General features: G+C 38.4%; 4 protein-coding genes, 2 non-coding genes and 3 pseudogenes across 7 annotated transcripts; 6 read left to right on the top strand and 3 right to left on the bottom strand.

The window, feature by feature from the left end:
• The first annotated feature begins 3,659 nt into the window (after positions 1 to 3,659).
• Positions 3,660 to 3,732, top strand: TRNAK-CUU (transfer RNA lysine (anticodon CUU)). The gene has a single exon. It is a non-coding gene; the product is annotated as a tRNA-Lys (tRNA).
• Positions 3,733 to 3,779: 47 nt separating this feature from the next.
• Positions 3,780 to 17,370, top strand: LOC104591827 (V-type proton ATPase subunit C-like). The gene is made up of 11 exons (XM_010250877.3): positions 3,780 to 4,046; positions 4,161 to 4,229; positions 4,326 to 4,453; positions 4,604 to 4,703; positions 10,610 to 10,677; positions 10,858 to 10,999; positions 11,184 to 11,300; positions 11,564 to 11,689; positions 14,164 to 14,247; positions 14,340 to 14,419; positions 17,011 to 17,370. Exons 1-11 carry the CDS (start codon positions 3,927 to 3,929, stop codon positions 17,102 to 17,104), a joined length of 1,128 nt encoding a protein of 375 aa, XP_010249179.1. The 5' UTR covers positions 3,780 to 3,926; the 3' UTR covers positions 17,105 to 17,370.
• Positions 17,371 to 29,427: 12,057 nt separating this feature from the next.
• LOC104591828 (uncharacterized) lies at positions 29,428 to 31,776 on the bottom strand. Its single transcript, XM_010250878.3, has 8 exons — positions 31,298 to 31,776; positions 30,978 to 31,160; positions 30,815 to 30,880; positions 30,625 to 30,693; positions 30,452 to 30,535; positions 30,109 to 30,294; positions 29,880 to 30,007; positions 29,428 to 29,762 (listed from the first exon to the last, which is right to left on the bottom strand). The coding sequence occupies exons 1-7, from the start codon at positions 31,658 to 31,660 to the stop codon at positions 29,909 to 29,911; spliced, it is 1,050 nt and encodes a 349-aa protein (XP_010249180.1). The 5' UTR covers positions 31,661 to 31,776; the 3' UTR covers positions 29,428 to 29,762; positions 29,880 to 29,908.
• A 1,657-nt stretch (positions 31,777 to 33,433) lies between these two features.
• On the top strand, positions 33,434 to 33,605 carry LOC148791965 (U2 spliceosomal RNA; annotated as a pseudogene).
• A 7,380-nt stretch (positions 33,606 to 40,985) lies between these two features.
• Positions 40,986 to 55,274, top strand: LOC104591829 (uncharacterized). Its single transcript, XM_010250880.3, has 14 exons — positions 40,986 to 41,352; positions 41,459 to 41,555; positions 41,717 to 41,809; positions 43,157 to 43,254; positions 44,106 to 44,189; positions 44,331 to 44,464; positions 44,622 to 44,694; positions 44,793 to 44,838; positions 44,944 to 45,053; positions 45,162 to 45,269; positions 45,372 to 45,431; positions 49,028 to 49,089; positions 54,056 to 54,371; positions 54,917 to 55,274. Exons 1-14 carry the CDS (start codon positions 41,278 to 41,280, stop codon positions 55,130 to 55,132), a joined length of 1,572 nt encoding a protein of 523 aa, XP_010249182.1. The 5' UTR covers positions 40,986 to 41,277; the 3' UTR covers positions 55,133 to 55,274.
• Positions 55,275 to 62,708: 7,434 nt separating this feature from the next.
• Positions 62,709 to 63,401, bottom strand: LOC104592011 (syntaxin-111 pseudogene; annotated as a pseudogene).
• A 1,351-nt stretch (positions 63,402 to 64,752) lies between these two features.
• On the top strand, positions 64,753 to 64,836 carry LOC148791964 (small nucleolar RNA SNORD36). The gene has a single exon (XR_016068744.1). It is a non-coding gene; the product is annotated as a small nucleolar RNA SNORD36 (small nucleolar RNA).
• A 5,645-nt stretch (positions 64,837 to 70,481) lies between these two features.
• On the bottom strand, positions 70,482 to 75,027 carry LOC104591830 (mitochondrial phosphate carrier protein 3, mitochondrial). Its single transcript, XM_010250881.3, has 6 exons — positions 74,451 to 75,027; positions 73,234 to 73,595; positions 73,094 to 73,137; positions 71,360 to 71,574; positions 71,148 to 71,272; positions 70,482 to 71,024 (listed from the first exon to the last, which is right to left on the bottom strand). The coding sequence occupies exons 1-6, from the start codon at positions 74,754 to 74,756 to the stop codon at positions 70,961 to 70,963; spliced, it is 1,116 nt and encodes a 371-aa protein (XP_010249183.1). The 5' UTR covers positions 74,757 to 75,027; the 3' UTR covers positions 70,482 to 70,960.
• A 12,176-nt stretch (positions 75,028 to 87,203) lies between these two features.
• On the top strand, positions 87,204 to 108,921 carry LOC104591831 (protein FAR-RED IMPAIRED RESPONSE 1 pseudogene; annotated as a pseudogene). The gene is made up of 2 exons (XR_016085866.1): positions 87,204 to 87,564; positions 106,585 to 108,921. The product of XR_016085866.1 is annotated as a protein FAR-RED IMPAIRED RESPONSE 1 pseudogene (transcript).
• Positions 108,922 to 118,818: the final 9,897 nt, after the last annotated feature.

Raw genomic sequence — 118,818 nt, 5'->3', positions numbered from 1 at the left:
AACTGAGATCTGTATACATCGCGTCCTGTCGGACTGACAGAGCCATACACGATTCTACGTGAACATGATGGCGGAATGGACAAGGATTATCTGAATGCAATAGCTTTTCAGCGGGCTGTACAACCAATGATATCTTTCCACGAAACCTAACCCAATGGACGAAATCAAATCGATTGGTGCGATATTTGGTTTAGTATTTTCAAATAACTGAAGATATCGGCGATTAACTGAACCGATATATATATTATATATTTATGTATATAATATATGTTTTTTCATATATATTTTATATTATCAATGAATATATGCATTACATATAAATATATATTTATAATATATAATATATTATAAAAATATAAAACCAAAAAAATGATGAACCAAACTCACAGTTAACTGATCAACTTTGTTCAGTTTTGGTTTCTGGTTTTCCAAAAATCAATATTATCGATTCAGTTTGGAAAACAGGCCACTGAACCATGAGCGCCCCTTAGCACGAGTGCAATTGAGCTCAGTGGAACTTTTGTATGTTTTATGATCAACTTAGTGGCATTCCCCATTTAGATTCCAATTGTTTAGTTGGGCAGAATTGAAATCACATTCTCATTTCTAATGGAATGACATTTCCCATTTGAGAGGATGGTTATTCCCTCCTGATCCATTTCGAATGAAATCCCATTCTAGTTAATTCTAACTCCCATTACAATTCCTATCTAAACCAAACAGACTATGGAAATAAACCATTCAGATTCTGAGTTCTATGGATTTCAATTACGATCTCAACTGTAAACCAAACGGATCCTGAATTCTAACCAGCAAAAATGTGAAATAACCTATGGCCTTTTATTTTAGGCATTATATATTTAATATATTTATCTATCATCCATTTTAAAATGAATATACTATTGAAAACAAACGAATTGGTATGATACAATTAATTCATACAAAAAAATGTACAATTAGAATGTTTAAAAAATATCAATGATAATATTAATATTATGCGTTATTTTAAAATTAAACTATGATGTATTCATTACCATCGGTTGTTAAATCCATATCTCAAATTCTCAACCAGTCACACTTAAATTTTATTCGTTTTTCATAAAATGCATTTTCACGTTTAATTATGTGCATTTACCATCACGTCCTTTTTGTTGCATGGTGAAGTGGATGCACAATATATATATATTGTCTTATTAGTATGTGTGCAAGTTAGGCTGGATTATGGCGTCAAAAAAAAAAAAAAGTTAGGCTGGATTAAGTCCAGTTAAGGCAAACCCTAACCCAAACCAAATTGTTGAACCCTTGACCCTAACCTAACTCGAATAGCATCAGATTGGGTTTCAATTGGGCTCAGGTTGACCCGATTTCTCTACTTCCCTTTCTCATCTGTATTTTTTTTTTCATAAATTTTAGGGGTTTATTGTTAATTCACCGTTAGCATTATTACATGTAAAACAATACACATTATATTTTATTAAAAAGGCCTTTAAACTCAATTTTGTTTACATATAATATACACATATAGATAAATATATAAATACACAATACTTGTACTGAAAAATAATTACATATATATATATATATATTAATATATAGATATGTACATAATTGCATGTATACATAAATACATATTTATTAACCTCGGGTTAGGCTAAATTTGGGAATGCTTATTTGGAAAATAAGTGATTAAAAAACACTTATGAACGTTTGGTAAAAAAACACTTATTTAGAATAGGGGTAGTATAAGTATTTTAAAAATAACATGATTGGCCAAGTTTTTTTTTTTTTTACACCTAAAGGCAGTTCCATTCATAATTGCTCACGTTACAAGGTAGAAAATGTAATAGTAAGAAAGAGAAACCAACAACTATAAAAGCAGTCTAAACAAGATATGACTAAAACAGGTAACCAAGAGCATTGGGAGAAAACAACTCGAAAAATCTCTTCAAATGGCACAAACTCAAGAAATGCTAAAAGGTCGGCAATATGCCTAATGCCTCCAACAGAGATAAATCCAGCAAGTGTAGCCCCCTACTATGTGGGACCTGACCAACAATGCATAGCCCACAGAAGGGGGGTAGAGAAAACGAGAGCCATGGCAAAAAATACAAGAAATCAACGTAAATGTGGATGCCGAGAGGCCAAAGAGCTTCTCCTACAAACACGTTTGTTAATTGTTATGCCCAAGTAGCTTGAAATCCACATAACAAACTGTAACCCGCCAAACAACCGAATGGGCCTCACAACAAAAGCAAGAAATCCACATAGCATTTTGTATATGTAGGGGCACAAAACACTCCCAAACTACCCAAGTCATACAACTGAAACAGTTGGAGCATGGACATTGACAGAGATAACTCAAAGGTCGCTTGAAATGGTGGCCGGGAAACGCGGCATCATGTGTAGAGAACAACTCAAAAAATGTCTTATTTCAACACATTGAAAGCAAAAACACTGGAGAGAAAGCAACATCAACCTCAATGTTCAACAGCAAGAGTAAAGAACCACACAATAAGCCCAAGAGCCGGTCGGAAGTGGCACCATTGTCGGCAAACGAGAAGCAAACAAAATTCCCTTGAAATAAACTTGATTAAAAGGGCAAAACCAATTTTGAAAGAAAATCATACCTAGACCATCCCCAAATTAGCGACTGAAGTGTTCAAAGGAAAAACAAATGAAGTCCCATGGTAGACCCCAAAAAGTGTGCCTCACACAAGCAACCAATACCAAACAGATAGGGAAAAATGAAAAGAGATTGAATAAAGTTGGCGAGGAGTAGAACCAGAGATCTGAAATCTTCTCCATGGGCCTGGATCAAAACCGTCACAAGAATCTCTATAATCAATGCCGATAACAATAGAATTGCAAATAATCTCGCATCCACAGATGAGAGAGAAACATTCACATGAGAGTGTGAGAGAGAAACTCACATCTATAGATATGAGAGAGAAACCCCCTCTTGAGAGAGACCATAGGGGAAGAGTCCCCATGAATTTTGTGATGGGCCAAGATAGGCCATAAAGGAAATAAACACTTAAAAATAAGTCTAAAATTTTGGTTTCTCAAATAGATGCTTATTTCAGGTTTATTTTTCAAACACAAATAAGTGCTTATTATGTGATCCTCAAATAAGCACTCCAAAACTTAGTCTTAAAATTGGCCAAGACCTCAACCTTAACCAAAACCCAAAATTAAATTGGATTCATACTTTTCAACCCCAACCCTAACTCAAAATTCATGGCAAGGCGACCTATCTTTTCTGATTGGATTTGGATTAATCGAGCCCAAGTTGCAGCCATAGTAATAAAAAATACAAGTTGAACGGGCTAGGCCACATTTATGGTCAATTCGATGACAACCAATCAACCCACTCTTAAGTTTGACATAAATGTGTGCATGCATATATGCATACATGTAATCGTGTATCTATGTATATATACATGTTTATAGTTGAATTGGACTTAAGCCTACGTCTAATTGAAAAAATAAAAGTAAAACCCAAAGTTTGGGCTTAAGCCTACGCACATGCCGAGGACAAGCCCAGTCTGTGTAAATTGCAGGCTGCATTGATCTGTGACTGTGGTCGAGTCGGGATACGCAACTGCCCAAGGATTCCTAGATATGATCTAATATATATTATTAATTCACGTTTACAACAAGCCCGTCTAGCTCAGTCGGTAGAGCGCAAGGCTCTTAACCTTGTGGTCGTGGGTTCGAGCCCCACGGTGGGCGGTATTTTTCATCATGATTTCTTTTGCATTCGCATGCTTACTTATCGTACAATTTTTTTGTTTTTCGTTGTTAACGCTTCCTTTCTCAATCCGATCAGCCAGAGGGTGGGAAATTTCCAGGCTCTACAACACGCTCTTCCCTTCTGCACCAAGCCTCCAACTTCCAGAATTCGCAGCTCCAAATATCCAACTTCAATGGCGGCAGTGGCAAGATATTGGGTGGTTTCTCTTCCCGTTCAAACCTCCGCTTCATCCCTATGGGGTCGTTTACAGGAAGCGATCTCTAAGAACTCCTTTGACACCCCACTTTACAGGGTAATCTAAACAGAATTTTTTTTAATCGTTTCCAAATCAAATTCGTTTATCAGATGATATTATCTGGTAATTTGATTGAATCCCAGCATGGTTTTTTTTTCTTTAACATTGCAGTTCAATACGCCTGATCTCCGTGTAGGAACTCTAGATTCTCTTCTGTCGCTCAGTGATGATATTTTGAAGGTAGCCTTTTCAAGATTCAAAATCGAATTCCACATATTCTTTCATTCTAATTTTATATTGAAGTGATCCTTTTTCTTTGATTTGTGGAATGTGCAGTCTAATAGTTTCATTGAAGGAGTATCTCAGAAGATTAGGCGTCAGATCGAGGATTTGGAGAGGACTTCTGGTGTTGAGAGCAGTGCATTGACGGTCGATGGGGTTCCTGTTGATTCATACCTCACGAGGTAATGATGTTTGAGTGAATATGGCTTTGACCACTAAACTGCTATCCATCGCCAAAAGAAGAAGAAGAAGAATGAACTAGAAAGAAAGAAAAGTTGAGATCTTACCAGAAGTCTGTTTCTTACGAGGCTCAATTTGTTTCTGCCATGCAGATTTGTTTGGGATGAAGCAAAATACCCTACCATGTCACCTCTGAGGGAGATTGTGGATAGCATACATGTTCAAGTATCTAAAATTGAAGATGATCTCAAGGTAATGGTTCTTCCCTGCTTATTGGATTTTTTTAATAATCTAAAATCATCCAAGCCTTATATCCCAATCATATGGTGTCGGTTACAGGAAATCCGTTTTCGAAGTCATTCTGTTCTGTTTAATGCCATATCTATTGTTAAATTATTAGTACTTCTTACCACTTCCACATTTTTTCCTTTTTTTTTTTTGGGGGGGGGGTGGTTATTGTTCAGTCCACCCATAAACTTTAGAACAGTAACAGGTGGGGGAATGAATCACAATTCAAGGGGGGTTGTGAATCATAGGTGGAGTTGTTGGTATATAAAACCCAAAAACCTAATAAAAATCCCTGAGGTGGACTGAACTCTAAATTCCCCCTTTTTTGCTACCCCTACCCCTTTTAGCCCCTTCAACTTGCAAGACATCACTCCTTCACCGCTGCTGTCAAAGGTCTTCTATGCACTTAACTGAACCATCTTTCTACTTTCTCTCATTTTATCACCTATTGGAGCTACTTCTAGTTTCCTTTGAATGTCTTCATTTGTGTCCCTATCTTTTCTATTTTTTACACTCACCCATTTCAGAAAATGTGTTTCTGCCACACTCATTTTTTTGGACATAATGTTTCTTGACTGCCCAACACTCTTTAGCTGGCCTTACAATTATTTTTTATAGAATTTTTCTTTTACTCTAATTGGTATTCACCAATCAAATAAGATTCTGGATGCATCCCTCCATTTTGCCAATTCTGTTCTGATTCTATGGGCAACATCCTTCTCGATCTTTCCCTTTGTTATGAATTGTTGAACCAAGGCATTGGAAAAGTTCACAGTGAGTTATTTTTTGGTCTCCAATCCTAAGTGTTCCCTGATTTTCATTCTTATTATTAAATTTACATATCACATATTCTTTTTTAGTCCTACTTATTTTAAAACTTCTTATTTCTAAGGTAATTGTTCATAAACTTAATTTTGCATTCATTTCATCAATTAAAACATTGGCATCAGAAAACTTTTGCCAAACTCTGATGATCATTAGATTTAGTTAACCACTTTATCCATTTCTTTGTCTGCCCTTATTTAAGATTATATTTATACATCAAAACATCAGAGGACATAATGACAACTTTACAATTAATGATCTCATCCTTTCAGTAATTAATGCACCTATATAATGAAGTACAAGGGTACTCCAACCCAAAATACATTTGAAGAAGCAAACTTTGCATCACTTAGAGTCCAGCATTTGATGAGGATGTGGCAAAACAGGATTCTTGTAGCTTTCTTGAGAGTTAAGGTCTGTAACGCTGTAATATCGGCAGAACTAATGGAAAAGTTTATTACTATGCCGTTTGATAATGAAATACAATATTTTAACATGTTTTAAAAAAAAAATCCAAGATTACTCTATATCAGAAAGGATGATAAATGTTAGCACATTATATACAATATATTGTGGACACTTTACGACTCAACTGTAAATGTTTACAACCTTGAAATCATAAAAAGTTGCATGGTAATAGAATCATGGTAATTACTGAAAGAACACAAGAATCTGTCTGTTTGATTGTGGAATAGTCCCTGCATCTGTGTTCTCGTTCACTCAAGGACAAGGAAAACCATTTTGCAAAAATTCTTCCTTACGAATTACCACCATTACTGGTATAGCTCCAAAACTAATGGTCTTAACTTGGTGATACTCTAATCTGAAGTCAGAAGAATATTTTGGCACTTGAAACTCCTAAACAATGTTTATAAGAAAGGACACAACCAATAAACTGTCAAAACATTGATTTTTCAAAATTTTCTTTCTTTCCTTTTTTTCGAAAAAGCCCATAGGCATATTCATTCATCCGACTCGGTTATCAAATCTGATAGAATCACATGACTTAAAAAGTCAGGAATTATGGACCAAGTGCAAGATCGACTAAGAGTTAAGCCATGATGAGCTATACAATGTGCAGCATTATTAACAACTCTTGGAACATGTTGAACTGAGTAAGATGTAAGGTGAGAAAGAAAGCCTCTCCAGTGGACTATCACATTGTGTAGTCTCCATGGTGGATCGGCTTCATCCACCAACAGTAGATTAACAATATTAAGCACATCACACTCTATAATAGCATCTTGGAACTGCATAGACTTGGCAAATGATAAGCCCTTTAGAAAAGCATATGCTTCGGCAAGCTCAGGTTCACAAGTAGGGATTTTGCAAGCACAAGCAAAAAGGAAATCTTCCCTGTGGTTTCTAGCAATTATTCCAAGAGACGCGTAGTCCTGACCAACTGCAACATCAACATTAACTTTAATTGTTCCCCATGGAGGTTTTGCCAATGTACAACTGAAGGCTGCTCGGAGGGAGGATTAAGATTAGTATGAATATCACTATGCCACAAACCCAACACAAGATTCAGCTGGATGTGAGCCCTTAAAATGATCTTCATGGGCTCAAATTGTACTCCTTGGAAGATGTACTATTTCTTGCAAGCTGGGTTTGTCTCATATTGATGCCTCCTTGCAACAACCATCCATCTTCTCCTTTATTACCTTCCTTATCCATCCTCCATCACAGTGCAATAAACTCTGTTAAATCCATATACTGATGATGAAGGGGTCAAAATTGCATGCAAGCCAAGACCCAAACCTGATAGAGAAGGTGTAGTTAAAGGGTGGAGAGTTGGTAGAAATGAGACCCCAGTTACCCATCTCCAGTTCGTGGATGACATTTTAATCTTTTGTGAAGGGGCTGAGATTGAGAGGGTGAGAAGATTAAAGATGCTGATTAGGAACTTTGAAAGTATGTCTAACTTGAAAATCAATTTTGAAAAGAGTTGCATTGCAGGGGTTAATTTGGAGTCAAGAGAAGTGGAGGCTATTGCTGAGTGCTTAGAGTGTTCTATCTCTACTTGTCCTTTGACCTATTTGGGGCTTCCTTTAGGAGCAAATCCTCGGGAGAGTAGGTTCTGGTGCCCAGTTGTAGAGAAGTTTGAGAAGAGATTGGCTTCACGGAAAAAGAACTACATCTCTCTGGGGGGAAGAATCACCTTAATAAGAGCTACACTTGCAAGCCTTCCAACTTACTATCTCTCTGTCTTTAGGATCCCAACTAGGGAAGCTAAGAAGCTGGAAAAATTAATGAGAGACTTTCTTTGGGAACCAGGGGAAAATAGAAAAGACCATTTAATTAAGTGGGAGGTGGTGTGTAGGAGTAAAGAGGAAGGGGCTTGGGACTAGGGAACTTAATTCAGAAAAATACAGCCTTACTGGGGAAGTGGCTGTGGAGGTGGCCGTTAGAGAGAGTCAGGTTGTGGCATGAGGTGATTGGAAGGATATATGGATGCTCAGGGAATAGATGAGATGTTGGTGTATCAAGGCAGACAACTTCGACAACCCCTTAGAAGGCAGTGCACAATATTCTTACTCAGTTCCTCAGTCATATCAGGTATGATGTGTGTGATGGCAACTCCGCCCTCTTTTGGGAGGATAGTTGGGTTGGAGATGTTCCCCTGAAAACCCTTTTCCCTTCCTTGTTCTCAGTTTCTCGATACAAAAAAGAGGTTGTTTCCAAATTTTGCTCCTCATCGGAAACCCCTTGGGCTCCTACTTGGGATTTTGGGTTCCGTAGAGGCTTAAGGGATGAGGAGATTGAGTGCTTAGTCAGTTTACTCTGCCTTCTTGAGCAAGTTTGTTTGAACCCCTTTGAAACTGACAAAAGAATTTGGACACCTAGATTGGAAGGATCTTTCTCTTGTGCTTCTTTTTTCAAATCCTTTTGCTGTTCTAACCCTCAGCAGGCTTTCCCTGTTAAGGAAGTTTGGTGCAGACCTGTTCCCCCTAAGATCTTGGCATTCTGTTGGCACTATGGGAAAGTAAATACCTTGGATAATGGGATTGGCTGTTGGCATTCTCTGTATTTCCCCCAACTGGTGCATCCTATGCAGATCTCAGAGTGAGGACTGTTATCATTTGTTAATTTCTTGTTCCTTTACTGCAGAGTTATGGGATTGGCTTCTCTCTTTGTTTGGGAGCAGTTGGAACTTGCCAGCAGATTTAAGAATGCTTTTTGATCCCTCTACTTTTGTTTGGCAACAGAAAAGGGGTAAAATCATGTGGAGGTGTGCAAGAGCTGCATTGATATGGACAATCTGGGAAGAAAGGAATGCTAGAACTTTTTTGGAAAAGGAAAGGAACCTTCAAGAGATAAAGGACTGCATCCTGGTTAGGGTGATTCATTGGCTGAAATCTTTGGACTTGTTTCACCAATTCTCCTTTAATGACATTTGGAGGAATTGGGCAGCAGTGGCAAGTTGTTCCTCTTCCAAGACTAAAGTGAGAACAAGCTGGTCATCACCTCCTGCAGGCTTCTTGAAGTTGAATTTTGACGGAAGTAATCTAGGAAACCCAGGTCCTTCTGGGTTAGGTGGGGTGTTGAGGAATGAAGTCGGGAATGTGATATTTATCTTCTCAGGTCTGTTAGGAGTGGGAGACTCTACTAGAGCAGAAATATTTGCTGCCCTGCAAGGTGTACAGTTTGCAGCTCAATTAGGGGTGAACCAGCTAATAGTTGAAGGTTACTCAAAGGTTGTAATAAGCTGGTTGCAGGACTGAGAGTCAGTAAGTTGGTTCTTCAGGAATGAAATTAAAAAGTTTAAGGTGCTGACAAGAAACATGGATCTAAGAATACAATAGGTGGGGAGATCAGCAAATGCTATGGCGGACTGTCTAGCCAAGCAAGGGGCAGCTAGGGAAGTTTTGTATTGGGCAGAACTGCAACTTATTACTTTTGTTTTCTTCTTTAGTGGAGAGATCGCAGCTCGCACCTCTCCAAGGGCTGCTTGTATGTGCTAATTTTTCCAAATTAATAAAAAGTTCCTTTATTTATCAAAAAAAACAGTTTCAACATCTTCCCCACAGACTGGACATGCAATATCATTGAAATGAGAGTGCCTGGCAAGTCTTTTCTTTGAAGGGAAAACATTATATACACATTTCCACACAAACAGCTTGACTGAGGGGGGTAAGAGCTTCATCTAACATAGGTATCTCCTTTTCATATCATTGTGAAGGAAGCTAGATGTGGACCCACTTGGGGAATCAGTGGTAAGCAACTTAATGCACGATGAGGTTGTAACTTTCCCATGAAGGGTGTATGTCCACACAAGCCCATCAATGGCCTCCACATTTAGTTGAGATAGGGGCTCCGGCTTATATATAGCCTTGTTTCCATGTAACGACTCACAATATCTAAAGCTGTTTTTGGTTTGAAAGAAAAGGTAGGGAAGCCTATACAAACCTACCTTTCCCTTCCTTTGCCTTCCTCTCCCTACCTTTTCTTTCAAACCAAACATAGCCTAAAGTTCTGCATTCCAAGTGCCTGTGGAGACCTGTGACACATACCATGGTAGCATTGTGAACTACCATGCATTGCAAAACTTCTAAACGTCGTTCATTCTGCTAGAGTCCTAGTCCCTGAGTTTACCCTTTTCAGTCATCAAAAGGGTTTCTACTAGAAATTAAAAGGCAGAGAAAAGATCAGTGCACATGATGAACACTAAGCAAAAGATAAAAAAAAGAGGGCCACTTGTAAGATCCGTATCATCATTAATTAGCTTTATCTCATCTACTTGGGGACAGATACGTAAAACATGTTCTGTCATTCCATCCTTGTTGATCGTAATTCTATTAAAGCAAGGTAGCCATGGTTTTCTACTTGCTAATCCTTTCTAGATGTGGAAAACATCTCCTATGGGATCTAAAATCTAAAGCAAGATTTAATTATTTGAGTCAACAATTTGCTGTTTTTCTTCATTTTCTGTCTTATTTTGAACTTTGATCTCTTAGTGCAATAACTGTGAAAATTCCTTTGTAGCAGTTTCACCTGTAACTTAATCTGTGTAAATTAACATATTCTCATATTGACTTTGCCAGGTTCGTGTTGCTGAGTATAACAATGTCCGTAGCCAACTTAATGCAATAAACCGAAAGCAAAGTGGAAGGTATAACTGTGGTAACAGACTCTTTTAGAATGGAATCTGAGAGTGGACCTTTCTGTTTGTATGATGTTATACATTGAACCATTTTTGAGTTTTTCTTCTATCTTCTTTTTAAGTGCTGCTAAATCTGCATATGGGATTCCTATTAGGAGTTATGTGCCTGATGTCTTTATGTTATTGCAGCTTAGCTGTCCGTGATCTTTCAAATTTGGTGAAGCCAGAGGATATAATTACATCAGAACATTTAGTGACACTCCTTGCAATTGTTCCCAAGTATTCACAGAAAGACTGGTTGTCGAGCTATGAAACACTGACCAGTTATGTGGTAAGATTTAGTATCAATTCTTTACACTTTGTGGTGGATATGTTTGGCAGAAAGGCTTGTTAGGCTATGGAAACTGACCAGTTATATTGGTTTCTATGTATTGTGGATGGTGCCTTAGGGCTGTAATGCTAGAATATGGTTTGGGTGATTATCACTGTGTATTAATTAAGCTACACTATTTTAGGTTCCCAGGTCCTCTAAGAAATTACACGAGGACAACGAGTATGCTCTTTACAATGTTACTCTCTTTGGACGTGTTGCTGATAATTTCAAAACAAGTGCACGTGAAAGAGGATTTCAGGTGAGTCATTTTGCATACAAGGATGCTTGAGAAATAGCTATACCTTATGGATAAAAAACTTATTGCAATTTCATTCATCAAAATATATATATATATATATATATATATATATATATATATATATATATATATATATATTGCAATTCTCAAATGCAATAGTTTCAAATTATGCTAATTGTTACCTAATCCTTTTTCTTTGTACCCCTTGTTTGACATTTAGTTTAAATGGAAATCTCTTCATAATGAGTCTTCTTGTGATTCAGATTCGTGAATTTGAATATAGCCCAGAAACACAAGAAAGTCGGAAGAGAGAGTTGGAAAAGCTTATGCAGGATCAGGAAACTTTAAGAGGCTCCCTTCTGCTGTGGTGCTATACTAGTTATGGGGAGGTAAAATTTATACTTGCATCTATTCTTATCCTTGGATATTCAGTAGTTGATAAGTGGGAAAGTTTCCTTCTTTTCCTAGATTATGCTATGAGTTTTTCTTCTGTATAGTACCACTATATGTCTACCCAAGAAACCAATGTCTAATTTCAGAACCTTGTGTGCTCTTTTATATATTCTATTATATTGATGTAAATAGTCTGATTCCATGAACTTCACATGATGTGCCATTTTTCTTAAATATTTAAGATGTGAAATAAGGTTGAATGTAAGGCTCAAATCAGTTTCATATTCTATAGTGAGTGCAAAGTTGGTTAGACTGCCATTTGATTGCTGTCTTCTTTGGTAGTCTTCCCCCCTCCATTTCTCTAGTGACACAATATTCTTTTTTAAACTCAAAATACTGTTTCAGAAAATTTCATCTGAAAATGTTGTGCAGGTTACTGATGTCCAGTAGTCTAGTAAATAACTACAATTCAGTTCTCTTGTTGATTGGAGTTGTGTCTTTTTGTTTATTTAGTATATAGTGTCTCACTTTACATGAACTTATACCTGTATGTATCTGCCTGAGTTAGGCTGATAATACAATACTTCACTTTTCATTCTAAAAAGGGTAAAAAAAAAGAGAATGTTCCCCAAAAGAAAAAAAAAAGAAAAATCTAGTATGGATTTGCGACTGGATTTGTAGTGAACAAAATGCGTTAAATATTGTAATTTGTTATTGGTTTTGTTGATATAGAGTGGACAAATTTTTAGTTTTCGAATCAAGTTATTTAGTGAAGAACTCTAAACGATCCAGGAATGTTGCTTGTTGTGATATTGTTTGGGACCCAAAAGGTGAGTCTCAATCTACTGGAAATGATATCTGCAGTAGTTACTGGTACACCACAAGATCTGGACTCCCAGAAGGCCTCCATGTCTTTGTCTCTTTAATCTTTACCCTCTATTTATGAGACAAATTTTAGCTCAAAAAATCCTAGAGATGTCTAAATAAGTCCATTTTATGAGGAGACTCTTTAAAATAAAAAATTAACACTGAACAACCAATGTTACTTGGTGAAGATATCAATACAAGGTGTCATATAGGCTAATGTGGACAGTAGGATTGACAGGTAGACAATTGAGATCTCCCATGCTATCCCTCTATGTGGCAAAAATATGCTACTTTGTGTAGGGAATCTCTGAATTTGACCTGATTAGGGAACCTTTTTCCATATACACAATCATAAAATGCTTTTTTTTTTTTTTATGAGTCACAATCATAAAATGCTTTCATAACATATTTGTTGTTTTGAAAATTGTTATGGTTAATATGCATGTACATAAAAATGCCTATATATTGGGAAGGCGAGGTGAGATTTGTATTAATTATGAGGGTATCAAAATACAAGTATAGCTCATATGAAATGAGCAGCTATACATAGGAGAGGTCTCTGAAAATAATAAAATAACTCAAGCAGAAAAGATATTGATTATGCACAAATAGGGAACCGAATTTAAGCACAGGAATATCAGCACCAAATGGTCCATCCTCACTTCAATTATTTTATGTAATATTTTTTTTAAGGAAAGAAAACTTGCATTTTATATAAATATTGGTAAACCAACATTTTTACTGCATTCATATTGAATCATCTATTGCATTAGAGGTAAGATTGCCACCATTTCAGGAAGTGGGAGTTGGTGTTTATCCACTAGTTTTGCATAGGTTAGACTTATTTTAAATAAACCATTTCAGATGGGACTTGATTACCGATTTACTAAGGGAAAAAACACATGGATGAGAGGTTGTAACTAAGCCATTCTAGCTTTGGCTTTCGGAAGTGTTTGGAGTTTGGGCCCAGCATTTAGTTGGTAGTTTGGTACTATCTAGGAGCTCACCTAGGCCAAAATTTGTATTGTTTCTCATGACTCATGAGGACCATCTGATTGCTTGAAGTTTTAGAAAATTCTAGAAATAATGGTTTTAATAACTGTCCAAAAGAGTCCATATTGGAAAATCAGGTTAATCTGATTGTTGAATTTGGTTGAACTTTTAGGTGTGTCCCTGCGAATGATGCTTGCAACTTTTCCTTTGTTCATACCCTATTCTACCTTTCTACCTTATAGATCAACATTTTTTTTTTGGATCATTATGATAGATAGAGAGGATCCTGATGAAGTATGTGTAACTTGCCAAGTTCATTATTGATTTTGGGGTTGTTCCTTGATGTCCAAGTTGTAATGTGCCTATATTTGGTGGAATACAGCAGACTAAAACAACTTAAAACCTGTCATTGAGTCCCTTCTCTTTCTAGTTATCTTGTGCTCCTATAGAGAGGTAATTCTTGCTGCTTTGGAATAGTTCTGTCATGTGGTAGTTTTTACTACTATTTTCTTTTGTATTATACCTATCTTGGGTGGTCTTTTTGTGTGTTTCTTTCAGTAAGTCCACATATTTCAGTTTTTTTTTTTTTTTGGAATGTTTTAACTTGCAGGTTTTCAGCTCCTGGATGCACTTCTGTGCTGTACGTGTTTTTGCTGAGAGCATTCTGCGATATGGCCTGCCACCATCTTTCTTGGTAATCCTTCTCATAAGACCTCAAATATATTGCTGGGTTTTTAACCCTAGGTTTTATTTTTGACAAAGCATTGGTCCTTGATCTGATTTCAGGCAACAGTGTTAGCGCCATCTACTAAAAATGAAAAGAAAGTTCGCTCTATCCTGGAAGGGCTGTGTGACAGCACTCATAGGTGAGCCATTAAGCTATGTACATTCACAGATTTATTTTTTCCCTAATTATTGTCTTAGCTATTTTGTAACGTTTATGACAGACATATGTCAAGTGAACTTCAATAATTAGAGCAAGAGAAAAATTAGGACTTGGGAATGGGTGATGCATATGGTAACATAGCAAAGAATTCAACTATAAAAAAACATACCAAAAAGTTTAACATCCTCCATTTTGTCAGTTCCTGTTGGCCTAGGAGATGTTATAGGGAACATTTTCCCTATTGCTGCATTGCATCATCCTAATGACCAATTACCCACTATTTTGGATAACCAGAGTACTTGAGATGAATTGTTCCACAATTGAATTCTCCTGTTAGCCAACAGAGAGCTTTTAGTGAATTGGTTACTTCAGTAAGGCATGAATGATGGTGATGGGGTCAAACTTTACAATGTTTACATATCATTTGTTCTATTCTCCTCGTAAGGAAAAGATCTTTTTGAAGTGTTCATCATTGTGTTTACTATTGCCATATCATATGCAAAATTTAATATTGTACATCCTGATTCATTTCTCTCCCCAAACCTGCATCATATTATATCCTACACTTCATTTCATTACATATTCATTTTAAGTCTCCTATAAAAATCTTCCAAGTTTTCTCAAAATTGTCTTCGAATGTTTTCTTCTAAATCCACTTAAGGTGCATAAGCACTAATTATGTTAATGATTTCCTCACCTAAAACAAGTCTAATTATAATTATTCTATTCCCAAATCTTTTAACATTTACAATTTTTTTTTAAATCCTTATCTACTATTATCGCTACACTATTTCTATTATTTACCTCTCAATTATACCATAATTTGTAACCATCAATTTCTTTGACTTTTTACCCTTCCATTTAGTTTCTTGTAGGCATGCAATATTTAACCCTTCTCCTTTTCATAGTGTCTACTAATTTCATAGTTTTTCTTGTTAATGTTTCTACATTCCAAGTGGTTAAACGGAGTCATGTTTCTTGGACTAGCTTCTTTACCCATCTCCATCCAAAAAGGATGTAGGAACGCTTGCCTATTTGACACAACCGAGCGTTGTTGTGGCAGGTCATTTACGGGGACTATCGTAGCAAACCCTTGCTCTCTTAACACTACACTCGGGTTAGGGTACAACCTGCTGTTTTTGGAGAATGCCCTAGTATGATCACAGAAAGACAAATCCGGATCCATATCATGAGTTCGGAAAAAAATTTAGTACTGGCTGCCAACCTGGTTCCTTTATCTGGGCTTGGGACTGGCAGTGTAAGAGAAGCTCACACTGTCGGAGTTAACTACTATTACTTCCACTGTTAAAATTGGTATTCAATTTGTGATCCATATATTGAAGATTTTTTTAACCCAAGGGAATCCAATCCCATGGAATAAATTAATCAACTACAAGATTGAATCTTCTTTGAAGATAGCACTACTACAAGGAATGAATATAGCTAAACAACTTGGGTTTCAACATGTGGAGGTGGAGGGTGCTTCAAAATTGGTAATTCCTTGGGTGAGTGACAGCAACCTAGGAATTTGGACCTACAGACAAAATATGAGGGAGATAGAAGTATAGCACAGGAATTCGGAGCCACTTTCAGATGGGTTAAGAGAACTACAAATGGGATGGCTGATTCATTGGCCAAGCAAGGGGTGTCTAGGGAACAATTTTTAGGACAACATTATAATCGGGTTTAAATTTAAATTGTAATGGGGAGCTGGGTTCATAAGCACCAGCTTCAATTTGTACTTGTTTAACCTAAATTAATGAAATCTCATGCTTACTGAACAAAATAAGAGATTCAATCTTTCTTGTTTAGCAGACTCGTTGGCTAAACAAGGGAGCATAATTCAATTTTTAGTGTAAATTCTGTAGCTGACACTTTGTCCAGCTGTTTCCTAGCCATACTTGGGTAACATAGCTTAGAGGTGTCCAATCAAGCTGGTATTTTGTCTAATAGCTAAATGGGATCTTCAATGTGAGTCCGGATGAGCTGGAGACAAAAATGTGCACACCGGGCTGAGTTACCTATCACGGTTGGAAATGCCAGTGTTCAGTACAGATGGGGCCAGCAGTGAGCACTGGTGTGTTCACACGTGATAGGTAGCCCAGCCCAGTGTTCAGTAAGGTTAGGTTTAGTTTGGGAAGATTTCTACCAAGTAATCTAAAACTAGGAACTAGGTTCTATCGCACTTATGTTAGCACAAGAGCTACTGAGTGTTTCTCTCTAAGTCGCTTAGAAAACCATTCTTTCCGCTGAATAATGGTTCATAGAGAAGTTTTTGAACAGGTCATTTCTTCATCAAAACATTTCCTGTTTCACAATACTGTTTTTACTGTTTTAACGCTGTTGGTGATGATTTACAGTCTGACTATGCAGTCTTTTCTGTATCTTATGAATTACCCAAGTTGTCCTTAATTTGATAGTTTAGCTATCGTAATAGGCATCGTACATGCATATGTACATATGTATATTTGTATTTTCATTCATTTATTTATACTCAGCGGATATTTATATTTAAGGTCCTTGAATTGGTATATGATAGGTTAATAGATTATTAAATGTATGTTGTTGCAGCACCTACTGGAAATCTGAAGATGAAGGAGTGGTTGGTTTAGGGGGCGATGCTGATTCTCATCCATATGTATCCTTCACTATCAATATCATTTGAAGTAAGTCGGCTTTTAATGTTGCCGCCCATCCAAATCCCAGTTTAGAGGGATACTTTTTGCCTAAATAACAATGGATGGGGAGTAGTACAGACTGTATATTAGCGTAAGTTACCCACAATTCATTGGTTGTTTATTTATATATAGCTTCCTCGATCTCATTAGAGGGCCTTTTGGGTGTGGGGTGGTCTGAAATTTAAGTTTTGTATTCTAGATGCTTGGAGATTTAAACCAAAATGTTATCATAATTCAGAAAACTTGATGCAAATGTCTGTTCTCCAATGAGACGATTTTTACTTGTTCCAATGCATTTCATGATCCTCCTGCAAACAGCAGGTAGAGGGTAAATACATTTGGTTCCCAAAGCAGATATGTTCTAAGGTAAAAATCAACGTGAACATGGCAAATGCCTTCTCTCTCTCTCTCTCTCTCTCTCTCTCTAGAAAAAAAAATAAAGAAAAATATTCTAATTTTTAAATTCCAAGGCTAGGTTTGTAGTCTGTACAAAACTTCACTTCCCATTGTTAGGCAAAAACATGCGCCAGAAATTTCTCACCTGATTGGTGATTTGAACTCTTAATGTGTATTTTTTTTTTTGTGAGCAACGAGTGCAAACTGCAAAAGGGATGGGTAGGTCCAACCTGGGCCCAACCAACCTGAGCTTTTGCATGGGTTGGGCTTGGGTTTTTGGGCTTTAGGCTAGGCCTGAGCCTGAGATTCAGGCCTGTCCTGTATATATACTTGGGCTGTGATTGGGTTAAGATCTTTGGTAGCCTGAACCCAAGCCTGGTCCTAGTTTTGTGGAGTTAAGCTTAGGTTGGGCCAGGCTCAAGCCCAATGTTTAAATCTTTGGGTTGGCCTAGGTCGATCATAAAACTGACCCAACTCGCCTGAGTTCTGCCTGTTGTAGATTTCCTAGTTGTGTTTTGATCGTCAATTCGTCATAGCGCATATATAGGTCTTGTGGATTCCATGTATCACCATTTGCCGCTGTCTCTCCCCTTGAATTGATGGCATTTGTTTATCTTCAACTTGATTGCCACCCGAGGCTGTACAACTTTTTAGGCTAAGGCATGTCTGATGACACACGTTACATTGAGTCATTGACACCGGTATCTCGGATAGTGAGGGGTGAAGCCTTCTTATCAACGTTTTCAAAACCAGACTCGGACACAGTCAGACTGGAAAAACCAGGAACTGGACTCCTGACTGGTTCTGTTTAACCCCAAAATCGCTTTTTGGCCAAAAATTATTGATTTGGTCAGTGAACTGTTGACTTTGGTGGTTGGATCGTTGACCCGTTTGACCTGGGAATGGGTTTTGGCCATTTTTTGGGTTTTTTATATTTTTTATTATTTTTCTGTGGGAGCGGGCTGTCCATTCGGACCGAATAGCGGGACCATTTGACCCGGGAACTGGACCCCAGAACATTTCCCTGTCCGGTCCGATTTTAAAAACCTTGCTTCTTATTCATATTGTTCTTTGCAGTCATTACGCCCCGAGAGAGAACCAGTGGACGCTTGAACCACAAATTGGGTAACTTGTTCAGTCACCAATATTATTGGTTCAAGTGTCACAAAAACATCTGCTCGGTGAGAACTTAGAAACTTGAAACTTGAAAGACAATATCATTTCATGTATCATTGGCTTCGCTTTAGTCATTTCGATGTAAAACATTATTTTCTGAGGGTACACAAGGTTCTGCGGTAGAAATATTAGTGTTTTTTATCTTCTGTATGAGATTGTTGACTTACGCCTTTGGCCCACTGAGATACAAGGCACTAGAATCATGATTCTTGCGTTTGGATTGTGGGAGCGGAAGGGATTTAAATTTCCGGTCTGCCTTCATTTCACAGAAATGAGATGGACTAGCCCTTGGGAGTAAATCAAATTATGCAAACACAGAAAAAAAAAAACTAACATATTCAAATGACGGAATCTAGAGATTCGTAGAATTGAAAATCAAGTTCTGTTTCTAATTCCAATTTTTTTCAAGATGCAATGTAAAAGAACCCAGCATTTCCCGCCATGTTTCAAGAATCAGAACCCACTATTGAATGGGTGCCCAGACCCATAAACGGGTCCTGTCCTGTGTGATGCTGATAGAATTACCGAACCGTGCTAGTAACCGGTAAGCATCACATAGGTTTTACCCACCCGATCCTCAGGTTGAACCAGCATTTAAAAGCATGGCACTGAATATAAACATGCTCATATAGTGACTCCATGTGTGATGTGTGCTGGTGGAGGACATTCAACAAGAGCATGTGGCTTTGCTTACCGTCTCCAACTGACGAACTCAGTAATGGATTTGGTCCAACCTCAGCCAAAGAAGCCCTTTGCCCCGGTAAGGTAAGGTCCCAGTTGCAGACCTAGTGCTCCCCCAACTCTCCAACCCTCCAACGTAGGTACAACAACCCTACTACGCCTTTTACTAGGCAGTCCAGTGATTACTGATTACTGATTACTGATTAGCGTCCCCGACTGTCCTCTTGTTTGGCTTTTGCTTGAGAGAGTGCGACTTTATTTTCTCAATCTGGAGACGGGAGTCCAAGTCCAGTCCACTTTCGGCACCGGTGCCAATATCTCCGACACCCCTACTAAGTAGTAAACCTTTGAAATTTTAATTATTGATACAGACAAATATCAATCCGAAATTATGTCTTTCTGTGCAGACATGTTGTTGGCTTTATTTGTTTTGGGTCTCCCCTTCTTAGTATTTGCTTCAACTCTCGAACACTCAAACTCAAGCCGAACCAAGGGAAAAACTCCCCATTTCTTTGACCCGACTCTGATGATGACCTGAGCGTCGGGTAAGGGATTTTATTATCAGGCCACGCCAGTCGTCAGTACTATTAACTTAACTAACTATTAACCTAACGCCGGCTTTTTCAAGGTACCGACCAACTGGACTTGGTCGGGTTTGGGTTCATAAATTTTTTGATTATTCATTACCCCTTACCTTTTGATGTATTCCCCCCACAAAGTTGTAATTATCTGGGGATAACAGTAACAAGTCCACAACAATCCATGATATTCATTGAACAGGTCAAAGATGAAAGATACAGCACTAGAGAAGGAAACAAGTGGGGATCAGGTTTAGTCTCAATTTCTGGACAACCCATGCCTTAGCTACAGTATATGTGGTACAACCCCATTAAATCAATTAATGTCACCTTCATCCTCTTCCTCTTTGTGTTCCTCCTCTTTCGTCTGTGTGACCTTTGTATTCTTCTTATTAAGTTAGACGACCTGAAGAAGACAAGGCAATTCAATGATCACCCACGCCATGCCATGCCTGCATGCTCCTCACTGAGCCCAGTGGACCCTCGACCCCGTGGGCCGCAACCATGACCTGCACCGCCCTACACCCCTCCCAGAACTACAGTCATGTCTGCTCTTGGCCCCTCCTGATCCATCTTTATTATGAGAAGATAATTAACTTGATGGTCTTTCGTCCTTATCCCCTAACCACCCAAAATATACAAACAAATTAGAACACAATCAGGAAGTAGAGAGAGAGAGAGAATGTGTGAATTAATTCTGATCTCTTCTTGGAGACTTGACTTCTCCATTGTCTGCTAGTGCCAGCTGGACGGAAATAGCCGGAAAGACAGGGCCCCGACCCTCGACGTCGAGCGTCTTCATCAGTCGTGTTGTTGATCAGTGATGCTACCCGGAAGGAGAGGGAGGCGATTTCTTTCTACTTTTCTAGGTAAGTCTAAAAGGAGAAGAAACCGATGAGCACTGCAGACATTGGTTATACATGTATGTAATGAGCAATTAATGCGGCAGAAGAAAGTCGATCTACTTCATACTTGATGGGTATATATACTGTAAATTGTAAAAATGAAACCATTAATTAATTCTATCGATCTAAAGCAAAATACTTGAGGTCTTACCGTCTTATATAAAGGACATAGCATATGTCCGTGGACCCAGGATATTTCAACCGCTTTCGTTATTACGGTACGAGTAAATTATGATTTGAATATATGCGAGGTAGTTAAGTAAAAGAGATAGTGGCTGTTCCCTCTCCCCTTTGAGACTGACTAGTCACGACTCACGACCGAGTCTGATCTGTGGGGATGTGAGAACGATCTAGGTCGGATACGGGTCCCCCCCCCCAACCCCTGTTAAATCTTTGAAACAGGAGTGTACTGCATATTCATCGAGTCATAACTCGTCAGTCTGGATGTTGGATTTGTTTTGTCTCTTCTCTTCTCCTGCGAATATGCTGTCGCGACAATTTCTGGGACTCCTTTTAGCCTTGTAACCCACTACACGTGGCAAATTAAGTCTGGATGTGGTCCACCCTGAGTTGATGAGCCGGCCAATGTCCAATGATACGTATTTTCTATTCAAAAGAGATCAGAGAAAAGTCATTTGACAACAGTCAGTCAAGTAGTCCAATCCAGGTCAAGTATCTTTACTAGCCGGCCTGAGAAGCCCATTCTGGGATATTGCAAATTAATTGAATTGACCAAACACATAAGCCTGTCGCCTAGCCAACAAATTAACACATAAGACAGAACAGATCTAAGTAACCTAACAAGTTATGGCACGTTTGCTTTGTTGACAAACCGCCCCAGCAGTAGCTTTAATTTTAGATACAGGAATTGGGAAGGAAGAGGACGTCTCAACTCTGAATTCCATGAAGAGAGCACAGAGGGTCGACGCTTCTCGGTCGGTCTTTTCCGCGTTAATGGTGGGGATCCTGAATCCTGATAGAAAATGACCTACATTACATGAATGGGCACGACGTCCAAGTCCCCCACTCCACCTCCACGTGGTGGAATCCAGTCAGCGGCAACGATGATGTACCTGAATGGGCGGCATGTAGAAGCAACATCCAAGCCCCAGACCGAGTGAGACCGCTCAGGCTCAGCTATTATCTATCTCATGGGCCACAACACAACATACAAGTGTACAACCCAACCAGTTTGTTCTCTTCTAAACTTCTACTCCGGGTTCGTTCCCTGCTTTATGGATCATGGCCTCTCGTTTAACGTAACACTGCTTCAAAACGTGGCAGGCTTAGGGATCTTTGTTTCCCCCATGTCCTGAATTAATCAAACAAGAGAATCACAGAGTTGCTTTAGCGAGGCAGATTATTGATTTTGTAACTTCATTGATTCTTAATTTTCTTTGAAGTCACTACACCGGCTAACCTATTATAGGACCTATCAAACTCTAGACCCATTAATCCGAACATCTCGTTAATTCTGAAATCCATACAATTATGAATGAACTGTTAAAGAAAGAAACTAATTCAGGAACCGCTCACGTAACAATTAATTAAAGCTTTTAGGTTAAACTGTTCTTTTAGATGGTATTAGACTTTATTTGATCAAGTGGCCCAGTGTTCAATTTTCATTGTTATTAATTAAAATATAGATCCACCTATGCTTCAAAGACTTCCAATGAAGGGGTGTACCAGAGAATAAAAATCTATTTAGAGACAACCCCTGAATGAAAATTTAGCTGCATGCCCCTTTTCATGGAAACAAACGCAGCATTAGCAGTTGGGCTAGGATTAATTAATAGACTGGATTTAAATTTCATTTGGTTTGTGAATAAAATTGTATTGCTGAAACTTTAATTTAGACGAGCACAAACATTAAAAATCCCGCCAACCTGTTTCTATCATAGAGTTTTAAGCCTTCTCCAGGAAATATGTTTACAGGTTATAACCTGTTGGCAGGACTTCTCTTTAGGTAGGTTACGGTTATATCCATGTTTTTCAAAATCGGATCAGACTGGACGGTCGGACTGGAAAATTTAGGAACTGGTGACCTCCGTTTTTTTCAAAAACCGGATTTACCCTCAAAATCATTGATTTTGGTCAGCGAACCGCTTAATTGGGTGTTTAGTCGTTTCAACAGTTTTGACTATTTTTTTGAATTTTTATTTTTCTGTCAGAACAGGTTGAACGTTCGGTTCAAACAGTCAGACCTTTCAAACCGATAACTGGACCCCTGACTGATTCAGTCACCGGGTCAATTTTAAAAACCATGGTTATATCTTGCCTTCAAAAATAATCAAATGCAAACTAAGATGCAAGGCAATGTAAGTAATAACACCATAGAGAGTTAGGCATGAATTGAAAGTCCATTCAAGAACCTAACCTAACATCTTAAGCTTTTAGATTGAATGATTTCTTAAGATGTGCTTTAGATTAATGATCATATATAAACAGCTGTATTTGAAGAGTACTTTCCCGACTTCAAACTGTAGTAGGGTTGGCAAGACAAAGGAAAAGGAGCTAAGATTTCCACTTAATTTGATCTACCAACAACTTTTATTCACCTATATGAATTACATTAAAACTTATATTTACCAAATATATTTGCACATTTATCTTTTCTTTTGCCTAAGGGAAAAAAAAAAAGCCATTTGGGGAGGGTGTCCCAAACATTGCATTTTGGCTTTAATGAATAGAAGGCATAAAAGCCGATCAAAGTTTTTTTTTTCTTTTTTCCTTTTACAAATTTTAGAAATATTATCTACTTTTCTCTTCTTTTCATTCATTGGTCCTCTCTCTCTTTGTGTTATGCATTTTTGCCATTCTTATTGCAATATTACATACTTATCATTGGGCTATGTGCCGACTTCTACAGGTACTGTCACTTTCCCGAGGGGTCTAACTTCCTCTCCGTTGAAGCCCACCAGAGGAGTGTTTGCGGGCTTCAACTCGCTTCTCCGCAATTGAAGCTGGTCAAACGCCGACTTGAAGAGAATGTCCGTCGAGTTGCCTGAATCAACAAGCACGCGCCTGACTTTGAAATCGTTGATCCTCAGTTTTATGACAAGCGCATCGTCGTGGGGGTAGTGGACCCCTCGCGCATCATCTTCCGTGAAGAAAATCGGTTCCTCCGTCTTCGACCTCTTCAGAGGGTTCTGTTCTTCTCGGGCAGCTTCGCGAACTGACGCCCGGGCCGCTGCCGAAGTACAACCCGCTACTACCGAACCTCCCACTATCACGTGGATGGTTCCCCGAACTGGCCTCTCTTCTGGAGACTGTCTTTGTGACTGTTCGGCCGGCCTGCTGCTGGACTCGGGAACATCCTTACTGTGCTCCCCTTGCCGACCTGTCTTATTATTATTATTATTATGTTGTACAAAATTTCTTAAGTACCCGCGATGGATGAGTCCCTCTATCTCGTCGCGGAGATTATTACAATGTTCGGTACTATGACCGTGGTTTCTATGGAAACTGCAGTACAAGTTTTTGTTCCTCTCGTTTGGGTTCCCTTTTAGGCGATGTGTCCACTTTACGTACGGGGCGTCTTTGATCGTCATCAAGATCTCAGCCCGCTTTGTGTTCAAGGGCGTGTAGTCTGTCCGACTTGCCATGGGAGCTCGGAACGACTGGCTTGGTTTCAGCGCCCGAGATGGATCCTTCCGGCTGTCTCCTTGATTAGAGAGTTCTTCTCTCTTCCTTTTTTCAAACCCGCCCCCAGTCCTTTGGTTGATCTCCTCCTCCGTTCGCATGAACTTGTCCGCGAGCTTAAGGAACTCAGCCATGGTCGCGGGCTGGTTGACCACTATGTGCCACTTGAACTCCTTGTGTGTCACCCCCATCTTGGCTGTCGCGAGCTGAACTGCGGGGTCCAGGCGTGGGATCTGTAGGCATGCGTCGTTAAACCGCTTGATATAGCTGCGGATGGGCTCCCCTTCCTTTTGGACCACGCCGAGGAGGCTCTCCTCGGTTCGGGGGCACCACTTGCTGGTGACGAAGTGCGCGGTGAAGACCTGCACGAACTGGGCCTAGCTCCTTATTGACCCAGGGGCTAGGTTCCTGTACCAGGTGCGAGCCACTCTTCTGAAGGTGGTAGCGAAGGCTACGCACATACAGGACTCGCTAGCCCTAGCCAGGTGCATCTGGGACTGGAAGGCATCGACATGGTCGCTAGGGTCAAAGGACCCATCATACTTGTCGAGTGGGGGGGGGTTTGAAGTCTCTGGGCATAGGAACTACAAGGAGTTCTTATGACAGGGGGGAAGGGACTAAGAGAATAGGGGTAGCCTTTACCTCGTCCGAGCTCTCTTCTTCACCTCGGGGCTCGGGCAAGATGCGAGTTGCAGTTCGGCGGCTTCGCCGGCGGCGCCTCTACTGCTTGGAAGGCCCGGCGTTGGCACTGCTTGCCTCGGTGTTCCCGAGCTCGATGGGCCTGGACTGCTGGAGGTAGTCCGCGGCTAAGGCGTTGAACCGGTTTCCGGTGTGCAGGGGCCCGTCCTGAGAGCGCCTGGGTGATGCTGACTTGATGGATCGGGCTCCTGGTCTGCCGGCGCACGACGAGGCGGGGCCAGCCGCTCTCTCTCTCCTGCCAGGGAATGAAGCCTAGCTTCTAGAGGGGCTTTGAGCCAGGGAGGCCCGAGCTTGGGAAGCCTCCTGGTGGGGGCGTCCGCCTTGAGGGGAGGGCTTGGCTCGCCTAACGGCGGGGTGCCAAGGTGGGAGCTGAGTTTGAGGCAGTTGGGGGAACTGCTCCTGGCTACTGCATTTGGGCTTGGATGGCCCGCATGTCATGCACCAGGTCATCGAGCTGGTTCTGGCTAGTTGCCGGGGGAACAATGGTTGGTTCAGCAAAGGTGGTCCCAACAGAGGGAGGAAGGGGGACGTTTATGGCAGGAAGATTCACGGGCGCCACTGTTCGTGGCGCATTTAGGCTGGGGATCCCATCCACCGGAAGGGGGATGGTGAACTGTCCGATGCACACCATGGGGACTTGGAGTTGTTCCCCGGTGGCGTTCATCTCTGTGCTACATTGCTAGAAGAAGCCATGGGTGTTGGGGTTTCTTGGAAAAAAGGTGCTATGAAAGTTTTAGAGGGAGGCTTTTAGACGCGTTTCCCACAGATGGTGCCAATTGATGGAGCGCAATCCGGTCAGTCCTAGTTGTCAACGATCTTGCCTCTAACTGGAGCAAAAGGTGCCTGAAACGGGGAAGAAAGCGAGTAGTCTCTGGGGAGAAACCCAGTGAGAGTGCTCCAAAGCTCAAGTTAGTATTTTCTCAAAGGCAAGATAAAAAACCATATGGCGCAAAGTTATCATGTACCTTTATTCTTGGGGGGAAGAGGGCTTTTTATAACCACTTCGCGCACTCACTCCCAAGCTTCTATCAGGTCGGGTATCATTACCTCTGCACTTCTGCCAGTTCGCGTGTCATCACCTCTGCTAGGGCAGACAACCGCCATTGCTCTCTTTGTTGGAGCCGTCTCTGTAATTGGAGGTGGCGGTGGTAGGTGGTCGTTGAAGTGCGGCTGTCAAGCGTCAAATCCTAAGTCAGTCAGGTGCGCCGCCTCAGGATACGGACTCCTTTGGTGTCAAGTACGATTGTTCAGTTCTGCGGCCTGGAGACGAAGTGCCAGAGTGGTGTGCGAGATGAAGTCTTGAGTTCGGATAGAAGTGTGGCCCGAACTGCCCTGGGATGGGCCAGTTTGGGTTGTTGCCCTTTGCGCTCCTCGTAAGGCTTGGGGTCAAAGGGAGAGTTCGGGCTCTTTTTGGGGAGCTCGGACCGCTGGTTCCTCCTCTCGGAGCTCGCGCCTTGAGCACACTGCCGTGCCGAGCTGTTGCTCCTACAAGGTCACCCTCGATTATTTCCACGTGTTGAGTGGTCAAAAGGTCGGGCCAAATCTTCCTCCATCAACAATCAAAAATAATTTCAACTTAATGGTTTTTGTCAAATGTTTACAAGCTAAATTATGAAACCATAGTCTATGATAATATACTTCCAACATCTTCTTGTGTAAAAGGCCTTTTTAATGCAATGGGTTTAATTTTAAATCGAATGAGCATAACCCCATAATCCCGTTTTTTTTTTTTTGGTTCTCTTTGAAGAGCTCCATCATAATCTAATCTATTTATTAACTAGTTTGTATTTCTAGCAATTTGTTGTTTGATACAAGTTGTAGGCTTAGTTAGACTGAATTCGTATAGAGGCATATCCAAATCAAATTCTATAATTAAGAATTTGAAAGATCTAAATAAGATTCAATAGGTGATAGATATATTAAACTTATATTGGAATTTTATTGTTTACATATTTGGATATCCGGTTCAAATCTAATATTATAGAATATCATCCAATTTGCATAAAATTAGCATAAATTAAAAAAAAAATGTAAAACTAAGGTAAAACTAAGAAACATATACTATAAAAATATGATCTTTCATACATGTATATCAGATTGGATTAGATTGAACACGGCCAAGTTGAATATAAGAAACCATTCAAAGTTATTAGGCGGCTGTTTGACATTGTTGTCGTTTCTTAGAGCAACGGTGTCACATAGGAAAAAATGGTGCTCCAGGAAAAAAAAACATCTATTTTGAACCGCTTTTTCCATAGAAAACGGTACTCCAAGTCACACCTTAGAAATCGGGAAGGCATGGCTTGGAGCAACGCCAAATTTAGCGTTTCCAGCTGCAACTCGTTGTTGCCAACAGGGGCAATGATGTGACACTGGATAATGGGTAGAAGTGCAGAAAACATTTCTTGGAGCATTGGTACCAAACAGAAAAAGTTGTTGTTGCTTCAGAAAATGTCCTACCTGGCAGCAACGATTCTAAACAAAAATGGCATCGTTTTCTCTTCCAACCCACACATCAGCAGCACCGTTTTTTCAACTACAACATTGATGCCAAACATATACTAGGTGAACTCCTCAAATAGATTTTTATTCTAGCAATGCCCCTTATACAAAAACTCGTTGGACTTAAGCTGGACAGCCACAGATCCAAACATATACTAGGTGAGCTCCTCAAATAGAAAACGATGCTGCAACTCGATGCCAAACATATACTATGTGAGCTCCTCAAATAGATTTTTATTCTAGCATGCCCTTTATACAAAAACTCGTTGAACTTAAGCTGGATAACCACAGATCCAATCATACCAATGGACTTTTGCTTAAAGGAATGCATAGGGATGTCAATGGATCGGGTTAAATAGTAAGTCTGACTTGACCCGATAGGGTCAGGTTAGGATCAACCTGACCCTATGGGGTTAGGTTTTGATTCTTCAACCAAAGTCGGGTTTCGGTTTTGACTGATTGGTCTTATCGGTTCATTATACCTTGCATATATACAAAGTATTCTTGTAACTTTTTGACTTCTAACTCTATAGCCTTAAAGTTTAAAATTTATTTACAAGTTGATTTTAATTTTCTTCTTTTTTTTAAATGGAAAAATGACACCTTATAATCTATAAAACAATTTCCTAATTTAAATTAATGTGTTTTAGATCTTCAAAATGTGTTAGAAAAATACAATTGAAATAATTCCTTGAGATCCCTAGAAATGTTTGTTAAAGAGCATACAACAGTTTAAGCTTTTAAGGTAAAATGATTCCTTGAGAGAATCAAACAATATATGAATTCGATTGGATCAATAAATGAATCATATCTTCAATTCCAAATTTCCCATTGATTTTGTAATTAATGCCTAAGCATATCCAAATCCAACTTAAAAGAATTAGATTTTAATCCAATTTATTAGTGACCTTAGCCTTTAACCTAAATCATAATAGAAAAATAATTAACGAAGTTGTATCAAATCGAAGGCGATGATCGCATCAATGTTAGCTCAAACCAAAAGTATGCTTAATAATGAAAAAAAAAAACGGGCATCCCGAAGCCAGGGTAAGCAAGTTTCAAATTCGAATTAAATTCCAAATCGATATTTAACTTGTTTGTGCACCCTTACTTACCAACATCTAAGGTAGAGGTGTTCATCAAAAACTAAAAAATTGAATCAAACTGATGAGGTTAAATAAAAAATTCTAGTTCATTAAATCAATCGGTTCAATATTTTTTGAAAAATCAAACAAATCAATCGATTGGTTTTGATTAAGTTTCAGTTTGTGGTTTTCCAAAAACTAATGAAGTAATGATACTGATTTGATTTGAAAAATGGACCTAGTTCAGTTAATCAAACAGTGAGCATCCCTAATTGTGCATTGCATTCGGTTCCATGTAAATGTACTTACAGCCTTTCGTTGGTACAGAAATTAAACATTGAAACAATTTGTGATTTTTTTTTTAATTTTTTTCACCTCTACCGCAACGGAACAAACAGAGCCTTGAAGAAATAAAATATCATTCTGGGTTCTGAAGGCATAATTTGAATGTTCTATTTTTTTACAGAAGGGCTACACTAGAAGGGGTCTTGTTGGCTTCCAAAAAATGCGGCTTTGTTATTGTGGAAAAAGAATGGTGTTAGGCTGTTAGCCAGCAAGAAATTAAATACGAGAATCGCTCGGATGGGCTACGAACATAGTCGTGCATACCGGGCTACGGGACAAATCAGGAGTGAACAAATCAATGTTGTCATTACTACATAAATACCATTAATTAAAAAAAATTATTACATAAATATATATTATTTACTTGGGATAAGTAGACTGTACTCCCCGTTCCTTATTAAGCTACCACTGAGAGTCTGGAGTGGGGATTTTCTGTGCTTCACGTCGAGTGGGGTCATCAATTGGACAGCGACAAGGGGATCTACAATCATCTAGCTTTTTTCTGTTCATTGCACATAGAACGGGTCCAATCAATTCCGACTTCTTACTGTGAAAGGAAAAAGGCTTTGATTCCATGTGGCTTTCATAGCTTTCTTCCTTTGCTAGTCTGCTACCACTGTGAAATTTTTTTACAAACTGTAAACACAAACCGAATCAGAAAAGAAGCAAGTTAGAAACAGGGATTAAAGAAGAAAAGATACAAAAAAAGTCATTTCACATGTGTCTTTTTTAAACTCAACAGGAAGGACTTACCAAATGCCTGTAGCTAGGTTTGTTTTATACTAATCTTGCTGGAAACAACGAAAAGTATTGAACCCCGGTTGAGTAGTAAACTTCTGAATCTGGTTTTCCGCATCATCCCATAATGAATTTCCATTACCCTGAAGAGATTGGAGTTGGACTGTGAAAGTTAGTAAACTTAAGTGTGGGAACAAATCACAAATATGAGGGTTAAATGGGTAATCCTCATCTGATCTGATACCTGAGAGAAGACATGGGCATTGAGCTTCTGTCCTGGTTGAAGTAAACAATCCACAGAACTGTCCAGGATTAGGTAGTTATTTGTCGTGTCGAGGGTAGTTGTAGCAGCCACAAAAGTTGTGGGCTGCGTGGAGCAGCATACTTGCGCTTGCTCTGATGACAGTGGTAACGTCTGGCTACTCGGGTTCTGAAGTTTCATGTGAGAAGCAGAGAACTTGCTCATCAGTCAGTCATCAGGGAAGCAATAACAACGATTATGAAGTATCAACGAAAAAGAAAAACTGTTCCAGGAATGGAATATAGAAATGAAACTAGTCCAAGAGAGAGGTCTCTCCAGTCTCCACCTCTGGTTTTGGCAGGGAAATATCTAGATCGGCTCCAAAATCATAGAAAACTGGACAAGCTGATGCAAGCTTCATGGAGAGGAACTGCAGAAGCAGAACAGGAAATCCAACATAAGTGTTTATACTATAAAGCATTGCATTGAATCTAATCTCTGTATGGAAGGAATTACTACCTCAACTTCATACTGTAGGGACTGGACATAATTGATTATCTCGTCCAACATAAGAGCCTTACCAGTTATCTGTTAGCACCCAAATCACATCAAACTGTTAGAAACAATTTATCTCTGTCCGAGAGCAGAGAAGAAGAAAGAATTAATTAAGTATTTCTTCCCAACGAACTAAAGAGCTTAGTTTGATGACCTTGTCACAACCAGGGACAAGACCTTGCAACATCTTCATTCTCTCACTGATTTTCTCCCTTCTTGCCTGGATACATTTTGGGTAAAAGCATAATTGAGATATATGGATTAATTAAACAAGTAATTGGAACTTGAACTCTTGTAAGAGGTTGTTATGTTCGTACCCTTTCTGCAAGGCTGTGGCTATCTGTTGCTTGACCCCTCCTTGCTCTTACATGAACATAGCTAGTCGGGGGCTCTTCAGCCACTTTCTTCTCGTCATTCTTATCGCATTTCGTCTTCTCTTCTGTTTTTTTCGATGCACTGTTGCATTTCCTCTGTCTCTTGCGTTTACCTTCTTCTACATCCTACACAGACGATACAAAGAATGTTAAGCACTGTTGAATTCAACCAACACAGTAGGAGTAAAATATGGAAAGAAGGAAAGAAGTTCAGGAAACCAAGAGAACCCCACTGCTGGTTCCAAAAATTTGACTGGATCTACCTTGGATTGAGCAGAGTTGGAGCTGAACCCATCTCTGTTTTTCCTCCTTTTCTTGTCCATTTTCTGAGTCTCGGTCTGAATGACCTGATCGCCACTTTCAACACGTACAACCTTGGATGAAGAATATGTCTTCTGTTTCCCGCACACGGAATTCTCAGTATCAATACGAAAGGCATTTCTTCTTTCAACTGCAGAGCTTCCAGCATCAACTGAAACCTCATGGAGAGGTTGGAGTGGAAAACGAGGAAAATAGGTGGTATTGATGTCTCTAAACTCGAATGAACCAGGCGTCTTAATGGGAGTATTTGGAAGGATAACGGAATCAAGCAGAAAAAAGGGGTCTTGGTAAGAAAAAGTTTCCATTTTGAGAGCGGGGTCAGGGTAGCCAAGAAAAATGAGAGAAAAGATGGGAGTGAGTTTTTTGGGTGTGGAGTTAATAGCGACCACGGAAGTTGAGCTTCAGAGATAGAAGAAGAGAGAAAGAGGAAAGGATTATATAAAGACCGAGATGAGAGAGAGGGGAGGAGGATTGATCATTGATCATTGATCATTGATAGACCGGTCATATGTAATTATGCAAAGAAAGATGTTGTGGACTAATCTATGATTTTAGCATTTCTCTCGGCATCGGTTCAGGCCTATTGAGTTGACCCGGACCGTTGATAGCGGTAGGCGGGGTATTAAAAGGTACCACTCCTCACTCCTCAGTCCTCCCGCTTCCATAATTTTTCTGTTGGAAATAAAATTCAACTTTGGAGGTAGCCAGATGAAAAATCATCCATTTTAATCTTGTGTGTCTTTACCTGAGAATGCAGAGTTCTAACTGAATGATATGTGATACAAAAACAAATTAAGCTCTGTTATTAGAAGAAACGGGTTTGTTGCTACTCCATTTTTCTATCAATATAGGACCCTAAATCCTTGATGCATTAAGCCTCCGTTTAATTGCAGTACAAATATACAAATATGTAGAGTGCAAAATTATGTATTCTTGATATATTTTTGCTTTATACTTGACCTTGTTTTGTTTGTTTGTAAGAAGTATAGGAAGTAAAATTATGAAATCAACAATTTTTATGAAAAATAAATGAGAAGAGAAAAAGGCTATTTATTTGGGGAATAAGGTAGAAAGTAAGTTGATGTGTCCACGAGAGAGGCTTAAGGTACAGAGTGGTGTAAATTTTGCACTGATTTTTCAGATGCAGAATTAAGAGTGCAAATCATATTCCTAAACAAATGAATGCAAAACCAGAGTGGATCCAGTTCAGATTTGTATCGCAAACAAACACAACCTAAGTTTTTTTTTTTTTTTCTTTTTTCCCCCACTAATTGTTGGTGTAATTTGGGCCAAGTTGGCTTAAGTAGGGATTGCAATTCCTGTTCTACCCGGTGGCTATCCGCCCTTTTTTTTTGCTTGAAAAACAGATTTTAGATTTTTACAACCCTTATAGTACAGGTAGGGTATGGAAGGCAATATGAACTTTAATAATATGAATTTTATGTATTAAGTGTTGAATTCAAAAACCCACATGGATTTACGTGTTTTTTTGGATTTTTGTTTGAAAAATAGATTTTGTTGGAGGACATATAAATATTAGATGCTGAATTTAATAATATTTTGAATTTTATATAAAGGATGATTGATAGTTTATATATTTTTTACATGTTTTAATCAAATAATTGAAAACTTTGATGTTTATTTATATTATTTTACCTATTTATTATTTATATATAACAAGAAAAGATAGGAAATATGCGGACCCAATTCACTTACTTACCCTTAAATGCAAGGGGACAGAATCAGGGAGGGTTTTTATTGCATTTTAATGTATGAAGAGATTTTGAAAATTCAATCTGCCACACGTTTTGGGAAAGGTATGGATTAAACTTTACAAAACCCTCTCCAGACCCACTCTGGAGAGGGTTTGATTGTGTATGTAAATTTTACGTATACACCATATTAGACTAATATTTTTTATAACAAAACATTAGCTTTGGCCTTTAGGTATGCAAGGCATCAACTCTATCCCACGCCAATTCAACCCTAATCCTAATCCAATCTTCAATCGAACCCAACTCGAGTTTCACCTCTACTAATTGTCCTTGTTATTTCTTATTCCATGTATAGAGCAAAAGATACCTCGGCCTTTTGGCTAAGATGTAGAATCTATTCTTATCAGTTTAATATCTGATACATAGAGCAAAAGGTGCTTTATAAATACTTCTCTAGTGGGCTTTTTTGAACGGCCAAGGTGTCATACACGTGGCAAAAATTTTAAGACACAAAAAATTTCCAAGATCACATCTTCCCACCTAATTCATGGAAATTAATTTGGATCCAAAACACAATATATATACAAAATAAGCCCACTTTTACGACTAATTTGAAAACCTTTTTTTTTTTCTTTTTGCCAAAAATTTGCAGCATGGTAAGAGGATATTGAATTAGAACTTGTGAGCAATAAAGGGAGCCTTTCGGTGCTACTGCTTAAACTGCTACGTGTTACTAAATACTAATTAAGCAAGTATAGTCCCTTTCAACGAACAGCAGGAGGCACAGCATCTGATGGCTGAAGTCGTGCAATCATGGCGATCATTGGTGCGGACCACTGGACCTGTTCCTGAATGGGGCCCATTAACTGTGCTTGCTAATTAATCCTCCTCCATATGTACAAGATGTAGCATATTAAACGGGTGGGGCCGGGTTTTGTATGCCCCGTCCTTGATTCGGAATTCAAATATTCCGCCCTTTATCTTAACGGAGTTAGAAATCTCAGTCATCCTTCCCCGCGGGAACCGGGATCTCTGAATTTATCCTGTTCTGTTTCAATCATTTTCACTTGTAAATTTATTTTTTACTTTTTTTTTTGAAATTTAACTAAAACTAATTATATTTTGTAATACACTATATATTAAAAGTTTTATAAACGTTTGATCATACCAAGAGTGAAAAAATTTCTTTCAAAAAAATATATATTTAGTGAAAATTGCATGCTAACCGGTTATTAAAGTGCTTTGTTTTTCTTTCTTTTTTTAATAATATAAGAGCTGCCACCCTCTTTAAATATCTTGTCCAAAGTGCTTCTTCAAATCTGCTAAACCTTCAGCTATGCCCTCCCAATTATTAACTCTCAAGCATCGTCCAAGGTTATTAGGGCCAACTCAAGCGTTCTAAAACTTGGGGTTTAATGACTCCTCCATTTAAATGAAATAAAGTTTGGGATTAAAAAATAGATGCAGGTTTTAAAAATACAGCTTCATCGTGTAAAATTAAAAGACTCTTGATCAGATCAAATTGGGTTTTGGATCGAATTCTGGACTTTTGTAGCTTATTGAAAGGCCTAATAAAGTAATAATTGCCATTTTGTACAATCACAGGCCTCAGAGAATGGAATTATGGAAGAGTGAAGCCCAAATTGGGCTCGACTTGTTTGGATATGGTTTGGGATTTTCTGGGGCGTATAATGGACAAGTTTTTCGACAGTCACTCAAGGTCAAGGATCTCACATTTGGCAATTCAGATTGCAAGAAAGGAGTCAGATGCTTCTATACGTTGGAATTGGAAACAATAGTGGTAGGATATATGTAGGGTGCAACACGCTCTAAATTACATGGTTTTTAAAACCGATCCGGTGATCGAACTGGTTAGGGGTCTGGTTATCGGGTCGAACGGTCTTATTGTTTGAATCGAATGTTTAATCTGTTTTGACAGAAAAATTCAAAAAAAAAAATAAAAACAGTCAAAATCGTTCAAACGGTTAACCGCCAATCAATGGTTTTGAGGGAAAACGAAACTGGTCACTTGATTGGTTCCCAGTTTTTCCAATCCGACCGTCTCGTCTGGTCCAATTTTGAAAACCATGCTAAATTATCTTTATTCCAGAAATGGATCTAACCGCCAAAATGGGTCCCATGCATTGTCGTTCATCCCCTCTCTTTATGTCGCATATTCCATTTTAACGATCATTTGCTACAAATGCCATGAGAATTGGGAAGAGCTTTTTTTTTCTTTTTCTTTTACCTTAAAAATCAAGAAAAAAATAAATTTGAGAAATAATTAACAAGAGCAAATTAAAACGTAGCAAGTCTAGACTTAATGGAAGATGTTCCCAATACAAAGTTAAATCAGGTTCATACTTTTCAACTGTAACCTGACTTGAGCCAGCCCCACATTTTTGGATTGGGTTCGGGCTAACTTGACCCAAATTCAAACCCATCTTAAGGTCATAAATTAGACTAATTTGAAGTGTCTATCATCATTATATATTATCTAAGTCTTATTCCCAGCTATATAGGGTCTGCTACGATAAACCTCTTTCCCCTCAATAACAAAAGATATTTGTTTGCTTTTTTTTTTTTGTAAAACAATGATATAATATTAAACAGGAAAACTGCCAACATAGATAGATACAGAAGAAATATCAAGGTCTATTTGAGTCTTGAGTCTCTCGACTGACCAGGCTCTGAATCCACAAAGGGATATTCAGAATAAAAGAGACTGATGGATTTTTTTTGCCAACTCATAGGCTACACAGTTACCAATTCTATTTACAAACTCAAAGTTATAGACAGGTTTTTGACAGACTCCAAGATGCCTTGACATAAGAACACGGCTCCCTTTGGTAGAGAAGAATTTCCACTTTGAAGAACCTGTATGAGATTAGACAGTCACTCTGCACAATAGTTTGATTCCTCTCGATCTCCAGACCTTTGAAAATAGCCACTGCTTCAGCTTGAACGGGAGAGAGAAACCGAGGAATGCCCAAAAATAACTGCAAGTGCAATTCCTTGATTTGCTTTGATCTAACAGCCAGAATGAATGATCGCCATATTAGGTGCCAAAAAATTTACGAGCTTAAATTTTAACCCCCTACACTAACAGACGACCTAAAATTTTTTCACTGAATGTAAGCAGTTAAGGAGGTTGGCAGGTTCCGGTGGGGATTGGAGATGGGGAGGAGAGGGGATAAGGCTATTAATTAGAATTTGGATTTACTCCTTACAGAATGAGTCTCACACCAACACCACAATACCAATGCGTTTCAGTTGTATTATTGGGAACATTTCCATATTTATAAATTATCAATGATAGAATAATATTCCCAATGTATGGCTGAAATGTATTGTGAGACGCGCTGTAAGGAGCAAATCCGAGACGCGCTGTAAGGAGCAAATCCGAATTAGATCGTCTAATTTACCCTTGAGCCCCAAATTGCATTGTATGAAGCCAAAAAACAAAGTTGCTTTCCAACATGTCAGTATTGTAGCAGTAAACATCAAACAGATCTAGAGACTGTTGGGCGGGAGGAGGCTCTCCCATGTGCATTTTTTCTAATTGTTCTGTGCTTCACAAGCAAGGTCCCACTTTCTTTTAAAAAGAACATCAGCGCTTAAAACAAAAATATTAAATATAGGTTATTGGTCATGTATTTATTGATTCCAAAACTGAATAAAAAAAAACATTTCTTTGTTATCATGTTTCATAAATCATATAACATTCAGAAATTATGATCAACTTTGGTTCTTACTTTTATATTTATTTATACTTTGAACCTAAATTCATTTAATTAATGTGGGTTCATATATTCCATGGAAATGTTAATTAATAAAGTATTTTTTGTTGATTTAGTGATAAAATTATTTTTTACAAAATACTCATCCAAGAATGTTTTATGTTTTTTTTTTGTAAGTGGTATTTTGGTATTTCTACAATAAGGGCAAAAACTTTCAACCTAAGCACATCCATATGCATGAAAGGGGAAGAAATGTTTTTTTTTTTTTTTTTCTTGAGTACGGAAATGTAACTTTAGACTTAAATTAGCATCAATATGGAACTAACACCTATCCCAAATGTAACTTTGGACCTAAAAATTCTGACGTCGGGCTGAACCGTCATTCTCCTGCTTTTATTGACTTTTGTCTTAAACGTGAATAAAATCAGAGATAAAATTTCACTTCGTTTTACACGTGTTCGTGAAATTTCACGAACATTACTGTAGCTCAGAGAAATCGAGAAGATTATAGTCAAGAAAGTCTAGTTCAAAGTCAAGTTCCCAATAACATTGGGCACTATTTCCTGAATTGCATGGAAGGAAATTTGAACCCGATATTGTTGTCGGTCTACCCCCACCGAAAGACACAGCCAACTGGACCAGAAGGATTAACATTTCAACTTAGCTTGCGTTTGGATAAGCTTCATGGGTATAAAAGATTATGTATCAATTGTGTTAGCGCATATTGTGGCAAAACCTTAATGCTGGAAATGCTTAGGTGATATGATTGTCAATATTCGGAATCGTATTGAATGAAATCAGTAGAGCTTTCAAAGAAGCAATGAGAAATAGAATGTCTAATGAGTATATTTACCTATGGATAAGTGCACTTAATATTTATTTGCATTCATGTTCTTTTAATTTTTAGAATACTAAGTAAAACAATGATATTTTTATTCATAAAAATCAATATAAAAATAGGCAAAATTGTCTCATTATATTTTATAAAATTCTTCTTAAGTAGGAAAGAAAAGTTATTTATCCATGCATTTGGGAGATGGATAACTTTTACGGGGAAAGTAAACCTTATTTTTCAATGGGGTTTATTAATAAATGCAAAAAAAAAATTATAAAATTGGTTAATATAAAAAAAAATACTTGACCAACTTTCCCAAACTTTTTACTAGTAAAGGAATCAAATAGACATACAAATTGAAGAAGTCAAACTATATCATACAAACTACCAGCTATACATATCCAAGATCCAGCTGGGTTATTTTGAAATTATTTGCTTGATAAGCTCTCCGTTTATCCTCCTTCAAACGAGACCAACACTTGGGCTATAGATATATCTGACCTGTCAGTATGATTTCTGTATTTGAAAATGCAAGAAAATGTTGCGATAGATTGATTTTGTTGACAAAGTAAGGCTAAAGTGTATATTAATTAATCAATGAAAAATCATCAAAATTAATTACTAGGGGTGGTTTTAATCATAAATTTTGATGAATTTTCATTGGTTGGATACGCCTTAGAACAAGACATGTCAAGTTTGAAAATGGATCTAATTTAATGCAATTTGAATTAGATTTGTTCAAGTAGTCAGATTTGGATACCCATTTAATTATAATTGGGTCTGATCATATTTGGAAACTTGATCACTTATTGATGGAATCAATTTCAAATATTCTTTATATGTGTGTTTATATGCATATATTTTTTTTTTCTAATAGTTTTAGTTAGAAGTTCTAGGATTAAGTGGTATTTGTGATTTAGAGACTTATTTCTATCCATTCACCATATATAGTTTCTTGTATTCAAATTTGTGCTAATTTCGTACAAGCTAATTGAGTTTCAAAATTTGAATTTAAATCTATGCTTCACATGCATCAGTCACATATCTAATTGAATTTCGGTATCCCAGATTCTTACCAAGTTCATCAACTCATATAGCTTCTGTCCAAATTTGACTCCATTCATTTTGCAGCCCCCAGCCTTCATTCTTATTTAACAAGTTTGAGCACCATAGCATTTTTGTACTTAGCTCCGTTTGTTTATAATACAAATGTCGAATCAAGGTACTTATGTACTGTGGTTTGCATTTTGCAAATGTTTGTTTGATATATAAAAAAGTAATGATCATCAAATCAAAAATGTATTTTTCATAGTTTTTAAAATCGACCTAGAGATCGAACCTGTCAGGGGTCCAATTATCGGGTTGAACGGTTTGATCATTCAAACCGAATGCTCAGCCCATTCTGACAAAAAATAAAAAAATAAAAAACAGTCAAACCTGTTCGAACGGTTAATCGCCCGGTTCAACGGTTTGCTGACCAAAATTAACGATTTTGGGGGAAATCCGATTTTTTAGGAAAACGGAACCGGTCACTTGACCGGCTCCCAAATTTTCCAGTCTGGTCCGGTTTTCAAAACCATGGTATTTTTCTGACATTTTTGTACTCTTAAAAGAGAGCATTGTTGTACCTATTTTTTTAATACAATTTTGTATTATTTTGATAATCAACTTTTTAACTAAAGTCAAGGCATTGGAGCATAAGGTAGTTGGAGCATTTAATGATGGGGCCCACACTAGCACCGATTTCAAATAAACAAGATGGGTGCAAAAACAGTTTAAAATCTGAATAGTGTTTGCATTCATGAACCAAAAAAAGGGTAAATATGCAGTGTACATATTTGTGTTTGCATTGCAACCAAACACACCCTTAGGCTCAGTTTGGGAAGAGAATGGTACAAATACATACAAATCAATGCAAAATACAAGGTTTTTTACTTTACGTATTTGTATTTGTATCCTTTTGAATCGAACTTAATAATACAAATATGTACATAAAAGCTCGGTTTGAAAGGAATACAAATACAAATATATACAGTACAAATATATATAAAATACAAGGATTTGCACTCTATATAGGACTCAACTTGGAAGGAGTACAAATACAAATATGTAGAGTGCAAAACCTTGATTGTATTTTGTATGTATTTGTATTTGCACTCTTTCTAAACTGAGCCTTTATGTGCTGTTGAATAAATCTGAATTTTGATTTCTCAAAAGCAAAGAATTCCAAGAAAATAGTTCTAAAATTTGAATTGTCAGAAGCTTTTTTTTTTTTTTTGAATTATGAATGTTTGTTGAGGTTATTGCATATAAATAATAATACTTTTATAGACAAAACTGTCATTATGTCATTATATACATTTACACGATAAACAAAAGAATTAGTAAGTACACTTATTTAGACAAGTGTTTTCTAGAAAACATTTGCCCCAATAATTAATAGCATAGCAACTTAAACAGGTCCAATCTAACTCCAGCTCAGCCTAACATTTATATATATATATATATATATATATATATATATATAGGTTGGGCTTATAACAAAATATTGGGTCGGGCTCAGGTGAAGGTAAAGGTGTCAATGTATCGTTTTTGGATTGGATCCCGTATAGTCTAAAAATCAATTTGGACGGATTGGATGGACCAACAAGACATTGGATTGGACCTGATCCGTTCATAATAAATTTATATTGGATTGGGTTGGATTAACTGATTAAGTCAATATCTGGTCCATTGATATAAGATAAGAATGTAAGTATCGATAAACCAGATTTGAGTTGAAACCAATCTAAATCAAAACAAATTTGAATAAACTAGATAGTCTAAACATTGAATTAGACGGATCCAAAATGATTCAAAATATTTATTAGATTGGATTAGACCTGATCCATTTATAATGAACTCACATCGGACTGGATCAGATTGGACCAAATCCAATCCAATTGACACCCATAGGTGAAGGCATTGATAGCCTAACCCTACCTTATCTAAGGTTCAACTTGAATGGTTGGATGATCGTATAAACATGGCCTAGATCATATATAAACAACATACTAGATCTGAACCTTTACGTCTTGTCTATCTATATTTATATAAAACAAGCATTGAATAATTCAAGCAAAGTTAATTTTCTTTCTTATGACAAAAAGTAAATAGCTCAAGCCCGGACCGACACAGACCTGAAAGTGTATGGGTTTACGGCGGGCTGGGCTCCGGCATACAAGATCGGGCTCTACTCGGGGCCCTAATTTCACATTTAGCGTTGGGCCAGGGTTGACCTAATCCCGGTCCAACCCGACCAAGTTGCAGCCCTACTTACAAACTTTGGTCCATGATGGTTACGGTGTGCGGTGTGCCTCATCAGTTCATCCCGATAAGAGTGATAGTTGAGACTTGAGATACTATAGATTCTAGACTCTTGCCAAATAAAAATCCTCAGAGAGTCAGAGAGCTTGGCGTTTGGGTTTGGTCACAGCTTCTACAAAACTACAGCAACCGATGCCGCCATCTCTAGGCCAATGAATCAAACATTCCACCGTCACATTTCAAAACGTATTCAGACCGGCGTACTGAATAGGGTTTATGTCACTTCCACTTTTTTTCTCGTGACATGGTGAAGCTCCCCACTGTAAATGGCAATCGCAGGCCTTGGATTTGCATGCAGAAGTTATTTGCCTTTTCGTCCTTTGATTTGCTGCTTTCGCAAGGTTATCTTTTTATCGGAAACTATAGCTAACCTGAGTCATCTTTAGTGCTGGATTTGAGCTAGCTCTTTGTTTTGATTTTTGACTAGTAGTACTCTTCTTTTCACAGGTTCGACGCAGCTCTGTTGCAGCGGTTGAGACTCTCTCCCAACCCAAGGAACTCGTCAAGGGCGAAAATCATGAGCTTATCAGTTTTCATGAAATAGGTGAGCAAGTTCTCTACTTTATAATTAACTGGGATTTTCTGGGTGAAAGCGTTCTTAGGAGTTTAGGGTGTATTTTGCTTATTTCAATTCTCATTTTTTATAAGCCTGTAACTTTTGCGCCGGTGTAGTAAACAAATAAAACAATAATGCTAATGGTCCAGGTTGGAAGACGTTGAATTCTAAAGATCTCGGAATCACCACGTCAATGATTGCAAAGCCGACGAGAGTGGTTCTAAATGGCCTAAGAAGAAAAGGTACATAACGTTCTCCTCACAACAGTTTTATTGTAATGGTTGTCTATACTGACTAAAATTTCACGATTTACCCTAAAAAAACGGTCCGCATCTCAAAAATGTTTGAAAATGAAATCAAACAACTGGTGCCTTGCTTCCTGCCAATTGACTTTACAATCTAAAACGTGATGCTGGTAACAAAGAGTTTAAGGAATCTCCTAAACTCATGGTTGTTAAAGTGTTGCCTGGGCCATTAGGCACTTACTAGGGGGCTAGGTGTAGCACGCCTCAGCGTAGAGAGAAAAGGGTGCTGCACAAGTAATCTTTACCTGCCGCTTTGCCCTTTCATCCCAACCTTGTTTTGAACTTGAATATTGAACGTATCTAGCAGTATTTTTTTTTTTCCTTTTAACCTAGTACAATTGAAATAAATTGTGTAAGAATGGAATGACGCAGCTTCTTTGGGTCAGCGTTACTAATATAGCTCAACACTAGTGGGTCTAGCCATGCAAAGCTTGGCAATTTGCAAGAAACTCCCCGTGACATCTTAATGATGCACCTAGCTGAAGTCAGCAGAAAAGCATGGTACTTACTACTTAGCACTTTCATGAGAAAGGGCACATCCTATAAATAATAAAAATTTGATCTTGCTTATTGATAGTTTTTTTATTAATTTTCTCATTCATACAGTATTTTAAACTTCAGTTGCTAAATATCTATATAGTACCAATGCCATGTCTCTCTACTGTGATCTTTGGAGGTTGATGTGATGTCCTGGACACATATGGACACTTGAGTACTTGCGTCCATTCCACATGCCAAGGTAACACTTCTGGGTTGTCATTAAGTGCTGTCTGAGTGCCAATGCACTGTGGTCTTCTCTTGCTGCCTTACAGCTTTGTTTAAATAATTATAATGATCACCTATAGTTCCTTTATTTGTTGAATGGAGAGCATCCCAAAGACTCTTATCCAAATGCTGGTGTTCAGAGGGTGCACTGGGTGCATAGCTGGCCTCCCTAGTCTTTAAATTGTGGAAATAGAAATAGCATTGGGTTCTTCTCTCATTTCAATTCTATGGATTCTGATGCCTCCCCCATGGACTTTCAAATTTCTCAAAAACGTGGAATTGAGGGCTTAAAAGTTACTTTACATCAGAAAATTCCTCTAGTTCCTGAATTTCACTCTGTTAAGAAATTAGAACCAAAGAGCGAAAACAGAAACATGTGTAGTGGAATTGACTCCCCACTTAAACTTAAATTTCTATTTCCACCTGGATCCAAACACACCTCAGCATTTCCTTCTCTTTCATCTCCTCACTTATGTTCTTTTGTGTCTCTTTAACATATTTGAATTCTTCATCATGTAGGATATGAAGTCTACCTTGTTGGTGGCTGTGTGAGGGATCTCATTCTGCAGCGGACTCCTAAGGACTTTGACATTATAACTTCAGCTGAACTTAGAGAGGTTTGCTCTTTTTTACCTATTTTTGTGTTCACTTTTTAGATAACTACAACATTACAAAGCAGTTAGTTTGATAGTTAGAATAGATTTATGTTGTGATCGATAATCAAACTGTAACTGTATTGAAATTTTGGATAATATCTCTATTTCACAAGGCTCTGCAGACCATTCGTATTTGAAGATGCACAACCACAATACTTTATTGGTATTTTCATCATTTTTCCCTCAGTTCCTAGGATTCATAATATGATAGAATTTGTTTTTCTGAATTGAAGTTTTAACAAAGTGCTTGAAAAAAATAAAATGTACATTCAAAACTTACAGGAAAACCTTTTACTTTCTGAACTTGGATTTGGTTAGCTGAGGGACCAGTTCTTGGTAGAATCAGTTGATTTTCTATAAAGCAAAGATAAACCATGAGTTTTGATTGAGGGCCAAGGTAGAAAATTGCTTCAATGTATATTGAAATTTTATGATTAGAGAATCAAAAGCTTGCCAAATGCCAATATCTGCAAAGAAGAGGCCTGACTCCCTAGCCAGGGAAGGAGTTAAACTAGTTAATAGAATATGCGGAAGGGGGGGGGCAAGCTTGGGGGCCAGGTTGGGTAGGACATAGGGAAGGTGTTCTCACCTGCCACCTTTATTTCTTTTTCTGTTTTTCCTTTTCCTTAGCAGCTTGCTCAGTATAAATGTTGTATACCTTTATCACTTTTAATATATCTTTTATCTATTTACCAATCCAAATAAGGGGAGAAAAGAAGCTTATTTATGATGAACTTTAAGCTCTATAGGAGGACCTTGTATTTCTTCATGAATTTTAACCAACCAGGATTAACTTTTGATAATTCTTGCAGGTAATGAGAACATTTTCACGATGTGAAATAGTTGGGAGACGGTTTCCCATTTGTCATGTTCACATTGATGATACCATTGTGGAGGTTTGTTGTCTTTGTTCAATTTACAGATCCTTGCTATTTTTTTTTCTTGATAGAGAATTGACCCCCAGAAAAATGTAATGGTTGTCTCAATATTAATATTTAGGTTTTAAAGATTATAACTGGGATTCTCACCTGGAATAGGTATCAAGTTTTAGCACATCTGGAAGAAAGTGTAATAGGGACTTCAGTTATTTCTTCAAAAGACCTCCTGGCTGTGATGAGCATGACTTTGTTCGTTGGAGAAATTGTTTGCAGCGGGACTTCACAATTAACGGGTCACTGATTCATAACTTGGGCATGGAGCCATAATTTATTTTAACTATAATTTACCCCTCACAATCCCATCATTCATTTTAAATAAGAAATTCTTGTTTCATTGTAAATGTAGATGTATTTTTTAATGTAACCTTAAATTCCATCTTGTCTTAACAGGTTGATGTTTGATCCTTACGCAAATATAGTGTATGATTACATGGGAGGCATGGAAGACTTAAAAAAAGCTAAAGTGTGCATGTAACCCTTTTTACAATTTCAATTCCATTGAAAGTGGTTAAGCCTTTGTGCATCAAATTCTTGTTCATCTTTTCTGTGCTTTGTCAACAGGTTCGGACCATAATTCCTGCTACTAACTCTTTCCAGGAGGATTGTGGTAAGTCCTCCTCTGTTATTTCATGCAGCTGGCCTATTGTGTCTGCATTGTCTACAACTTGCCAAAAGAGTGGCATCTAACCCCCAATAAATACTAATTCCACAGCTCGCATCCTACGTGCTGTCAGAATTGCAGCTCGTCTAGGATTCCGTTTTACAAGGGAGACAGCACATTCTGTGAAAGATTTGTCTTCTTCGGTGCTGAAACTGGACAAGGTATTCATAGTTCCAGTTCTTATTCTTTCAGTTTAACTATGCACCCGAGTCTTGAGTTCCATTAAATTTACATCTGGCCCTGACTTCTGTCGGTTTCATTTGCTTTAGGGAAGGATCCTCATGGAAATGAATTATATGCTGGCATTTGGGTCCGCAGAAGCATCTTTTAGGTTACTGTGGAAATTTGGTCTCCTAGAGATACTGCTACCTATTCAAGTAGAGATATTTCCATCCTCTTAATCAGTCTCTATGTTGGATTATTTAGCTTTTTGCTACCATTCTTTTTTGTGAATCATGTAATATGGCTGCACCATGCAGGCAGCATATTTTGTTTCCCAAGGTTTTCGGAGACGTGATAAACGAACTAACATGCTTCTTGTAAGTGCAAACTTACTGTTTAAAATCTTCTTGTTGCATTTTTTTTTTATGATAGTTACTTGCCTGTAAGTTTCGTATCCCACAATTCTTGCTTGCATCTTGCCCAAGGGTCTGGGTCAATTTGTGCCCCTAAATGCATCTCATGATTCAGTGTCCAGTAGCGGAATAGACTGTTGCAATGCCTATTAAGTCCTTTTGAGTCATTTTTGTTTACCAAAAGTGGAATATGTTTTTTTTTTAATTGAAAGATAATTTCATTAATCAAAGAGAATAAACTGTTAGAAGCATCCCTTGGAGGGGTGCAAGGTGCAGCCTCTCCTAAACATTACAGGAAAACAAGAATGAAAATTACATGCTGCCCAAAATAACACTTCCCTAGAGGACCTTTGTTTAGCAAGTGCTTCAGCCACAAGAGGACCCTTGTTTGATAATTGAAAGTGGAAGATGAGGTTATTGAAGCACAGAATTTCCAATGCGTAACAATAGAGCTTCAGCCACAGGTATTAACAAGCAAACAAAGAACAGAAAATAAAAGAGTAAGCAAGAATAAGCTTACTATAGTTGCCAGCTATGGTAGAAACAGAAAAAGAATTCCTTATTCAGCCCTCAAGAGAAATGTAACAATTGAATAGAATGGATTGTTCTCTACAAGGCGTGTGAACGCTCTTTTATAGACGCAAATTTGCAGTTCCAACTCCTATTTGGACTCTAACCCCTACTTGTACTCAAACTTCAAACAAGAAAAATAGAAAATAGAAACTTCCCTTTCAAACTGGGACACCAAAGCTCTCTATTCCTACAAAATACAAGTAACCAGAAATTACTAAAAGTAGTAAGGTGTCTTTTACTATAAATGGTAACGACAACAATTACTGTAAATATCAATGATGGGAATTACTATAAATGCTGGTCAACTTGTTGACTAGGACTTTGACCTTTGACTTGCAGACCCCCAAAATCAACCAACTTAAAGTCTTTAGTTGGGACACTTCCACATGTTGGATTAAACTGAAATTCTAAATATTAGAATTCTATTGAATACTTTAATGCCACCAAATTTAAGCCAAATAAAACAAGGTTTGAGTGTTTGACTGGTCAAACAGTCACTTCTTTTTCAGTTGACGATGCATTCTGCAGGTCTACTATTTGACCCTTTTCTTCAGTTTCTTTCTTTGAGATTTGCTTAAAATCTTCTTATAAGTACTTGCATCAATCTGACACAAGATTCTGGATGTTGGATTCACCATTTTGCAGATTCCATGTTTTAGGTCTATTTGCATTAAAACTCATAAAATAAACTAATATACTTATCCACACGAGGCACTATTTTGGACATTTTAAGAGGAGAGATGGTAGTCCTTTGTGGTTCTTTAGTGGACCAATAAGGACTGCACACTCTACAACGGCTGAAGTCCCAGCAGTGCTAAATGGCCTCCGTATCACAAGAAGGCCTGGCCTGACCAACCTGGTGGTCAAAGGTGACTCTAGCAACACAATAAAGTGGCTTAGGGAGAAGGAAGGAGGACCTTGGAGACTGGCTCACTACCTAGACAAGGCTAGAGATCTGTTATACTTCTTGAATGCAGCTTTTAATCTGGATTCCCAGGACTTTAAATTCTGTAGCAGATAATTTAGCCAAATCTGGTGCTCACAGGGAAAACTTTTATAGTGATAGTATAATGCCTTTGTAACCTGTGTGAGACTAGCCTTCTGTACATCATCTCGTGTACTCTTTTTTTTTCACTTTAATAAAGTTACTCTTTTTCTCAAAAAAAAAAAACATTTTAAGAGATAAAAATCTAGTGATGATCCATTCACAGGGGCTGTAGCTCTATTCTCCTTTTCATTTGGAAAATGTCAACATAGTCATATAAGGCCAAATTCAATCCCTCCAGAAAAGCTTTGGTTTCTTGGTAAATCCACTAGCTTTTGACAAAGTCCAAAAAAGACAACAAGATGAATTATGTGTTTATCTTTGTCTGTCTCAAGCCCCTTTTAGATAGTTTAAGACTCGAGAATTTTAAATAGGAATCGACTTGGCATGAAAAGTACAACCAAGCAACGGGATCCCAAAGTGCTCCTTTATGACAACCCCCACCCCCTCCAGGAAAAGAAACTTGAAACAAGAGCATCTTACGGTAATCCATCATAGCTCAACTAAATCCTTTTTATCCTTATCTTTTTGTTATTTTCAGAGGGAGCTGTCTATCAAGAATATATTGGCCCTTGAGAGAGAATTACACTTTCTTTTTTTTCTTTTTTGATAAATAATTGAATTACACTTTCTTTTCAATATCCTTAATGATCCGGTCAATCATGAATCTCTTGCATGCTTATACCTGAAATCGTTTGAACCGTTCAAACTTAATTTCTTCATTTTAAACTCGCTGATTTTTGAAACCTTCATTTTTGCCCATGAGAGAGGGTGTTTGGACTCCAAATCTTGGATCATGTCTCACCTCCAATACCTGCTGTATTCATATGTATTTTTTTTATTTTTCACAAAGCCTATTGCTGAGCAACTGAAAATTTTAATTCAGAAAATAAATGGTTACGATCCTCTAATTTTGCTAACATAGGATGTACTAAGTGCTGTAACCATCCAATTAGGAAATAAAATATAGTATCTTGAATAAGCAAAAAAGTGTTGTAAGAATTGAAGTTGTTTGGTAAGGTCTCCTGCTGATTGTAGTGGAGACTTGGGATCGAATCCCGCTTGCACCTGGGTTGGGGGATGGGCTACCCTCCGTTGTGTAGCCCTTCAAAAGAAATAAAAAAGAAAAAGAATTAAAGTTGTTTGGGGTTAACACTCATATTCTGAATAGTTGACAGTGTACATGATTAATTATAAAGTCTAATGAAAGTTACCATTTCCAATAAAAAAAAGAAAAAAAAGTGTTGCATATAAGCCATGTATATGCTCATGGAAGGTGACTGCCAGGTTGTAATATATAGATCTTGAGCTTCTTGCTCTACTTCAAGGACTGATAGCCCGTGGCTATTCAGACATTTGATATGACAAGAAAGGTAAAAGCTCTAGAATCTAACATGAACTTCTTGTTTACATTGATCACTACAGTTGCTAATAACCTAATTGTACCTAGTTTAGGGGTGGGGAGTACCCAAGTATGAGATGAGTTGGGGAACCCAAGGTCCGGGTTTGAAATTATAATTTTGATTTTTGTTTTCCAAATGTTGTTCATCTATAGGTCAGGCTGATCAGCTAGGGCTGTTTCTTTATACTTGTCTCTCTTGTGCAAACCATTTCGGTAATGCCATGATTTCCTTTAATCACACTAATGAAACATGATGATTTTTGCTGATCAACAATTTTTCTTTTCTTGGCTTATTCATTGATCTGGTTTTACTCTTTTTTATCTGTAATAAAGATTCTCTGATATAATCAGTTGATGTAACATTTTTTAATGATTTTTCCTTTGGCTTTATCATCAAAATTATTGCACTAGTGAAGTAAAAATGTTGTCTCCTGGATTCCACTTTGAAGGCCTTATGACTTTGGTTTGCCATACAAGGTGTAGCATGTCATTGATGTATCATGTTGTTATGTATTTATTTTTATATTATTTTTGTTGCAGTCTTTGTTTTCCAACTTGGATAGACTTCTGGCACCTGACAGGCCATGCCACAGTAGTTTATGGTAAGTACTTTGCCAACCATGTAATGCACATTTTTTGTGGTGTACCAAGTGTAGGGTTGCAACTTGACTACTTGAGTGGTCCCTAGCCAAGCCTGCACAGGTTGAGCCTGAATTTTTGAACCTCATGCTGTGGGCTCCACCTGGGTTAGAAAAGTCAGCCCTTGTCTAAACTTGGGTTGGGCTTGGATTGAGGTCTCATGTAGCCCAAACCCGACCCAACCCAAGTCTTTCCAAACAAATACATATATGCATTTTATTTATATATCTTTTTCTAATTATATGCATATAAAATATGTACATTTGTTAATGAATTTTGTATGTAGTTTCAATCCATTGATCCATGCTACTCCCAAGTTGGGCTATAATCCCAATCCCCCCCCCCCCCCCCCCCAAAAAAAAATGAAAAAAAAAGATGGCTGTACAAAAATATATTCACAAATTCTTTCAATCGCAAAACCTACCCAGGCCTGACTTGACCCTACTCAAAGTGAAGCCTGGCAAGAGTTGTGTTGGGTTAAGCTTGGGTTGGACCTGGGTTGGTACCCAAGCCCAAGGTTTGCATCCTAGGATTGGCCCTTCACCAGAAAATAGCCATACTATATATGCTATTCTATCTGGTGTATTCTTCCATTTCAACTTGTTAAGATTGGCTACATTAATGAAGGAACTGCACCTTCCTTTTGAACGTTCAGGCAATTAAACTGTTTGACTCTCCTTTTTGGGATGAGCCAAGGTATCATCTTCTTATATTGATTTAAAAAAGTGTTTTTTATATTGTGCCTTTTCTAGTTATTAATCATCTGACTTGTTTCACTTTCAGTGGTTATATCAGTAGCTTTGGGTGGTTTCTTTTTGAGGGAGAAAAATAATGCAATGACAAGATATGAATGTAAACGTTATAAAGACAAGGTTTCATGGACCTAGATTTCAGTTTCTCTCTTTTTATTTTGTGTTTTTGTTCTTTCTTCTTTTTGTTTGTTGAGAGTTTTAATCAGAGAAAATTAGGGTACCAGCGTTGAAGTACTAGGAAATCCTGTGAAATGATGTTAAGAGAAGTCTGCAATAGTAAGACTTTGTAAGTCAAATTAATTATATGGTGTTTAATAGTTTAGAGCATTCCTACATGCAATAGTGAAGATACTACTAACAGAGTGCTGATAAAAAAAGATACTACTAATAGAGTCAGGACTTCTCATGAACTGGGTTACTGTCAACCAATGTTAAAATCAGATTGTTCACCAACTCTAAAAGGAACTTGATCCCAGGTCAATTGTTTGGTCACAATCTAACCTGGTTAACTGTAAATCCCTTTATTATAATAAAACTGTCTTTATTTATCTAGATTTTATTCTTAGGCAGATAAAAGGGGAAATTCACAGAGATATGGTTTACAATCGATTTTCGGTTATGGGCTTCTCTTGTAGGGAAGCACAACAGCCATGAGAAAGCACAACAGCCATGGGCTTCTCTTTATTTATCTAGATTTTATTCTTACACTTTTTTGCTGGAGTCAACCATGAGAAAGCACAACAGCCCAAGGAAAAGAATATGAATGGTTACCAATCAAAATATTGATGACTAGGAAAAGATACCAAATGAAAATATGAGAAGCCACTGTTTGTGTATTGGAGAGACAAACCTGCTGTGTTTGGTTGCAGAAGAGAGTTGGTCATTCATATCATCATTATTTCTTATATTCTTGAGCCTTAGTGCTCTATCTTGAGCAAGATCATAAAACAACTATATTTTATATTTCTTTTGAGTAAATATGACACTATTGTTTCCAATAGTTGTGCCTTCCCTGTAATTACTTCGATTCAGAGAGGCATTAATGTGCATGCCATTACACAAACTTTTGATTTTAATATGTTCATATATTGAGGAACAACCTTCTCTCTGGTAAAAAGTGAAATGGAGATTGAAGCTAAGAAATTTGTGTTTGAAGAAGGGGGAAACAGGGAAGTTATTCAGTGAAGATCAAAGAAGAGAAAATAGCCACGGTATTCATAGTTGGAGAAGCCATCAGATGGACAAAAGGTTTCATGGATGGGGCGATTAATTCTGTCAAGAAACAGGGCTGGAGAAGCTCGTTGGGGACACTCACTAAGAAGTATGAAGTAGAGATGAAGAGGAATGGAAAAGGATGGTGTGTTGCTTTGGCGGAATTCTTTGGGGATAACAGGAAACAGATGCTTTGTGTTCTGGAGGGTGGGAAGATAAAAGGATGGAAGCTATTCTCAGATAAGTTACAGGAGATCTTAGTTAAGCTGGAAGAGGATCAAGGTAAAAAGCAAAGTAGATTAATAACAGAGTAAGGCACTTGCAATGAGAGAAGCTTGGACAACATGAGTTTGAACAAGAGCGTTAATGAAAGAAGGAGACTCTGAAGGCATAGCTCCACAAGTAATGGTAGTAAGTTTAACCAGAAACCAGAAGCTGTTGTTGGATGTGAAGAATGGAGTCTGTGGATAAAGATTGATATTAACAGCCACATGAAGATTGGAGGATAATATTGGGTGTGATAGTTAAAAAAACTTAACTTGAAGGCCTTTTCAATCCTTAGGCCTTTTGACAATAGAAAGGCAGTGCTGGAGATTGGAGAAGATGAAGTAATTCTTTCTACTGCTGAGACAATGGAGACAATGGATGGTGTTGTCCTTGTGGAGAGATGGCATATGTCCTGTAACCAAAAGAGTATCTCAGAAGGAAACTGTAGTGAACTGAGATCAAGGATTAAAGTATCGGTATCGGGTATCATATCAGACAACTCGGATATGGATACAGATACGGATATGCTTTTGAAACGTATGGATACAAATGAAAAAGATGGAAACACATGAATACGCTAGGGGAATACATACAAATTTCATAAATATATTAATAACACTAAATTTAATATCAAAATTATCACACAATAGCATATAAATACATAAAAAAATGTAAATATTAAGGATATATATGAAGAAATATATTACAATTCATGAACCGTGATGCATAATTTTATATATAGTGCATCAATCAAGAGTCCAAGACACCAAACATATGCACCTATTATGTTTTAATTATTATACCAATTATTTTTTATTTTACTATTTTAATTTTTAATATTAAGAAAAAGTCAACTAAATGCTAAATTTTCAAGTGCAAATCAAAATATCAATTAATAATTTTTAAAAATATCATCTTAACTTAAAGTATATCAAATTTGTTAAAATTTTTTAGATGCATATCATATACAAATTCATAGTTTTTTAATTACTAAAATAAGTATTCCATTATTAATATTTTTATTTAAATAAATTTTATGAAATAAAAAATCATTTTTTGAAATAAATGTAGATTAGTGGATTTGAAATATTCAATTTAATATTATATTCTTCAATATTTTGTATATAATATTTTTATTTTTTTGTAAATAATAAATATGTAGTTATTACTTATTAATGTAAATTAAATTATTAATTAATAACTAATAAAAGTATATAAAAATTTTAAGATTTATATCATGTGCAAATTTATAAATTTTAAGTATTAAAATAATTATTCTTTTATTAATATTCTATTTGTATAAAATCATTTTTTTATATAAATGTGGATTTGATACATTATTTATTCTATTAGTTTATAAAATACTATTTTTTTAATTTTTAGTTAGAGTTGTTAAAGATAAATGTGTTTTTTTTTTTATTTAAATCGCATGTGAACAGGAAAAAGTTAATAAAATTTATTTTATTTTACTTTATTTCACGAAATCAAGCGTGGCTTATTGGTTTGGAAATGCAACGACTTCTAGACGTGTGTGAGGTGACCTAACTTCGAATCACCTCATTCGCATTTTTAAGGAGACTGATTACTAATGGACGCAGTGTGTATTGTGTGTATCGGCCCGTATCGCTGTGTATTGGCCGATACAATGCGATACAGGCCGATATGTATCCGTATCCATTCGATACGAACGATTGACGGGATACGCTTGTATTCGTAGCGTATCCCATACCGTTACTAACCGATACCGATATGATACGCCCCGTATCGGACATATCGTATCGATATTTTAATCTTTGGCTGAGATATTAGCAGCTCTGGAAGAGTTACAAAGGGCTAAAGATCTTAATATCAATAAACCGATCATAGAAGGAGATTCGGAGACTGTAGTGAGCTGGCTAAAAGAAGACAACTCTAGGCTTTGGAACTACGGCAATGAAAAGAGGAAATTTAAATAGCTGACTAAGGACATTGAAGTTCAATGCACATGGGTAAAGAGAAGTGCAAATTCTCTGTAATCTTGTTTTGGGTGTATGTTGGCATTTTGGGGAGTTAAAACATTTTAGCTCCCCTCTTCTGTAATCTTGTTCTAAATTAATGAATCTTATTGTTATTGATCCAAAAAAAATTGTATGGTCCAATCATGGATTTACTAGGTTTTGAGAAAAAAAAAATGAAAACTAAGGTTCCTAAAAACCGAAAACTCCATCCAGTCGTAGACCAAGTGGTTCAATCATCTAGTCTAGTCTAAGTTGAGAATATTTTCATCTGGGTTCAAAAATCAGCTAATTTCATAGTAGATGCCTTGCAAGACAAGGGGGAATAGGAATTATTGTATTGGAGGGTTGTCTCCCAGCATTATATTGTAGCAGGGGCTAGCCCAAAGCAAGAGGTGCTCTATCACATTTTCATATCAATAAAACTTCTGATTACTTACTGATAAAAAAATCCGGGTTTCCCTTTTTTAAGTCCATGATAAGTTTCTGTTTATGGATGACCTAGAAATTTTGGGGATGATGTGTACCTTCATAGCATTAGATATTTCTTTTCATGAACCAAATTTGTTAGGAATGTAGATAAATGACAAGACAGTGACCTAGGTAGCACAGTTGCTCATCATATCATAGCAAGTAACTTGATGACACTCTTTCATACATCATAGGAAGTTTCTACATGCTGATTACTGTTGTTACACTCGCAGGGTTGTGATCTTGGCATTCCATAAGGCACTGGTGGATCAACCCAGGGATCCTTTGGTTGTTGCTACCTTTGCCCTTGCTGTTCACAGTGGTGGAGATCTTTTAGAAGCAGTAAACATTGCAAGAAGGATCTCGCAACCACACGATCTAAGCTTCTTTGAATTATCAGAACCTCAGACATCGATTTCAGATGAGGCATTGATGGATGCTGTTGTTGACCTGGCAGCATCAGTGAAAGCTGCATTGAGTATGATGACAGATGAGTCATTTGTCTCCCAAGCAATGGCAGAGTACCCTCAGGCACCATACTCAGATCTGGTAAACATCCAAACCTCTATTCCCCCCCCCCCCCCCCCCCCCCCACAAAGAAAAAAAAAAGAAAATGAAAAACCAAAATCATCATAAATAAATCTTATTGATAAAGCGATCTCACATGCATTAAAGCAACCCTGTTATCAAATTTGTCATAGAATCCCATTTCTCATCATTAATAGATATCACAATATCAGTGACGTGTTGGGGATATATACATCCTCCAGCAGTTGTTGAGCCTTTGTTAAAACTTTGTTTTGGACATGGTGTTTTTTATTGTTTTTTACTCGGAGCATTAGCCAAAAAATATAAACACACCAAGTTGTGGATGGTCTTAGATCTTCCTAATCATGTCTGGCCTTGCATTACTCAGTATGTAGGTCCCATGCTTTTGGCTGTACGTTAATACTAGGCTTTTAATAGTAGGTACCTTACGAGTATGTATAATCGCAATCATGTTTGTATGCCGACGGTTAAAAATGTAATCTCATTTATGTTTTGCGTTCATATTGGCTTTATGGGCAGGTTTAATCTATTAGTTTGATTTTCAGGTCTTTATCCCATTGGCGTTGTATCTGAAGGCGTGCAGGATTTTTGAGTGCATTAGAGTGGGAAAGGAGAAGGGTTTTGCACCAAAGCGAGGGAGAAAGATCAATTATGAAGATCTAGCATTGGGAAGCCTGCAGGAAGTTCGGCATTTGCTTGCAAGGGTTGTTTTTGATACTGTTTACCCACCAAACCTTAACAGAGACCAAAATAACACATAAATATTTATAATCTTTTATAATTGAGAGAAAGCAAGGAAAGAAAAAAAAGGTTTGTTGTTGTACAAGAGAAAGCAAAAGAAATAAGGTCATATTGAGGAAGTAATAGAATCATTGAGCAGCCGGAAGTGTTTTTATTTTTTCCCATCTTGGTTTGCAACTTTGCATCATTGCATAGCCACCTAAGGAAAGCACCTCCCAGTATCCACTGGCACTGAACTACTTGGACGGTTGGACCCTTGACCTAGTTTGGCCAAAGCACCGGCGTCACTTTTGAGTTGCGACTTGTTAGCCCTACAAATGTCAAATTATAAGATTGATGGGTCTGACTTCTAAGACTCGTGAGCACATTTGTTCGGGTATAAACTTGTAGGCATAACACAATACAACTACACAGCACAGAAGCTTTTATTTCTGCCTAACATGGTATGATAATCAATGAAAGGAGCAGGAAAGTATTACCTTACTTTATTTAACTAGCTTATTAATATTTCCGGACAACCTTTTTGAAGTCTTCAAGTTGCTTTTCCATCATTGTTGAGTGTTGATTCTGGTAAGACTAGGAGCGGTTGTGCCTTGTGCCTGCCAAGTGTAAGAGGCTCTTTTGTCTTTAGACGACTACAAATGCGATGGAAGGAAGATTGTGTGGTAGTGGACAAACAGCATTGAGTATATGACAACGTCTAGTGCAGTGCTTCCGGTTAAATCAAACTCCATGATCGTACGATTCATGACACGCCCCTCTCTATTTAAGGCTTTAGCCATAAGATGAGTGGAAGGCGGAGAGCAAAAGAACACTTCTTCAAGCACCAAATTTTCTTGTATCACGTGATGCCGATTTTTCAGTTACTCGCCAAACCAACTTTTTAGATTGGCAGCTCTTAACCCAGATGAGAAACATCATATTTTGTTTAAGAATAGTGCAAATACAAATATGTACATTACAAATGGGGTGTCAAGTGTCAACGGCAAGTTTCGAAATATCGATACAAATAAACATCATTTTTTTTTTCAACCAGTTCAAGGGGGCCGGTTTAGGTCTCTTCCACCCCCCGAACCGGTCAGACCCCCGATACACCTAATGTAGGGGCGTATTGGAGGGGTCTCGGAATGATACGTATCGGCTGATACGGGTTGATATGTGTCGATACTTTGAACCTTGGTCAATGGTATTCGAAAATCTGATTTTGAATTCGAGATTTGACATAATTGAATCGAATTCAGATATGACCTGATTCAATTCGATAAATATCTGAATTTGACTGATTATTTAATTCTTATATATAATATATAAAATATTTAAATGTCTTACATAATTTATATATTTATTAATTACCTAAAATCAAGGTTCAAAGTATCGATACATATCGATCGATACGTATCATGCGGATGGCTTCCCAATATGCCCCTCCAGGGGTTGTGTCAGGTAAGACACTGGTTCACAGGGTAGTCAGGCCTCAAACCGACCCCTATGAACTGGTTTTGTAAAAAATAAATAAAACCTAAAAAAAGTACCGATGCAGGCCAATACGCCCTATCGGCTTGTGTCAATACTTTGCACCTTGCCTAAAATAATTAATTAGTCAAATTCGAATGGAATCGAATATTCAAATATTTAATCGGATTCGAATTTGAGTACTAATTTTCAATATCCGTCGGGTACCAAATCGAATTTTCTATTCGGATTCGAATTCAAATATTGCCTGATCCGATTCGAATTTGAACCATTTACACTCCTAATTATAAAATGTTATATACATATATCTAAGACTAAGACTTGTATTTGCATCTTATACTACTCTTACCAATAGAAACCAATAAGAAGCCTAAAAAAAACCAATGAGAATGGAGGATGTAAGTAATCTCACCAATATAGCCCATCATCTAGAGCCCATTGGATTGGAGTAGCCCGTGGGCCTATTGAATGGAAGAAGATTTCATCTCACCATACGCACATGGCTGCTGAAATGAGAATACGAAATCCAGCCATACATCAAGAATATCTTCCATACATGCATCTTGTATTCATGGGGAGTATTTGTATGTTCCCAATGTGCTCTTTTGATGTTCATATGGGCAGAATGCAGAGTACTTGCAGGATTTTTGCTTTGAACACCACGAACATTAATGATGCGATATCATAATAAGGGTAAAATGCTAAAACCTTCTCTTAAGTTTTGGACCATTGCTGAAAACCTGAAGTTGGGAAATTTATCACCTCCCCTGATTTTTTTTGACACAGTTGCAAGTAGACCCCCATTGTTAGAATCCTCTAACATGAGGCATAAAAATGTCCAAAATACTCATATGGTTACTTTTGATCAAAATGTTTATTCTCTAAATTTTCTCTTCATATGAATCACTGCCCCAAATCCTTCTAATCTCTTTTCTCAAATTGATTTATTTTCTAAATTTGCCCTTCATATCAATCACTCAAAGGTAAAGCTACAACTCTAAATTCTCTTTGTTTTTGCTGTTCATAGAGTTTGTATTTTTTTTTTTTTACAATAGAAGCCAAACTCAATATTACCTGCATGGATATTTTAGAAACTTAAAATATCTACAAAGATTCTATAAAGGAGTCCACTTGCAACTGTAAAAGAAAGCTCAAGGAGATAATTGCAATTACTAAACTTTAATAGATATTTTAACAATGGTCAAGAACTTAAAGGGAGGTTTCAGAAATTTACCCTAAATAAAATCATGATGACTTTGAAAGTCCAAGTCCATCATTATTGGCCCCAAAACCTATCATAGTTCACGGGGTTTGTGTGATGATATGGAAAAGTTATGATATCCGAAAAAGCGTTTGACCAATCAATTGGAATCAATCAGGTGTTAACCAGTCCGATCAATACCTTGTACTTTGGCTCAAGTGACAATATGGTCCCCAAACTTTAAAATGCAACAATCCAATACCCAAACTTTCAAAATGTGATAATCCAGTACCTGTCGTTAATCAGTCCATTATTCAGCCGTTAAATGACATTTGAAAAGTCAAAAATGCTCTTCAAATGCCATCTGATTCTCTTTATCAATCGTCCAAACATTGACAAAAAACTGAACTGTCCCAAATCCTAGCCTCTTCTATTAAAAAAAGTTGATGATTGTTTAGAAGAATCTAGAATTTGGGGCTATTCATTTTACTGTCAATGTTTGGATAGTTGATAAAGAGAATTAGATGGCATTCTTAGGGAATTTTTGACTTTTCAAATGTCATTTAACAGCTGATTAACAGACTAGTTAATGGTGAATACCGGATTGTCACATTTTGAAAGTTTGGGCACTTGATTGTCACATTTTGAAAATTTGGATACTGAATTGTCGCATTTTGAAGTTCGGGGACCAAATTGTCACTCGAACCAAAGTGCAGGGTACTGATCAGGAATTTTCCCTTTATCGATTTTTTTTTATAATAGAGATTGAAATTTTTTTATTAAAATAACATTAAGGGGGGTACAAATCTTCAAAACAGAGGAACTCAAATGGGCCAAACCAAGTAGAGTAGTGGTTTGCCATCAAAAGATTAAAACCGAGGGAAAGGGGTGCACGAGCTAAATGGTGAGCTACCCGATTTGTCTTCCTACCACAGTGGAGGACTTTAAATTTGGTAAAATGCCTTGAGATGCTACAAATATCTGACCATACATTTTTTAGGGGGTTAAAGTCATATTGTTTATTGGAGTTGACAGCTAAAATAGCTTCTAGAGAATCAGATTCCATCAAAATTCTATCTAGCCCTTCTTTTGGAGCTTCCCAGTAGCCCAACCGAATGACTCTTCCTTCAACATCAATAATTGATTGGCAACGAACTCGATCTCCTCGAGCACCAACAACTTTCCCTTCCTGATTTCTTATGACACAGGCGATTCCCGCCCACCCAGAGGATGCGTCAAAGCTAGCAGCAAAATTCACCTTCATCCATTGGTTTGGAGGGGGGTGCCATCTGTTGTTTGCTTTGGTTTTTGGCTCCAAATGTTCTGAAAGTTGTAAGAGTTCCTTCCACATACTAGTGTTCTTCCTTACTACTGATAGCGGGTCTTGGCTTTCTCCCTTAAACATGAGATCATTCTTGGCCTTCCAAATTTGCTAGCACAGGATTGCTTGCAGAGGTGCCCAAGTATCTGGATCTTCATCAGGGTAGCTGGTCTTTTGAAACCAAAACATGATCCAAATACCTATGCTCTTGGATTCCACACTCTTAGAAATAAAGCCTAATGGGGATTGGAACCAGACAACCTACGCAAATGAACAACTTATAAGGAGGTGTTTCACATCCTCCTCTTGCCCACACCTTGGGCATAACCCATCAACCTTAATTCGCCTCTATTTCAACTCCTTACCAACACCAATGGCCTGCCAGCACACCCGCCAAATGAAATTTTTAATTTTAGGAGGAACTTCCAGCTACCAAACTTCCTTCCATAGAGATGGAGGTGCTTGTGTTACGATACGGTTATTGGCTACCCTTCTTGTTCCTTCATTTTAACTTATAGGCAATTTGGAAACTAGATTTCACCGAGTATTGACCATCCTTTGAGTAAGCCCAAATGAGTTTATCTTCCTCCTCTTCCATACTCAGCGATATAGCCAAGATACATGCAACCTTTGATGTTGAGAACAGACTGGTCAACATTGTCTGATTCCAACAGTGTGGGTTGCACAAAATCAAATCCTTTACTTTCGAGACCTTACATCTCTGGGGTTTGGGGGAATGGATTTTAAAATCCTCAGAGGAAGGCAGCCAAGGGTCTTCCCAAATAAGTATTATGGCCCCAGAACTGATTTGCCAATAGAGACCGTTTTTAAGTTCTATACCATAAGTGATACTTTGCCAAAGCCAGGAGGAACAAGGTGGGAAATTTGAAGTTAGTAGTGGTGATCTAGCTGAATACAGAGATATAAAAAGTTTTCCCCACAAAGAATCTTGACTATTTAGTAGCCCCCACGCCATTTTCCCAAGTAGGGCCCAATTAAAAAGCTTTAGGTTTCGAAAGCCCATACCTCATTTAGATTTGACTAGACAGAGCTTATTCCAATTTAGCCAGTGTAATCTCCTCTCATTTGTTTTTTGACCCTAGAAGAAACTTGAGAATTTCCGGTTGATATCATCACAGGCAGTCGCTAGTATTCTAAAGTGGCTCATGTAATAGATAGGTGAAGTCGTGGCAACAGTTTTTATAAGAATTTTCCTACTGGCTTGGGTAAGAAGCTTTTGTTTTCACCCACTTATCCGTTGAGAAGATTTACAATCCATCTCTTTGAAAACTTCCGTTTTGTTATGACTAATGAAAGTAGGCAGCCCCAAATATTTGGAATTCAGATTCTGTTCTTTCATTCTTAGCATCTTGCAAATCATCATGCAAAACTTCCTTGGAATGTTCCGGCTAAAGAAAATTTCTGACTTATTGTAATTTATTAGTTGTCCTGAAGTATTGCAAAATTGTTGATGGATCAATCGGATCATATCCGCATTTTGGAGATCTGCTCTAGCAAAAAGAATGCAGTCGTCAGCATAGAATAAATGAGAGAGTAGTGGGGTACCTCTTTTGATACAGAGTGGCTCATTATGCCATTCTGATACCACTCTTTGGATAGCCTCTGAGAGTGTTTGTATTGCTAGAATGAAAAGGTAGAACGAGAGAGGGTCACCCTGCCGAATTCCGATGTACGGCTTCACCCTTCCTCTTTGAACTCCATTGATATTGAAAGTGAAGTTTACCGAAGACATGCAGCTATAGATAAGATTTAGCCAGTGTTGGTTCATACCCATTTTCCTGAGAAGTTCAATTACAAAATGCCAATCCAGCCTATCATAGGCTTTATTAAGGTCAAATTTGATTGCCATGTAGAATGTCCTACCTTTCCTTTCGGACTTCAAAAAATTGTAAGTTTTATGTGCAATGACCACATTGTCAAAGATCATTATATTCTTAATGAAATTTCCTTGGCTCTCGTCCACCATCTTTGAGAAGCAATTGCAATCTGTTTACTAGGCACTTAGCCAGGATTCGGTATGTCACATTTGTTAAACTAATTGGTCTATAATGTGAGATAGTTTTTGGGTGTTTACACTTGGTAATGAGTACAATGCTTGTGAAGTTTACAGCTTCTGGAACTACTGCACTGTCAAACCACTTTTGGATGGCTTTTGTGACACTATCTCCTATTATGGACCAAAACCTCTTAAAGAAACTGGCAGGGTACCCATTAGGGCCAAGGGCCTTCATACTGCTAATTGAGGATACTACTGAGAACACTTCTTCATGACTGATTGGCCTACACAGTGCGTTGTTGTCTTCATCAGTGAGCACCATCTTGATGTTATCAACCATTTCGTTCATGGTATTAGAGGTATTAGGGGAGAATATCAGTTGTTTGTGATGATCTGCTCAATGCCTTGTTCGGATCTTACCCAATTTTGTTGATCGTCTTTTAGGCACAGGATCCTGTTGTTTTGTCTTCGAAAAAGAGTTGACTGCTAAAAAAATCTTATATTACAACCACCCTCCTTCAGCCAAGTGATCTGTGATTTTTATTTCCACGGGATCTCTTCCCTCACTAGCTCACGGTCAAGGCGTTGGAGAAGCTCTTTCTCTTGGGCAGTGTCACTATCTATTGTAGACTAAACTCTTTGGAGTTGGAATTTAATATCCCAAATCTTATCTGTTGTTTTGCCAAATACTTGTTTATTCCATCTTCTCAGTTCTCTCCGGCATATGCCCAACAAAGTTCCCAAATTCACTGCATTAGCTTGGCTCCATACCTGCTTCACTATGCCTTCACACCCATCATGGGTCCGCCAAGCTAGTTCGAAGCGGAATGGATGAAATCCTTTCCACAACCCAAGGAAACACTAGAGGATTATCGGACTATGATTAGAGCCCATAGCAACTTCATTAAAAACTATTGCATCTATATACACCACGTTCCATTCTGAGTTAACTAGAACTCTTCAAGCCTTTGCCTTATCAGCTTAGCTCCTGATCTGTGGTTCGACCAAGTATATTGATTCCCATAACTTCTTAGATCAATCAGGTTGTAGTCTTCAATAGTCACTTTGAAATCCTTCCAGGCACTTCCTTGCTTTACCTTACCCCCTTGTTTCTCATTTATATGGGTGACTTCATTGAAATATCCTAACACCACCCAAGGCATGTCCGTAGAGGCCCGTATTTGCTTTAAATCATTCCAGACTTCATTTCTGAAAGATCCATTTGGGTCACCATAAACAAAAGAAATTTTGCAGGTTGCTCTGATCTGAGGAAACATTGCATGAGTGTTAATGGTTCTAGGAGAAGACAAGAGAACCTCACAAATGGGTTTTGATTCATCAAAACTCTTTGAATTTCATGTCTTTCTTGCATCATAGATTTTCCCTGCTTACCATATCTTTTTGGGAAAATACAAAAACCTCCTCTGAAGTTTCTAGCAATCATAAAACCCTTCCCTATAGTTTCATTTTAGCAAAAACCTCCCCTAGAGTTTTAAAGAATTCGACAAAAATCTCCCTTCCTTCAATGACCAAACGGAAAACGTCAACATGTACAAAATTACCCTGAAGCATCATTCAATTAATTTATAAAGTACCATATTTGCCCTCAATCTCCTTCACCGCACCATGCCTATCTTGTATCTCCAACACCGTCTCAAGAACCTTCCCCTCCCTCCCATGCTCCTACACCACCCTCTGCAATAGCTCCTCCCCTGTCGTTCCTACCCCACTTGATATAATCTTCTCTATCACCTCTTCCTCTGGGTACTCCCCTGTTACCGTGAAATATCGACAGCCCACCATTTCTTTATACGCCACCATCATCCGCTGCCTCAACTCCTGGAAGTCCATAAGCTCCCTTAGCTTCTTCTGCAACCTGATGGTGACCGAAGTCCTTGTGCGGTCCACCGGCATCCCTTCTTTGTATCCAAAGAGCCTCCTATTGGCAACGTTGCGCAGTCTATACCCTCGAGTTGAGACTTTATGCTTCTCACCTTCTAAGCACGGCCACGATATCAGCATTGGTCCGTGTGTGCAGGGCTTTTAGGGCCTCCGACTTGTGGAGGCACTTGCTCTCTTTGTTGGCTTGCTATAGTCGGCCAAGGATTTCTCTGATGAAACTAATCTCTTTCACCATCTCGGCCTCCTATGGTCTATTTGATTTTGCGTCATCGTCACTACCATCTCCAGGTCGACGTTGCCAGCTTTCAGATCTTTCATGGCTTCTTTCTTCAGATCCACATAGCTGAGGAAGGGTTTTATTATCAAATCGTTCATCTTGCTCTGTTTTCTCTATCTCAGTTGAAACTTGGAATCACAAAACTTTGGAAGAGAGAACGCTTCAGCTGCGAGAGTAGATTATGGCTATATGAGATGTTTTTCGATTTAAAGGACCCAAATTTGGAAATAATTTCCTTCCTAGAAGTGAAATCTATATACAAATGACTTACAGTGATGCATTTATACCGAATAATGATTTGAAAACCTGTATATAGAAAATTCTAGGGCTGAAAATCTACAACACACTGTGTGCTTTATGATTTGGAAACCCGTGTACAAAAAACTCATGAGAATGAGCCCTAGTTCCCATTAGCTTCCTTGACTGGTAATGGTGGGTGGTTGGCTATAGGAACCTCATACGGATGATCAACATCATCTTGTTCCCCACCATAAGTATATTGCATCACCTTAGAGCTATCAATGTCAGGCGGCCAGGCCAATGAATGGTGAGCATTAATTAATTATGTGTTGAAAACAACATTCCATTAAAACAAACAGATGCTGGTTTGAAGATTTTTTATAAGAAAAATACTCTATATCATTCAACAGGTCCATACCTCCAAAATACATTAAAATTTTATGTTTCAATAAATAGATTTTTTTTTAAGTCAAGTAGGGCAATAAACAAGAGAAACATAACTTAGCACAAAATTACAGATTCTTGGGAGATTGAAAGAGGAGGAAGAAATCGACAAAGAAAGTTCAGGGAGAAAAGGAAAGAGCTATGTTCCGTTTAGGTTTGGATGAAAGATTAAAAGAGTTGTAGCTTTTCTCCTCTTTAGACGAAAGAATTCAGGGATAGGGTAGAGGATAAAAGAGGTTGAAAGGAGAGATAAAGAGGATAACAAGTCAGTAGGGGTATTTCAGTAAAAATGTATGCAAACTAATTTATAAAAGGGTAAAGGAGCAAAATTGATGTACCCGTCTGACGTTTTTCATTTGGGTCATTGCTGGAAGGGAGGTTTTTGTCGAATTTTAAAAATTCATGAGAGATTTTTACTACATGAGAGGTTTTTATGATTATAAAAAAACGTTAGGGGAGATTTTTGTATTTTACCCTAACTTTTAGCCGTACAAATCCACTTCATCTTAAACCACGCATCTGGAATAATCGAATCTCGAAGACCGGCTCACTTCACTTGCGATTAGGGTTTCTAAATTCTTTGGGGTTTAGCCGTTTAGGGCTTCGTGGGGCAGTTCCCCCGCTTTGGTCTCAACTTATCTGCTCTCTCTAATCTCTATAAATTCTAACGCGGAGGCATAGACTTCTTTGTAATTTCAGGTTTTCTGGTGTTTCTCTATTCTTTCCCCCTTTTCTTAAAACTCATTTGGTTCGTCTTCTGGGTCTGAGCAGATGATGAGAAGTATTTGTCTTCGCTGAGAGAAATCTCCATGAAGCTTCAAATATCGAGCTTTTTAAAACTGATGCTCAGACCTTTGTTTCTATCTTTTTCACTCATTTTGGGGGGTTTGTTATTTAGTTTTAGTTTCGCTTTATTTCTCATTCAAGATTCTCTTAATCCAAACCATGGGTATTTGTTTAAAATAAAGAGGCCGAGCGAAATTCTTGTTCATTCCTGCTTGCTTTATTTCCGATTTTAGTTCCAATTAATTGAAGGAAAATCAAAGAAATCCTCATACTACTAGTTAGTGTGTGTGTGTTCGTATGTGTTAACCCTATGGAATTAAAAAGCGATGTAGAGATCTATCGATCGAACTGGCCACAGCCGGTGCTAACTCGCTTAACTCGGCCTACGATCTCACCATTCAAAAGCTCATCAATGAACATGAGGAATTGGCAGATGGGTTTCCAAACGTGAATTGGAACTGGGATTTGGTCAATAAAATTTCATCTCAAGATCAGAAGGCTCTTGTTTTGGTGGCTGTTGTCATGTCAGAAATCCAAAAAATAGCCTTTTGGCCCTTTTCACCAACGTTCATCTGTATATCTCATGGGGTTGATGGGTTTCTGCATCTTTGAAAAAAAAAAAAAAGAAAACTCCTTCAAAAAATAGGGGATAAACAACACAATTGACACAATTTGGATGTATCATATCATATTATGGTGAGCAATCAGTCTTCCCTATTAATTTGCTCTACCAGTTTTCTGCATCGTTTAGCCACTTGATCCATTAAAAAATGTTCAGTTTTTCTGTTTTCTCCTTCTATGTCTTGCCCTTGGATGCCTGTTGCACTTGCAAAGAATTTTTTTGCCCTTCGAAAATGGTAATTACAAATGAAAAATGGCTGTCAAGGGATGAGCTAATGCGGAAGGAGATCGTCATCAAATGAGTTATTATTAGGTGGGGATGTAGAAGGGAATATACTTTCAATTGAAGAATTGCCTCTTGAGAATTGAGATACAGCTTTTCTCATTTGAGAATTGAGATGGTAACGAGTGAGGAGACTGAACTTATATAAGGAACTGAAAGCCTCCCCGCTAACTGGATTTCAGATAGAACTACTAGTAATACGCCAGTACCAATACACACCTCTATGTAGATACAATACTCGTATTAAAAATTTGATCTTGCTCAAGGACTAGATGAGTACTGTACCCTCATTTTTTTCAAAAATTCTGGCACATAGCAGGGGAAGATGTTTATGATCCGATGGTGCACTTTTATAATTTATAATACTGGCGAGATTCCTTGAGAAATGAATCGTGCAAATTTGGTTCTTTTATTCGCCAAAAAAGAGAAGGAAGATTAAAAATATCTCCCACCTTAGATAAAAAAATTGCTGCAATTTGATTTACAAGATCATAGCTAAATGTCTTGTTAATTATGAAAATCCTAACAAAAATTATGAAAATTCCAATCCAAACAAAACCAAACCTCTACTTGGGGGTACCTTTAATTAACTCTAGAGTTACTAAAAACACTTTCATGTTTGTCAAGGATAGGGTAGGAATGGCAACGGGGCGGGTTCAGGGTCGGAATCATGTTCCCCATCCCCGACCACAATTATGAAATTAACCCTCATCCTCGACTCCAATCCCCATTGGGGATAAAATTATCCCTCTATCCCTGATCCCCAACCAGGACCCAAATCCCCAAAATTTTTTTTTTAGATTACATTATTTTTTGAAAATTAAATTTATTTAAAATAAATAAAATGTTTAAATTATATATATATATATATATATATATATCGAGGTCAAGACGAGGTGAGAACCTTAGTCCCCATCCCCCAGCCCATTGGATCGGGGAAGTTGGGGATGGGGGAAATTGCCATCCCTAGGATAGGGTCAGTACCAAACTTAACAGTTCGAAAAAAATTACCCTCTCTTTAGCTAGAAGAATTACTCTTCTCAATTCTACAACTAATATGATGCCACAATACTTAATGAGGTTCTTTAAGCTCTCCCAAAATCTCATTGAAGATTTAGAGAAATCCCAATGAAACTTTCTCTCGTCTAACTCTAGTGAGAAAAAGCCCCTCCATTTGTTAACTTGGGAGAGAGTTTGTAAACCAAAGATTTGGGGCAGTTTAGGTCTCAAAAACCTCCAATTGGTAAATGAAGTAAGCCTTGCAAAGTTGGGGAGGAAAATTTTAAAAGAGGGTAATCTTTGGGTCAAAGTGGTTAGGAGTAAATACCTTACAAAAGAAAGTTTCTGGAGTGCCAAAGAGAAAAAAGATATCTCTTGGGCCTGGAGAGGAAGCCTTAGTGCTAGAGAGCTACTCAAAAAGGGTATTGGGTGGGAGATTGAAAATGGGAAGGATATAAAATTTTGGAGTGATAGATGGTGGAGTGACTCCACTCTTGCTGAAATAATCTCTACAGTAAATTGATGATGAGAGCCTTCCTATGAGTGATGTGATTGATCATGATAGAAAGGTGTGGATTAATTACAAATTGACAAACTTAGTTCCAACTGATATCTGGGATATGATTCTGTCTATTTTTATCCCAACAAGGCCAAAAGAAGACAGGACGATTTGGAGAATTAACCCCAAAGGGGATTTCACGATGAAATCAGCTTACAAACTTAAATGTAGTTCAAACTTAAACAGTGATAATGATTTAGTTGGCTATCAAAAGTCTGGAATCTGAATTGCCCCCCAAAACTCAGTTTTTGTGTTTCTCCTTGTCTCAAATAAGCTTCCACCAAAATCCTTTCTAAAGAGAAGAGGTTTTAACCTTGACACTTATTGTAGCTTCTATGGTGAGGAAGAAGATTTAAGTCATTTTTAAAAATTGTGACATAGCCAAACAGATTTGGTTATTGGCCAACCTTAACATTGTTGGTCCCTATGAACTCAACTCTTCCTTTCTAGATTGGTAGATTAGCATTCATAAGAGGGATGTTATGGAAGGAGAAAATTTAAAGGAAAAGTGTGTTAATATTTTGGTATTTATGAAAGAATGGAAATTATAAAACATTTAATAACAACTCTTTACCTCAAGAAATTTTGGATAGGGCAATTAAAGCTTTTAATGAATTTTGGGACAACCAAGTGTGCATTAAAATGGCAAAGGATAATAAGAAGTGGAAGCATATCAAGTGGAGTTCCCCTGACCCCAGAACCATAAAAATAAATTTCGATGCTTCATGTTCAAAAAATGGTCTATGTTCTATCGCGGCAATTGCGAGAATCGAGAAATCGTTTAGGTAAAATAGTTGATTACAAAGGTTGCTCCCTCGGTTTCTCCACCATCAATGCAGCTGAAGTATGGACTGCTTGGGAAGTACATAATTTGGCAGCAAATTTTTTCAGAGTTTCCTATTACCATTGAGGGAGATTCCCGCCTTATTATTTCATGCGTCAAGGGTCAAGTCATCTCACCATGGAGATTGAAAAATATCATCCAAGACTGCCTAGAGATAAAGGACTGGTTCAAGAATGGAGTGCAGTAAAGACACGTCTTCAGGGAAGCCAACCAAGCGGCCAATTGGATTGTAAATGAAGATCTTAGATCCCCGTCTGAATGTCTTTTTTAACCCATCTTGTGGGAAGTGCTATCCCATCTTGTGTAACCCCTTTTGGTTCTTTATAAATAAGACAGAAATTTACTAGTTCATGAAATAGCTTCTAAAGTGTGTAATAGGGGAGTAGATCTTTTTCAGCTTCCCCTACATGGGTTCAATGTAACCTCTTTCATGAATATAATTTAGTTTTATTTTTCTTTACAAAAAAAAAAAAAAAATCTACAGTCTCTTTACAACTCCACTAATGGTAATGAATTGTGCAACTATTTCATGAACTAGTATTGGCGTTTTAGCCATATGCTCAAGTATTGTACCATGCAAAAAAGAAAATAAGCTGTACATATAATGTTGGTGAGCTTTTCTGCCAAGCTCTGCTCAACTAGTCAACTTGCTTTGGCTCCAGGCCTATCACGAGACCATGTCCTTTTTTTTGGTAAGGGAAAATTCCCGATTGGTACCCTATACTTTAGGCCGAGTGTCAATTTAGTATCTGAACTTTAAAATGCAACAATCTAGTGCCCGAATTTCAACCTATCGTTAATGGACAGTCAGTTATGTATATCACGTGACCTCATTTGTGATTTAAGACTTTTGAAAATGTCAAAATTACCCTTGAAAATAAAACACATTGTTCATCATCTTCTTGAAACAGAGCCCAAGCTCTCAATAGTCCAAACCATCACATCGACCGTCTACATGACTCACTCTTATGTCTCATCTTCAACAAAATTCAAGATGCCAAGACACTCGACTGCTGCCTCGCCGTCTGCAAGTGCTTCAACTCCCTCACCGTTGATGCTGATGATTGTGATTCTTCTGAATCTCATGGCAACAGCTTAGCTATAGGTTTGGCCAAGTTCTTGCTATACAGAATGATCTCGAAGTCTCTTCGAGATTCAATGAGATTCAGGCCCTTCAAATACAACTCTCTGACGACTCCGGCCATCCGGCGGCCATGGTGGTGGTGATGATGGGTTGTTGCTGAAATGGAGGGTTGAGTTCGACAGCTCGCTACACTGGGAGCCACTTCTTTTCAGAAAACGAATCTTACATGTATTAAGAAAGGAGGTAGGAATGATTGTTCAATGTCTTCAGCATCGATGGGAGGTGAAGAGACCTCCCATGGCTCATTTTGTATGGTAAACTGAAATTGAGGATTGGTTGGACGATTACGTGCTTGATTGTTGCCTCTGCAAGGCACCACCTGTCGCCAACCATCCGATGCTTCAGAGTGTTGTGATAATGGTTCAAAGTATCGATACGATACGCCCCGTGTCGGGCATTTCGTATCGTATAATTAGAAAAAGATACACTCTGAAACGCCTATTTTGGAACCCCAACTTTTTTTTAATAATAAAAAACCATGTTTTTAGCTTCCCAAAAAATCAAAATTTGAAAAAAAAGAGTTTCGACCGTTTCTAAGTACCGATATGATACGGCCGATATGCGTATCGTATCAATACTTTGAACCTTAGTTGTGATAACAAATGCTTGTGGTCAAGGAACTGTGCATGGGAAAATACACATTCAGTTGAACCAGCTTGGACGGCCTCCAACCTCCGAGCTAATGACCCACACCACTTTGTTTATTAGTGAATGACCCCCAGATTTCCCTTCAAAGACTGATGAGTACTGAGATGCATTTAACTTGAAGGGCATTTATTATACAGATGTTGCTTTATCAACCAGTAATGAAACACATAGAATGGAATCACTTATTAACAGATGGTTGATAAAGAAAATTAGATGACACTTGGAAGGGCATTTTGTATCTTTCCTCATGACACTTAATGGTTGATTAACAGCAAATACTAAATTGTCACATTTGGAGAGTTGGAATACTAAATTATCACATTTTAAAGGCACTCGGCCTAAAGAATAGGGTAACTATTAGAAATTTTCCCTTTTGGTAAATCTGATCATGTCCTTTCGTTCCATAACATGATTTATTAATTTGCGTCGCAGTGCATTATGATACAATTTGCGTTTTTAATTTCATTTGTTCAGTGATCTTTTCCTGATGTTTGTCGAATTATTATCAACGGGTTACTCATGATATTCGAGCATGTCCCTGTATCGGCTGAAGATACTTCTTTTTTATCGGTTGTATCAAGCGGTGAGACCGAAAAAGAATCCATAGATATAAGATAACTGAAAAGGGGTGAAGATATATTTATAGCACGTGCACCCACTGAAAAGGGGTGGCACGACCGCAGGATAACAAGACCTGCATACGAAATGGAAATATATTTCGAGATGAAATGATTAATGTATAGATGGACAGATAAAACTTCCAATCCTTTCCCCCGCCCCCATCCGTCCATTATTATCGAGCCCCACTCTTCTATTGAGGGCCATTGTACTCATTGCTCAACCTTCTTAAAGCCTAAAATGGAGTTTGAAGGATGTAATCAAAACCATCCTTCCAAAAATTCAAAATAATCAACGATTCAAGATTAACAGTCCTCTGAACCGAAAAAGAATACACGCTCACCACCTGCAGGGTCAGCAACCTAGTTATTGGTCCTCCCTCCTCCGTCTATAAGCCTTCCACTCTCCCGACTCTAAACCAAAAAAAAAAAGCAGCAGCATTCTGTTGTTCATTAATCACCAGCCAACGTTTTACATCTTTGCCAGTTCAGCAGAAGCAGGGGGGGCAGCAGGGGCAACACCTCCGGTGGTAGGCCTGGATATTGAAACAAAACCCAACTGTCAATTCAATTTACAAGAGAAATAGAAAGAAAAGGGGAACCAATTCTGTAAACAGCACAATATAGAACCTAACGATTTCAATGAAAAAGGAACTTACAGTCCAACAAAAACTTTGAATGCATCATAAATACCCCACTGAGCTCCCGTGAGTGTACCAATCATGACAATACGAAGTGGAAGACCACGGGTGAAAAGACCCCATAACCCTAACTTCTTCACAGCCTGCAGGACACATAATTAAAATAAGATAATAAAGAGAAGAAATTGAGGGATAGGAATACTAGAAAATGGTGGCACCACATTACTCACATCACCAACAGTAGCTCCCTTGGCGTTATTAAGGTAAGACACAAGATTGTCAGCAGGGTGCGAAACAATAGCACAAAAAACACCAGCAATATAGCCTCCAGCAAAGCTAACACCTAGCTGCAAAGTCTTGCTACATTGGTCCTTTGGGGTAGGAATAGCATGTTTGTAGATAAGCTGCACGATGTTCTCAAAAGATGCAAATTTCATCATGGTATCTGCAGAAACAAATACCATCCTTACCACCAAGAAACTTATAGAAATTAAGACCACTAAATGCAATTCAAGTAGAAACCAAGAAGCCAAAAAAAGGAAAGAAAGTTTTCCATCAATCCTAGTTCCCTTGGCCACTTGTCAATATCCAAAGTCCCCACTATTGTTACCTCATTAACTTGAGATTCACCAAAATGCCAGATTGAAAGAACCAATATCACAATGTGCCAGATTTTCCATCAATTACAACTCCCGGTTACAATATCTTGTATATAAAAATGGAGAAATACAATATGACTGCATTACGTTACAAAAAGGTAAAGAATATTATGAAGGTGTATCAGAAATGTATCAGCATTTTCTCAAGTAAATAACGAATAGCATGTAGATCTAGAGATTAAAAATTAGGCAACATAAGATAAATTGATAAAATCTGCATGGAAAATAACCCAAAAATGATTACCATGAGAAAAAAATAGCATATATTGTAAATTAAAAAGAAAGGAAAGTGACTGTGGGTAAAAAAATAGCATATATTGTAAATTAAAAAGAAAGCCAAAATCTTACTAGAAGAGACCCATGCACTCATGCAATGCACGATCTGGTGTTAAAAGATGCTGACATTTGATTTTGTGAACCGAATTGATTGTGGGTAAATTTAAATAGCCCCATGTTTGATTTTAATTTTTAATCCAAAAAACAACAAAAAATCCAAGGGGGTTGAGAAGCAATGTAAAGTAAGCTGACATAGACAACTGTGTTATAAGTAATATATAAACATTTGTAATTATGACCCATAAGATTTTGGCACCAAACTGTGCTAGATACTGACAGGAAGCAGTTCCATAAAGCATTTTGTATGGGGCGCAAACAGAGGGGGGATGAAAATAGGGCCAATGACAGTATGATGGTATAAAACTAATTAAGAGGAAAAGGATAATAAGAAATATAAATTAAAAATGCAGCACAACTATCTTCATTTGCAAATTAATCAGACGAAAATGAGAAAACCAAAAAATGGAAAATACAGGAGAGAGAGAGAGAGAGAGAGGCTCTTCTGTCTTGTAACTTTTCCTAGTAAATAATGGCAACTTTGAATTCAGATCAAGAAAATGGAATTTTTGAAAGGAAATCTAAAAAGGCAAAATTTGGCAGTGAACTTTCTTAAAAGTCCCAAACTCTAACATACCCCTAGCTCAACTTAATTCACTGACCTAGTATATGTAAGACGGTCAGACTCTAACATAAATAGAATGTTGGTCACCGATGCCATAAAGATTTAACAATTCATACAAAGAGATTAAGAGTTTCCATATTTTATGACGGAAGAGGTTCGGATGTCAGGCAATAGAATAACATTTCTTTTTTTTATCAATAACAAGAACCTTTATTAATGATATGAAACTATGTGAAGCTTAGGTACAAAGGGGAGGTAAAAAGACTTAACTCCCCACCAAAAGAATAACATTTCTGTCTACTGTAGAAATAAATTGAGGAACAAATGATGGAAAATATTCAACTTACATGGAATCTGACGCCCCCAAAGAGGAACAATTCCCTTATACAACCTGTAAGGTTTCATAGAATAAGAAAACGGTACCATTACAATAATAAAATGCATTGTAGAAAGAGAAAGTGAAAGCATAAACAATAGACGGACGTACCCAAGGGCACCTTCAGATTTGACAAATCTGGGAAACCCGTCACCTAACCCTCTGGCAAACCCAGGTTGAGTTTGGACACGGACCTTGACAGCTTCCATGGGGCAAAGTGCAACGTCAGCAATGACCTCGGCAGATGCAGAACCAGCGAGGTAGATCAAGGTCTTGTACTTGGCAGCATACTCGGGTCCAGCAATGTCTGAGTAGTATTTCTTAAAGAACTCGTAGAATCCAAACTTACAGGCACCCTGAGCACTATAACCGAGCAGTGTTGGCACCCAGCCCCTGAAGAAACCTTTAAATCCCTGCTCCCTAAGCAAAACCCCGAATCCAGAGGAGATGCTCTTGTACTTTGCAGGATCGATCTGAGGAATTGAACAAATCTCTTCAACGTTTCATATTCTCCAGTAAATAGAAATGAGAGAAAACAAAGAAGAATGCCCAAAATAAAAGCAATGACAAAAAATAAGGTATTGATTTTTTGTTTCCTCGTTCGTAGCTATCAATTATCAAGAAAAACAAATCAAGAGTGCTAATAGTGCGTGAAACATTCAGGTGGCATCACTTAAGTCAAATGATAAAAACACCGCTCAAAAATGTTCAAATGTTAATAAATTGAAAGTTCACGAGACTAAACGAAATTGTTTGAAAAGACCCATGACAATGCCCAAAATAAAAGCAATGACAAAAAATAAGGTATTGCTTTTTTGTTTCCTCGTTCGTAGCTATCAATTATCAAGAAAAACAAATCAAGAGTGTTAATAATGGGTGAAAAATTCAGGTGGCATCATTTAAGTCAAATGATAAAAACACCGCTCAAAAATATTCAAATGTTAATAAATTGAAAGTTCACGAGACTAAACGAAATTGTTTGAAAAGACCACAAAACAAACCTTCAAAATTAACACACAAAATCCAATATGAACATCTCAAATAGTAAACGTGAAGGAAAAACACAACCAAACCACTCCAAAAGTGATGAAGTTCAGACAAAAAGAAATTGAAAGCAAATCCTATATTGATGCACGTAAAACTCGAATTAATATTAAAACAATGTACAGGAATGAGAAGCTCTAGAATAACATCGAATGGTCAAAGGTAAACCAAAATCCCATGACAATGACGGATCTAGCAATAAAACTTTCAGATCAAATGGAATCCAAAAGCAGAACCCAGAAACAAATAATGAAACAATAGATCGACTCAGATTGCAATGATACCTGCATATTACATTTGACGAGATCAAGGGGAGTGACGGCCATGTGCGTGAGACCACAGCTCAAAATTCCACCGGCGGTACAGGCGGCGTAGAAAGCCGGCGAGTACATCTCGATCTTCCTCGGCTCGCTCGGAGATGGAATCACAAAACTCCTCTTCGATGAGACTCCATTTGCTGAAGGCAATAGCAAGTTAGGGTTTTTGCTGATGAAATCTAGGGTTTTCTTCGAAGATGGCGATGCTAATGATGAAGTTGAGTAGAGGAAGCTCGGGATCAGAGATTGACAATTGTTGTCGGAGAGTGCCATTTAGGGTTAGGGTTTGATGGACTGGAGATGAGGGAATGAGGAGGTTGAGAGAAGAGAAGGCTTTTGTTTGCTATGCGTGTGAGAAGGGGGACTAAAGGAAGGGTGAGAGATGAAAAAGCTCGGAAGCGAGAAATCTGGGGCTCTCCCTCGATCTCTCCCTGTCCGACACCGGTGCAAGAAACGCGAGTAGGTTAACATGGCCACTTCCTTCGCGTCATTTATACGGGATGTTAGGAATCTGGAATCAATTTGTTCTCGCGTAATTTACTGTGTTGACGATAATGCCCCATTCATTTTATCAGCGTGAGAAGCTCGTGCGACAATTTGCCTCTTTTCGGCTCGTGTGGCGTGGGGAGTACGTGTGGAATATTCGAGCATAATTCCTTTTTAGTTTTCTCCCTATTTTGACTTTTGAGTGTTACTCTTATTTATATAAACTATTAAAATGGCCCGTGCATTAAGAAAATCTCAACAAACTACCATGTATATGTATATGAAAGGATCATGGCTACTATATTTGTCGGTAATTCCAGTAAGCGAAATCCTTGCAGAAGAACTTTTGTGAACCATGTGAATCTTCAGATTGTATGTTCAAAAGAAAATGAAAACTGTAACAATTATGTGATATGTTTCCTTTAAAAAAAATATATACCAATTGCGTGATATATTTCTTCAAAACATTTGGCACAGTTCTAAGCTTAACTTTCAAAATTCAGTTTTTATGATATTTTAGTTCGTTCTAATTGAAAGGATACAAACAACAATTCTTAATGCAAAAAATTAAAAAGCGCTCACCAGCAATTATGGCAGTGATAGCAACGATTGCACACCTTAGCAGCTGTCAATCCAAGAGTTTCTGCTATTTTACATAAAAGACAATATTATCCCACAAATACTACAAAATAATCAGAAGATGCTTAACATTAAAACGAAGATGTGTCCTAAAAATCATAAAGTCGAAATCAGAGATTGGACCATGACATCAGAAGAAAAAAAAAAAAAAACGAACAAAAAAATCCAAGGAATGGAAGTAAAGTTATCAACGTAATGGAAGATTTGATAAACGGAACTATCCAATTTAGGTATTCAAAAGATAAATAGAAGTGTAATTGATCGTGATGCCAACCGAAATGAACAAATAGTAAAAAGATAATATCTTCATGATACCCGATATCTTAATTAGATAAATAAAGCATCTTTGGTGTTATCTAATATTTGAATTGGATGTTAATATGGCAAAATGTCTTTTAATATTTTAGGGACATTAAAGCATCCTCTTTGGGAATGGAACACATTCTACCTATGTTTATCTTTTAGCTTAAAACCATACCATTGGATGATACTTCTTTTTTTGGATTTTGAAAGGGAGAAAGTTGGTCAATGGGTTTTTGATTCTCATTTACCAAGAAACCCATGTTTTTTTTTCATATTTATGTGTGGATTAGAGAAAATTTTTTTTCCTAGATATTACTAGTAAGTGATACCCATCTCCTAGGTGGGTAAATAATTTTCCTATTTGGGGGGAAGTTGTCAACACTTGAATGGGACAAAATTGCCTCTTTTAGTATTGGATTTTTATGGCTAAAATGGCCATTGCCTTATTTGCATAGGAAATAAAATAATATGGGTAAATACACTTACTCGGGTAAGTCTTTCATGGGAAACACTTACTTGGGTAAATGCATTTAACCAAGTAAGTAACTTATCGAAAAGCAAACGGAGCCTTCAGAAAAAGGATCTCCAGTCCCATGCTAAACCAATATACAATGTTCGACACAATATTTTATTTTTTTTTTGTATTACAAATATTCAACTTATTGTCTTGTATCAAACCCCGAAGTCATAAGTTTTAATCCAATAGTTTTAACTTGAAAGCACAACCTTGGTTAGTTATGTATACCTTATATTTACTCCATATCCATTTCAAGCTACTATCAAAAAAAAGAGGAAAAATTGGGCACTTAACTCAACTTTTAGAGGCTAAGTTCCATGATTGACAAATGGTTTAGTGATTCATTTCCTATATCAAGGCAAGGTTTGATCATTCTAATTGAGTTTAAGTCATGGGACCTCGTTACAATCTTTTCAAAAAGTTTGTTTCACAACTTTGTCCAAAACTTTAACTAGTTCAAGATTCCTGGGTCATGCAGACAACTTGACTCAATCTTAATCACAACTATTGGGGGTTAGCTACACAAATCCTATAATGCCATCGTGCTCCATCAAGATCCACGTTTTATGTCAAATAGCAAGTCCTTAACATTTCAGGATTTATCTTCATATTGTATATCTGTACTATACTTGATATCTTAGACCTGTGGGTTCTGTATTAGATTTAAGTAAATACATAATTGGGTTGTTTAGGTTCAATATGTGTTGGGGATTCAACAATTTTATTATGTTATATCATGAAGGAATTTCAATTGTTGGGGGATTGGAGAGAGGGTTCAATCAATCTCTCTCTCTCTCTCTCTTCCCCCCCCCCCCCCCTCTAATTGATCACCAAATAGAGTGGTGGAGATTCAGGTGCTAATGTAAAACGCCTTGAGCAAGAGACTAAGGCTAAAATTCAACACTTGGAATTAGAGGTTGCAATGATATCCCATGATGTTATCTACATGCTTATGAGGCATGTGACGACTGTGAAGAGCTATGCTTTTCATTAGTCAAGTAGGAGAGTTATAAGAGAAATAGTCGGTTTGCTGATTTTTCAGACTTTCCACCTAGTGCATGTATTACAACAATAAAAGTTCAGATTGATAAACATGTCATGCTTGTTTCTTTCTGTATTATACATATAAATTGCTTGTATTGGTTGATTGGGCCCTGCATTTGATCAAATAAATCATTGGATGATATTCTCTTATAATAGATTTGCAACAATCTTTGAAAAGCTTTACAAGAACATACATGATAAATAAAACATGAACTTATCAGGTAATGCTTGAAGACAATGGGTTTCATTCGTCCTACCCAACTAACAATTGTTGAAGTGTGTTGTAATAATATTAATGGCATTTGATTTGTGTCAATCGACCACCAATGGAGTACAAAACAAGACCTAGAAAACCAAAATTGTTTGACTCCTCTTGCCATTGCTCGCCCTCTCACATGATCACTGCAATCGAATTCAAAGCAAAGAACACTTTGCATTTCATTTTTGCCAAGTGTTGAAAAAGTGATAACATGCAAAAAGTGCTACATGTTCGTCAGTTGTGGTTCAGATCTTCTCATACCATATGTTGGAATATTTGGAACAAACAAATAACAAGGACATGTTAAAAAGGAATGAAGGGTGTGTTTAAAAGGGTAATCTTGGAAATCGAAAATCAGGGTGTGTTGACGATTCATCCCTTTTTTCATTTTTATAAATGGGTAAGACTAGTGGGGGTGCACGTGCGTTGCACGTGTATGTTTATGTTGTCAAAATTAGGGTGTTCATGGTCCGGTTAATAGTGATTTGGAGAAATTTTCATGCAAAACCGGTAAATTACGGTTTTAGAAATTTCTAAATCCAACCGAACCGTTTGGTATGGAAACCAAACCGTTTTATTACAGTTTGGTGCAATTTCTAATACGGTTTGGAGACTTTGGACCATTCTATGTTCTCTTGGGCTTAACCCAATTAGAAAGCCCAAATAACTCCCCTAAAAACTAAAACTTGTAAAATTTTATTTATTATTTTATTATCAAATAAAGAGTTCATTATATATTTATAGTTTTACATATCCCATTTATATATATTATATATAATATTTATATATCATATATTCATATTATATATATAATTTTGGTTTATGGCTTACGGTTTGGTTCAATATTCAATAAACCAAACCAAAACTATGTAATTTAAAAAATTCTCAAATCGAACCAAACCATTTATAGGTATAAACCAAAACAAACCACAAATTTGGTTTGGTTTGGTTCAGTTTTGTGATTTAAACCATATAATGAACACCCCTAGCTAGTCAAAATAACATATTTGAATTGAAGTGATTTAAAAAAATAATAATTGATTTCCAAATACTAAAAAAAAAATAATACACAAAAACAACTCGACAACAATAATAATGACTAAATTCACTATGAATTTATAATCCAACTTTAGCGTTATAATCATTATATGAACAATAATCAATCAAAGCTATTAAGTTAGCAAGTGAGCATAACGAAAAATGACTCAGCAATACTACCTAACAATTGATATTGAAAAAATAACACAAATGGAAAATGTAAGTTCAAATATCTTGGATCATTCTCTAATTTAAATTCCTCTTCATTACCAAAAAAATAAATTTAAACTCCTCTTATTGTTTTCTTGTTTGATTTATGCAAAGTTCCTTCCATCGGAAAGCATTCCTTATAGATTGTCCCAAAACGATCATGTCAAAACAGAAATAGTCGTCCTCCAAAAGCTAATTAAAAGTGAAGAGTCGAACCACTATCTCAGTTGCAAGTTATAGAGTTGTATAATCACCTTTATCTTTATATAAACTGTTATACATCCAAAACAAATTAACCCCCCTCCAAAAAAAAGCATAAAAGAGAAACCAAAAGAGAGTGCAAATTAAATCAATTTATAATTTTAGACAAAATAAAAAAAATAATAAACTAACTACTTTGTTGAGTGAACTCTTATTTTGGATTCTAAATTGAGTGTGTATCAAAAGAAAACGAAATAGCATTCAAATGCTATAACATACCACACCCCTATTTAGGTTCAGATTTGGAGGATTTTTATAAATATGATCACATTTTTGTTAAAAATGGGGAGATACATCCATTCAATTTATCAAATAAATTTATCCTTAAAAGAGAAATTTTGAATTTATCGTGATCATTTGATTCCATTTAATATCATGAAAACAATCTAGAGTAATGTGAGAGTTGTTAAGCCACATTGATATCTTCGATCATTCTATCATTATCTAATTTAAACTCCTCTTTATTACAAAAAAAAAAACTCTTATTCTTGTTTTCTTGTTTGATATATGAATTTAATAGTGGTCTTCCTTCCATCCGAAAGCATTCCTTATAAACTGTCCCAAAACGACCATGTCAAAATAGAAATAGTCATATTCCCAAAGCTAATTAAAAGTGAAGAGTCGAACCACTATCTCAGCTGCAAGTTATATGGTTGTATAATCACCTTTCTCTTCATATAAACCGCTATACATCCAAAACAAATTAACCTCCCCCCCCCCCCAAAAAAAAAAGAATAAAAGAGAAACCAAGAGAGTGCAAGTTAAATCAATTTATAATTTTAGACAAAATAAAAAAAATAATAAACTAACTACTTTGTTGAGTGAACTCTTATTTTGGATTCTAAATTGATTGTGTATCCAAAGAAAACGAAATAACATTCAAATGCTATAACATACCACACCCCTATTTAGGTTCAGATTTGGAGGATTTTTATAAATATGATCACTTTTTTGTTAAAAATGGAGAGATACATCCATTCAGTTTATCCTTAAAAGAGAAATTTTGAATTTATGAATTTATCAAGATCATTTGATTTCATTTAATATCATGAAAAGAATCTAGAGTAATGTGAGAGTTGTTAAGCCACATTGATATTTGATAAAAATTTAACCAACATCATGACTACCGTAATAAGGTAACCATTACGTGGATAATTTGGATGTCCATGTATTCATATTTTTAGGGCACTTGTCTTTCCTATATATAAGGGTAAAATATAAACCTGTGAATTTGCTAGATTGGCTGTTAACCCATTCAAAGTTGTATTATTAATAGGGATAGATTTGTAAATAAAAATCAAGGTATTCTACAAGAAAATTTATGAGTTTTTTAAATATATAATATATAATAATGGGGTATATGTTAGTTTCGTTGTTTTGTATTATTAGTAGGGGTAAATTTGGAAATAAAAATCAAGGTGTTCAACAAAGAGCCATTGATCATTCTCATTTATAATAAATAAATATAAACATAAATGGCTATAGATAATGGTTATAGATATGATAATGAGATATATGCTACCTTGGTTGTTTTGTATTATTGATATGGGCAAATTTGAGAATAAAAAATTAGGGTGTTCAACGAATTATATAAACTTTGTTTATTCTTATGTATTTTTATTGTTTTATTTTGTTTAATAAAAGTTGTGCATCACGTGGGTTCCCCCCATTTTTTGAATTCCCCCTTTTTTTCGAGCATACCTCTTTTGAATTCCCCCTTTTCACGCATTTTACTTGGTTGCTTCAATCTATTTTTAATTTCCTTCATTATAATGAGAACATGCTTGGTTTGAATGTTGATTAAACCATATTTTTGAGGCTTTGATAAGTACTAATAAGCATGCATGTGTTTTGCACGTGACAATTATAGATGATGATGGTGATAGTAATAATGTATCCAATCTTTTTTATAAATACGTATATTTTTTTTTTGTTTATTATTATCAATTAGATGCGAATTGCAAAATCTAAATATGATTACATAAACACGTCATCCAAATACGTGATAATCAAATTGAGTTGTGAAGTTTCAAGTATCATTAAGATACCTATTTGCTTGGCTATAATTTTTTTTTGTTGGATAATGTTTTATCTTTTTGGTGTATCTCTTTTTTATTCATTTATTAAATAAATGTAATATTTAAATAGTGGGAATTGAATGAGGTGAAAACTAGTAGTTCAATTTACAATTTAAACATTGTATTTGAATAGGGATTAAATTAAAAATGAGTATTTTAGTTAAAATCTCCACAATCTTATTAATATTTTTAATAATAATGTAAATATAGAATTATAGATATGTTCAGTTTTTTCTATAATTTTTGTATTTCTATGTGTGATATACGGGAAGCTCATGGCCGGCTCAAAGAGTTGGAGTTACCACCCATTCTTTTAAAGGAAATGGGCCCTCATTTTCATGTTTGAAAAGTTCGATTTAAGTCTTTGATAGTGACTCCGTCCTCCGTGAGAAAGGCACGTAACCGAGAGATTTTAGGTTCCAAAGATTGGGAGAGGGAAGGTATTAGGCACCCCTCTCTTCAAGTTGTTATAGCAACCCAATACAAGAGTTGTTCAGGCTCAATTTCTTTTGGAGCAAAACAAAAATGGTTGCAATAATTTATTAAATTTAGAGGAATGTGTTTTTCAACTTCTCTTAAGACTGATTTTGAGTTGATGTTATTGGGTCTTAGGTATTGATTTCCCTAAGACCCTCACCTCTCTGCCTTTATTCTCAGTTAAGAAGAAATTGCAAGCGATGGTTTCCAACATTTCAGAACCTTAAGCAACCAAAAAAAAAACTAAAAAGAGACTTACCTTTCTTATGTACTTTGTCAAAAGTTTTCCAACATCTAAGAAGACTTCAAACGAAACTTTAGCAAAGCAAGAGCTGGGCTGAATGTTTATGGTGTTAAGTTTGGAAGACATGTGATGAGGCTTGAGCTTGTCTTCAGAGATTTCGGGATTACAAGCAGAATAGGTGTATTACAAAAGTTAAGAAACTGCCTCTCCCCTCAAGCTTGAGCTAAGCCTCTATTTATAAAGAAAATTGAGGGATATGGGTTTGAAATTCGCCTAGCTACAGTATCTGTGACTTAGTAGGGTTCTTTTACTGAAATAGGTAAAGGTTTTGAGAGAGAATAGCCTATAGTTGACCCTTTATTCTTTGTATAACAAATTTTTTCAAGTATGGAGGTCTTCTCATGGATTTCGTGTGTTCAATGAGAGATTGGGGCGTACAAGACGTTACAACCTCGTATTTGGGGTTGATAGTGGCAAAAAATGTAAATTTGAAGAATTTTTAAATGAGATTTTGTCCTTTCTTAGTTTTAAGTGGGGACATGTTTGGTATTTTGAGATTTTTAAGCTTATTTAGGCTCTGTTTCATTGGTCCAGGTGTTCTAATGGGTTAAGAATGGGTCTGACATCAGCCATCACCCTTCTGAGGCTTTAGATTGGAATAGATGACATGACAATTTAATCCGGTGTCAAACGAATGAATTAGGATATGAAATTTGATGTGTTGGAGTTTTTTGGGTCTCTGGACACAATGGTGATATCTGATTGGTCAAATAGGGTTAGGATGATAGAGACATATGAATGACATGTTCGGACTAATGAGATTTGCTGAAATATAATTTTTGTTTGATGAAGGGTCAAACATGGGAATGTTGGGATGAAATTTGGTGGGTTGGTACTTTTGAACGTCGTGGATCTAATGGATATTTGATCAGAGGTATAGATTGATTGATTTAGTTCAGATCATGGTCTTAGCTTATGGTTTTCCAATCAACGAGATGGCCTAAACTGGAATCTTACTTTTTTAATGGTCAAATGGAGGTGTTTGGTCGTGAAACTTGACATGGTGGGGTTTTCTAGGTTTTCGAACATAGTGGTAAGGTCTGATTGGTTATATGAGGTTGGGATGGCAGATGGTAAGATCTAATTAATGAGATTTGCTGAAATAGAATATAAGCTTGGCAATGGATCAAATGGGGGAATTTTGAGCTACAATTTGGTAAGAAGGCATGGATTAGGGTGAGGGGTCAAGTGAATGGTTCTGATATGAAAAAGATATGGTCGATCTTGGTAAGCATTATGGGCCATTAGAATGAGGTATTGATGTTTTTTGCGGTTAATTATCGTAGATTTGTAGTGGGGTTCACCAGTTGATTGGTTCCTAGTAATCTTAAGGTGATGGGTGTGTTGGATTTGATTTTGGGGAGTTGGAGTTTGAATATCACATAGATCGGGGCCTTTAGAAAGGAAGTTAACACGATGAATGGTGGATCTTTACAGTTTAGCCATGAAAAGTGATGTGTAACTAAGTTGTAATTTTCCAAGTCTGTAAATGATGTTTGATTAAGGTTCTTGTTTGTCCTATTGATTTGTGTCAGATGAGGGTATTTTGGGTTTTAGAGAGTGTCAAGTCAACATGATTGTGTTTCTAAGTTTTTTGGATATAAGAGGGGATACAAAGAGATAGGGTGAAAGGACCAAGCAAAAATTGGGTGCTAACACTATGTATAAAAATAATTTTGATATGTCACTCTTACTTTTTGTTTAATATGATAATTATATAATATTATACATGTGCATTATGTATTTTTGTATATCTTTTTTATTTGTTTATTTTATTAATTTGTATTATTTATCCCCAAAAGTTGAACTATTGATCTTTGTCAAACAGTAAAATAATTTCATTTTTGGTGAGTTCTAAATTATGTATTTCATTTTCGTTATCAATAAAATATCATAAATGTGTATAATTTTTCTACATTTTTGTACTTTGTATATTTATTTTTATTTTAAAACTTCCATTACCTAACTATGACTTTGTAAGTTTATCAATTTGATTTGGGTGGTTGAATTGCTTATCCACCACTTCGATAAATAATGGTTTTATTTTTGAGTTAGTTTTTAAAATATACGTATTTATATTGTTAAAAATATTGACATAGATCTAATTAGTAGCACTTATTAGTGAAAATAACTTAACTATAAGATTTAATAAGAGAAAATGAAACTTAATACGCTAAGGTTGCGTTTGTTTGCGATATAAACGCAAAACTAGTACATTTATGCACTCTAGTTCAGGTTTGTAGGCATTTGTTTGCACTACATTTATGCATCGTAAAGCAGTGGAAAATTGTATTTTCTAACAATTTCGTTTTGAGAATTTAAGACATTTTCGTATTGATTTTTTTTGATACAAACATTTGCTTCCTTCGAAGAGAGTAAACAAGTTTCACGGATGCATCAATTGTCCATGGGAGGTGGTCGTCGTCACTGCTAAACCCTGCTACAACAATAAGTTATTATTGTCTATTTCTTGCCACGACAACAATATATCTCACTAAAAATCCTTTGAATATGACCAGTAAACATGATTTTCCATCTTTTTGTACTGACCACTCCCTTATTTTTGTAGATTTGTGCTTACTATTTGTTGGTGTTTTTCGTTCAACCCAGCGCATACACGTGTTGTCCACTCTGAACCATCGTTTTTGGCCAATCAGAGTTATGTATTGATGGAACATAACAACTCTAACTTTGTTTTTTTTTATTTATTTTTTATTTTTGGCACTCAAGTACACTTCAAATCTTGCGTTATTTTCTACTTTGTATGTTTCAAGTAAACCCCACTTGCATATCTGAAAGCATATCCACTATTTCCTCTCTTTGTTTTTTTTAAAGCATATATACTACTTTTAATGTTTTAGGTAAACCCCATTTGCAAATTGAAAACATATCCCCATTTGTAGAGCATTTAATGTTTGCTCTGATGCTTTCTTCCAAACACTACTAAAAATGTACATGTGTTTGATTCGATCAGAAACAAAGAACAACAATGCAAATGGGCTAAGAAATGTTAACCCACTTTGCATTTGTGAACCCATATAGGGGCCTTTTTGCACTCTACATATTTGCGTTTGTATCGAAAACAAACGCACCCTAAGTATATGACTTAATGAGATGGGGTTAAATGAGGTGGAAAGTAACAATTGAAGCTATATTTTCAACTCTTACAATTAGAAATGAACTAAATAGATAAATATAGGCATTTTAGTAGTCATTAAAGTTGTAATAAGATGACTTTTATACCCTTTTCCAAACAAAGAAATAGAGGATAATTATAGTCAAAAGCTCATAATTAAATATGGACTAAATTAAAAAAAATGAGTATTTTGGTAAAAAACTCCACAATCTTATTAATATTTTAATAGTAGTGTAAATATATAATTATTAGATGTATTCAATTTTTTCTATAATTTTTGTATTTCTATGTGTAAAAATAATTCTTATATGTCACTCTTACTTTTTGTTTTATATGATAATTATATAATATTATACATGTGCCTAAATGTATTTTTTGCAACATATATATATATATTTGTAATTTTATATTTTATTAATTTTTATTATTTATTGCCAAAAGTTGAACTATTGATCTTTGTTAAATAGTAAAATAATTTCATTTGTGGTGAGTTATAGATTATGTATTTCATTTACATTATCAATAAAAAATAATTATTATTCATTACACTTATTTTTTAATTTGATTAACAAAAATATCATAAATGTGTCTAATTTTTTCTACATTTTTGTATTTTTAATATTTATTTATATTTTAAAATTTTTATTACCTAACTATGACTTCATAGGTTGACCAATTTGATTCGGATGGTTGAATTTCTTAGCCATCAATTCGATAAATAATAGTTTTATTTTTTAGTCAGTTTTAAAAAATATGTGTATATTGTAAAAAATATTGACATAGATCTAATTAATAGCATTTATTAGTAAAAAATAACTTAACTGTAGGATTTAAGAAGAGAAACTAATGCTTAATAATGAGAGGAGATTGAGAGGGTGTTTGGTTTCGTGGGTGTTTATTCAATAAATGTTGCCACGTAGGCATCACTTCAAGAGTTCCACTCTCTTTCTTTTTCGTATGCATCGAGAATGACAAAAGTGAACTTTTGGTTTTTGTGCACGCCTACCGTTTGGAAAAGTTATTTTTTAAAACTTCCACAAAACGGTTAGGCGTTTTTTTCACGGTTACGTTGATGTAGAGCCTAGTGGCACCTAATGGTCATAAACAATTGTAATTATTACCTTTTTCAAGTTTGCAAGCAAATAAAGTTCAAACGTTAAATGAAAAAACGTAAGCGAAACAAAACACATACTAAATGAGGTGGAAAGTTACATTTTTCAACTCTTACAATTAGAGATGGAGTAAATAGACAAAGATTGACATTTTAATAGCCATTAAAGCTGACATTAAAGATATAATAAAATGATTTTTATACCATTTTTTCAGACAAGGAAATAGAGCTAGGTTCAAAGTATCGTTACGTATCGGCCCGTATAGATCGATACGTATCGTTCTGGGACCCTTCCGATATGCCCCTACAGTGGGTATATCGGGGGTCTGACCGGTTCAGGGGATGGAGGGGTCCTAGACCGGTTCCCCTGAATCAGCTTTGAAAAAAAAATAAAAAAAGGTAAAAAACAAGTATCAAAATGCCTGATACTCCCCTACCGGCGTATCGGGCATATCGATATTTTGAACATTGAAATAGAGGTTAATTTTAGTCCAAGAAAACTTTCACTTTGCATTTAACTTTTATATATAGTGTAGATTGAATGTTGACCAAAATGGCTTCTTTTTTTTTTAATACTATAAAGGCTTTGAAAAACAAAAAAAAATCATATTTTTTCCTTTTTGGATAGTGAAAAATTAATAATAACAAAAAAATATTAATTATTAAATATAATAACAATAATAAATAATTCATAAAACAATAAATAAATAATAAATAGACTAATAAAAAATTGAAAATTTCCATTGATAATAATTCCAATTTCAAATGAACCAAACAACAATTATTGGAATCCCATTTAGATTCCATTCTGAACCAAACAGCCGTTAAAATCGATTTGGAATACTGGGGCTTCCATTTCGATTCTGATCGCGACCCAAACAGACCCTTAATTTCACTGCAATCTCATTTGCACCGATAGGAGTGGAAATGAGTTGAGAGCATAAGCGAAACCGTCGTTCGCCAGTGGGCATATCCCCATTCCCCAAGCTCCTGTTCGTTTGCTTCCACTAAAGTTCGCATGCTTTCCTAATGGCGATTTAGGGTTTCTCTTAAAGATTTTTCAAGCAAGGAAATATCGCTGTGATTGCGTAGTTTCGGTTTCAGAAGCTCTTTACTCGATCCAACATTAGAGTGAAAAAATGCAGTTTAACTGGGGTTGAAGTCTCTGAGTTGTTGATTTTGAGAAATCCCTTCTTTTTCAAGAGGAGGAGGTTTAAGGTACGGATTGTGTTCCTTCTCCTCCATTTTCTGTGATTTCCTCCTGATCTTAGTTCGTTTTTATTTTCCAGTTTGTATACTATAATCACAAAGGTACACACGCACACTGTTAACAAGCCCACGCAAGACACCGATTGCAGCAAACAAGGAAGAAAAAAAATATTACTCACTGTAATTATAACAAAAATTGTTATCATGAACCGAAACAACATTTCCAAAATTTCATAGGGTTTCCATCGAAATTCATATTACTCGACGTCAAAGCTCTACATTAGATTTGTTGCAAATGTGAAAACATAAAGAGAGGATGGAGTGAAAAACGAGAGATTTATTCACTGTAATGGCGATATGGCATCTTTAGTTTTTTACATGAAGATGTGTGTGGATTGAAATTTATGGACACTTAAAAGTAAAATTGAAAATGCATGTGAAATAGATTCTCATATTATTCACAATTTATTCTCCTTTCTTATTAGAAACCAATTCAAGATATTACTTATTAGTGATTACCTAGTCATATATATTGAATTGAAAGATTTGATGAGCCATTACCTGTTTCTTAGAAGACAGGACCCAACTTTTTACAAATGAATTACCGGTTTCCTCTACCAAACAAACAAATATGGAAACAGACGATTTCTTGCTAAGATGCTATCTTGTTGGATATTTAGAATATGGCCATTATCTCTCTCTCTCTCTCTCTAATTTTTTGATGATCCAGCACGAGGGTTCTTTTTGATAATATCATAACTATAAAATCCTTAAAACAGTATTACTGTGTTTGCATAATTAAAATGTATAGTAATGTTGATGACAGAATACCCTCAACATTTGGAACCCTCCCTTAATCCTTTATCTCCCCATGATGAAAAAAAAACACAAATTAACATATCTACATATTTATAGTTGGAAGATAAGGAGACAAAGCAGTAAATGTTGTGTCATAATTACCTATAGTAGTAGAAGCAATCCATAGCTTCTTTTTTCTTATTCATAGATAAATGGATGAATCAAGGGTAAGTACCCTTTTCTTTTTGTTGCTGCCTTTTGATGGAAATGCAGAGGCTGGTCAGCCGATACTGCAACGACCCAAGAGAGCAATCATCAAACCTGCACGATTCAGAGAATAATCTCTTAGTGGTCTGTCATAAGTCGTTAAATTCTGTTAGGACATGAGAAGTAGTCGTTATTCATAGATTTGTCCTTTCTGTTAGTTGTAACCGAATTTGGTTGAGGCTCTGTTATAAGTAGAGGGTACATGGGAAGTATGAAAAACAAGAAGAAATTCACTCGATCTCTCTTTTCTCCCTCAATTTTTCTGGAGCTCACCTCACGCTCGAAGTGGGGAAAACACTGATCTTATCATTTTGGTGCTTTCATTGCTTTCTCTTCCCTTCCCATGGCCGACCATACCACCGCTGGTGTTCACACTCGTCACCAAACCAGACTGGAGGAAGCCATTGATGATCTTTGCACTTCCCGTGATGCACATCAGACCAATCTAGACAACATTCAATCCACCCTTAGTGAGCTAGTCCGTCAGATGATCCTCCTCTGCTCAGATAAGACACCCGTTGATGTCGCTTCACCACTTCTATCCTCACCATCGGCTTCGTCTTCCTCTCTGACCATCACTGTTCGTCCCCTTCGCTGTGAGATCTCCCATTTTGATGGCACAAATCCACACGATTAGGTATTCCAGTTTCAGCGGTATTTCAATTTCCACCGCACCCCTGATGAGCAATGACTGGATATAGCCTCCTTCTACATGACCGGACAAGCACTAAGCTGGTTCCAGTGGATGCATCGGAACCAGCAACTGTCTTCTTGGACACACCTCACCTCCGCCATCGAAGAAAGGTTTGGACCCTCTTCCTTTGTTAACCACCAAGCCACCTTGTTCAAATTGCAACAAACCTCTTCCGTCACCGATTACCAATCACAATTCGAAACGATTTGTAACCACGTTGACGGCCTCACCCCTGAAACCATCCTCAACTGTTTCATTTCAGGCCTCAAACCTAACATCCAACGCGAACTAGCCATCATGAAACCATCTACCATTTCCTCTGCCATCATCCTAGCCAAGCTTGTGGAAGATAAACTCACCACTGACCGCATTCCCTCTTATTCCAGACCTTAAACGGTCCACCCCACCGCCACCGTTCCTTTCCCTCCACCTCCTTCGATCACCCTCTTACCACCTTCTAACCCGAAACCACCTCTGCTCTCCTTCCCTCCCCCATCACCAAAATTACCACCTAATATCCGCCGTCTAACTCTGGCAGAACAGCAGGTACGACGTACCCAGGGATTGTGCTTTAACTGTGACGAAAAGTTCCGTCCAGGCCATCGGTGCAAGCAATCCCAATTCCTTCTGCTACTGACTGATGATGACGATGGCCCTCCTGATTATGGACCATCAGATGGTTCCCAGACGGATGCTTCTTCAGTCCCCTCATCGGAGATTTCTTTTCATGCACTTCATGGCAGGGATTCACCTCGAACTCTACGGTTGCTTGCTACCATTCATGGCCACTCAGTTTCTGTACTCATTGACACAGGCAACACCCATAATTTTCTGCACCCACGGGTAGCTAAATATCTTCATCTTCCTGTTACTCCCTCACCATTTTTCTCAGTATGTGTAGGTAACGGTGAACAGCTCCGGTGTAATGGCAAGCGCACGGCGATTCCTCTATTAATTCAAGGTTTTCGTTTTGATGTTGATCTCCATCTCCTTCCCATCTTAGGAGCAGACGTTGTGCTCGGAATTTAGTGGTTACAAACCCTTGGACCTGTCACTATGAATCATCGGGCTTTAACCATGTCATTTGACCATAAGGGAGTGCCCGCTACCTTGGCAGGCCTTGCCCCTTCCCAAACCCCAATTCCAATAAGCCATCAGCAACTCCGACGAATCATTCATACCCAGTCTGCAGCAGCCTTCTTTAGTATAGAGACCCAATTCCTCCATCAAGGCCCCACAATTACTTCATCATCCTCGATACAATTCCATGCAGACATTCCTAGTGATCTCCGTCAACTGCTCCATAAATTCTCTCCAATTTTTCAGGCTCCCACTCAACTGCCACCTCCAAGGGAAATTGAACATCACATAAACCTCTACCCAATTGCCAACCCCGTCAGTGTTTGTCCTTATCGATACCCACATTTTCAAAAGGATGAGATTGAACGACAGGTTCGGGAAATGTTACAGATGCAGATTATTCACCCTAGCACCAGCGAATTCTCATCCCCAGTCCTCTTGGTGAAAAAGAAGGATGGCTCATGGAACTTTTGTGTTGATTATCGAGCACTTAATGCATTAATGGTAAAGGATCGTTTTTCCATTCCTACAGTTGACGAACTCCTGGACAAACTTCATGGTACCAAATTCTTCTCCAAAATTGACCTACATTCTGGGTATTTCCAAATCAGAGTGCATGATGCTGATATTCTGAAGACTGCTTTCCGCACTCACGAAGGGCACTATGAGTTTTGCGTGATGCCGTTCGGATTATCGAATGCACCGGCAACATTTCAAGCTACAATGAATTCTGTATTTCGGCCATTCCTCCGAAGGTTTGTCTTGGTATTCTTTGATGACATCCTTGTGTACAGTGCTTCTTGGACTGATCATTTGCATTATTTACACTCTGTTCTCACTACCTTAATGCACCACAAATTCTATGCTAAGTTGCCCAAATGCTCTTTTGGAAAAATAGAGATTGAGTACCTTGGGCACCTAATTTCAGCTGAAGGGGTGAAAGCTGATCCACAAAAGATCAGTACAATGGTTGACTGGCCTAAACCAAATTCCATCACTGCTTTGTGTGGATTTTTGGGCTTGACAGGTTATTACCGGAGATTTGTGCGCAATTATGCTGCAATCGCAGCTCCCCTTACAGAACTGTTGAAACACAATAATTTCCAATGGACTTCTACTAGGATGATGCCTTCCATGCCCTCAAAACTGCCATGGTGACAATACCGGTTTTAGCTTTGCCAAACTTTGAGTTGCCATTTACCATTGAAACAGACGCCTCCATAATCGCCATTGGAGCAATTCTATTCGCAGCAGCAGCATCCCATTGCCTTTTACAGTAAGAAGTTGGGTCCTTGGTTACAGGCGATTTCAGCCTATGTTAGGGAGATGAAGGCCATCACGACTGCTGTAACTAAATGGCATCAATACCTACTGGGTAGGCCATTTACAATCCTCACGGATCACCGAAGTTTGAAGGAACCATTATACCAAACCATCCAAACTCCAGAGCAGCAAAAATGGTTCTCTAAGCTTCTTGGATTTGAACTTACCATCTAGTACAAATCCGGCTCCTCTAATTCAGTAGCAAATGCATTATCCAGATGGTCTCATGTAGCTCTATCTTTATTTCTAGCTTTCTCTCAACTTGTGATCAGCATCTTTGATGAACTACGTGAGTTCCTTTTGAAAGATTCAGACTGCCAGTCTATGATTCGATCCGTTGATAGCAACTCTATTCAATACCCTCATTTCAGTTTTCAAAATGGCTTACTATTTTTTGACAACAAGGTGTATATCCCTCCTACATCTGGGCTACAACACAATTGCTTGAGGAATACCATTGTTTTCCAGTTGGGGGTCATTTGGGATATGCTAAGACCTTGGCAAGACTGCACACCTGTTTCTATTGGCCTACAATGCTCAAGGATACTAAAGCATTCGTGGCTAAATGCCCAATCTGTCTTGAGAACAAGTATGAAACCACAGCCCCTAAAGGATTACTGCAACCTCTTCCCATACCATCTCAGGTCTGGGAAGACATAGCAATGGATTTTATTCAAGGGCTGCCTCCTTCTCAAGGTAAGACTGCAATCTGGGTGGTGGTAGACCGCCTCACAAAATATGCCCATTTTTGTGCTCTTCCTTCCTCTATTTCTGCATCACAGCTGGCTGAACTGTTTGTGCAAGAGATTGCTAGACTTCATGGGTTCCCTAGATCAATTGTGAGTGATAGAGACAAGATCTTTGTTAGTTTGTTTTGGCGGGAGCTTTTCAAATTACAAGTCACCTCACTCAAGTTCAGTAGTGCTTACCATCCTCAAACGGATGGCCAAACTGAGGTTTTCAATCGTTGCTTGGGAACATATTTATGCTGTTTCGTGAGTGAACAACCAAAATTATGGTTTAAATTTCTTCCTTGGGCAGAGTACTGGTACAACACATCAATTCACTCCTCCATTGGCATGACACCCTTCCAAGCTTTGTACGGCAGGACACCACCCTCCCTGCTTGATTTTGTATTTGAGAGAACTTCTGTGGAAGCATTGAACAAGCAGTTAGAGCAGCGCGGCACTATACTCCTACAATTGAAGGAACACTTGCAGTGCGCAAGGCTTCGCATGAAAAATCAGCTTGATAAGCATAGTTCCCTGTAGGCAGTCTTCTGTGGCTACTCGAGCTTCTCAAAAACTTTCCAAACGCTATTTTGGTCCCTTCTTGATAGTAGAGAGAGTTGGCCCTGTGGCATATTGATTACAATTACCTGCTTCAGCAAGGATTCACCCAGTATTTCATATCTCTGTGCTTAAATGGTGCCCTGGTCCTGCCATTGCTACCTCTATGCCTCTTCCATCATTGTCGGATGATGCTTATCCCCTTTATGCTCCCGAAGAAGTCTTGGATTTCCATCGCATCAGGATCAACCATCACTGGCAGCCCCAAGTCTTGATCAAGTGGGCTACTTTGCCCTTGGAAGAAGCAACCTGGGAACCACTACACCACTTCCGCAAGCAGTTTCCAAGTTTTGACCTTGAGGACAAGGTCCAACTGGTAGGAGATGGCAGTGATGGAAATGCAGAGGCTGGTCAGCCAATACTGCAACGACCCAAGAGAGCAATCATCAAACCTGCACGATTCAGAGAATAATCTCTTAGTGGTCTGTCATAAGTCGTTATAGTCTGTTAGGAGTTTGTTGAGATTTGTCCTTTCTGTTAGTTGTAACCGAATTTGGTCGAGGCTCTGTTATAAGTAGAGGGTACAGGGGAAGTATGAAAAACAAGAAGAAATTCACTCAATCTCTTTTTTCCCTCAATTTTTCTGGAGCTCACCTCATGCTCGAAGTGGGGAAAACACTGATCTTATCACCTTTTTGGACTAATAGGATTTTTTTCCCCGCATATCCTTCTAAACTGAGCATCCAAATTGTATGCTCTATATCCAGTGGCCATGAAGAAAGTCATGGGCTTAATGTGTAAAACAGGGACTATGTTATATTAACTATAAGACATAACCACAAATTGCATCTTTGAGTAGAACTGACCAGAAAACTATTTTTTTTACTAGTGCTAGATAATTGCTATAAACCAGTACCTAATATTTCAACTTTTAGTTTCAAAAACACCAGAGGGGCTGAATTCTCAAATCTGTAACAAGTTATAACTGAATGGCAATGCTCGATTCCCTTGTTATAAAATACTTCCCACTTCATAAGCTTGATTTTGAATTCTCGTGCAAGGACCATAAATGCCAATGGTTCTTGAAACCACAAAGTCCCTTAAAGAAATACACAGCAACTCTAGTCCTTCCATAAGCATTAAGCATTTGAGCATCAGTTTTCTAGAACGAAATAAAATATCTGGTACTTATTCTTGATGAGTTCCACAACCTGGGTGTGTTCAACCACTCCCAGTTCATTTCCTGCAGGCTTGAGGTTTTGATGAGGCAGTTTGATAGTTACAGAGAAATTTCCTATGGAGGGGTTGGGAAGAAGATAAGAAATTGCACCTAGTCAAGTGGGACCAAGTGTTCTCCCCAAGGAGGAAGGTGGGCTGGGAATAAGGAAGTTGAAGAAGTTTAATTCAGCTCTTCTCAGTTAGTAGATTTGGAGATTTGCCTCGGAAAAGACTGCATGGTAGAGAAACCTTTTAGCTGCAAAATACGGAGTGGGGCAATTGGAGGTCCCGGGATCCTTCTCCAAACTGGGGCAGCTCTCTATGGAAAGGCATCATGAAAAACCTTCCTGCAGTCTTGGAAGGTGTTAGCTTTAAGGTGGGCAGAGGGGACAGAATAAACTTTTCGAAGGACCCTCGGTGTTTGGAGGGCCCCCTGGCTGAAGCTTTCCCTCTCTTGTTCCAGTGTGCTGCTAACCAAGACTCAGTGGTTGAGACTTATACCTTTTCTGGAGATTTTATAACCTGGACTCCTCTTTTCAGGAGAAACTTGTTTGACTGGAAGCTGGAAGAGATTTTGGAGCTTCTGGAGTTTTTACAGAAGCAGAAGACATACATAAATGTAGAGGATGAATGGAGTTGGAAGTGGAATGCTGATGGCTGCTTCTCAGTTAAGTCTTTGGCCTTCAAGCTTAGCAGTTCAGGCTTTACGGGCTTTCCTTCTAATCAGATTCGGAGTCCAATAAGCCCTTCTAAATCTAATTTTCTTGTGTGGACAATGTCTATAGATAAATTTTGTCTAGATCTAACTTGGAGAAAAGAGGCATCCAGCTTCCGGACTCTTCTTGTGGTCTGTGTGGCCTCCTTCCTGAAACTACAGATCACCTTTGTCTCCACTGTCTTATCTCCTCCCTGGTGTGGGAGCATTTCTTGAAAGCTATGGGAATCAGCCGGGTTATGCCAAGCTCTGTCAAGGATCTGCTGTGCTGTTGGAAGATCAAAGATCTAAAGAAGAATGGGAAAATTGGTGTGGAAAACCATTCCAGCAGCTGTTTTGTGGTCCATTTGGTCAGAAAGAAACAACAGAATCTTTTGTAACAAAGTTAAAAGTCCATAAGAGTTAGTGCAGAGGGCTGTGAGCAAGCTGATTTCCTGTGTCTGTAATCCCTAAGTTCAAACACCTGAACTTGCCTCAGCTGTTTTGAACTCAGTCCTTGTGGAGTCTGTAATCTGAGTTGTTCTTGGGCCAACCTTCTGGTTAGGGTCTTGTTGTAACTTCTTTCCTCCCTTGAATAAAATTACATTACCTTTCAAAAAAAATGAGGCAATTTGATAGTGGAAGTAGAAGTAACATTAGGAGAGATTTAACTTGTCACGTAGTAATGTATAAACAGAGAGTTATCAGTTATATCTCATTTGGGGTAGAGATGAAGTTGTAAGTGGAGATTCAAACTTAACAAAAAGGTTCTATTTTCTTATTCTCTTTTATGCTCACTTAAAAGTTTGGTCTGATTTTCTATAAGCGGGCTTTGCTTAGAACTGGCTTTTGAATCTAGTCATCTAGGCTGTATTTTCTCATGTTTAAACTAAATATAATTTTGATACTTATTCTAGAAGGGAGATGTTTTTTCCTTTACTATTTATCTTTCTATTTTGATAGTTGATACCGTTATTTCTTTCTGATTACTTTCCAGAAAAGCAGTGAATTATGTGTTGATCCATCGATTGCATTCTCTTACTATTACTTTAATGTGGGTGATATGAAAGGGTATACTTCAATGAAATGGAGGTTCTGATGGAGGATGAGAGAAGGTTCGGAGTAGTAGGAAGGTGGAGGTCTGAGGTGTCGATTGAAGCCAAGACTTTCAAGTTCGAAGAGGAAAGGATCAAAGGTGAGGATGCAATGAAAATCAGAGAGAATAACAGGGTGACTGTGTTGGTGTCAAAGGAGGTCATTTGTCTGGATGAAAGGTTTCATAGATGGGGCTATCAACTCTGGTAAGGTGAATGGCTGGAAAAACTCAATGTCAGTTCTAGGTAAGAAATTTGTAACAGAATTGAAAAGAAACATAAAGGGATGGTTTATCTCTGTGGTGGAGTTTTTGGAACAAATGGAAAGCAAATGCTATGTGTGCCGGAAGGGAGATTACGGAAAGGGTGGATGGATTTTGTGAAGGTGCTACAGTCTTTCCTTGTAGCCTTGGAAGTTAAGAGAGTGGATGGGGTGAAGAGAACTGGTAAAAAATCCAAAGACCAGGGTCAAAAAGTTCAGGAGGGGGCAGTTTCGATTAGTTCCTTTGGGAGTGTAGAAGTGCAATGCCTTCCGACTGAAATGGTGGTTGCTTGCGCTTCTATTCATCGTAGATTATTGGTAGGAGCAGGGAAGGATGAGTGGAAGAAAAGAAGGGTGCTAGTGGCTGAAAAAGGAGTGACAGTTTGGAGGAGGGTTCTGAGTACAGTTGCAGGGGAGATAGGTATTGGGAGTGAAGCTATGCTGTTCCCTTTTGCAGAGACGAAAGCCGTGCTTGATGTAGGGGACCAGGAACTAAGTTTTAAAGCAATTGTGGTGGATGGAGGTCTGATACAGGTTCAGAACTGGAGCCCAATCTGCAATGAAGTCGAAGTCCAAGATGGGTGTGTCCGGCTGAAGCTTGTAGGCCTTCCATTTCACCTCTGGCGAGACTCTGTTCTTGAGCACATCGTGCAAAGTCTGGGAGGCATCTTGGTGAAAGCTGATAAACGAAATCTGGGTGCCGTGGATTTACAGGTAGCTGGTGTAAGGCATGAGAACCTGCCGAGGTTCTTTGAAATCTGCTCGGATGAAGCCTGGTACAAGGTGTGGGTGGCTTCCGAAGTTGAACGGTCGTGGTGGGAAGGTGCTCCTAAGGTAGAAGATGATGAGCTGGCTGGGTGGTGGACACGTGGAGGGCAGAGGTTGGGAGATGAAAAGGTGGAGCAGATGAAAGATATTTTTGGGGTTACTGAGCCGGTTGGGGAAAACCAAACGACAAGCAACCTAATTAAGGAAACTAATTCAAATGGGTTTGAATTAAACAAATTAATGGCAGGCTCTTCTTCTTATGCTGATGTGGCGAAGAGGCAGGATGGGTTGGGGAGCTGAAAGGTTTGGTCCGAGCCGTTGAAGGTGGCGGGTGGGTCGGGCGGGGCGAAGGTTGAGCCGGGACAGCGTTGGAAGGGCCCACGTGACAAATTAAAAGGTCATGTGGGCGGGTCGGGTGGGTGTAACACTAAAAGGAGGCTCCACTTGAAGGACCCACGTGATAACTTAAAATGTCACGTGGGTCGGGTATGGGGACTCTTCTTGGGTCGCTGATAGACGATGTTAATGGTCTATCATCGTCCCAAGTCGCGAGAAAGGGGGGGGGATGCGCGCAGCGACAGAAAATGGAGAAGAAGCTGGATTTGCAGTGGGTTTCCCGACGAAGTTTGGAGGAGCTTAGCCCCCTGCGACGCTCCTCAGAGAGGCCGAATCCAAGATACGCTAGGGAAAGAACTGAAGAGAGGGAAGAGAAGGATGAAGGCTGGGTGCAGTGTAGTGAAGGAGATGAAGAATTAGAGGACTTTTCTGTTGATGGTACTAGCGTGGGCAGTGTAAACGACGAAGGTAGTTGTGCTGGAGGTGACATGGATGGGTGGAATATTGCAAGCTTATTTTAGGGTGAGGATTGCAATCGGTTTAACTCATTCCCAAGACAACAGAGTGTGCAAGGATTATCAGAAGGGGCAAACTGGGAGAACCGGAAGCAGAGCAGGAACACACCATCTAGGGGTGAACCAGGGGTAGAGTGGAAAGATCACCAGGATGACCAAAGGACAGAAGTACTTCCCAACCAACTCAGGGAGATAGATGGTTACCAACCTTTGGGACAAGAGAGGGAGGCCGAGAGAAGTCCTTTTCTAGCTTGTCCATCAGTCCCAGGTAACCAAGTGATTTCGGTTTGTGCTACTAATGTGTCTCCTATGTCTTTGGTTCCAGATTCCGTTTCTGTTCCATGTCCTGTAGCCCATGAATATGCAGCCGAGCTAGTAGGCGGGCTCTCCGAGGAGGGGGAGAGGGGAAGGAAGGAAAGTGGGAAGGTGCGGGAAGGAAGGTATAGGAGTGAAAAAGTGTGGGAAATCATTGAAAGAGTATTTAAGGAAGTGGAAGGAAAGTTGATCTGGAGGAGGGAAGGGGAGGAAGGAAGAGGGGAGGGGTTAGTGGAGAGGAGGGAAAGGAATGAGGGTAGAGATGGAGAGGACTACGGGGAGAGAACAGGGAAGGAGGGAGGTAACAGGAGAGGGAGGATGGATTGAGAGGAAAGAACAGAGTGGGACCAGAGGAGAGGAAGAAAGGGCAGGTGGACAGAGATGGAGGGGATTCTGTAGGAAGGGTAGAGGTGGAGGACTCGGTGAGAGAAGACATGATAGCAGAATTTGTAGGGAAGTTGGGTTGTAGGTTGGAAGATTTGAATGTGTTGAAAGAAAGCTTACAGAAGAGGAAGAAGGAGATCAGAACAAAGAAGAGGAGATTGAGTAAAGTAAAGAGATTGAAGAGAGATGTAGAAGGAGAGAAGAAGCTTGGGGGTAAAAGGAGATAGAAGGAAAGGAGGAAAGTAGTGGGTAGGTGGCAAGGGGTTTAAAAAAGAAGCGGAATGAAGATTCTTAGAGAGATTGAAGAGAGATGTAGAAGGAGACAAGAAGCTCGGGGTAAAAGGAGATAGAAGGAAAGGGGGAAAGTAGTGGGTAGGTGGCAAGGGGTTTAAAAAAGAAGCGGAATGAAGATTCTTAGTTGGAATGTGAGGGAAATTGGGAGTGCAAGGAAGAGAACAACAATAAAAGAGGTAATAAGACGGTATGACCCAGACATTGTGCTGTTGCAAGGGTCTAAGAGAATGGAGTTTAATAACAAATGGGCAAGGAGTGTATGGAAAGCCAGGGGGATTAGCTGGGTGGTTGCTCTCTCGTGGGGTGCTTCCGGGGGGATTGTAACAATGTGGAAGAGGGATGTGGTTGAAGGTTTGGAGGAGTTGATCGGAAAGTACTCGGTTTCCATGAAGTTTAAGCAGCAAGAGGATGATTATATGTGGGTGCTCACAAATGTTTACTGACCGAATGACTACAGAGAGAGGAAGGAGTTGTGGGAGGAATTGGCTGATGTTAGAGGGTTGTGGGATGGGCCCTGGTGCATGGGTGGGGATTTCAATGTGATCAGATTCTTGGAGGAATCCAATAAGGTTAATCAGAGGTGACAAAAAGCATGAGGAAGTTTAACAGTTTTGTGGATGCCTTTGAGCTTAAAGAGATTCCCCTAGCCCATAAGACATTTACATGGTCAAATCTCCAATCTAGACCCATTTGCTCTAAGCTGGATAGATTCCTGTTCTCTTTGTATTGGGAAGAACATTGGGGAACCTTGGCTTCTAGAGCTCTTCCAAGGGTGAACTCGGATCACTGGCCCATAGTGTTATGTAAGGAGGAAAGAAGGTGTGGAGGTCCTACCCCCTTTAGATTTGAAAATATGTGGTTACTTCATCCAGGGTTTACTAACAAAGTGAGGGAGTGGTCGTATGAGTGTAACCCATTGGTGGAATGGGAGGGGATGAGATTCCATAAGAAACTACAATTCTTGACAGCAAAAATCAAGGAGTGGAATTTGGGAGGATAGAAGAAAGAAAGGGAGATATGATGGATAAGATTGAAAGCCTTGACTCTAAAGAAGAAAGGGGAGAATTTGGAGAGGAAGACAATGATCTCAGGAGAGATTTGAGAAGATAGTTAGAGGACTGTTTGCACAAGGGGGAAATTAGCTGGAGGCAAAAATCTCGATGTAAATGGTTGCAAGAGGGAGACAGAAACACTAGGTATTTCCACTCTCTAGCAGATGGCGGGAGAAGGAAGAACTTTATCTCCAAATTGGTAGTAGATGGAGTTGAGTTAGTACAACAAGAGGAGATTGTCGGGGCCTGTGTGGAGCACTTCAAATCTATTCTAAGAAGGCCTGTGAGTAGAAGGGTGTGGGTAGAAGGATTGGATTGGCCAGATGTAGGGGTGGAGAACAGGAGAAGGTTGGAACGAAGCTTTAATTTAGAAGAGATCAAGGAGGCTGTGTTTTCTATGGATAAAACAAAAGCTCCAGGGCCAGATGGGTTCGCAATGGCCTTTTATCAGGACTGTTGGGATATCTTGAAAGATGATCTTTTGCGGGTGTTTGAGGAGAGGAATTGTCAATCCGGGTGTGAACTCTACATTTATAGCCTTAATTACAAAAAAGAAAGATGCATCCCACCCGAAGGATTTTAGGCCAATTAGCTTGGTTAATAGCTTGTATAAGATCTAGACCTGTTCATGGGCCGGGTGGCCCGACGGGCCGGTTCAACCCTCGGACGGGCTTGAACACGCAAATGAGCCCGCGGGCTTAACCTCGGGCCAAAAAGCATGGCCCACAATAAATTCAAGCCGGGCTCGGGATTTGCCAAAATAGTCCGGCCCGACTCGACCTATAGATTAAAGTTAAAAAACCCTAGTCGAACCCCTCTTTCTTTCACCTCTTTCCAGCCGAACCTCTCTTCTCTTCAGTCTTCACATCCTCCCCAGTCCTTAGTCCTCACATTCTCAGGCAGCCACACAACCGGCGAGGCGACGAACGTTCACCGGCGCAACAACTCCGGCGGTGAGTCCCCTCCTTTTCTCTCTCTCTCTCTCTTTCTTTCTCTCTCTCGTTCCTCTTCTCACTTCTCTTTCAAATCTCAGACACCGGCAACGGCGAGGCGGCGAATATAGACACCGGCGGCGGCGGTGAGTTCTCTCTCTTTCTCAGACGCGAACTGATCACTGTTAAAATCGCAGCTCACAGTCACCGCGAACTCAGCTTCGACGAACACAGTCACCGGCGGTGGATAGTGAAAAATTCCAATTTTTTTATTAGGTCGGGCTTCGGTCTCGGGCTCGGGCTTTTTATCAGGGCCGGGCTCGGGCTCGGGCCTAACAAATTTCCATTCATGAAGAGTAAAAGCCCGGCCCGGCCTGGCCCATGAGCAGGTCTAATAAGATCATTGCAAAAGTGTTGTCTTTGAGGCTAAAGAAGGTATTGCCAGATATCATTGCACACTATCAAAGAGCTTTTGTGAGTGGAAGACAAATTACTGATCAGATTTTAATTGCTAATGAGAGTGTGGAGAACTTTAAGAGGGATAAGAAGGGAGTGGTCTGTAAGTTGGACTTGGAAAAGGCTTATGACTTGGTGGACTGGGATTTCTTGAGGAAAGTTTTGACTAAATTTGGGTTTGGGGCTAGATGGTGCAAGTGGATTTGTGTCCGGAAAGGTCATTATTCAGTGCTAGTGAATGGGACAGTGGTAGATTTCTTTCCAGCCAGTAGGGGTATAAGACAAGGAGACCCCCTTTATCCTTTCTTGTTCATTCTAATTGCGGAGGTTTTGGGGAAACTGATTCACAGGGCAGATTCTAGGGGGCTCATTAAAGGCTGGAGAGTTGGGAGGGTGGAAACCCCCCTCACTCACTCACAGTTTGCTGATGACACGATTCCGTTTTGTGAAGGCGGTAATGTGAGCTTTATCAGGAACTTGAAGTCGGTGATACAACTGTTTGAGCAAATGTCCAACTTGAAGGTTAACCTTGGGAAAAGCTGTGTAGTGGGGGTGAATTTGGAGGTGGGAGAGATCAGGGAGAGTGCTGAAGTGCTGGGGTGTGAAGTCTCGGGGTGGCCTTTGAACTACTTAGGGTTGCCATTAGGTGATAATCCTATGAGAGAGAGCTTTTGGAACCCGGTGGTGGAAAGGTTTGAAAAAAGACTGGTATCCTGAAAAAAGAACTACCTCTCTCTTGGTGGGAGAATTACACTAATTAAGGCCACACTTGCTAACTTACCCATCTTTTTTCTGTCGGTGTTTAAAATCCCAGTGAAGGTTGCTAACAGATTGGAGAAGCTAATGAGAGATTTCCTGTGGGAGCCGGTCGAGGAGAAGAGGGATCATAGAGTTAGCTGGGAGATAGTGTGTAGGAGTAAGACGTGTGGTGGTTTGGGGCTTGGGAGTATTAGGAGAAGGAATATGACTCTGTTGGGAAAGTGGTTGTGGAGGTTCCCTATGGAGAAGGAGAAGCTATGGGCTAGAATAGTGGCAAGTATACATGGGCTGGAGCACAATGGATGGGACGCTGGAATCAGAGCTAGGACCACAAGCAATTCTCCTTGGAAAGCCATTCGTGACCTGCTACCAGTTTTCTCCCCTAATATCAGGTATGATTTGAATTCCGGTAACTCCATAAAATTTTGGGAACAAACCTGGGTGGGGAGTGCCCCTCTAAAGGATCAGTTTCCTTCTTTGTATGCTCTTTCTGATTTGAAATGAGCCAATCTCGTCTTTCACCACCCCGTCCTCTTCCACTTTTGGGATTGGGTGGAACTTGGGTCTAAGAAAGGATTTGAGGGACTCAGACTTCGACAGTATTTCGAGCCTTATTGCACTTCTTGATAACGTTGTCTTAGACCTCACTAGGGCGGATTCTAGAATTTGGACACCTACCCCCAATGGCATATTTTCTTGTGCTTCTTTCTTCAAAGTCTTAAGTTAGTCCACTAGTCCTACTTTCCCCCCTTTCCCTGTTGATGAGGTTTGGTGCAGAGCAATACCTCCTAGGGTTGGTAGTTTTTGTTGGGAAGCCTATCTGGAAAGAATCAACACTGGTGATCTACTCCAAAAGAAGAGACCCAATACTTGCTTGTCACCTCAGTGGTGTGTTCTTTGTAAAGTGGATGGGGAGACTGGTTTTCACCTACTGGTGTCTTGCCATTTTGCGTGGTCAATTTGGGATTGGGCTTTCTCCCTATTTGGATGTAGCTGGAATCCTCCATCAGACTTGCAGGGCCTTTTTTCCCCTTCTTTTTTCAGGTGGTAGATAAAAAGGGGAAGGACTATGTGGAGAGGACTAAGGGCTGCAGTATGTTGGACACTTTGGGAAGAAAGAAACTCCAGGATATTCTCAGAAGCTGAGAGAGGAGCAGCAGATCTGAGATACATATTAAGGCGGTACAGTGGCTGAAATCTTTGGAGCTATTCACAGATTACACTGTGGATGACATGTTGAGGAAGTGGGGTGAAATTGCAAATTGCACACAGACCAAGTCAGTAATGAGTGTGGCTTGGACCCCTCCACCTGGTGGATTCTTGAAATTAAACTTTGATGTGTGTAGTAGGGGAAATTCGGGACAATTGGGGATTGGGGGTGTTTTTAGGGATGAAAATGGGGTCATTTCTGCCATTTTCTCAGGCCCAATTGGAGTGGGTGACTCCCTTAGAGCTGAGATCTTTGCAGTTATGGAAGGAGTCCGGAAAGCTAAGGAGTTGAACATCAGGAAACTCATAATTGAAGGGGATTCAGAGGTGGTGATAGGGTGGCTGATTAAAGATCACAATGGCTTATGGAAGTACAGCAATGAGAGGAGGAAATTCAAGTGGCTGGTGCGGGAGATGGAAGTTAAGACATGTTGGGTTAAAAGATCGGCCAATTCCCTAGCTGACAGTTTAGCTAAACAAGGGGCAGAAAGGGATTCATTATTTTGGGCTAAGCTGTAACTTTAGTGTGTGTTTTTTTTTTTTTTTTTCCTTTTCTTGAGGTTCTTTGTTGCTCTTGGAAGATAAGTGTGTTTGTCTTCTTCTTGTAAATCTTCTATTGATGTTTTAATGAAAGTGTTATTGATAAAAAAAAAAGTTGTAAGTGGAGAAAATTGTTGTGGGCCTAAAAGAGTTGCTTAATATGAAAGAAATTATATGCATTAAGAGAGTGATTTAATGTAGTTTTACATTGAAAGAGAGAATGTGAAGTTAGAAGTAGGTAGGTTGGTTGGTTGTTGTTGTTGTTTTGTGCTTGAATGTCTATTATAGGAGGCAGTTCTCCCCATCTTTGTAACTCTAACCAAGATAAGGGATCCACTCTTTCACTTTTTCCTTTTATTTGCAATTAACCGAACTGTGTATTCTCTCCTCTATATCTCAGTGCTATTCAAAATAACAAGGGCTTAATCCTGTCATATGCTTGTTTTCTTCTATCCTTTAACACATATCACACATTCTCTTTGTAACTTTTCCTGCACTGATAAAATGGAGATTCATTCCCTAATTTTTCATATTCTACAATCTTCCCCTAATTCTACTTTTAAATTTTGTTCTTTTATGTGAAATCACTTTTAGTGTTTTCTAGTTGCTATTACCAACTAGGGAGCAAGCCAATTCATAGCATAATAGGGAAACAAGCTAAAATCACCTAAATTTTTTAAACAAGAAAATCTTTGTCTCTAGGCAATGTCCCTAGGCAACATGGCTTGTGTTTCCTTGGAGAAAACAAGGCTTGCATGCTGCTTCTTGCAATTGGGCAGATTTTGACCATCGTAAGATCATAAGGATGACCATTTTGTCCCTTAAGCCTTTCTGGTTGGCATCATTTTCATGTCCCATGCAGCCATTCAAAGGGTTTCAAAATATGAATTTTTTTAGTGGTGCTGGAGAGTGCCATTAATCCGGAGAAGAGAAAGTGGAACAATTCTGACAGTCAAGTTGGAAATTGGAATGATGGAGCAGTGCTTGTGGTGGAACTTGGAAGGGAATGTAGGTGATGGTTTGGATGTCAAATCAGCTAAGAGAACAAGATAGGAGAAAATATGCTAATCTACAGGAGTGTTTGTTTTATCTTTTGATCACCAGAAAAGATGGATATGAGAGGATTAGAGGGTATGCTTATGTGCCACAGGGGAGGGGCTTTATTGAAAAAAAAAAAAGAAAAAGGCAAGATGCCAAGTGCCAACCAGCTGATTGGTAAGGTCTCCTGCTGGTCATAGTGGAGACTTGGGATCGAATTCCGCCTGCACCTGAGTTGGGGGGTTATGATTGGTGGATGGGTTACCCCCCGTTGTGTAGCCCTTCAAAAGAAAAAAAAAAAATGAAAAAGCAAAAAGTATAGGGAGCAGGAGGCTGGTGAAATCTCTTTATATGAGTAAAAAATAATTCCTAGATGTTTTCTTGGTAATTCAGAATCCATTCTGATCTAGTGCTGCCGCCGTGGAGATTAAAGAACATGATCAAGGATTGTCTTCGCATTGGGGGTCTCTTGGATTGCGGAATCTGCTATTGTCATGTATATCGTGAAGCTAATCAAGTTGCTGATTGGTTAATGCACATATCTGATGATGTAATTGGCTTTTCTTCTTTAGATTTGCCCAGGGCTCTTTCTGTTATTTCCCTTTTTGATTCTTGGGTCATGCTACGCCTCGTCTTGTGTAGCACTCTTTGGATTTACCAAAAAAAAGATAAAAAAAAAGAATCCATTCTGATCTAATAACCTGTCTATGTTGGAAATATGAATAACAATATTAAAGCTTTCAGAGTTGAGTGAAAGGGAGTTCTATTTTATAACTATTGCAGTAATTACCTAGTTTTGTATAATCCTAAGAAGAAAATAAAAAATTATGTTTTCTCCATTATCATGGAAAATTTTCAAATTAGAAAATTTGTTTTGGAAATTTTACTTTGGAGGACAAAATACAGGGTGAGAACAGTGATTTAAAAGGCATGCCTAGGCACACAGGTGAGGTGCATTTTAGGGTAGGCACCTTGCCCAGGTCCTAGGTGCAGCACTTTCAAAAGGCATATGCCTGGTGCGCTTAGGCATGTGCTTGATGTGCCTTGGCCCAGGCATGCGCCTTTTGAAAATTGTACATTTTTTTTTGCTTTTTTTGAACCTAGCGGCTGGGCTGGGGGCTCTGCTCCGGTTTGCTCACTTTGCTCGCTCACTGAAGCTCCAGGAACCCATTATTTGCTAATGTTATTCATTCATTAATCTCAGTAAAATATCTTCTTAAAAGGCAATTAAAATTATAAAATCATAATTTTTTTGTGTGAGAATTAAGAATTTAAAACACTGGGTGAGAAGTTTAGAAAGGCCAATATAATCAGTAGATTTCATTTTTTACTGTGGTTATGTATGTGTGCACCAAGTGGTAAGAAATAATCTAAGGCTTACAATTTGATGGAAAACATGTCTCTAGATAGAGCATAATGGTGGGATAGGATACATGTAGCCAACCACAAATGGTTGGGACTAAGGTTGAGTTGAATTGTGTATATGCATGACCTTGTACGAGAGGCTTATGGACTGCAATTTTATTGGTTTTGTCATCCCTTTCTGAAGTTATCCCGTTTTATATCATGGTTTGATCCAGTATGACTTGGTGGATTGAAAATTTAGAATCTTTACATATGTTATAAATGTTGATATTTGTTATATTTACTACCTGCCACTTTGTTTATAACTAACTATTTTACCGCTTATATTTCGCGTGCCTTTTTTATAGGACCACAATTGCACAGTTCAGATTTTCTCCAAGGAAATAAATCTTCGAGAAAATGTAGATTGATATGAAATTCAAGAATCTAGACCAAATCAGATGTCTGGTATTGATTTTGGTATGAATTTTCCTACCATGGATCTTGCCTTCACTGAACAAGGTGCAATTTTTGAACCTTATAAGGGAATGGAGTTTGATTCACATGAGGAAGCATATTCTTTCTATGAAGAATATGCTAATTGTTTAGGATTTACCACCATGAAAAAGAATACCAGTCGCTCAAAACGGACTGGGTTATTCATTGATGCATATTTTGCATGCTATAGATATGGAAACAAGCAACCAAAACATGAAGTCCTTAAACCACGCCCTTCTCATAGGACAGATTGCAAAGCAAGCATGCATGTAAAAAGAAGGCAGGATGGAAAATGGTTTGTACATAATTTTGTAAAAGAGCATAACCATGTGCTTTTGCCAGCTCAAGCATATCATTTTCGAAGTCGGACACGCATGGATGCCATTAGCAAGAAACATTTGGAGTTTTTGCATGCTGGCCCAGTACAAACAAATAAGACTTCTGGTTTAATATCCAGTCAATGTGGTGGAGATCAAAGCATTGTTTGGATGGAGAAATTTGTCAGAGATCAAATGGATAAAAAAACATGCTTGGCTATAAAATCGGAGGATACACAAGCTCTGCTTGATTATTTTATACATATGCAAGAAGAGAATACTAACTTTTTTTATGTGGTTGATTTGAATGATGAGCAACGTTTGAAAAATGTGTTCTGGGTCGATGCCAAAGGAAGGCATGATTATTTCAACTTTGGTGATGTCATTTCTATTGATACTACGTTTCTCGCAAAGGGATATAACTTGCCATTTGCTCCTTTTATTGGAGTGAACCATCAATGTGATCCCATATTGCTAGGATGTGCTCTACTTGCTGATACGACTACATCAACATTTGTTTGGTTAATGCGGATGTGGCTTAGAGCAATGGGTGGGGTGACTCCAAAAATAATAGTTACTGATCGAGATAATGTCTTGAATGCTGCAGTTGCAGAGGTCTTCCCAAATGTTTGCCATCGATTTTGTCTAGGGAATGTGTTAAAGGACATATCTGAGAATCTTGACCATATAACCAAAAGAAGTGAAAATTTCATGGAAGAATTTAAGAAATGCATTTATAACTCGTGGACAGAGGAAGAATTTGAAACTCAATGGTGGAAAATGATTCATGCATTTGAACTTGTGGAGGATGATTGGGTGAAGTCACTGTATGAAGATCGTAAACACTGGGTGCCAGTTTCTATGAAGAATACTTCTTATGTTGGGCTGTCTACTGCTCAACGTCTTGAGAGTATTAACTCCTTCTTTGACAATTATGTGCACAAGGAAACTACATTGAAAGAGATACTTGTGCAATTTAAAGTTGTACATCTACAAGATAGGCATGGCGAAGAATCTAGAGAAAATCCTGATACATGGGTTCCAATGCCCCCTTTAAAGTCTCATTCACCTTATGAAAAGCAGATGTATACAATCTACACTTGTGAAATATTCAAGAAGTTCCAAGTTGAGGTTCTAGGAACAGTTGCTTGTCATCCTAGAAAAGAAAAACAAGATGGGTCCAATATAATATTTAGGGTTCACGACTTTGAATCACAAGAAGAATTCACAGTTGCATGGGATGAAACAAAAGCTGAGGTATCTTGTCAATGTTGTTTGTTTGAACATAAAGGATTTCTTTGTAGGCATGCAATGGTTGTTCTCCAATGTTCAGCAGTGAATGAAATCCCATCTAAGTATATACTGAAACAATGGACAGATGATGCAGAAAGAAGGCACACCATTGGACATAGATCTGATGAAGTGGGATCTAGGGCAGAACGCTGTAATGATTTATGCCATCGGGCCCTTAAATTGGGCATTGAGGCCTCAATATCTGAAGAGAGCTACAGTATTGCAGTTCATGCAATACAAGAAGCTATTGGAAAATGTGCAATAACGAATAATTCTATAAAGTAATTTACAAAGCCCAGCACATCAGTAATTCATGGTTATTTTGGCGGTCAATGGACTGTGGAAAAAACAGTTTGTCTTACTAAACTATCATTGTCAGGTTGCAAAAGTTGCTTCATTTTCCTGAATGATGAATTAAGTTGTTAGTCAACTATAATATAATCTATTATATTATAGCTATGTTTCCACACATGCAGGGGCATTGTAATTCTTTAATGCCTACTAGTGATGCTTAAGTTGATACACAGAAAATGTGAAGGCTGTCAGGACATGTTATGATATGACCAAGATATAATTACAAAGAAATTCTGTTGTTTATTTTTGTGAATTATGATTTACATGATTTTAATGCTTATTTTGGGGATTATACTAGTTGTAGGGATTTTTTGAGAAGAGGTAAAGTATTGATTCATTAAGAAAAAGAGAAGTAAAAAAGACCCATGTACAACCAGAGGCTATACATTGGGGAATACAAGCAAACATTAGACCACTATCCCATTTGTCATTACAAAAAGGTTTTCAAAATGAAAGAGAGAACTAAGGGGAACACTATTCTTGATAGATGCGCAGATGACCAGGATAGCAGTTTCCCAACTATTTTTTGCCACACTTCCTCTTCTTGACAGCCTTTACTTTGAAAGAGTCTTGAGTTTCTTTCCTACCAAATTGACCAGAAAACTGCTCTTGGGACCATTTGCCATAGAGTTTTCCCACTCAGACCATGTGCCCACCATCCTTTTACAAAAGATTCCACTAATGCAGGGCAGCAACTTTTAATGGCGAAAATTCTAAAGATTTTCACCCATATGTTGTATGTAAAACTGTAATGCAGCAACAGGTGGTCAACCGACTCTTCTACTCCATTACATAACACACAAATAGGTGAGTCAATCTGTTAGAGGCACAAGGGGGCAGGAACTACAAGTATATTCTAGAAGGAGAAGAAGGCCACCTCAGCATAAGGAAGCCAGTGCAAAGGCAGCTGGAATTAACTGAATCAACTTGGAGTTAACTAAATCAAACAAGTTGGCAAGTTGTTACAATTCTGTTGTAAATCGGTTAAGGCCACCTCAGCATAAGGAAGCCAGTGCAAAGACAGCTGGAGTTAACAAAATCAAACAAGTTGGCAAGTTGTTATAATTATGTTGTAAATCAGTTACATTGAAGGCAAGATTGAATATAAATACAGAGGTGTACTTACAATAAGGGAATAATAAGAACATTTGATCTCTTTTTCTCTTCACTCTCACTTTCCCCTATTCTGGAGGTTATCCTCCCTCAAAGAGGATCTGAGTTGGGCAGCTACCCAACAATTGGTATCAGAGCCTGCAACTAGCAACACCATGCCGAGTACAAGGTCAGAAACAGTGGATGATCGGATGAATCGCATGGAGATCCATCTGCACAAGACCACAGGAGACTTACAAGAAATCAAGCAAACACTAGCCCTGTTGATGACGTAGATGGAGAAAAGTTTGACGGAAGGAAACCACGATGGCAACCAAGAAGGAAACAACAGAAATCAAGGGGGCGGTCAGCATGGTTGGGCCTCAACTCATTCAGCAAAACTGGATTTCCCAAAATATTCAAGGGAGGATCCCATACCCTGGATCTTTAGGGCAGAAAGATATTTTGAATACCATGATACACCTAGCCATCAAAGAGTTCTTGTCGCTTCATTCAACCTGGAAGGAGAAGCGATCTTGTGGTTCCAATGGTTCCGGCGAGCCCACCCACAAGTCGAGTTCGAAAACTATGATGAGAATCTCTCAAAACTCAAATAAACTGGATCTGTGAGGGATTACCAAGTCGAGTTTGAAAGACTGTCAACAAAGGTTCATGGGTGGCCTGAAACTGCATTACTTGGCTGCTTCATCGGCGGCCTAAAGGAAGAAATAAGAATAGAAGTGAAGTCCCTCCAACCCACCTCCCTATCAGCGGCAATGGGTTTGGAAAGATTGCAAGAAGAAAGGTTCAATCGACTGAAAAGATTGGGTCGACTGAACACATTCAACTCTGGACCACAGTCTTGGAACCGACAACTAAACCAACTAGGTAATCCTTCTATCCTGAGATCCAGCCCAACAATCACAAGAAATCAGACCCATGGGCAGGATGAAAATCTTCAACCTAAGGCCCAAGCCATTGTACCTGCCCCAGTGCCATTAAGAAGATTATCTTGGGCAGAGATGCAAGCCCGAAGAGATTGTGGTCTTTGTTATAACTGCGACAATAAGTTTGGCCCAGGCCATAAATGTAAGAATCCCCAACTATTCTTACTATAGACAGATGAAGCTGAACCTCAGGAGGAAATCCCTTACACACCCATTGCGATACCTACTGAGTTAGAATCTGAGGATGGGCCAGACCCACCCGAGATATCCTTTCATGCATTAACAGGACTGACCTCCACCCAGACAATGAGAGTGGTTGGGTCAATACAGGGCCGAGCAATTTCAGTTCTAATTGACTGTGGGTCATCTCAACTTTGCGACCCAAATGGTAGCCAAACAATTGGGCCTAATACAAGAACAGGTGTTGCCATTCAATGTACATGTAGCAGATGCCAACAACATCAGTTGTGATAGCATATGCAGAGGGGTCCACCTGAAGTTACAACAACATTCATTTCTAGTGGACCTCCATCCATTAGAGATGAGCGGAGCTGATGTGGTATTAGGTGTGCAATGGCTACAACAGTTGGGACCGATTGTATGTGATTGGTCAAAACTAACAATGGATTTCTCCATTAATGGACAGAAGTATCATCTGAACTGGGTGGCTAAGAGTGCACCACAACAAGAAGGACTAAGAGCCATCCTCAAGACTAGTTGTAGTGAAGGGCAAACCCTCCTATTGCATATGGGATTGAATACCAGCCCAGTTTTTATCAGTCCAAATGAAGCAGCCACGTCACTGGAAAATCAGCAAGCATTCCAGCGGTTACTCAACACCTATTCGTATGTCTTTCAAGAACCCAATCAGCCACCTCTTTCCAGACCCATGGACCATAGAATTGAGATCATCCCAGGGGCAACTCTATCAATTGTTAGACCTTATCGCTACCACAAATTTCAGAGGGAAGAGATGGAGAAAATTGTTCAAGAATTACTAGAGAAAAAATTCATTCAGCCCAGTTCAAGTCCATATTCAGCACCCGTCCTTCTAGTCAAGAAAAAAGATGGAACATGGAGGTTTTGTGTAGACTATCGGCTCTAAATCAGATCACAGTAAAGGACCGGTTCCCCATTCCAATCATTGACGAGCTATTGGATGATTTACATGTTGTTACCATATTTTCTAAGCTTTATCTATGAGTCGGCTACCATCAAATTCGGATGCATACAGCAGATGTACCCAAAACGGTCTTCCGTACACATGATGGTCACTATGAGTTTCTTGTCATGCCTTTTGGATTGACAAATGCACCAGCAACCTTTCAAGCCATCATGGATGAGGTATTCCGTCCCCACTTGCACCGCTTTATTCTAGTCTTCTTTGATGATATCTTGGTATATAGTGTTGATTGGGCTTCTCATCTACAACATTCAACCATCACTTTGGAACTATATGCAAAGGCTTCTAAATGTGTTTTTGGACAAAAACAAGTCCAATACCTAGGCCATGTGGTCAAAGAAGGGAAGGTTATGGCTGATCTGGAGAAAGTTGCTTGCATTCAACAATGGACAACACCTACATCAGTCAAAGCCTTGCGGGCTTTTCTAGGCCTCACAGGCTACTACAGGCGCTTTATACCACATTATGCAAGGCTAATAGCACCACTCACCCAATTATTAAGGAAAAATGCATTTCAATGGAGTGAGCAAGCCCAACAAGCCTTCACTAATCTAAAGCAAGCAATTTCCACACCACCAATCCTGTCATTACCCGACTTCTCAAAGCAGTTCACACTTGAGTGTGACGCTTCGGGGACAGGTCTAGGAGCTGTTTTAATGCAAGAGGGGAAACCATTGGCCTATTTCAGCAAAGTACTCTCACCACAAAATCAAGCTAAATCAACATATGAGAAGGAGCTCATGGCCGTTGTACTTGTAGTCTAAAAGTGGCGTTCTTACCTACTGGGCTGCCGATTTTTCATAAAGATAGACCACAAGAGCTTGAAATTCCTGCTTGATTAGAAATTCCACACACCTGAACAGCAGCAGTGGGCCCACAAACTCATGGGCTATGACTACATTATATAATATAAACTGGTACAACTAATCAAGCAGTTGATGCTCTATCCAGGCTACTTGAGTTGGCACAATTCACTGTCTCTAGGCCCAGTTATCCATTACTCGAGCAGCTCAAAGCTGAAGCCTTTCAAGATACAGAACTAGCCCAATTAAGGGCCAAATGGGCCCAAAATGCAGCCTTGACCCCTGGTTATTCAGTTTGTGACAACACTCTATTACAAGGGTCGATTGGTTATCTCATCCAAGTCAGCCCACATAGTAGAATTACTATGACTCTTTCATGATTCAGCTATAGGTGGTCATTCAGGCATATTCAAAACCTACAAGCGTCTGACAACACATTATTATTGGAGTGGCATGATGAAAACAGCAAGGAGTTACTTCACCTCTTGTGATGTCTGCCAAAGACAAAAGTATGAAGCCCAACAACCAGCAGGCCTCTTATAACCCTTGAGCATCCCAGATCAAGTATGAGACGAAATCTCAATGGATTTTATTGTGGGCCTACCTGTTTCAAAAGGCAAATCAATCCCACTTTATACCTCTAACACACCCTTACACTACGACTACGATGGCAAAAGCATTTGTTAGAGAAATCACTAGATTACATGGGACACCAAAGGCAATCATCTCTGATAGAGACCCAACCTTCCTTAGCAGCTTTTTCTTTTTTGGAGTAGATCACCACTGAGGTGACAAACAAGTATTGGGTCTCTTCTTTTGGAGTAGATCACCAGTGTTGATTCTTTCCAGATAGGCTTCCCAACAAAAACTACCGACCCTTGGAGGTATTGCTTTGCACCAAACCTCATCAACAGGAAAAGGAGGGAAGGTAGGACTGGTGGACTGACTTAAGACTTTGAAGAAAGAAGCACAAGAAAAAACGCCGTTGGGAGGTGTCCAAATTCTAGAATCCGCCCTAATGGGGTCTAAGACAACGTTATCAAGAATTGCAATAAGGCTCAAAATAATGTTAAAGTCTGAGTCCCTCAAATCACTTCTTAGACCCAAGTTCCACCCATTCCCAGAAGTGGAAGAGGACGGGGTGGTAAACGACGAGATTGGCTCATTTTTCAGATCAGAAAGAGCAAACAAAGAAGGAAATTGATCCTTTAGAGGGGCACTCTCCACCCAGGTTTGTTCCCAGAATTTTATGAAGTTACCGGAATTCAAATCATACCTGATATTAGGGGAGAAAACTGGTAGAAGGTCATGAATGACTTTCCAAGGATGCTTTGTGGCATAGTTGTCTAGGTGGCGCCTAGGCGATAAGGCGCCCTTTGAGGCTCGCTTCGCCTAATCGCCTAACAGTTTTCTACTTCGTACTATAAAAAACTTTTTTGTTCATTCTTTTTTGATATTATAATTATAAAATATACATTATTAAACTAAAATAATCATTTTGTGTGTTTATATACTAACTTCTTTTTATTATTTTCTTATTTATTAGGGTTTAATCAACACAAACATTGCTAAATGTTGTATTTAACCCTCAAAGACTTAAAAACTTGAACCAATAAGTAAGGAAGAACCTAAAAATTTTATCTAATCAGCACATTTTCCCCTTCCGTATATTCTTCTTCTTCTTCTTCTTCTACTACTACTACTACTACTAGTACTACTACTACTACTACCAATACTTTTTATTTTCTTCTTTTCCTATAACAAAAATAAGGGTTCAGCCCCTATATTTTTTGAATTTTATTTTCCTTCTTCCTTTTCTTCTCATGAATATGTTGATTTTATATACTTTAATATGAAATTTATACTTTTCTTATGAAAATCATGAATAATTATTAAAGAAATATGGTTATGGTACCTAGGGAACTACCCTAGGATCTATGTTTTTAACATAAAAAATCCATTGCCTAGGCGACTAGGCGCCCCCCAGTCGCCTAGCCTCGCCTTGGCGCCTTGAAAACTATGTTTTGTGGGGGACAAACCTAAACAATGGATACAATGGCTGCCTTGGGCAGAGTTTTGGTACAACTCATTCCATGTCTCAGCAGGTATGGCACCATTTAAAGCATTATACGGCAGAGACCCACCATCAGTTCTACCCTATGAAAAGGAGTCGTCAGCTAATGCAGCAGTTGATGAGTGTCTTTCATCTTGAGATGAAATCATTCGTGAACTAAAGGCTCACTTGACACATGCTCAAGAACTGATGAAGCGCTATTATGATGCAAAACACAGGCATGTTGAGTTCCAGGAAGGTGAGTTTGTCTACCTAAAACTCAAACCATATAGAAAGACCTCAATAGCCTCTCGCCCCTACAACAAGCTTGCCCCTAGGTTCTATGGACCATTCAAAATTCTACATCGCATAGGATCACTAGCCTACAAGCTGGAATTGCCAGTAGACTCCAAAGTACACCTAGTTTTCCATGTCTCCGTCCTCAAGAAAGCTGTCAATCCACAAACCACATGTGCAACATTACCGGAATTCACAGAAGAAGGGTGGAAACAACTACGACCCAAGGACATCTTGAAATATAGATGGGTGAAACAAGGTCAAGCCCTTATTAAAGAGGCATTAGTCTGCTGGGAAGGGGTACTGATGAGGGCGGATTTGGCCCTCCAATGACATTATGACACCTGGCAGCCTCTTGACAACTAAGTGTAGCCTCTTGACAACTAGGCAGCTCGCCACAGGTAGCTCGCTACAGGCAACTCGCCACTAGGCAACTCGCTGTAGGCAGCTCGCCACAGGCAGCTCGCCACAGGCAGCTCACCCTCATGTAGCCTGGCACCTCAGAACAACTAGGTGACACCCGGGACCACTTTGACAACGACTTGCCTTTGCTAAATTGATGGTGTCCCACCAGGCGGCCTGGCCTTGGCACGAGCTGGCAGCCTGGCCCTGGCGTGACCTGGCTTTGGCACGAGCTGGCGGCTTGGCCCAGGCGCGACCTGGCCCAGGCACCGACCTGGCGGCCTGGCCCAGGTGCGAACTGGCCCAGGCACCGACCTGGTGGCCTGACAGGCGCCAACCTAACAACCTCGAGGAGCTCACCACCGTACCCCGCATTCTACGGGATTGTGACTTGTAACAGCTATATTAGCTCACCCACTCCCCAGTTCTGACGGAAGGGACAATATTACCGTTTGACGGCGTTTCACCCACCTAACACGAAAGCAAGTCCCATCACAGCGGGAATCCAGGAACTGCTCCACCAAACCCATGAGGACTCCAATATATAAAGACCTCACCCCCCAGGGGCAGAGAGAGGCAAAAAAGAAGGAAGAGATGGTAACCCCTGCTCTCTAGCTCTCTCATTCTCTAATATCATTCTTCAAGCTCTCTTTACTAAGTGCTAACTTAGCCATCAGAGTGACCTCGTCGGGTAAACACCCCTGGGTCCTCTGACATCTGGTTCCTTGCAGGCCTCTAAAAGAGCAACAACTCCTCAAGGTAGATCACCTCCAGGCAGCTCATCAAGGTAGCTCACCACCAGGCAGCTCATCAAGGTAGCTCACCTCCAAGCAGCTCATTAAGGTGGATCACCACCAGGCGGCTCGGCACTAGGCAGTTCGCCACTGGGTAGCTCACCACTAGGCAGCTTGCCACCAGACAACTCGCCACCAGGCAATTCGCCACTGGGTAGCTCGCACCAGGCAGCTCGCCACCAGGGAGCTCCACTTCAGCCTCTGAGTCACAGGCCACTTGGGAGCAGACGAGATGACGAGGAACTTAGCCAAAAAATTGTTACATCACTGAAAAATTGATACGTGACCAGAAACCGTCGCATCAGGTACCAAATGAAGAAGCCACATGGGAGCCCTGCATCGAGCTGGTGCAACACTTTCCACACCTTGGCCTCGAGGATGAGTGCCAGCTTGAGGAGGGGGGAGATGTTAGAGGCACAAGGGGGTAGGAACTACAAGTATATTCTAGAAGGAGAAGAAGGCCACCTCAGCATAAGGAAGCCAGTGCAAAGACAGCTAGAATTAACTGAATCAACTTGGAGTTAACTAAATCAAACAATTTGACAAGTTGTTACAATTCTGTTGTAAATCAGTTAAGGCCACCTCAGCATAAGGAAGCCAGTGCAAAGACAACTGGAGTTAACTGAATCAAGTTGGAGTTAATTGAATCAAACAAGTTGGCAAGTTGTTATAATTCTGTTGCAAATCAGTTACATTGAAGGCAAGATTGAATATATATACAGAGGTGTACTTACAATAAGGGAATAATAAGAACATTTGATCTCTTTCTCTCTTCACTCTCACTTTCCCCTATTCTGGAGGTTATCCTCCCTCGAAGAGGATCTGAGTTGGGCAGCTACCCAGCACAATCTCCATTCCCCTCTTGATCAAATTGTCTTTTGTAAGAATCTTGTCCAGATAGGCAGACCAAACAAAGAAAGCCACCTTTGAAGGGATAAACTGACTTCAGATTACATGCCAAGGGACATCCTGCTCATCCTCTTGGGTCAATTTATTATAAAAAGATTTAATGTGAACTAACCCTTTCGATCTGCTGACCACACCCTTCTGTCCTCTAAATTAAAATCGATTTGCATGCTGTACAATTTCTGAAGTAGCTGCCCAAAAGGTTCAATCTCCCAATCATTTAGAGCTCTTCTAAACTATGAGCTCCAAACAGGATTGCCATTTTGAAAATGCACATATTCAGCCATGTTTGCCTCCTTGTCCATTGTGGTTGCAAACAGGTCTGGAAAATCATCCTTTAACAAGTTGTTTCCACATCAACAATCCATCTAGAATCGAACGCTGGTTTCTCTTCCTACTTAAAAACTTGATTTCCTTGCTAAATGAACTGTAACTCTTTTCAACCCCTTTCCAAATCGAGCAATCAAATGACTGATTTGTCTCTCTTGGATCCCGTCCCTTATTTCTTGTTCCGTACTTTTCTTGAATTACTCTTTTCCATGGACAACTCCTTTGTTGTCCGAACCTCCAGAACCATTGTTAAGTGATGCTAAGTTCAGCTCTCAATTTTTCTAATACCCAATCCCCCATTCTTCTTTGATTTACACACCTTTTTCCAATTGACCATCTAATTGTTTTACCATCCTTCCAACCTCTTCGTAAGAATTCTCTCATTTGTCTCTCAATCTTAGAGGCCATCTCTGTTGGAATTGGGTATAGTGAGAATAAACGAGCAGGTAAAGAAGTCAGAACACTCTTTATTAAAGTGATCTTACCCCCTTTTGACAGGTACCTCGCTTTCCATCCAGCTAGCTTCTTCTCAATCCTCTCCACTATTGGTTCCCAAATATATTTAGTATTACATTTGGCTCCCAAGGGCATTCCCAGATACTTTAAAGGAAACTTGCCCACTTTGAAACCCCATGAATCAGCCCAGAGTTGCAATTCTTGTACCTCACCTACTACAACCAGCTCACTTTTGTGCAGATTTAAATGTAGTCCAGAGACTACTTCAAACCACCATAATATTGCCACCAAAAAATCAAGATGCTCTCGAGAAGCATTGCAGAAGAAAACCAAATCATCTGCAAACTGTAGCAAGGGAATCTCTAATCTGTTCTTTAAAATCCTCTAAAAAAACACCCAAAGCTGCTCTCAAAGTCAATTTTCCCAAAACTTCCATCACACAAAGAGGAAGCAGGGGAGACAAGGGGTCACCTTGTCGAAGACCCCTCGAACTCTTGAAATGACTGCAGGCCAAGCCATTAACCAAAACTGAGAATGTAGGAGTTGTAACACACACCTTTATCCAATTCCTCCACTTGAAGCTGAAATTCATCCTCCTTAATATATAATCCAAGAAGCCCCAATTTATGTGATCATAGGCCTTTTCAAGATCCATTTTACACAAAGTCCAGCTCTTCCACTCCAAATCCAGGAGTCAATTAGTTTGTTTGCTGTTAGGACCCCATCTGCCAGCTGTCTTCCCTCAACAATAGTTGTAGGGATTATTACTACTCACTCCTATCAATTTGCATAGTTACTATTGACTAAGGTGTTCAACCGAGATTGCAGGGCTATAAAGTATGGGAATGAGATGGTTATATACTTATTTGTCTTCATT

Source organism: Nelumbo nucifera, chromosome 4 (assembly GCF_055504915.1).
Source record: "Nelumbo nucifera cultivar China Antique chromosome 4, China Antique-T2T, whole genome shotgun sequence".
Taxonomy (NCBI): Eukaryota; Viridiplantae; Streptophyta; class Magnoliopsida; order Proteales; family Nelumbonaceae; genus Nelumbo; species Nelumbo nucifera.
This window is presented reverse-complemented; position numbering and strand designations above follow the sequence as displayed.

What these genes read in the sequence shown, in the direction of transcription:
- LOC104591829 (XM_010250880.3), top strand. Translation starts at nt 41,278, where the DNA reads ATGGCAATCGCAGGCCTTGGATTTGCATGCAGAAGTTATTTGCCTTTT. An exon ending in TATCAGTTTTCATGAAATAG is followed by an intron (nt 41,556 to 41,716) that starts GTGAGCAAGTTC and finishes CTAATGGTCCAG; the next exon opens with GTTGGAAGACGTTGAATTCT. An exon ending in CTCTTTCCAGGAGGATTGTG is followed by an intron (nt 44,839 to 44,943) that starts GTAAGTCCTCCT and finishes CTAATTCCACAG; the next exon opens with CTCGCATCCTACGTGCTGTC.
- LOC104591830 (XM_010250881.3), bottom strand. Translation starts at nt 74,756, where the DNA reads ATGGCACTCTCCGACAACAATTGTCAATCTCTGATCCCGAGCTTCCTC. An exon ending in AAATCTGAAGGTGCCCTTGG is followed by an intron (nt 73,138 to 73,233) that starts GTACGTCCGTCT and finishes GAAACCTTACAG; the next exon opens with GTTGTATAAGGGAATTGTTC. An exon ending in TTCAAAGTTTTTGTTGGACT is followed by an intron (nt 71,025 to 71,147) that starts GTAAGTTCCTTT and finishes TTCAATATCCAG; the next exon opens with GCCTACCACCGGAGGTGTTG.
- LOC104591827 (XM_010250877.3), top strand. Translation starts at nt 3,927, where the DNA reads ATGGCGGCAGTGGCAAGATATTGGGTGGTTTCTCTTCCCGTTCAAACC. An exon ending in AAACACTGACCAGTTATGTG is followed by an intron (nt 11,000 to 11,183) that starts GTAAGATTTAGT and finishes ACACTATTTTAG; the next exon opens with GTTCCCAGGTCCTCTAAGAA. An exon ending in CACGTGAAAGAGGATTTCAG is followed by an intron (nt 11,301 to 11,563) that starts GTGAGTCATTTT and finishes CTTGTGATTCAG; the next exon opens with ATTCGTGAATTTGAATATAG.
- LOC104591828 (XM_010250878.3), bottom strand. Translation starts at nt 31,660, where the DNA reads ATGGAAACTTTTTCTTACCAAGACCCCTTTTTTCTGCTTGATTCCGTT. An exon ending in TTGTCCCTGGTTGTGACAAG is followed by an intron (nt 30,694 to 30,814) that starts GTCATCAAACTA and finishes GGGTGCTAACAG; the next exon opens with ATAACTGGTAAGGCTCTTAT. An exon ending in TTTCCCTGCCAAAACCAGAG is followed by an intron (nt 30,295 to 30,451) that starts GTGGAGACTGGA and finishes ATGAAACTTCAG; the next exon opens with AACCCGAGTAGCCAGACGTT.